The sequence below is a fragment of the Lygodium microphyllum genome, chromosome 17 (genome assembly GCF_053477565.2).
Source record: "Lygodium microphyllum isolate KBCC chromosome 17, Lygodium_microphyllum_v1.1.10, whole genome shotgun sequence".
Classification (NCBI taxonomy): domain Eukaryota; kingdom Viridiplantae; phylum Streptophyta; class Polypodiopsida; order Schizaeales; family Lygodiaceae; genus Lygodium; species Lygodium microphyllum.
This window is the reverse complement of record NC_141151.1, coordinates 38,834,622-38,978,800: the sequence shown is the minus strand read 5'-3', so window position 1 is coordinate 38,978,800 and position 144,179 is coordinate 38,834,622. Positions and strand designations below refer to the sequence as shown.

At 40.7% G+C, this 144,179-nt stretch overlaps 1 protein-coding gene across 2 annotated transcripts; it reads right to left on the bottom strand.

The window, feature by feature from the left end:
- Window positions 1–68,382: 68,382 nt before the first annotated feature.
- On the bottom strand, window positions 68,383–127,693 carry LOC148021798 (D-isomer specific 2-hydroxyacid dehydrogenase family protein). Of its 2 annotated transcripts, XM_087697313.1 has the most exons (10): window positions 127,371–127,683; window positions 127,132–127,280; window positions 82,848–82,992; window positions 82,626–82,753; window positions 82,451–82,522; window positions 69,757–69,874; window positions 69,566–69,660; window positions 69,416–69,457; window positions 68,962–69,174; window positions 68,383–68,862 (listed from the first exon to the last, which is right to left on the bottom strand). In XM_087697313.1, exons 1-10 carry the CDS (start codon window positions 127,462–127,464, stop codon window positions 68,785–68,787), a joined length of 1,134 nt encoding a protein of 377 aa, XP_087553439.1. In that variant the 5' UTR covers window positions 127,465–127,683; the 3' UTR covers window positions 68,383–68,784. The 2 variants fall into 2 exon arrangements, with proteins under 2 accessions (XP_087553439.1, XP_087553438.1); XM_087697312.1 differs by having other exon boundaries at window positions 69,566–69,874; window positions 127,371–127,693.
- Between the last annotated feature and the right edge of the window lie 16,486 nt (window positions 127,694–144,179).

Here is a 144,179-nt window from a genome sequence, read left to right as displayed (position 1 = left end):
GGTTGAGCTAGGCCTTCTTGCTCAAGGTCTATGGCTTCTACGTGTTCTAACCAAGCGCGACCACAATCCATGTGCATGATTCCTTGCTCTATCTGTAGACACTCCTCTTTCGTGGTTTGGAGTCTGCCCGTATTTGTTCTATTTCATGTCCCTTAGTGTCGTATTCTATCGTGTCCATCTCACCCTCACTTCCATCACTGAAGGATTGGCAGTCTTCGTACTCGTTATCAAAGTCCTCTGTGTCAGACTGCTCATCGTCTCCTAGGGCTTGGTATATCTCTTGTCGTTGATCAGGGACTAGGGCCCAGTTGTACATAAGGTTCAAGTCATGCACCCTGGTCCATTGCCACTTGGATTCACCTAAGAGATCCTGGAGTGGTTTGAATTTTGCTACTGAATTGTCAGCTAGCTTGTCCATTAAGTATTCCAGAGCCTCCTGGAGTTCTCTCTTGTTGCTTGGCACTTGGAAGGTGACGGGCTTAGGTCTCCCAAGGAGGGTTCCTTTCATCATGCAAACTGGTACGGAGGGCGTGCCGCCAGACATGCCCATCATCTTGATGGCTTGCTCATATGCCTCTTGATCCAAGAATGGCAGGTCGACTGTAGCAAGGACATGCATCCAATCTCGCTCATCCTCTGGGCATGGGATATACTTGGTCAAGGGTCCATAAGACTTCTTGACTTGAGCGTCACCCTTGAGCATCGCGGAGATGGCATCCAAGTCGACTGGTGAGGTCTTCCAAGTGTCCATCTCCACCCTCACAGCTTCCGTTATGTTGCCTAAGAAGATCAAGCAGTTACCCCAATCTTTGATAACTCTAGCATTGTGCATCCAGGGTCGGCCTAACAGGATATCGTAGTCCACCCCCTTCATGACTATAAAGTCGACAGAGAACTAGACACCTGTGATTTTCATTGGCCAGTTTTTAAGTACCTTGAATGGCTTCACTCTCATGCCGTTTCTAATGTGACATTAAACCAAGCGGTCTCAGTAGGTGGATTTCCCTAGGTCTGTAGTACTGCATGGCTCAGCACACTAACCCCGGCTCCCGTGTCTACAATCCCCTTTCTTGTTGTGTCCCCTAAGGCTAGGACTAGTAACACTGCATGCATCTCGGTGCCTTCTTGGAAAGCATTAACGTGCAAGGATTTTGGCAGAGGGTGCAGCGTTAGACTCGGTATTTGTGTTTCTGTATCATGATCGTGCAGATCCGCAGCTTGTTCTTGTGACCCCTCAACCCACTGCTTGAGGTCTTGCCATAGGGTGCGATGCTGCTGAAGCAGGTCTCCTAGGCTTAACGTCACAGGGGTGGTCACTAGCGTGGTAAGGAGGCTGTCGGCTGCTCATCTCTCTCCTAAATCGGATTGTCCTGGCCAATGGCCGTGACTAATTTGTGGGCCTGCAGCATCAAGGCTTGGCCTAAGCGGTGCTGCCTGCGGTGCGGTTGCATCTCCTGACTTTGATTAAGGGGGTGAGACTGCCATGCTCATGCTGGGGAGATCATCGATCTAGTCCTCTAGGATGGGCTCAGCATCCCTTAACTGTTCTTGGACCTCTTTCACCCAATCCTTCACTTTCTCTATGGCCTCGAGTTGGCGCTTCGGATGCAGATATTCCCCTACCTTGGCACTTCCCTTTTCAGCCATCTTGGGGGCTGAAGTTTCTGCCTCTGCGTTCGTGACCTTCTTTCCAACATGCAAAGTTGTAGCACTCTCAGTTTTCAGTGCGATCTTCGCCTCCAATCTCTTCTTCCTTCGCCTGCGGTTCTTCTTCCCTATCGAGGCTGCATCGAGGTTGCTGGGTCTTGGTAAAGATATGCCGACCTGCTTCGTATGGGCACGGGTCATGACCCGCAATGGGATGGATGTGGCTTCCCCATCAAGGTTCTTGACACCAAATAGCCCTAATGGAACAGATGGTACATTGGCTGAACTTGCAAAAGGTTTCTGCTTTGGGCAATCGACGAAGAGATGGGTGATTCTGGACTCAACGTACCTTAGGTTAGCTTTGTCTCTGTTCTGCTGCACCCTCTCGAGGCAACACGATGAGACATGACCTGGGTGACCACAAGTCCAACAAATGATTGGATCCTATGCCTGCCCTCCTAGGCCTCTACCTTATCCTCTCCCAAATGCCATCACTGGTACTGGTTGATAGTCCATAAGGACTACGTTGCCCTCATCATCGTGAGAGACATAAGGGTATAAGTAAGTCTCTTCCTCATTTGGCTCTTCCACGTAGTGGACTGGAGCGTCACTCGGTGGATGGGTCACATAGGGATCAAGCGGTCTAGGTATACATGTAGAGTTTATGTCCACCCTAGGGAGAGTTGGATTAATGTCGTTAGGCGCAAGAAGGGCCAATGGGGCTCCCCTTCCGAAGAGTGGCTATGGCCTGTTTGCTAGGTAAGGCTGACTGTATGGTTGGGAGTACGGAAGTCTTCTGGGCAATCTGCAATGCACGATGTCATGACCGAACCTGCCGCAGTTAGTGAAAGGTCTCGACCAAGGGTCTTGACACTCGGTCGACAAATGGTTTCCACCATAGTACACACATTGGACGTGTGGGTGTGTTGGTCGTCTCCACATGTCTTGCAGCTTGGCTATCTCCATCTTGACATCAGCTAAAGTCTTGGTTCGTCTTGGTGACTTTCCCCTTATCTTGGGATGAAGAGGCTGACGCTCTTTTTGAACTTTGCGAGTTGGCTTCTTCTGAGTTGGAGCTCCTGGAGCTCCACTCTTTCAGCTGATCATCAACTTTGATGACTTCCTCAAAAATCCTAGCTAGTGTGTCTCGATGTAAGCTCGAGTTGGTTGCCAAAGCCTTATACAGTTCCTTGTTTCGAATTCCACTGATGAACACAGTTGAAAGTGCTCTTTCAGTTAGTCGTTCATCTATAGGGATTCCTCACGTGGGTTACGTAATCGCAAATGTCCTCCTTCTCTTTCTACTTGACATTCATGAGTCGTACTAGCAGATTTCAGAATATCTAGGCTCGACAAATCTCTTGATGAAGAGATTCTTGAGGCCATTGAAATTTGCTTGCTCTGTGGCATCTAAGCTTGTATACCAAGTCTTGCCCTTGTCACCTAAGCAGAGCCCAAATGCTTGAGAGCGCTGAGTCAGGTCGCTGAGGCCGTTGGCTTTGCAGACTTGCTCAAACTGCTCTACAAAGCTATATGGATCGTTGTGGGGTTGGTACTTGTCGAGCTGCTTTGCGACTATTGGGATTTTAGACTGGCTCTTAGAGCCTTGGGTTGCTCCTAATCCTACTAGAGGGTTCAAAGAAAAGGAGGAGGGAGGAAGGTGGCACTTTGTAGTGCACTAATATTTACTTGTACCTGTATATGCACTAGTGTGTACTAGTCTGTGTGCACTAGCATTGGCATTGGCATTGGCACTAACACACACAGTTGTGCACACTTTAGTGCACTAGTACTTGCACATGTACTTGTGTACTTTCGTGTGAACTTGTGCCCCTCAACCACTCTAGATCCACTGTTCATAAACCTTGTCTCCAGCCTCCTTAGCACACTTGTGTGTACTTGAGTGCACTTAGAAATTCTTGCAATGTCACATATGCTCACACACGTTCATGCACTTGGGTCTATACCCTTGTTCACCCTAAACGTCTTACACCTAAGCTTGCACCAAGCCTATCCTTGTGCATTTGTGTACACTTGATCACACGTATGCACTCATTAGTAGTTATTGCACTTTAGTACACTTATGCGCCCTTGAGCACACATACACTTGCACTAACATAGTCCCAACTTGGTGCATTGTCCTAGAGCAAGAAATAGAAAACCTAGCCTTCCATCCTAGCACACCACACACATACACTAGCACACCACAGAAGCGGATGGGCATTAATGCACACATGCACTAGTGCACTTGACTAGCACAATAGCCTAGTATACTCCCACACACTAGCACAATAGCATAACACCTACATACACACCTTGTGGACAACACACTTGCACTCTTATATACATAGTATGCTAGTGCAATGTACATACACAAGTGCAAGTGTGCTAGTCACACCACCCTTGCACAACATCCTAGTGCACTATAGACACTTCAACTAGCATACCTTGCATACCTTGGATTCCTTGTATCTATATAAGCTAGATTATAGTATGGTATACACCATGCATGGGCATTAGTACACACATACAATATAGGCAATGCATATATGAGTATTTACTATAGTGATCATGATCCTATAGTCGTGGGTTATATTGACTCCGACTATACAGGACATGCAAATAGTAGAAAGTCCTCCTCTGGGTATGTTTTTGCTTTTGTTGGAGGTGTTGTTTCTTGGATGTCTAGAGTGTAGAAATACATAGCCTTATCTACTACTAAGGGAAAATATGTTGTAGCCATCGAGGCTTACAAGGAGGCCCTATGGTTAGGCCATTTGGGGTCAAACCTTGGTATTACTGCTACTCCTATACTGCATTCAGATTCTATGAGTGCTATTTAGTTGGCCAAGAATTCGGTCTTCCATGTGAAGATGAAGCACATTGATGTGCACTATCACTTTATCAAGAAGGTGGTAGAGAATAAGTCTGTTAAGCTTATCAAGATCTCAATTGACGAGAATCTTGCACATCTATTTACTAAAAGTCTCTCATCAAAACATTTTACTTTCCTTGGGAAGAATGAGATGACATTTATTCCTCATCCTATTGTACTTTATGTACATTTTACTTGTTGTCTCCTCACTAGAGGCCTATTCGCCTTTAAGTGGGAGGTTGTTCAGGGTCAAGGTACCTATGCCTACACTGCCTTGTATTTACTTTGCATAGCGTGACCACAAATCTATACACTTTAGGTGGCAAACACCCATCAATGTCACTTTATTCGTTATTCTTTCAGTGACTATTGAATAATGGTCACACATTGTAACTATTGGAGTTCCCACATATTCTCTCTCTCTCTCTCTCTCTCTCTCTCTCTCTCTCTCTCTCTCTCTCTCTCTCTCTCTCTCTCTCTCTCTCTCTCTCTCTCTCAAACTACCATATCTCATGCTTCTACTTGTATGATTCCACTTGGGCTCTACCTTTCATCAAAATCATAATTTTGTAAGGTAGCTATCCATCTAGACTGCTTAGGAGTGAGATTTGACCAAGTAAAGAAGTACTTTAGGACCCCATGATCACTTTGAACTCTAAAGCAACTGCCATACGAATAATGTTGTCACTTCTTTATCACATAAAGAATAGCCAAAATTTCTTGGTCATAGACATTCATAGAAATCTCCTTATCCATGAGCTTACGACTTTCAAAGGACTCATGCTCCTGTAGCAATACAACCCCTATGCCATAACCACTGACATCACACTGTATGGTAAACTCTCTTGAGAAATCTCACCATATCAAAATAGGAGCAAAAGTAAGAAGTTCCTTTAATTGGTTAAAGCTACAATATGCAAGAGCATCCCAAAAGAAGACTTTCTTCTTCAACTTGTTAGTGTCAAAGGAGCTACTATAGCCACATAATGCTCAATAAACCTACGATAGAATGAGGATAGACCAAGAAATCCTCTAAGTGGAGTAGTAGTGCTAGGATTGGCCAATCTCCGGTACGCTATACCTTCTTAGGATCAACCCGTATCCCTTTCTCACTAACAATATTGCCTAAGTACTCCACCTCTATTTGCATGAAACAACACTCTTTCTCATTAGCAAATAGTCTTTGGTGCCTCATCAAAAACTTCCTTGTATATAACAAATGGTCCTCCAATGTCTTGTTATAAATCAATATATCATCAAAGAAAATAAGAACAAATTAAAAGAGGAAAGGCTAGAAAATCTTATTCACCAGACTTTGGAAGGTGGGTGGAGTATTGGTAAGTCCAAATAATATCACCAAGAAATAGTATAATCCATAGTCAATCCTAATGGATTTTTTAGCCTCATTACCCTCTCACATATAGATCTGATGATATCTTGATCTCAAGTCAATCTTGGTAAAGAACTTAGTCCTCTTGAGCTCATCAAGTAAATCATCTACTCTAGGAATTAGATACATTCTTCACTATGATCTTGTTTAAATCCTTGCAAATCAATACACATCCCAAAGGATCCATCCTTCTTTTTCACTAACAAGATCGATGAAGCATATGGTGAAGAACTAGGCTCAATGAATCCCATCCATAGAAGCTCCTTGATTTGCTTGGGCACTTTTTCATGCTTACATTTAGACAGTCTATAGGGTGGCTTATTGATTGGCTTGGAATGTGGCTCTAAATCTATAAGATGGTGATCTATCGCTCTCTTGGGAGGTAATGGAGTAGGCACCTCAAACTAATCCATGTACTCCTTAGGTAGAGCTTTGGATCAAGTGGTTGAGATAATGGTTCAATCCAACATCCAAACCAAGGAAGCTATGGAGTAGATGGCCCACTCTATTAAGGATTCCTTAGAGAAGTTTGTCTCTTCCATCAAAGAATCTTTGGACAAACATAATACTCAGATTTTCATGCTTGTGGCAGCATAAATGGAAGACAAGGAAAGTAGACACAAACAATCATTTCAACCCTTGATTAAGAACCCATAGGTAGGTATCATTGGAAAGAAGGGTACATCTCGTCCATATGATATTGGGGAGACTTCTTTTAGGACTAATGAGCCTATTTTGAGCATTCATGCGCCTAATTCATCTCCAAGAGCTAGAGGTCAACCATCTATTCCTCTACGCAAGTTCCAAACCAATTATCATATGAGTGCCTCTAATCTTTCAATTCCCATTGGTACTTATATGGACACACATCCCTAAGCATCAAATGGGTAGGAAGGATTTGTTGAGAGGGAGCTTTGTGATAAAGTTTTGTTGACCAAATATAGTGGTCATTCATCAACATCAATTGATTTGGAGTAGTGGACTTCAAAGTTAGAGTCCTATTTTGATATTTTTCTTAGGTCTGATAGCCAAAAGATTCACTTTGCTATGCTTCACCTTGAGGGCTTTACTCGTATATGGTGGAACTACACAAAGAGGAAAAATCAAAATGTTGACAATTGGGATGATTTCAAAGCTAAGATGGCTCATGTATTTGTCTCTCCCATGAGAAAGAAAAGTTGGCTAGAAGATTGTAGTTGGACCAAAGAAGCCTATTAGTTTAGAGAGTACACCAACGAACTCTTGAACCTTACTATGTATGTAGAGAGTATGAGTGATGATGTAAAAGTGCATGTGTACCTATGGTCTAGAGGCTAACTTGTGAGCTAATGTTATGGCTCAAAAAGCTGCCACACTATTTCAAGCTATTGAGCCAGGAGAGAGGTATGCTCATAAGTACAAAAAATATATTCCTATGTAGGCTTCTTTTGGACAGCAAAGGGCTATTGGTAAACAGGGTAACTTTAGTGGAAATTATGGTGGACCTAGTACTCCATTTGGTAGCCCCACATTCCCTACATACCCTAATTTTAATACTTAAAGATAGCAAAGTACTTCAAAACCAACAATCACTCATAAATTTGACCCTAAGCAAGGTGATAGTAGACCCAAAAATAATTCAGGAAACAATAGCAAGTTTTTACCTATGGATTATTTTAGAGAGCACAAAGAGGAGTGTCTATGCTTCAAATGTGGTGAAAAATATGTAGCTGATCATATGTCTAAGTGCACTTACAAGAATGCCAAAGCCAAGATTGCAACATGATAGTACTCCACAATGTTGATGAGGAAGTCATTTGAGAACCAATTGTGAGTGCACAAGCTAAATTTGAAGAGCATGATGAGGATCTTAAGCCATATTAGTCTTATGAGCCAACTAATGGATTTTTATTTGACCTTGGTGGGCATGCATGTTCCCTTTGACCTTGGTAGGAAAAATTTACATATTGCTGCCATTACCCTTTTTTCTATTTCCATGGATGCTTGGATAGGTTCTAGAAGCCCTAATACACTCCATATGAAGGGTACCATTCATGGGAAGGATGTGTTTATCTTGATAGACAGTGGTAGTACACATAGTTTTGTGAATAGGTCAGTTGTGGACATGTTGCATTATTTTCCTATTGATTTATAGCAACCCATAAGAGTTCAAGTAGCCAATGGTGAAGAGGAAATCAACACCCAAATGTATCCATAGGTTTCTATACAGTTGGTTGAAATTATGAAGCAAAGGTAAACTTGATTACTTTGGAAATGGGACCCATAGATATTGTACTTAAATGTGATTGGATGATGACCTTAGGGAGGATTCTTATGGATTTTTCACAGTTGTATATGGAGTTTTCATTGATGGGTAGCCTATCTATCTACAAGGAATCCCTAGTAAATCAAAATTTTAGCTTATTACCATAAAATGAACTCCATGTGTCTGATAGAGATGGCCTAGTTTTATAGTTACAAAGCATGGTATTGAGAGTGCTATACATGCTGCATTCTTGGGATTCTTCATCATTGTGATGTTCCTCATGTATTACCTCACATGCTTCCTTGATTTATTACCTGACATCATCATTAGCCTTGTTCTTTTCTTTAGTTTAGACCACCTATCATTAAAATGGCCATAACTTTTTGCCATGATATTAAAATCAATAAAATTTTGCCTCAAAATGAAGCCAACAAATAGGTCTTTAGGATGAGCTATAGCACTTGACTTCAAAGTTGAAACAAACTATTTTGAGAATATTCTTTTCAGAATAATCCAATACCTTGTAAAAACATTGTTTTGGCCTTTTCACCTCCCTTAGGTCCAAACTAAGATCTACAAACCTTGTATCACCCTAGATATGACCTATAGGGAGTGAATATGACTTAAAATACCCTATATAGACCCTGGATCAATTATGGATTACCTTGAAATACCTATAACCAAGTGGATAATACCCCAAATTGGGTCCCAATTTTGTGTTTTACTAAAATACCATGTGAATCACTTGTAGTAAACCTGGAATAATATGTAGCACCTACAAATGGTTAAATATCAACCCTAATCAATGCCCAAGTTCCTTGTTACTCCCACATGTACCTATACCCTACAAATGGTTAAATATCAACCCTAATCAATGCCCAAGTTCCTTGTTACTCCCACACGTACCTATACCCTACTAATTAAGGTTGAAATAACATGTAATCAACTTGTAATATTTGTATAATCCTTATAAACTAATCAATGAGGCCTTGGTCTCCACTCGCAGTGCTCGTGTGAGGGATAAAACAATGTGACAAGCTCCCTATACGGGCTCCAAATCACAGGGAGGTGGGCAAAGTTTCCCTTGGGTCATTGGTTGCACCCCATCAAGATCTTTGATTGTGGGGGAGGGTCACCTCTCTTTTGTCCCATGATCCCCCCTGGGCATTGACCTTTTCCCTCAAAGGAAATTTCCATAGCAAGGTTATTCTATTGTAAGAAAACATGGATGATGTGTATTACTGAAAAAATTCTTTTTCAAGCTTTCAATGATATGCATAAATTTGATTGATGAAAATAAAATCCAAAAATGGGATTGGTCGAGGGTCTTACCATTGCAATTCACTGACTCATTGATTGCAATACTTACCCTTTACAATTTTATTCTTGGATATAAGAGAACAAAAGATTAAATTAGGGTTATAGATATGCACATACAAAATGGTAATCATGATTGAAATGGAGCTGAAATGAATATTGAAATTTAATGTAGAGGCTCTGATTTATGTAAATAAGCAATAATCTCATATCTATGATTGATCCATTTAGAGGCTCAAATGACAATAAATCACAATCAACAATTCAAAGAGCTTGAACAAGTGGATCTAAAGAGATTTTCAAAGATCAAAGCAATTGACGTAACTGTTATAAGCTTGAAGAAGATGGATGATTCAATTAGAATCAAGCCTCGGCCACTTGTAGAAGAAATAGCCCCAAATCAATCCATAAGCTCCATGCTCCATGATTTCATGAACTGAGCCCGGCCGTTCCTTGCTTAAAGATCAATAATCCTTTGAAGATGGAGTGCCTTGAACCTTCTCGAATGTTTGATCATAGATCTTGAATGTAAGAGATTCAAGCTCTCTAATTAAAAGCCCCAAAATAGAACTCTATAATGAACTCTAAGAAGCTTGATAGGCTGAAATTCTTCCGATTTCTTCAATTGTCCATCTCAATGATTCCTTGAATAATGTTCTTTGCCCTTGGATGCAAGCTTTCTTGATGATTCTTGAAGGCTTTAATAGAATTTCAGCAACAGCTTGTTGTCCATTAATAATGGAAGTAGAAGAAAGCTTGAAGAGAAGAAGAAATGGCTCAATCTTGACACCATTGATGATCCATGACCAAATAGAAAGCCTCCAAAGAAAGAAGATGAATAATCCCATGAAAATTTTCAAGATTATTTACCATGGAAGCTGCTACAACCTTGTTTTGCCATGGCTAGGGTTTGAGAAAATTGAAGAAAGAGCTCAAAATCTTGGAGAATATGCTACCTTGCTTGTCAAGAGTGCTTCTATTGATTAGTGATCACCATAAAGGAGGATAATACCTTTTGTTGATTAGTATATTTTCTACTATAGTTAGTGCATTTTGCACCCAAAAATGCATTGATTTTCCTGGTACACAAACCTGATTACTCTTGGCTCAAGTGTTGTCACCATAATGTTCACAGCTTACTGAAAGATTTCCCCGAGGTTAGAGAAAGAGATGTAATCATCATTGGAGAGTAGGAAGATGGGTTTCTTGGCAATCATTGTGGAAGCATCAATAAGAGCTCGAAAGAAAGAGGAAAGAGAAAGCATGTTTTGAAAAGTAACTAAACTCCTAATCTTAATTAACTCTATTTTCTCATTCTTTAACATTTTTCTTCTAGAATGGCATATTTCTTGTCCCCAATAGCCCATTTTCCCCATGATATCTCCAACTTGGTCTGAATATACTCCATTTAGCTTTGACTAGGCCGTCCTTAGTCTCCTAGTCTCTACACATGTTCACTTCCAAGTTGACACCTTGTCCTTGAGAAACTAGAATGTAACTAGTTTGAGAAGGAAATCTAGAAAAGGATTGTAATCAAATGGATCAAAGACCAATGCTCTAATACCACTTGTCAAAAACAGGGCTGAGAGGTGAGAGTAAGGAGAGAAAGCGAGAGAGAAAAGAGGAGAGAGAATGAGTGATGAGGAGAGAGAAATACTAGAAAGGTAGGAGAGAAGAGAGAGAGAAGCCATGGGAGCTATGAACAAGATGAGATGAGAGATAGTAATTGTATTATTTTCCAAAAGTGTTGAAAATACATGTCTCACACCTTTAATACCTATGTTAGTGTGACAAGTTATTATTAATAATCTCTCACAAAAATAGATGTCTTCCTAGCTTCTTACAATTTGCTACCTATTTACTTGTAGACATTACTATTGTTGGGGTAGACATTGGTGATAAGGCCATTTTTGTTGAGGTTTGGCTTCATAATTGTTGTTGGTTTGTCCTCTTGAGTTCTAGTTTGTCAACCTTGTTACCCATTGTTTGCCTTCACAATTGTTGTTGGTTTGCCCTCTGGAGTTCTAGTTTGTCAACCTTGTTACCCATTGTTAGAGACAAGTCTTTGTTTATTTTAAATTGTTGGAATTGGTCCATTCTTGCTCACCATATTTAACTTGAAGGATTCTTTGACAAGTTCACTCTCCTTGCCACCCCATCTTAGAGGGTTGTTATTGGGTTGTAAATGATAGGAATTGGTTTCCTTTTGGCTTTAGTCACTAAAATACTTGGGATAGGAGTGGTTGTTCATTATGCCACTAGCCTTAACCTAAGCAATCAAATGAAGTTGTCTTCTTTAGAATATCCTTGGATCTGCAATAGATACTTGGGCACCAATTCATAATCCATCTCATAGGATTTTTTCTATGCTTGTTGTGCCTCTTCTAGAATGTTTTTTCTTCTTCCACTCATAGCGAGATCTAGCATTCTTAGGCTTTGTATGTCCTTGCACGTTATTAGGCTTGGTGATGATGTGATATGACTAATTTGTTTGTAATTCTTTTATTGATCCCTCTCCAACAAAATCTTCAACTTATTTATCATTTTTCTAGTCAACACATTTGGATTAGACTGCCTTTCTCCTTTTTGGTTCGTGGCTCTATGGCTTAGGCTTGGAAACCTATGGGAATGAACTTAGTAGTGACTATGGCTTCAAGCAAGGTTAGTGTATCTTCCTAGCCTTGTAAGAAACATGAGATAGTTTCTTTTTCTTAAAGGGTCATCCAAGACACAATCACTTCTTTGCACCCTCTCGATTGGACAAAACAATGAACTAAATGGGAAAATTCTTAAATTTAATTGGTATCAAAACTTTACATTTTCCTTCCAAACTGTTGGATTTGAGCATTAGTAGGCACAATATTCGATTATCTTAGTTTGATCTAAACATCACAAGATGATATGATATACTCTACATAATACAAAATCCCTCTTTACAATTAACCTAATGTGTGGGTTGGTTGGGGGTATTATGGATTCATCATTATTGGAGTCAAGTATACATTAACCGAGCTATACTAGTCTTGGTCACATTTTGCTTGGTTTGAAAATGTGATTCCTATCTTTTGTTTTGGAGTTCTCTTATTCTTGAGGGATCGGTTTAGATTCCCTACACGACTCCAAGCTACTAGAGGTTTAAAGTTTCTTTGCATTTGTTTTTCCATGAGCATTTCTGAAATTCTCCTTAGCAAGTTTCTCATTGTGTGATGTAATTCTTGGAGTGCTTGTGTTTTAATCTATTGTCATTGATGAATAGTCGAATCTTGCATTTTTTCTTAAGTACCATGACAATAGGTGATACCCAATCCGCATGGTCAATCTCGTAAATTAATCCTATCTTTTGCAATTTCTTAAGTACCATGACAATAGGCGATACCCAATCCGTATGCTCAATCTCGTAAATGAATCTTGTCTTTTGCAATTTCTCAAGTTCTCCTCAACCTGGTGCACATAGGAGGATTCATCAGGTGGGTCATTGTTTACTAGGTTTGGCATCAGGTTTCAATAGAATGATATTGATTAAGACTTGAGGTGACATGCACTTGAGTTCATAATGATTCCAAGCAAACACATCGTGGTATTGTTTGAGTAGATTGATTAGTTGTTCCTCATCTCTGCATTGATGTCCTCAACTATATACACTAGTTTAGTGTTTCCCTAGGTTCACCGAGGTTAACCTCTTTGGCCTTTGTTGGTGGGCCCTCAATGGGCTTGTTGGTTTGTCCTTCCCTTTTTTCACCAAGCAATACAATAACTCAATGGCCTTGTGAGAATGGATGGTGGTGTACTTTGGGATCTAAATTGTTGCTCACATTTTTCTTTGAGACCATAGACTCTATTGGTAGGGCATCAAAGGCCAGACCATCTGCTTTGTTCACCAATAACATTTTAGAAGTTAGAACCAATTCGATGGGTTGATATCCTATTTGCTCGTAGTCTAATATATATAGTATTCCAATCATTCAAGTTCATATTTTAGTCTAATTATGTTCGCATCAATGATAATACCATCTGTATGAGAGGACTTAGGGTCAAGATTTTCTATATTATTTGACTATTGGTTTTGTAGTTGACTATTAGTGTCCAAGTCATCATCATCTTCATCATCTATGGACTCACCACTTTCGTCTTCAGTATCAACCACTTTTTCTCGCACTAGAGTGATAAAATATTGATGTGATAGTCAAGCAGGACTTGATGAAGGTGTGTTAATTTCCACATGGGGTTGGTGAGCAACTTTTTGAAGATTAAGAAGTTTGGTTTGAGTGTGTTACAAAAGCAAGGCCTCGACTAGCTTAACAACTTACACTATTTAAGCATGTTTGTTGAAATGTGATTGTCCTTATGGAAAACTTGTGGTATTGAGTTAGGGGCCATCATGAAGAGACACAATGAGTTGTATTCTACCCAAGGGTTGATTGTTTAGACCGTAGGATCTTTACTGAGTTAGACATTCATGAGCTTCTCCATATTCAAGTTTCTCTGTGAACGGAAATTCCAAAATGGCAAGTACATGCATCTAGTCTTGCTCATCTTTGAGGTATGGAATGTAGCTTGTGAGAAGACTATTGAGCAGAAGGGCATTTGGCATCTCCTTGGAGCACGCTAGATATTGTATTAAGTTAATTTGGGATGTTATCCATGTCTCCATCTCTATCTATTTTGTGTCCTTCATGTTTCTTGGTTGTTGTCCTAGTCCTTGATGAGTCATGTGTTACACATCCAAGGATGTCCAAGTAGCAAGTCCTAGTCAACCCCTTTCATAACAACAAAGTCAACCAAGAATTGTAGTCTAACAATCTTGACTAGGTAATCTTTTAGCACACATTGTACTCTGGAAATCTTGACTAGGCAATCTTTCACCACACCTTGTGGTCAAACATTAAATCCATCAATAACATTCAAATTGAAGTGCATATACTTAGTTGGTGGGTTTTCCCATGCATGGAGCCAATGTTGGTTAACGATGCTAATGTCAGATCCCATATTGATGATTCCTCATATGATAAAGTCAAAGGGATTTCCCACTAGAAGGAGGTGTGACACTACCTCTCCTCAAAAGGTGATGACCCCTAAAGCTCCCAATGTTGGTGGAATTGAGAGGTTGGTTTGTGGGTTTCATGGTGATTGAATAGGTTTAGCTCTATCCTTCCACTATTTAAATGCCTAACATATGGCTAGGCTTCCTTTCAATAGGAGTCCAAGTAGAATTGATATGTTTGTATATGTAATAGGAGTCCAAGTAGAATTGAGATGTTTGTATATGTAAGGGTTGAGATGATATTAGGTCCTATCTCCTAATATTAAAATTTAGAGTACTCTACAAGGTACATCGTTCAAATGTATAGGCTCATAGTCACATGAGTGTTGGTTAAAATATAGTGGTTTTGTACTAGATTTTCCAAGGTCAAGGGTGAAGTAAGGAAAGGAGCATGCAAAGCATGGGAGAGGCTAGGAAGATTGAGGGCCTCCATGGCCACCTCACCTGTTGGTAATTGCACTTGTACTACTTCGACCCATTCCTTGACCTTATCTGTAGTAGCCAATTGTTGCTCTGGATTCGGATGTTCTCCTACCTTTTCTCTAGTGACTTTCTTGGTTTCTGGTACATTTGCGATACTCTCTACACTACTATAGAAGGGAGTAATGCCTTGGAGGGTGGTTAGGCCTTCACTTTTTAGTTTGATCTTAGCACACTTCCTCCTTTTCTTGGCATTTTTCTTTCCTATTATTGACCCATTTGTCATAGGTGGTTCCTTAATGGGAATTTAGCTTTCTTGCTCTATGCTATGGTGATGGCATTGACAGAATTAGGAATAACATCCTTGTTCTTGATCATTTCCACCACAAATAGGCTCAAAGCCACGAAGAGGACAATTGTATTATTGCTATAGCTTTGCATCTTGGAAAATCTTAGTGCATATGACTAATTTCACACTTTAGACAAGATTCATCTATTTCATTTTCTTGACATTGCTATTGTCATTGGAAACAATGCGAGGATATGTGATCCGATTGTTCACATTTCTACCAAGTGATTGTCTCTTAAGGCTAGATCATTCCTTGCCCTCTTCCTCATCCTAACACCATAATAGGCACAAGCCTATGATCCATCAAGATAGGGTGACCCTCTTCATTATAGCAAACAAATGGGTTGGTGTATTCCTCACCCTCTTCCAACTCCTTGACATAATGGATGGGTACATCACTTGGGGGATGAATGATCATTAAGCCTACTAGTTTAGGAATCCCAAAGGGGTTGATTCAACTCATTGGGTCATTTATCTTATCTCCTAGGGAGATGGTAAGGCTAGAGGCCAATGTTGTCTTGGATAATCTAATCCATTATTGTATTGTGGATAGCCAAATTTAGGGTTGGGACTAGGGAATCATCATGGAACTCTACAATAGGCTGCTTCATGCACCAAGCATCCACAACTAATAGGCTATGAGTACGTTGAAGGAAGATGGTCTAATGGATGCACTATGTATTTTATTGGTAAGGTGAAGATAGCTTTAGGATATCTAAAATTTTTAGGAGCTCTTGTTATCACTTCTTTACATTATCCACCATGAGGTCTTGTGTATCATTTACTTCAGCCTTACAAAGGCTTAGCTCGGGTTCATAACAATTACAAGTGGCTTTCTTGTCTCTAGTTCTTGCTCGATGTAGGTCATCAACATGGATTGCTTCATCAAGCACATCAATGATACTAGAGCAATTCATGCATGACTTTCCTACTATGGTTTCATAAATACTTTCATCATGGATTCCCTTGATGAAATCCTTGGTTACAGCCTTAGAACTAAGCCTTCTAGAAATTTTATTTAAAGAGGATTCATACTTTAGAGACATAATCTCACATGCTCTCCTCTTCTTGTTGCTCAACGCTCATTAGGTAGATGATGATGTTGTCACCATAGCTGGACTCTACAAAGTGCTTGATAAAGAGAACTTTGAGTAGTACAAATGAGGATTTGTCAATGGCGTCTAGCCTAGTGAATAAGTTTTGCCCCTTTTGTTCGACGCATAGTTTGAAATCTTACACTTTCTTAGTTTCACCTGTAAGACTATTCACTTCACATACCTGCTCAAACTATTCAACAAAGCTCTAAGAGTCATCATCTACTCAATATTTATCAAGTTTTTTTGCCAATAATGGAATTTTAGCTTGGTCCTTATTTGCAAGGCTAGTTCTCATTCCAATTAATAGAGATTGAGCAATATGTGTACCTAGTTGCAACATATCTATGTGATTGAATAGGTGTCACTACTTTAGATCCAATAATGAATATTGTGATGATCCTACAGCTTCAACATTCAATATCATTCTTCAAATGCTATCTATTTCTACTTGCATGGTTGCAAGATGTTGTCTAATGTTATTGTTGATGTTTAATAGCTAGTTTAGGGTGCTAGTGCTTTGGTTTTGCAACTTTATGAGCTTACATTCCATAGCTTGTGGGATCATATTGGAGACATTGTTGGGGGTAAAGGTGCCTCCACCTAGCCGCTCATGTATTACTACACTGATAGTACCCGCACCTACACACTGTAAGCGACGGGTGCCCATCATTGTCACTTCATTCTTTATTCTTTCAGTGACATTTGAATAAAGGGAAGGCCGGTCACACATGGTGACTGTTGGAGTTCCCACATTGTGTGTCTCTCTCTCTTGCTCTCGCTCCTTCCACCATAGCTCATGCTCCTGCTCATGCTTCCACTTCAGGGCTCACATCCCTTCAATTGGTATCAGAGCTTTCTTCTTCACAAGCTCGAACCAACACACTCTCAACTTACATTCGAATACCTACAACAATCATCTCTTCGTTGGTGGTAGCCATAGCCACTCTATTTGAGCTTTCTATAGTTGCATTCTTCTTGGGAGCCTTCTCGAGTAAGTTGGAGTAGCCCCCATAGCCCTCACCTTGTTGGTGCAGCATCACGTTGTGTGGAACAAGTCATTTTTTTAGCAGCAGCTCACGTTTTTTATCTCCTATAGCATATCTTCTTCATTGGGCAGCTAAACAAGCACTTATACACGTGGTTTTGATGCTTGGCATTGATCCTCCTACTCTTGGCATTCTATTTGAGTGATAAACTTCAGTTTTGGACTATTATAACATTCCACAGACTATCATAAAATATGATAACACTTATCTTTTGATGTCTACACTCATTGCCATTGGTTGGATGATCGGTTATGCCCGATTGATGCTTATATATTTGGGGATGCTATGTCATTGCTTGGAGTTGATTTTGGATTGATTTAACCATGTCATTTACTCTATTTTGGCTGAGGTTTGCTTTCTGGAAATACGTGGTAGACCTCTATTTGATGGCTCTATGGTCAGCTTGGTTGGTCTTATGATGACGGGTTATGTTGAAGTGATGACTACATGTATGGGAATGCTATGCCCATGTTATGGGTTGGATTTGGAGCTAATTTTGGTACTAACATAGCTTGGTTTGACAATGTATTCATTGTTGTATACAACAGGGCTTCCTCTTTTAATAGAGATTCTATATACCTATTGCTTCCGGCTATGATTTTGGTGTTCTATCTACACTCCTGATGTGTACTATTGATGCTAGTACATTGGTATACCATATGCCCATGATTTGAGGTGGCTTTGAGCTTTATTTGAGGACTGATTTACTCATTTTTTATAGTGAATTTATTGTTGTAATAACCAGGGCTGAAGTCTATTTGGTCAATGTATGCTCTACCTATTGGTCATGGGTGCTTCTCGGGTGACTCATATGACTACACAGATGTATATGGAGGTTGGCAAATGTCTTGGATAGTTTCGAAATGTATTTTGAGCCTCATTTGAGCTGTGTATTGGTGGCACTTACTTGATATTGGACCACATTGGCATGCTTTGTGACAAAGGTTATATCTATGATCTATGCATGACCCATTGGTACATGCTTTGGAGCATATGTCAGTGATGCATACTACCTACATTGTTTGAGCTTTTTTGCCACTTGGAGCTTTAGTTGGCCTTGTACTTGGATACTTTGGAACCTCTTTTGGATGTTTCTTGGCTTGTCAGAGATTGACTTGGGTTCGTACATGATGTGCTTGGATGCTATCAGATGCTTGATCGCTTGCATGCTCTTCGTGCTCTCATGATGTATGGTCTTGGCTATGAGATGTCTTATGCATTTACATGCTATCTCTGAGCTTGTTTGCTCCTTTCCCATCGAATTTTGTGCCAGTGGGAGCTTTATGCTTATGGTCTTGGATTTAGCCAGAGCTTGCGGGTTATGCATTTGAGCTATTACTTTCGAGATTTGAGATTGGGATCTCTTAAACGTCCTTGACTATGATATTTGCTTGGTAAATGCTTCCATGTCTACTCTTGGATGCTTATGAGCTGATGTGATCCCTCTTCATTGAGCATACATCAGGTCTTGCTAGTGGTGTGTACATCTTGCTTATTACTCAGGGGATGTATCGGTTTCTCTGCAAAAGTACCCCGAATACCTCTATGGCCAGCCCATAAGCTTTCATGAAATTCTTGCATAACATTTACTTGTGAAGCTCTATTACCCAAAACTCGCAATGGCACACCCTGTTTCCTTTTAGCATGTTTCCATAAGTATCCATCTTTTAAGAAAAACCCATAGGCTTTCCTCTTGATCTTCTTAAACTCCTCATCTGACCATTCATCTCTCTTTGTTAATGTACTAAGGTATTGACCAATTCTCAACCACTCCTACATATTTGTCTTCCAAAAATACTTCTACACAAGATGCAAAACATCTAAAGTGTCTTCTCTTTGTTATCCAAGCTTCTATTAATGCTATAGCAACACCTTGCATTGCTAAATTCACTCTCTTACAACATCATTTTCAACTGCAAAAAAGTCATCTTCTTCCTCCTCATCCATCATCCCATCTTCATTCTCATAACGTGCCCAAGATAACATGTATGCCACCACTAGGTTATCTCTTCTTGCAATATGCTGAAATTCAGGGTTTAAAGATTTGATGTATGCAATCTAATGGAGCATAGCAATGTCTGAGGTAGCAAAACTAGTCATTATACCCAATACCGACAAACAATCAAACTCAATGACTACATGAGAACCCATGAAATACTCCTTATCACATTTAAGGGGTATTATAATTGCCCATAATTCTCTTTTTACCTGTGGATACCTTCTCTGTCATTCAATCACCACTTTAGCACCAAAGAGAATTTCATATCTTTGACCTTCCTCATTATCTTGCCCAATTTCCCATCCAATCCCAATTGGGCTTGTATCAACAGTAATAATGATTGGCTTTCCATGTGAATAGTCAGACTTTCTCAATGTAGGAGCAGATTTTAAGAGCTGCTTCAATTTCTTCATTACTTTCTGATGCTTCATTTCCCAATGAAATCTCTAACCTTTCCTTAGAAGCTGATATAGAGCATCAGCTACATGTGCAAAGTGAGGAATCCATATCAAATAGAACAAACATGCTCCCAAGAATCTACACATCTCTGATACATTCGTGCATACATCTTGCATTCTATCAATCCCATCTATTTTTTATGGTGATGGTCTACGCCCATAGGGCCCACACATATGCCCAACAATCAAAACCTCTTCAACTCCAAAGACAGTCTTTTGTCTAGAAAGAATTTTGTCTAGAGAGAGTCTCTTTCAGCAAGCAAAAGAAACCCTTCTGCACCAACTTTCAATTCATGTAATGTTTCAGATGTAAACTGATGACCTATATATTTAGGATCCCGTAAGCTTGGCTACCTTGACACTTTTTCATACAAACCCTCACTTTTTGGTGGAAGTGGCAAACAAATTGGTTTCACCTTTTTGTTAACTATCTTATACTTTGTCTCCACAAGTTCTTCAGCCCATTGTAATCCTTCTTTTGCTGATGAGAAAACAATGCTATAACATCATACATGTCCAAAGAACATACTGACAACACTTTGTTTTCAGCCTCATTTTCTACATGTATAGTTGCTGAAATTTCAGCCATAGTTTCATTAATATTCAGCCCATAAAAGATGCTTGAAATGCCTTCATTTGCAGCTAACAACCCCAGTGCTTTCAGTTCCTTAGTAACTTGTTTCATAGATATGCATTCAACCTTGCACATAGCTTCCATAGGCTTAAACCAACATGAACTGTTTGCTGTAAACTAAGAATAACCAATAGTAAATACATGCTTCATTCCATCAAGAGACAAGTACATCCTCTGAACAACACTACTATAGCCCTGCATTATAATAGTGCTAATGAAAATCTAGGTCTTTGAATTCCCTTGCATTTGGAGCCAAAGGAGAATCTCGAAGCGTATCACGATTTCTAGGATGATTAACACAAATGGTAAGAAATTGGACTATTTTCCTCCCATCCTTGCTTTTGACTCTTGCATAAGCAGAACAATCACCAAGCACCTTTGTTTCCATACGCACTCCTGTAATATAGGGCTATCCCAAAATCACTACATATGAGAAATTATCTTGCACAAAGAAATGTTGCTCTTCTTGTACATCACCAATCGTCACTTTCACATTAGGACATGTAGCATAAAGCTCTCTCGAAGAATTATTTGTAGCCCTTGTATGCCAACCATGATCAGTGTCTATAGGCCATGCACCATTTTTATACAATCCATGCTCAATGACATTTATCTCAGACCCATGGTCAAGTAAAGCAACACAAGGAGTTTCACATTCCCTTATTTTCACTACCGTTTCACTGGTAGCCCTGGCCCAATGATTTCTTGTGTAATGACTTCGAGGAATAAATCCTAGAGTCTCTTCCCCATGTTCTTGCATCTGCCTTATTCCACTATGCATATTGCTACAAGACTGCATTTTCAGCCACTTTCTTCTCTTTTCCACATAATGTCCACTGATTAATAGCATCCTTCATAGATAATCCAATACTTACTTCATGCTTATATTCAGGTCGAATACCCAACAAACTAGTTTCCTCTTCAAATTGCAGCAATGCACTAGTGGTATCACTAAGAAACTGACACTTCCTCTTAATTATGTCAATGATCTCATCATGAAATTCTCACTTGGTGATGCCAAGCATCTCTCCCAAGGTGAATTCCACCCGACTATTTAAGATACGTTCTTTAAGAACCTTCTTCATATTTGTGGATGTCTCAATGTCAGACTGTAACTTATACCCTAGCTGCTTGCCCTTCTTTTTGCCCTCTTGTTTGATATCCTGTTTTTGCTCCTAATTGACCTCTTCCATAACATGCTTGGGAGGTGGTTGATTTGTAGCTTTAGGTTGATCCACACTTCTTCTTGTCATTCTTTTAGATGTCCTTGCATTATCTTCATTTCTCTTTCTTTTTTCTTCCACAAGTACATCCATGTTTTGTACCTTTGCTAAATATGCATACACTGAATATGCATCTATCGGTGATTCCCAACCAGTTATGCCACGAATTTCTTGCCTTGCATGAGATATTTCACTATCAAAAACCTTTCTCTTTTCAGCTGTATGTAAAGCATGTGTCCATATTTCAGCTTTTGGACACTTGGCCATGCATTCTATCCAACTGTAGACCAAAAGTAGAAGCATGTACTGCCGCATAAGCATTTCGGACAGCCAAGTCTTCCAACAACTTCTGCATACTTCCCTTTCCAAAATTCAAAGCAAGTGGCAATCCCGTTTCTTGTGCATGTATCTTGCCATCTTTCCAAAAGATGAGCTGTCATGCCAAGGCCTCCTAATAGACAGCACAATCCTTTCTCTCATGCTGCAAACTATCACACCACATACATCTTTTTCTTGGCTTAGGGACTGCTGCCCCGTCCCCTATCCTCTTGTCCTTTTCATCCAATTTTCCAGCCTTCAATTGAAGATGTCGCATCCCTTTGACCAATTTATCTAAGACATCTTCCCTAAACAGAGGAAACAATAACAGGTACAGTTATGGGGTTAGTCGCAGAAGTAGATGGTTTACTAGATACATCAACTGTCTTGCCCATAACAGTGGGCAAGCTAGAGACATACAATCTTTCTCTTCTTCTATGTTTTTTCACAAGTGCAATAACACCTTCCTTGACATGTCTCCACTCTATTTTAAGACCTGTCTCTGTAGTTTGATCCTCCAGCAAATCATCAAGCTTCTCTTGAAGCTCAGGATCAGCTGTCTGTATAAACAATTCAATTTTTTGACTTGCAAGAGCTTGCTGTTCTGCAAGATCCAACTGCTCAAATCGACTTTCAAATTCTCTTAACAATTTTGTAGCCACAAGACTCTTATTGGGTTGTAAAACCCACTCTTGAAAAGTCTTGTGCACCCAGGGGGTCCACTAGGGTTTACCGTATGGTACCACGTGAGTGTAAGGGAAGGGGGTTATTTAAGCGAAGGAAGGTACATTTTATAAGATAAGGTCCCATAAATAGGGGGTAGATAAGGGGTATTTTCATATATTTCTTGCATGTAGGTCACGTCTCCTTATTACTACTAGTGAATCCCCCGTGCTGGCGCATAATCAAACTAGTATCTTCAATGTAAAATTCTTCCCTGAGTGTCTTCTTGAAAGCTACCCAGTCAGTATCCTACATGTATAATTCAGTAATTCGCGCTTTCAGTTTATGTACAGTAATGCGTACAAAATACTGGCTCCATGAAAGTTGATCCACCCCAAAGAATGCCATCTTTTGAGCATAGATATGTACATATGCAGATATATTCCTGCCATTGAATAACTTCATCTCACGCTCAACTACTTGCAGAGCATTCGTCACAACACTTTCTGTTTGTACAGAAGCTTGCATCACCTGTTATTGTTGTTGTACCTGTATAAGCATATTTATATTTTGCACCAACTATTGCAAAACATCACTGGAGATTGTGTTTGAAGATTCTCCCATCTTGTCTTTCCTTCTTTTGATGACCTTTTACGTCGGGTTCACCAATGTCGGAGGGGTTTTTGTTGAAAGGTCGAATCCACCGAGGATCACAGGTAGAAGGAAGTAGAGATAGGAGATTGAAGAAAAGATAAAGAATACACAAGAGGTAAACACAATAATGACAAAGCACAATGAATCAAATCAATATCTATTGACAGAACTTGAAATCATTTGTCTGGCACTACTCAGAAGCACTCTCCAGGCATTAGATCTCCTGGAGCTCCCTCATAGAACAAAAACGTGCATCAAAATAACAGCTCTCTCTCTGCTACTCGGAACCGCTTATGGATATGGAGTTTTCCCTCTCTCTCTCTCTCTCATCTTTGAACAAGGGAGAGGGAGAGGGAGAGGGAGAGGGAGAGGGAGAGGGAGAGGGAGGAGGAGGAGGAGGAGGAGGAGGAGGAGGAGGAGGAGGAGGAGGAGGAGAAAGAGAGGTGAAAAGAGAGAAGAAGAAGAAGAAGAAGAAGAAGAAGGAGAGAGAGAGAGAGAGAGAGAGAGAGAGAGAGAGAGAGAGAGAGAGAGAGAGAGACTTTGAAGGATCTCCTTCCCTTCACCTCCTTACAGGATGGCCACTCATACTTATCCTTCTCCCCTTTTTCGCAAAATTATCCTCTATCGTAGCTTAATTTTCTCCCCAAATTGTCCCCATTAATTGAGTAAAACGTGTTGAAATCTTGTACAATTTGTGTCTAAGGGAGACAAAGATCGAGAATGGGCCCCTAAGCGAAAAATGTCACATGCGGATGACAGCCCCACAACGAGCAATGAAGCCTCAGGTAATGGCATCACTGCCAATCCAACTATGATACAGGTCGTAAGCAATGTATTTCCAAATTAATAGATGCTTGCTTTGATTCCCACATGAGATGCATTAGACCCGTATTATGCCACACGAGAATAGGACATTGAAAAGGATAAACTACATTGCAAGTATTCGAAGGATTGAATTTCCCAAATGCATGTATCAAGAGAAGTTAATTGAAAGGGGGATAAAACCCTAGGACACCTGCTCATAGATCTCCTAGATCACTCCTTCTTCTTCTTCTAGTTCAAAGTGTAGTTCTCAACCTATCAACAGCCATCACGGTGTGTGTGATTTCGTCCATTTGTCTTTTTTGTGAAAAATCTCATAATTGGTTGAAAAGCCAACTTTCTTTTTGCATGTCATCCTAATCTAGAAGCTTTTTTAACCTTTTCGGATTTTTAACAATAAATAATATCAAAAATAGACTAAAATTATCCAAAAATTTAGTATTTTTGGATAATCCATGCAACGTACAGTAGCACTAATGACTCAGATCACATTAACTCTCTACATTAATAAGAAAATTGGATGATGATATACTCTAGAGTTTTTTACACCGTGTCCACGTAGTGGCATGACAACGGGAGAGTAAGAGCAAGAGAGAGAGAGACAATCACAATGTGGGAACTCCAACAGTCACAATGTGTAACTGGCCTTCCCTTTATTCATTTGTCACTAAAAGAATAAAGAATAAAGTGACGGTGAGATGGGCACCCGCCGCCTGCAATGTGCAAATGCAAGTATTATTAGTGTAGTAATACACATGTGGCTAGGCGGATGCGCCTTTACTCCCAACAACCTCCCACTTAAAGGTGAATCTATCCCAGTGAGGAGTGAAAAAGAAAAAGAAAAGACAGTACAACATGTACACATGTACAACATGATGAGGACACATATCATCTTATACCATGCCCATCAATCTCCTCAAGAAGGCAAAGTGCTCCATAGAGAGACTTTTGGTGAGAAGATCTACAAGATTTTGGTTAGTCAAGATCTTGACAAGGTCAATAGACTTGTCCTCAAGGACCCCACATATGAAGTAATACCTCACCTCAATGTGTTTCGTCTTCATGATGGAAGACCGAATTCTTGGTTGACTAAATAGAACTCATAGAATGAAAATGCATTGTAAGGATAGCAGCAATACCAAGGTCATGAACCAAATGGCCTCCTTGCAAGCTTCAGTAGCCGCAATATACTCAGCCTCAGTGGTGGAAAGAGCCATACACTTCTGCACCCTGGATATCCAAGAGACAGCACCTCCAGCATAGGTGAACACATAGCTAGAAGTGGAATTCCTCTATCTACATGCTCTGCATAATTAGAGTCAGTGTACTCCATGACTCTTGTATCCTAGCTACCATAACATATGCACATATCTACAGTGTCCTTCAGGTACCTCATTATACCCTTCACGGCATCCCAATGCTTCTTTCTAGGTGTAGATATATAGCATGCCACAACACCAACTGCAAAGGCAATATCTAGAAGAGTGGCTATCATGGCATACATAAGACTACCCACTATGGATGCATAGGGAATCTTGGCCATCTCGACCCTCTACTCATCTGTCTGCGGACAATCGGCCTGTGATACCTTCACAACATAAGAAGGCAATGGACAACCAATAGGCTTCACGTCCTGCATGTGGAAGCACTCAAGGAGTCTATGAATATACTCCCTCTGTGACAAGTAGAGGAGTCCTTGATGTCTGTCGCATCTAATGTGCATACCAAGTATGTGAGAGGCATGTTGTTCTAGATCCTTCATCTCAAAGATCTTCTTGAGCTGAGTCTTAAGAGCATCTAGCTCATCATGAGCTTTTCCTGCTAATAGTATGTCATCTACATAGAGTACCAAAATAAGCAAAGATCCATCACGAGCTTTCTTTGTGTACAAGCACGGATCCATAGCACTACGGCTATAGTCCTTGACTAGATAAAACCATCGAACTTATGGTACTATTCCCTAGGTGCTTGCTTTAGGCCATAAAGACTTTTCTTCAACCTACACACTAGGTCCTTAGGCTACTCCATGTAAATCTCATCATGCAAATCCCCATGTAAAAATGCCGTCTTGACATCCATCTGATATAAGTCCAAGTCAAGCTATGCGACTAAGGCCAAAACCAAGCGAAGGGTGGTCATCTTAACCATAGGAGAAATTTTTTTATCAAAGTCAACTCCATGCTCCTGTTTAAAATCCTTAGCAACAAGTCTTGCCTTATAAGCCAGCTTGGGGTGTCCAAGGGTACTCTTCAACTTGTACACCCATTTGCATGGCAGGGCCTTTTTGCCACTAGGCAAGGAAACCAAATCCCAAGTCTCATTCTTATGCAAGGAGTCTATCTTAGACTACATAGCCTTCTCCCAGGAGTGACTATCACCCCTGCACATAGCCTCATCATAAGTGAAAGGCTCTCCTGTATGTGTAACCAATACATAATGCATCAAGGGTTGAAACCTGTCAGGGGGGCATCTATCTCTAGTACAACACCAACTGCAGGCTCTGTTTCCTGCCCAATATTTAGTCCAATACCCTAGCCATGAGTCCCTACTACTATTGTAGGATGTCAAGCTGGCTATATGGGAGCTCATGGCTCCTCCTGAAATATAACCCTACATATCTCTACTATCTTCTCAGGCTGCCTATGCATCTTATCTTCATGGAAGACTACATCATTGCCTATGGATGAATTTTCACGCCTGCTATGAATTCCATAAACTGTAACCCATCTCTGCATTGCCATAGCTAACTAATATGCATTTAACACTCTTAGGATCTAGCTTGTTACGCTTGTCCTTGGGCACATGGAAAAATGCCTCACATCTAAAGACATGTAAATGTGCATAAGAGGGAGGATTTCCTCTCCATACCTCCTCCCTGCAACCTGAAAATCAATGGCACTATAGGGCGATCTATTAATGATATGCACGGCAGTCGTAACTGCCTCAGCCCAAAAGTGCTGGGGTAGGTCTGCATGGCTAAGCATTTTACAAACCCTCTCCTAGATGGTCCTATTCATCCACTTAGCCCTACCATTCTGGGGAGGAGTGTAGGGGTGCTCAATCGACGCTTAATACCCCTCTCATCACATAATTGCTCAAAAGCACATGAGACATACTCACCCCCATTATATTTCCTTAGGCATTTCAACCTATGTCGAGAATGGTTTTTTTAAAAGTAAGTCATCTTTGAAAAAATGCCAATACATCGAACTTCTACTTTATGGGATAAGCCCATACTTTATGTGAAAAATCATCTATGAAAGTGATAAAATACTTCCCACCACCCATAGACTGACAGAGCATGGGCCCATAGAAATCATAATGAACCAAAGCAAAGGGCTCACTCATGTGTGACATACCTGACTTCTTATGCGTAGACCTAGTTTGCCTACCATAAAGACAATGATCACAAGAATCAAAATGAGAATAGTCAAGGGACGGTAAGTACTGTGAACCAGAAAGCATTTTCATTCCCTTAATGGACATGTGCCCTAAATGGGCATGTCAAAGAGATGCATGAGGTAAAGGCCCCACAGACAAAGCATGATCAACTATAGATCCAGAAACAACTAAGGATAGAGGTTGCCAACCTTGGCACTTCTCACAAGCACAAGCCTACCACGAGTAATCTTCCATGCAGAGTCTCCAAAAGATACATGATATCCTGTGTCATCAAGCTATCCAGTGGCGGACATGAGACTGCATGTCAATGCATGTACATGATGTACATTATGCACAACAAAACTACTACCAGAAGGAAATTGTAGCCTAACATCACCAATTTCGACAATCTCAAGAAACCAGTCATCACCCAAGCGCACATAACCCAAAACAAAATGGTATGAATGGAACCACTCTCGGTAAGGGTGTCACATGAAAGGATGCACTTGAGACCAAGAGCCAATATTGTGCATACATAGAGTGTATCTTTGTCATTTTCAAAGCACTAGATGAAGCTACTGCAATGATATAATCCCCATCACTATCCTCAAGCTGCATAACATTGATCTCTTCAATTTTAACACTTGACTTAGCAAGTACTATGCTGCGATCAGAAGACTTTTCCTGTGCTTTCTCTTTCCCCTTGTCTTTGCACCTTTCATTGTGCAATTCATGACACTATGGCCTTATGTGGTCTTTCTTCCCACAATGATGACAAGTCAATTTTTCATTTTCCCCACGAGACTTACTATGCAACTTGCCACATGACTTGGACCAAGATTTTTGCGAATCCCGTACACGGTCATTACCACGGTCATTCTTTGCATTTCCATCATGTCAACCTCTAACTGTCAAAGCATGAGACACACGAGAGGCATCCAAATTCTTACGGTTTATCTCTTCCTACAGAAGAGAGCTCTCAACATCAGATAGCTTTAGAGTAGTGGCTGAAGCACATAAGGTAGTGCAGAATACATCCCAAGTCTCATTAAGAGTTCCAAGCAAGAACAGCGGAGTAACATCCTCTTTGAAATCAATGTTTTGCAAAACCAAGTTCTTAAGAATAGCATGAAACTAGCTTGGATGAGCTGACATGGTCACATTCTCTTTCATGCGGAGATCCATAAGATGTTTCAGCCAATACATTTGACTTGCAGGACTTTGCTTGTCATAGAGGTTCTTGATCTTATCCCAAAGCTGCCAACCACTCTGTGCTTCCTCAACCACATTGTAATGCACCTGTTTAGTGAGAGACAAGATTAGGGTGGACTTGTATAACTCATCAAGCTCCATCCATTTATCAATAGTCATAGTTTCAGGATTCTCTCCACTCAATCTTAGTGGCTTTATCTGTGATTTTTGCACCAATACCTGCCAAACTTGGCTCTTCCAATAGGCATAATTCGTACCATCAAGCTTGATGATGTCGAAGATAGCACTATCATAGTGGAAGAAAATGCCATAGTGCAAGATGAAACGGTGCAGATAGTCCAAAAGTGCTTGCTATAAATTGCAGATAATGACCAAAAAACCACCAAAACCAAGACAAAATGGCGAGAAATAAGTATTGAATGATGTTGCCCACCAAGTACTATCAAAATTACATCAAACTAGGATGATTGAGCATGAAAAGTACATGACATCCTGGAGATATATGTTTCTTGTAATTTATGACAACAATATACAATAAGAGCTGACAGTAGACAAAACCCAATATTCAAAGTCAATCACTGATTGTCAATGCAAAACCAACATCAAGCAGGCATAAACAAGCATGTAACAATCAATCTGACACGAGCCAACACCCAAGCATATCAGACAAAGTCTGTAAGTAAAGTCGGTACATTCCCCAAACAACAGGGCAAAATGTACATACTAGTGCCAAGACATACATGTCGGTGTCTGCTTAGTGAATACAAAGCCGAATCAACCCAAGTACATCTACACGGACCAAGACATATCAACCATACATCATCCACAAAGAGATCCCAGTCTTAAGTATCCAAAAGCTCAAGTACGTAACCCTCATACTCAATGTATGTCAAACGACAATGTACATAAACTCTCCCATTGGCACAAAATCCATAACAGTCAAGCATCCAAGCTCAAACAAGGCATGTAAGAGCACTAGTGATGGATGTCCAAGGTCATACATCAAGAAGACATCCGAAGCATATGAGCGGTTAAGGATCCAATGATATCATCCAATGGCATCAAGACAATCCCAATCAATCTCTGACAAGCAGAAGAAAGACCAAAAAATAAGCTCTAGAGTATCCAAAGTTAAGCCCAAATGAAACTCCAATAGCATTCAAGTCCAAACAATGTAGCTAGCATGTGTAGGTGACATAAGCATCAAGCTGCCAAGGGCGGTCAAGCATAGACCAATACATGCCAAAGTACATCCAAACAGAGATCCAGAATGCTAACCAAGGTAGAGCTCAAGCTCAACAATACATCTAGGAGCAATCTCAAGCTCTATGTAGACCCCAAAGCATTAATACATCATGTAAAGCTTCCAAGACATAACCCAATTGCAATAGGTATAAGAAACCTCTGACAAAACCACTTCAGCCCTAAAGTTTCCAGCATACATTCATTGCATAAAATTAAGTATTTTTCAGCTCAAGATCAGCCCAAAATGATGGAAAATCAGTAGGAATACATTCCCCAAACATCTAGCATCAACCTTAGGCATTCAGGCATCAAATAACCAATGCTATCCAAGCATAAACATAAACGATTGATGTAACACTATTTGTGGCTAGCCTCTGGACTATGGAAAATAGTCCTAGACTGAGGTCAATCAATCCACAAATCAATGCCAATGATAAACCACCAATACCAAGGGAGGGCTGAAGTGTTTTCAAGCTGCCAATGAGTGCCAAGGGAGGGCTGAAGTAAAAAATAAATTTTTGCAAGTCTTCAAGCTGGTGCAAATAGGGATGATTTTTTTGAGTATGCTATTGGCCATGTGGCATTAATGGGGTGGAAGGGGGGCTCAAATAGGGCCTAAAGAATGCCTACACAAAGCTATTGGCCATGTGGCATTAATGGGGTGGAAGGGGGGCTCAAATAGGGCCTAAAGAAGGCCTACACAAAGCCTTGGCAAGCCTAATCAGGAAGGAGCCAAGATATGAAATGGGGGAGCCCCAACGATTGGAGCTATGGCTGCCCCTTCCTATTGTACCCTACAAACTAGAATAAACACTCAAAAGAATACTTCAATACCCTTGAAGGAATGCCTTGAGGGTGCCCAAATGGGCTGGGTAGGTGCTCGAGAAGCCAAGCTTGAAGGAGTCAAATATGGCTCTCTGCCGGGAGAATGCACCAATGATATAGGGATTCAAAAGGATGCTGATGGTGTCATGAACCATGCTTGAGTGCTCAAGCAACGATGCTTTGATACCAGTTGAAAGGTGAGAAGGATTGAATCTTGCACAAGAGAGCTATGGTGAGAGAGAGAGAGAGAGAGAGAGAGAGAGTCACAATGTGGGAACTCCAATACTCACAATGTGTGATCAGCCTTCCCTTTATTCATCTATCACTAAAAGAATAAAGAATAAAGTGACAGTGATGGGTGCCCACTGCCTACAGCGTGTAAGCGCAGGTATTGTCAGTGTAGTAATACACGGGCGGCTAGGCAGATGTGCCTTTACCCCCAATATGAATGCATTTTCCTTGGCTATGGAGATGTAGGTGAGATGGGATATCATCTTTAGGATCTACAAGCATGGAAATTTATCGACAGTCATGATGTTTTGTTCCATGAGGACAAAATGCATATGTAGCCTAAGAAAGTTGTTGAGATACACTGGGTTATCTTTCAAGAGAAGCCCCCTACTCCCATTTAGCTAGCTAGACAGCTTGCACTAGTTGAGCCTCATGGCCAGGATGTTAGACATGATGTTAGATAGGATGCTACATAGGATGTTAGACAAGATATTGGACAGGCAACACAGCCTGCATTGAGGCATTCTACTGGAGATAGATGACCTCCTAACCATTATGAGCCCTCAATAAATTATGTCTTGATTACATATGCTTGAGAGCCTCTCGCCTATGATGAGGCTATATGCAGGGGTGACAGTCACTCTTGGGAGAGGGCTATGCAATCTGAGATTGACTAATTGCATAACAATCGAATGTGGGATTTGGTTTCCTTGCCTAGTGGCAAGAGGGCTTTGCCTTGCAAGTGGGTGTACAAGTTGAAAAGTACCCTTAGACATCCCATGCCGGCATACAAGGCCAGATTGGTAGCAAAGGGTTTTAAGTAGGAGCATGGTGTTAACTTTGATGAGGTCTTCTTTCCTGTGGTTAAGAAGACCACCCTACCCTTAGTCTTGGCTTTGCCTGCACAGCTTGACTTGGACATGTATTAGTTGGATGTCAAGATAGCTTTCTTACATGGGGACTTGCACGATGAGATTTACATGGAGCAACCTAAGGGCTTTGCAGAGCTTGGCAAGAAACACCTAGTGTGCAAATTGAGAAAAAGTATTTATGGCTTGAAGCAGGAACCTAGGGAATGGTATCATAAGTTTGATGTATTTATGCAGTCATCACAAGGCTACAGCCATAGTGCTACGAATCTGTTCTTGTATATGAAGAAAGCCTATGATGGATCTTTATTGATTTTGGTACTCTATGTGGATAACATGCTTTTGGCAGGGAAAGCTCATGATGAGCTAGATGCTCTTAAATCTCAACTCAAGAAGAGCTTTGAGATGAAAGATCCAGGATGTGCCTCTCATATTCTTGGTATGCGCATTATGCATAAGCATGATAGGCATCAAGAACTACTCTATCTATCACAGAGAGAGTACATTCATAAGGTCCTTGATCACTTCTGTATGCAAGATGTAAGGCCTATTGGTTGTCCATTGCATTCTCATATGAAGGTATCATAGGCCGATTGTCTGCAGACAAATGAGCAGAGGGCCGAGATGGCCAAGATTCCCTATGCATCTGCAGTGGGCAGTCTTATGTGTCATGATAGCCACTTGTCTAGATCTTGCTTTTGCAGTTGGTGTTGTGGCATGTTATATGACTACACCTAGCAAGAGGCATTGGATGTCGTGAAGGGTATCATGAGGTACCTGAAAGGCACTTCTGATATGTGCATTTGTTATGACAGCTAGGATACAAGAGTCATGGGGTACATTGACTCTAACTATGTAAGAAATACAGATAGTAGAAAGTCCACCTCTAGCTATGTATTCACTTTTGCTAGAGGTGCTGTTTCATGGATGTCCAAGGTGCTTAAATGTACAGCTCTTTCTACTACAGAGGCCGAGTATATTGCAGCCTGAGGCTTGGAAGGAGGCCATTTGGTTGGGTTGTTTGGTTGTTGCTGACCTTGATATTGCATATGCTATCCCTACATTGCATTCTAATTCTATGTTATGATTCTATGAGTGTTATCTAGTTATCCAAGAATCTGGTCTTCCATGCAAAGACAAAACACTTCATTTGTGGGGTCGTTGAGAAAAAGTTTGTTGACCTTGTCAAGATCTCAATGACCAGAATCCTGCAGACTTGCTCACGAAAAGCCTCTCTACAAAGCACTTTACTTTCCTTAGGAAGTTGATGGGTGTTGGATGAGATGACATCTTTCCTCATCCTCTTGTATCCATATACATGTTATACTGTCTTTTTTCTTTTTTTCTTCTCACTCCTCACTGAGGCAGATTCACCTTTAAGTGGGAGGTTGTTAGTGTTGAGATATCGAGCTCCACTCGTGATATGCCAGGGTGACCGTTGTGCATTTATGTCACCGACTTGTCAGTTTGCAGATGCGGTTGGTACACTGCCCATGAATAATAGCTAGATGATAGCTATCCTTATCTACTCTAGTTCATGGCTCACTTAGTATGCCACCTTAGTTAGTTGAGTTTGGTTTGAGACCCATATATAGGGTTATTCTATTTCTATGTACTAGAGTTCTTTTGGCTTACACAATTAAGAAGAGAAAAACTATTTTCAGCCTCCACCTTTGTGTGTATTCCCCCATTGTGCAAGCAGGAAAGCTACAAGTGAGAGTCCTTTCTTCTCTCCCACAATCTTGAAAATTAGGGATAAAGATACCTCTGCCTAGCCGCCCGTGTATTACTACGCTGACAATACCCGCACCTGCAGACTGCATGAGGTGCAAGCACCCATCATTGTCACTTCATTCTTTATTCTTTCAGTGACATTTTAATAAAGTGAAGGCCGGTCACACATGGTGACTGTTGGAGTTCCCACATTGTGTGTCTCTCTCTTGCTCTTGCTCCTTCCACCATAGCTCTTGCTCCCGCTCATGCTTTCACTTCAAGGCTCACCTCCCTTCAGGCATTAAAGTTATTGTTATATTAAAAATTATCAATTGTGGTCTAGAAGTCATTTGAGGCTCTCCTTGAGTCTTTACCTCTTTCCATCGTATTGGGTGTAGTAGCTCTTGCCTCCATGTAGCCTCCAGGTAGATTAATTGGATGACCTAGTTGAAAAGGTCATGAATAGGGGTGTTTTCAATATCTACAAATCTGCTAGGACTAGTATCTCTACTTGTAGTGGGATTTGCAAGGTCACATCCACTCTACAAGTGCATGCACCTATGTCATGCACTTAAGTTCTATGTTTTCCTATCGGTTTGGATCATTGTTCTAGTCATTTGGTGTTGGATTTCTTAAGTTTCCTTATTTTGGTCCTTATCTTTCTGCTCATATGATTGTTTGGTTATTTAGCAGGTAAGGTTTTCTTGGTTTTAATTTAACTTGTACTTGTGCATTATGCACAAATGTGCATTCTCTTTTCCTCAAACAATATGTGTGAAGACACCTTAATATGCAACACCTTAACTTCTTAAGCGATACATTTTTTGGGTTTAAGTTGAGTGGTGGGTTCTTTTGGTTTTCTTGATTTTTTGTTTTCCCCTATTGACTTTGGTCTTTTTAGTTACTTTTCTCCTCTTATTGTTGTAAGTACCCCTCTCATTCTGTGTGTGCACGTGTGTGTGTGTGTGTATGCACTTGTGTGACTATGTGCTGATGGTGGTATGAAATGACTGAGTAGAGGTGCACTAGTGCACATGTGAGGAAGGTGTACTAGTACACATGTGCACTAATGTATGTGCTAGTTCCATGTTGTTGTGCACTAGGGAGTATTAGAGTGTTTAAGTGTGCGATGCTTTGTGTAGCCTATGCTAAGATAAGTAGATTGGGGTGGTGAGGATAAGGCATGCTAGTGCTTGTAAGTGCTAAGTCCCTTTACAGTGTCCCAATGTCATTGGCCAGATGTAGCCATATAGCATGCACAACTCCCACTCCAAATGCTATGTATGAATGAGTGGTTTTAATAGCATACGTCAAATTGCTCATTGTGGATACATAAGGGATTTTGGCCATCTAGAAGTTCTACTCATCTAACTGGGGACAATCTGCATAATTGACCTTCATATGGGAAGGTAAAGGACAACCAATAGGCTTAACATCTTGCATATAAAAGTGCTTAAGAACATTCTATATGTAGTCTTTCTGTGACAAGTAAAGGAGCCCCTTAGTGCGATTGTGTGTGATGTGCATGCTAAGAATATGCGAGGTTTTTCCTATGTCCTTCATCTCAAAGCTCTTCTTAAGTTGACTTCTCAAGGGATTAAGCTTCTTAGCAATAAACATATCATCCACATAAAGTACTAAGATAATAAGGCTACCATCATGAGCCTTTTTCATGTAGAGACAAGGATCCATATCACTATGTATATATCCCTCTGAATGTATGAAAGCATCAAACTTGTGGTACCATTCCCTAGATGCTTGCTTAAGGCCATAAAGGCTCTTTCTCAACTTACACACTAGGTGTTACCTTCCTTTTTCCTCAAATCCCTTAGGCTGTTGCATATAAATCTCATCATGAAGGTTCCCATGTAAGAAAGACATCTTTACATCCAAGATCTAGATCTAATTGCACAACCAAAGCTAGTACTAAGCATAAGATAGTCATCTTGATCACAAGGGAGAAGACCTCATCAAACTCAATACCATGATCAAGACTACTCAAAACCCTTCGCAACCAATCTGGCATTATATATCGACTTGGGGTGTCTAGGGATACTCTTCAATTTGTATATCCACTTGCATGTCAAAGCACACTTTCCACTAGGCAAAGGAACCGAATCCCACGTATGATTTTTCTATAATGAGTCATACTTTGATTGCATGGCCCTCTCCCAAGAGTGACTATCACCTCTACACATGGCCTCATCATAGGTAAGAGGTTCATTAGCATCTGTCACCATAATGTAGCCTATGGAGGGTGCAAGTCGACTAGACACCGACGTTTATCTCTAGTAGATCCTCTTGAAATATCACTATGCATACCTTAAATATCTGCTTTTAAGCTACTTATGTATCTTTTCATTATGGAAAACAACATCATGGCTACGAATGACTTTCCTAGTCTATGGATCCCATAGGTGATAGCCCATCTTACATATATTGTCATAATCAAGAAAGATGTATTTCACTGATTTAGGATCCAACTTATTGTGTTTGTCCTTGGGAACATGGCAAAAAGCCAAACATCCAAAGATACGCAAATGAGCATATGATGGAGGTTTTCCAAACCATATCACCTTTGCAACTTGACAACCAATAATAGTGCATGGGGATTTTTAAATTAAGTGTACAATGATAGTAATGGCCTCAGTCCAAAAATGTTGTGATAAGCCTATGTGGCTAAACATACTACAGTGGACTCTCTTTTGAATCCTTCTATTCATGTGCTTTGCAATACCATTTTGGGGTGGGATGTATGGGGTGGTCAATTGATGCTTAATATCCCATTCATTATACAGTTGCTCAAATTCTTTAGAGACATATTCACCTTCATTAGCTAACCTATACCCAAACTAGTTTTCAATAAGAGCAAGAAAATGCTAAAAGGTAGCTAATACATTATATTTTTGCTTTATGGGATATGCCTATACCTTATGTGAATAATCATCAATGAAAGTCATAAATTGCTTTTTGCTACCTAGTGGTGGGCAGGGCATGGGACTGCATACATCAGAATGAACAAGAGCTAGAGCCTCACCCATGCATATAATGCCATTATGGGAACTACATGTCTGCCAGCCACCATAAAGACAATGATCACATGAATCAAAACTGTAGTCAAGGGATGGAAGATACTACAAATGAGAAAGCATTTTCATACCTAAGTCAATGATGCCATGAAGATACATGTGGTATGTCATCCATTGCCAAAAAATGGTCAATAGATCCATATATAAGAAAGGGATACCCTACATCATCCAACTGTCTGGACTTTTGGTCAATAGATCCAAAAGATATATGATACCCTCCTGGGGGGTCCACTAGGGTTTACCATATGGTACCACATGAGTGTAAGGGAGGGGGGTTATTTAAGGGAAGAAAGGTGCATTTTATAAGGTAAGGCCCCATAAATAAGGGGTAGACAAGGGGTATTTTCATATATTTCTTGAACGCAAGTGACGTCTCCTTATTACTACTAGTGAATCCCCCGTGGATACCCTGCTGTTGAGAATAGAAAATGATGCTTGGTATGTATGCCCATAGAGGCTAAATGTGTGCCCAAAATAGGCTTGCCCATAAGTGGCTTTGTATTAGAGATATGTATGCTCTAGAAGCTCTAAGAAGAGATGTCTAAAATTCCATATGCGCAGTGAGGAGAGTGAAGAAGCTGGAAAGCTATAAAGACATGTACTTGGTTCACTTTTCAATGAAATACAATTGTACTTTGTCCTTCCATTTATAGTCAGTGTCATACTCAAGATTGTGTTTATGAGTCCAAGCTAATCTATCTTGGAACCTAATTCACTTGAGTAACAGTTGGTCTATCTAATCTATGTCATCATGAACATTGTCTTTGTGTTTCATCCACCATAGCCATGCTCTAGATCCATGCAATTTTCAACATGGTATCAGAGCCAGTCGAGCATGGCTAGGCTCAACTCAGCTACTCTCTCTCTCTCATTGATCTGATGCATCCTAGGTTTTGGCCTTCTCTACCACCAGCCATGGCTATGACACCTCGTAGCTCCAAGTATCTCATTTTGATTTGTGGCTACAGTGGACGTTTGCATGGGAGCTTCCTACTCTCAAATTAAGAGTTGACATGTGCAAGCAGTAAAACCCTAGCACATTGCGTACAGTAGAAAGTTAGCTTTTGGATAGTTCTTGAAAGACAGCTGCGTGCCCCAATAGCATCGCAGAGAAACACCTTGAAGCCATGAATGGGTCACTCATCCTTTGTGCAGGAAGGAAAGAAGCAGTCACCATGGCAGAATTGGACCTGAATCCCTAAATAACTGGCTCACTATTTGTTGTGGTTCCAGCTGCTGACAAACTGCTTATCTACATTGCCCGTGCACTACCACCATGAGCAGCTCGCTGATACCAATGTGCCGCTTTCACTGCACTGCCTTCTGTCCCCTTTCGTTGTTGGAGACAAAGAGCCAAACTTCTCGAACATGACCTGCTATGGCTGTGCGCTGAAACCATTTGACTGCTTTAGTTGGATTGCTCGGTTCTTGTAGATATGCAAGTCTAAGGTTACATTGTCTGGCTGGGTCTCTAAGGTCTACAGCCTTCTTATACCGGTGCATTCCTTCCTGTCTTTTGTCCATTTCCCACAAGAGGAGGCCTGCATCTACATTGCGCAGTAGGCCGCCATGGCAGAGTGAAAAGCTCAATTTCGTACTGCGAGCTGCTCAATGGAGCTTTTGTAGTCTTGAAGTAACTGCTGGTTTGACATTAGACTATATCAGATTGTCAGGAGACCTCCAATGCAGTCATATGAGCAGGAAATGCTGTTGCCAACCTTATCCACATTGTCGTCCAATGTAAACAAAGAAATTCTAGCTCATTTTGAATGCTCTGGGCATTGGCATTTGCCTGACAAGTCAAGCTTTCCAAATTTGGAAACGGGGCCATATCAATGTGTGGGATACAGAGTTAGCAAAAGTAACTTATGTGAGTACAGATAGGCTCAGAACCACTGGATCATTGACTTTTGGCCTTTGCGAAAAGGTCAATCTTCTTATTTGTGGAGCAATGAAAAAATCTGATGGCCAGGGGCTAGACAGGTTGGGAGCCGTAGGAACATTAATGAAAGGTTCAAAAACAAGATGGACATTGGAGTGGAAATATGCCATTGCTTCTCAATTGGTTCTGGGCAAACAGACTCTCGTCAAACTCTAGTTTTCAATGGCTTCTTTGATGGAATTATCTTTCAAATGGACTAGGTTTCTCAATGCAATGATTTCTAATATTGCATTTACCTACAGAAGTGTGTATTCCAAGAAAGCAATGACAGGGATGAACAACACAAACCTCTATGCATATATTTCAATCATAGCATTTCTTTTATGTATACCATCAGCAACATTGATTGAGAGCCCTGCCTTAATGCGGCATGGATTTGCTGATGCCATTGCTAAAGTTGGTATGACAAAAATTTGTGACATACCTTTTCTGGATTGGAATGTTCTATCATCTTTACAATCAGGCAACAACAAAATGTTTTACAAAAATTTCCCATAGAGGATCTTAAATTCCCTGAGTGGATCTGCTTCCCATAGTGGATGTAAAAACCCTACCAAGATATAAAGTTTCAAGCCTTAACTTGACTAGGCTGCCAAAGAGCTAGTCTCCTGGTCCATGTTCACATGAAGGGGGGGAAAAAGCCAGCAAGGGTAGAGACTCATCATTTGAGGGGGGGTGTCGAGAATAGCAAATGATGCTTGGTATGTATGCCCATAGAGGCTAAATGTGTGCCCAAAAGAGGCTTGCCCATAAGTGGCTTTGTATGAGAGATATGTATGCTCTAGAAGCTCTAAGAAGAGATGTCCAAAATCCCATATGCGCAGTGAGGAGAGTGAAAAAGCTGGAAAGCTATAAAGACATGTACTTGGTTCACTTTTCAATGAAATACAATTGTACTTTGTCCTTCCAGTTATAGTCAGTGTCATACTCAAGATTGTGTTTATGAGTCCAAGCTAATATATCTTGGAACCTAATTCACTTGAGTAACAGTTGGTTTATCTAATCTATGTCATCATGAGCATTGTCTTTGTATTTCATCCACCATAGCCATGCTCTAGATCCATGCAAAAAAAGAAGCCCCTCAATCAAGCAGCCACCACTGAGAAAAAGTGGACAAGGCATCAACCAGTTAACTAGAATTAAGAAAAGACGATACCAAGATGTATCATCATCAAGCTCATGCTCCAAGGCATTTATCTTCTCAATTTTCATGCTAGACTTACTAGGAATAATGCTACAATAATCAAACTTATCTTGCACTTTTCCCTTTCCTTTATCCATGTCTTTATCATTGCTCATCTTATAGCATTGTGGCCTAATATAAATCTACTTCCCATAATAATGATATGTAAGAGATGCCTTACTACGAGATTTCCCACACGAGACTAAGACCTCTGTGAGTCTCTATCACGATGGTCATTACTGCTATTACCATGATGTCTATCCCTAACAATCAATGCATGAGAAGTATGGATTGCATCCATTATTTTTCTATTTCTCTCCTCTATGAGTAAGGCACCCTCAACATCCTGGAATTTAAAACCATCCTTAGGCATATTAGCACACATGGTAGTACGAAAAGTGTCCCATGACTCACAAAGTGTCACAAATAAGAATAAGGGAGGAAGATTGTTCTTAAACTCAATATCTTGTGAAGTCAACTAACTAAAAATTGAGTGAAACTCATTCAAATATGTGGACACATTAGTCCCTTCCTTCATGTGAAGGTCCATGAGCTATTTCAATCAATATATCTATAAAGTAGGACTTTTCTTGTCATAAATATTATATATCTTCTCCCATAACTACCAAGCATTATCCTCAAATGTCACAACATTAAAATAAACCTATTCAGACAATGACAATATTAGAGTGGATTTATATAGCTCATCCTACTCATCCCTATTATCCTAATTAATGTCTTTGAGCTTTACACTCTTGGTTTTCAAAGGTCTAACATTCTTCTTTTGAACCAATACCTACTATATCTATAAAATCCAAGAGAATGGATTGCAATAAATGACAACAAATTAGTCTCCAAAACTCAGCCAAAACAAAGGCAAAATAGGAGGAAAGACCAAAGTATAGAGTTGTCCACAACCTATAAACAATGGTTTGCCAAAGTATAGTGTCTGCTCTCTAAAACAATGCTGAAAATTGTAATCACAAATTATACTAAACTAAAGATAGTTGTATACATCAATCCAGCAATAACACAATATTAGCAAGTTTGGGAACTCCCAATTCCCATTTTTTGAATACTACAAAGGTGCAATACAGATAACATGCCCAGAAGTTTCTCAAAACCATATGATGTGACCTATCATTGGAAAGCTCTTGAAAAATGGAATCTATTGAGCTATAGATCACTCGATTTGGAGTTATAGTGTTCAAGTTATGACAAATCCAGATATTTAACCGCGTGTCCCAAACTTATGGGAAATTCCCATATTCCCCAATATGGTGTTCTATGGAAAAATAGCCAAGAAAGCAAGCTTCCATGGCGAGAGATATCCATGTAGCAATCGGGATACAAAGAATGCAAGTAGTAGTGATTAAGTATAGACCATCGATACCAAAAACTGTCACAAACTCAAATTGTAAGCAAAATCGATACATTCCATAAGTATATACATAATTGACAAACTATTGACAAAGATAAGTGCCGATATCCAAAGCACACGGAATCAAATCAACCCACAAGTCGAGGTAACTACGTCCAATAGCATACAAGAGAGCATATCCATAAAACAAGAGTCCCATTCTCTCAAAGAACCAAGATTTGCCAAGTACAAGTGTCTCCTACTAGAAGAAAATCTAGAATACAAAGTGAGCAAGCAAAGCTCAAGAGATATACATCAAAGAATTTAAGAAGCCCAAGTGCATCACAAATACATCAAGGAGAATAAGTGTCAAATGAAGCTTCAATATCCGCAAGTAAGTAACCATAAAAGCTCAAAGTAACTAACCAAAGCCCAAGGACATCAAATGTAGCTCAAATCTAAGTGTCAAATCATATCATAATCATATCCGAGCCACTCATAGATCAATGCTAGATATCACCATAGGCATGTAGCATACTCAAAATACCATGTAGGCACAATAGGCATTTGAAGCATAAAGCTCACTATTGTACGCTTGCTATCTAAACTATTATGACATAAATAAACCTTTTTAAAACTAAGAAAATCAAGTTTTAAATCCAAAAGATACCCCAAAAGCATAATCATACTATCCAGGCACCAAAATAGCATCCTTGAAAAATCAAACATGCATTATGGAGTTTACTATTTGCTATCTAAACGAGAACTACATTCTATATGAAATAGAGAATAGAAAACTACATAGAATTAACTCTACGAGTGCCTAAATCTATATCTCTCGTTGTGCTCTTTGTTTCTAGCTATAGAACCCTTGAATCTAATATCATATGCAAAATTCCAAAATATAACAATATTGTCAAGCTATCATATCTATCCACAACTTCTACAGCATGTTCAGTAACCACTCAAAATGGATAGAATGGTTTCTCCTCAACTCAATAAGTACTCAACAAGGCTCAACTAAGCCCTCGAAGTCTCCTCAACAAGTTAGGAGCAAGCTGGAACAAGTGGGAGAAGGGAAAACTCATTGCATAACTTGGAAGAAAGAAATAATGGCTACCGTGACCTTGAGCTGAAGTTTTGAATTTGGGTTAAAGTAAAGGATGACAAAGCTCCTCAAATCAAGAATCAAGTGATAGTGATGGGCACCCGCCACCTATAGTGTATAGGTGTGGCCTCATTATGTGTGAAGTAAATACAAGGTGGCATAGGCACAAGCGCCTTTATCCCCAATATTTGATATCATTCATATACAGGGTAAGGACAACATAGTAGCGTATTCTCTTTCCAAGATGTGGGCATGCAAATTTTCAGCTGTAATTGAGCTACATAGTGATTGGATTAAAGAGATACATGAGGTCTATCTTTTGGATAATGAGCTTAGCCATATATTTCAAAATTTACAACAAGGCTTCATGGAGGAAAAATCACACTTCTAGGTTAAAAATAGCCTTATCTAGCTTAATGGCAAGATTGTTATCCCTCTACTTCTTCCTTTAGGCTAAAATTTATAGAGGAGTTTTATTCTTTGTGTACAACACCAACTAGACATTTTGAAGAGTTTAAGACCTATGCTAAAAGCAACAAAAGCTTTCACAGGAAAGGATTGTGGAGAGATGTGAAGGATTAAGTCGTGAAGTGCATGTCTTGCCAACAAAATAAGGATATCACTCATAAACCAAGTGATTTATTGTATCCATTACCTCTCCCTAAATGTGGATGGATATATATCACCATGGATTTCATTACTACCTTACCTACAACCAAAAAATGATAGAATAGCACTAATATGGTGGTAGATAGACTCACCAAGACAACCCATTTTATTCCCATAAAAAAACAATTTACTATCCCACATGTGGCTAGATCAAATGCCACATGTAATTGTGTATGACAGAGATACCAAGTTCATGGGTAACTTTTGATGGGTGGTATTCAACTCCATGAGTACTAAGTTGACTCCTTCTACTACAGCCATAAACTAATGGCCAAATTGAAAGGGTAAATAAGTGGTTGGAGACTTACCTTTGCCATTTTTTTCATAATGTGTAGCATGTGTGGGACTCCTAGTTACATTTGGTTGAGTTTACTTATAAAAATCTATCCATGTTAGTATTGGGGTTTCACCCTTTGAGGCTACATACGATTACAAGACGCCCTTACCCACTGTCATTTTGAATGGAAATATTAATCCTCATGGAAAAGAAGAATTGGAAAGAATGTAGACCCTTCTTTAGTTGTGCAAGATGAATCTTAGAAAGACCCAAGACCAAATGAAGATATATGTTGATGAGAACATGCAACCTTTAGAGTTCTAGGAAGGCCAAGTCTCATTACTCTACATTGAAGGATTCTTCCAGTAATAAACTTGCTCATAAGTTTTATGGACCCTATAGGATCCTAAACTATTCATTCCAGCTAGCTCAAACCCTTTTATGGTACTTACGTGGAAATAGTTGATGAGTTGTCTTCTATTGATGAAGAAGGCCTTATTCAGTAGTACATCCATGAGGAGATTATAGGCCACTATAAGAAGAATCTCTATTCTTGCTCTTTCACTGAGTACTTGATTAAATGGAGAGGTTTGCCACTTGATGATGAAGCTTCTTGGAGGCCAGATTCTATATTGGATGAGTTCCTTACATGTGGGATGCATTAATGGTTGAAGCATAGTTACAAGTGAGCCAGTTATGGTGCAGATAAGGCCTAGATAGAAATCTATTTTGGAATAGTTTTTACTCTATCTAACTTTTAGAAATATGCCACCTATATAAGGTCAAAGTGCTCTTTGATAGCTATGTTTTGATATGTGGCACGCTCCATTTGATATGTTTTTGTTCACTTGGGCTTGTTTTTTTAGCAAGTTATCTATTGACTACATGGACTTTTCCTTGAAGATCTAAAGGTTCAAATTTCTATTTGAAGATATCTAGATTACGCATATGGTAGAGGATTCCCTTTGTGTCTTCATTTTAGTCAATAGATTTTATTTGCTTCATTCATTCCCCATCATTTGTAAAGCTAAAATCAAAGTAGTAGTTTATTTTTTTCACCCTTTCAGCCATTGGAAATTTGTTTTTGTGGGCAAAAACCTTTGGGAAGGGATGAATTGAACCTTGGAAGACATATTTTAGTGGGAGATTATTAGTAATACCTTATCACACTGGCATAGGTATAAAAGATGTGAGACATGTAATTTTCAATACTTTTGGAAAATAATACAACTACTATCTCTCATCTCACCTTCTTGTTCAGGGCTTACATAACTTCTCTCTCCTCTCGTATCTTTCTAGTCTTTATCTCTCCTTGTCACTCATTCTTCCTCCTCTTTTCTCTCTCTTCTCATTTCATTTCTCTCATGTCAGCCCCTCTTTTTAACACAAATTATGATGTGCAACATCAACATGATGGCTACTGCTTCTTCTCTGTAGCTTTGGATCCCAAGTTCACAATAATCCAACTATGAATCTACAATTTCAATAGCCCCCTAGTTACCACTAGTTTTATCACAAAGCATCAAGTTTTTCCATATTCTTCCAATGCAATCGTGGAATCCAAACAATAATAGAACTCAACTACTATCAGCGCAATGAAGGATGAAGCTAACTATGGAATCCAAATAACAATGAACCTCTATTACTATCACTACAATGAAGGAAGAAGCCAAAGGGATAAGGAACAAGGAACAATCCAAACCATCATCAACAAGTAGCAAAATCAAGGTGACTAATGAACATCACCAAAAGTATGCTTGAAAAACCTCAACCTCCTCCTAGATTAAAATTGATATATGAAAAGATATCCATCTTTGAAATGGCTAGAGATCTTATTAAGCAAATAGTTCAAAACATAATTTGATGTTTTGAGCAATTACATATGATGATTAATATGCTTGCATATATATATGACCTAATGGACACATAGGGACCCAAAATGAGAAAAGAGCCTAGCCATAGATGCAATCTCCATCACATGGAAAATCCACAAGCACATCTTTGGCAAACATGATAAAGTAGTTTAGGACCTTAGAGAAATTCTTTCAAAGCCCTCAACTAAGACCATATGGTTGATCACGTCATATATGACTGGCTCTATCAAACCTATGAGTAGATATTTAAGAATTAGAGAGGGATAGCCATACTAATGTTCCATTCTTAGAAACATGATTCAAGCTTCGAGATTATGTCAACATAAAGTAAGTTAAATGATGATTAAATTTGAACAATGAAGGGCTATCAACTTTGGAATACAACCCGTCATATGTGGTGCCAACTTCTCTTAGAGCGATGCTTATTGTATACAAAGTTCCTTTAACTGTTGACTTTAAGTGCCAGTCTTCATTAGGAGAGATTTGGAATGAAGATGAATTGAATGTGCACAATCTTCAAGGACAAGGTGATACAAGCACAAATGTGCTTTGCTATGTCACCTACTTGGCCTTTGAACCTCCAAAATTAATAGACACCTATGTAACTCAATAAAACTCAACCTTTTAATAATGGCTTCTTCCCAGTCTCAAGACTCCTCCAAATGAACAAACGATCATTTTTCTTATAATTAATAACAGTTATCTTGTATATAAAATAATCTTAAAAGACCAGGAAATTTCATCCACACACCAAGATTTTAGTCAATAAGGCAAAGAGGAAAAGCATAGTGACCTTTAGGCATATTATTTTTATTAATGATCGCATGCTACATTTATAGTTTGACCTAATGACTACAAATGACTAGAACATGCGACAACTTTCTGGGAGACAAAGCTTGAAAATGTTCAAAATAAATGAAGGGAAGAGTATCTTGGTCAATTCAACCTCTAACCACACCTAAGAGGGCGTAATCCCAACCATAGTGACATGTCATCATCACATTATTTAAGAAAGAATCCATCAAGATCCATTAGCTCAATACAAACCATCTTAAGTAAATCATACCTTGACAATTCCTATCCTCCAAACTCAAGATTTTTCAAGAAGAGTGGCTCATCACTTTTCTAAAATTAGCTCAAAGATATTCGTTAATAGCATCTTTAGAGAGCTTAGTTCCTCTTAAAAACTTGCAAATAGAAAGGTGGAAAATGCACTTTAAACTAAGAACATTCCTTATACACCAATTGCCTTCTGTGTTGGTGGTTCACTACACTAAAGACATGTACTAAAGCTATGATTTTGATCCAACTTGCATGTGCATCTATCCAATCTCCCATCCCCTACCATCTTCTACATAGTTCTCTTTCCCTTTATGTCAATTACATGTCTTGTCCCTCCACCATGAAGATTATCTTTTTTATAACATCAACACTTAACAACAAGTAATTGAAGAAGGCATATTTGGTTTAGAGGACTTAGTGTAAATAATATTGATATTATGCCATGTCACACTAACATTGGTATAAAAGGAGAGGACATGTACACATTAGCATTTGTAAGCATGTGCATGAACATATTAATAACACTACAACCTATATAAAATTTGGGTCTTGATGAGTGGGATATACATAGGAAGTTCTCACACACCTAGTGTTAAAAAGATCTATTAATCCAACAACATATGTCCTACACAACAAAAGAAGACTAGCACTCCTTAAGGAAGCTACTACATGTTAGGTTTTAATTGTAGTATCCCCAATTTTCATCTCTACATCCAACACCAAAGTATTTATCCTTTCACACCTTGCATTGTAAAAAGACCCATGAATCAAGTGTATTGCTATTAAAAAGTGTATTATCTTTTGTGTATTTCTATCATCCATCAATTATTAGAAGTTCCAATAAGAAGGAGAACCCATTCAAGTCCCAACATTCCACCTCTAAGGTGCATGCTACAACACCCTTTCTTTCATGGCAAGTGCCACGGGACTAGCATTCATCAAAGAGAGGTCAAATAAAAAACACTTCATGAACTACTAAAAATAGCAAGTTGAAAATTTAGTAATTATCAAGAATACCATCTTCTTGAGCTCAAAACTATGAGGTTGCCAATAAGGGCACCAAAAAAAATAATACAAGCTTCCATGAATAAAAGTTGTTATAAATAGTACTAATTAAAATAGTGCATGATACTTGATAGCTAGAAATATGAAGAAGAGACTAAGACAAGGTCCAAAAAATAAAACATAAAGTTTTTAATATATTTAAGGCCTCAAAATCTCTTCAAATTATATATCTATTAAGTTTTTAGTCTCAAGACAACACAATATTTTAGAGTCAATTTGTAAAATTCCCATAGCACATGGAGAATGCTTATTATAAAATCCAAGTGTTGAACTCACTTCCATGCAAATTGCATAAGCTACTAGTTAAACTAAAATGTCCAATAAGACTTTTTACGTAAAAATATCTCATAGTCTAAATAGGATAGTCACATAATGCATGTATTGGAAAGTCCTGTATGTGAGACATGAAGGCCTCTAGCCATTGTTAATGGATAAAAGAGGGATAGAAGGGTTGAGTGTCTCCATCCAAAATTTTAAAAAAAACCTAAGTTTGTATATGTGGAAATGAGTAGAGAGCTCATTCTTTTATGTGCAACTTTGTGAGCCATTGCTAACAGCTCAAGCTTGCACTTAAACCCTTGCATATAATTCAACACAATACTGAGAAGCCTTACTTAGCATTGTAGGAGGAAGTTAGCACCTCACTATCTATATCAAGCTTACACCCGTGTAAATTTTATGAACAAACAAGTAAAATGAAAATGTTAAATAAGCTTTGTGCATAAAAATATCCCAAAAGCTAAATAGAACAATCTTGTGCATGCATTGTAAACTCACACTGTTATAATGACTAAAACCGAACATGTAGGGCATTCTTGTGGGAAACTTTGTTATCCCTTGCTACTTTTGTCCACCACCTTCTCTAATGAAATGTTGGTCCTAATAGAGGAATAATGGTTGTTGCCCTAATGAAGAACTATTATGGATGAAGACAATTTTCTTGTCGATGGTACGAATGACTGATATACTCATAAATGGTAACTAATGTTATTGATACAAGTCGGTGACAAAAATTTGAAGAAGTTGGTGTTGTTTCTTGAGATATACTTGATAATGATCCTTCTTATTGGATAGAGATTGAATGGTCAAGAAAAATGAGTTGGAAATTGTAGAAGTTCAAATATTTGATATTGAAGTAGAAGTGATGGCCCAAGGTTCTCCGTGAACTTTTTTATGTGCAAAGTAAAACCTCACATGTGCATTCATTTTCTAAAGGAGTATGCTAGTCTTCTGTCTTGTACAAAAGAGATATGATATTTTAGGCTTGGGAGATGGATCAAACTCCATGAAAGCTTGAAATGTTGTCATATCCTTGAGGATCCAAAATTGTGTATAGGTTATAATGCGAATACTATGTGAATACATGTGCTTAGATAGGCTAATACTTAATTAGAAGACTTCTTCACGGGTTCTTCTATTGATCGACAATGAATCAAAAAATCTTTAACAAATAAGAAATTTGCTAACAAAGATAATAGAGAATACCTAAAAGGTGGTGGGAAAAAGTTTTAGTCCGATCCAAGTAACTTTTGAAGCACATGTTTCTATGTTAGATCAACCACATATGGTAGTTGATGGATTTGATATCCTTATGCTAAAGAATATTTTCCACCTTAGTATGGGGTTGATTTGCTGGTATTGAGAAAATGAGATGATGAAGGGACGAGGGAAAAATTATAAGTGACTATCCCTTTTGATTAAATATGAATCATTCTATAGAACTCCTACGTTTCTGTTTGACATCACTTCGGTATTTTGGCCATAACTTTTCCCAAATAAAGCAGTGCCTAGTGGTCTACAAGGAATGTGAATGGAGTAGCCAACAACAAGTAGTAGCAAAACCTTTAAATAGAGTACACATCACTAATCCTTCCCATTCTGTCATATGGAGATATTCATTTTAGAAGTTGAAAACAAGTACATCAAGGCATCTAGGAAGCCCAAGCACATCAAGAATACATCCAGGAGCATAAGTGTCTAATGAAGCTTCAATATCCTTAAGTGAGTAAGTGTGAAAGTGCAAATCAGTTGAGCAAAGCTTGGCCAATCACATTAAATGTAGCTCAAATCCAAGTACCAAAGCATGTTATAATCATATCCAAGCCCATACATCAATACTAGACATCACTATAGACATGTACTATAACCAAAATACCACATAGACACAATATAGGCATTCAAACCATAAAGCTCATAGTTGTATACTTGCTACCCAAACTATTATTCTAGCAATAAACACTTCAATGAGTGAGCATACCATTCAAGAATCAAAATAGCATCCCCCTGAAGTATCAAATATGCATTATGAATTTACTATTTTCTATCCAAACTAGAAGTATTCTATTTTATATAAAATAGAGAACTAAAAACTAAACAAAAATAACTCTATGAGTGCTTAAATCTATAGCTCTCATCATGCTCTTTGTTTCTAGCTATAAAATACCTAAATCAAATATTGTAGGCAAAAGTTATGCCTAAAATATAAAAGTATTGTCAAGCTATCATAGCTGCCCATGACTTCCATAGCATGCTCTATATCCACTCAAAATGGATAGAATGACTGCTTCTTAGCTCAATAACCACTCAACAAGTCTCAACTTAGCCTTTGAAAGCTCCTTGATAAGCATGGAGCAAGTTAAAATAAGCTTGGAGAAGGGAAGACTCAATGCATCTAGTAGAGCATTGCAAAATTGATTGCATAGCTTGCACATTTTATCCTCTCTATCCATCATCAACATGATCCTACACAAAGGTAGATGTTGAGCCACTAGATCATCAACAAGAGTTTTATGTTATCTATGGAGGCTGGCTATATAGTAATAGCAGGTTCCTCTTGAAAGATCACCTTATGTACCTCAATCAACTACTCAAGCTTCTTATACATCTTATCCTCATAAAATACAACATTATGGCTTTGGATAACTTTTTGAGAATCCCAAAGGTGATATCCCATCTCACCTGCATCACCATATCCAAGAAAAGTGCATTTGATAGACTTCAGATCCAACTTGTTGTGTTTGTTTGTCTTTGGAAATATGGTAGAATTCCTCATATCCAAAGACTCTTAAGTGTGTATATGAAGGAGATTTACCAAACTATACCTTCTCTACAACTCTACCACCAAGAGCAATCCATGGGGATCTATTAATCAAATGGACTCTAGTAGTAACTCCTTCAACCCAAAATGTATGGGGTAAGCCTATATGATTGAGTATATTATAGAGCCTCTCCTAAATGATTATATTCATGCGCACAACAACACCATTTTGGGGTGGGATATAGGGAGTGGTCAGATAATGCTTAGTACCCTAATCATCACAAATTTTCTCAAAAGCACGTGAAAAAAATTCACTCCCGTTATTTGATCTTAAGCACTCCAACATATGCCTAAATTTATTCTCAACAACCATAGCAATAAAGCGCTAAAAAGTAGAGAATACTTGATTTATGCTTTAATATGGAATAGACTCAGATTTTATGTGAAAAATCATCAATAAACATGACAAAATACTTAGCACCACCCAAAGGTTAATAGGGCATGGTTCCACAAACATCAGAATGAACAAGAGCCAATAGTTCACCCATGCACGTAGAGCTAGACTTCTTATGACAATGATAAGTCTACCTGCCATATAAACAATGATCACAAGTCTCAAAACAAGAATAGTCCAAGGAGGGGAGATACTGTAAGTCAAAACTTTCATTGTTCCCAAGGCGATGATGCAACAAAGATACATGAGAAAGATTAGTTGGTAGGCGATACATGATCCGTAGAACAAGAAAGGGATAAAGGCTACAACCTTTGGCACCTCTACCAAAATAAAGTTGCCATGAGTAACCTTCCAAGAAGAATCACCAAAAGAGACAACATAATCAACATCATCCAACTATCTAGTAGAGATAAGGCTTTTTGTCAAAAGCACGACATGATGTACATCATGCAAGCAAAACAAAATAAGTACATATAGGAAACTACAAGCAAACATTATCAATGCTATGATGTCACACATATGATTATCCCCTCCACTCGTACAAAACTTGAAATGGTATGGTAGGTATAAAACCAACATTGATGTGGTGTCACATGAAAGGAAGCCCCCGAATCAAGTAACCAATACTAAGAGAATGAGGACCAACCATCAGTCAACTGTGTGGTGTTAAATGAAGAAGCAACCAATATATAGTCATTTGAACTATACTCAAATGCATTAATCTCCTCAATCTTGACTATGGATTTGTTGATCATCCGATAATTTAGCATTACCTTGCATTTTCCCTTTATCATGCCTATCCTAGCCCATCTTATGGCATTGTGGTTGTATGTCTCTGTGCAACAATAACATGTAATGAAAACTTAGGACCATGGGATTTACTAGAAGCCTATTTACAAGATCTAGACATAGCCCTATGCTACTAGGTCTCTACCACGATGGTTAGAACCGCCTCTAGTATCATTTCTGCCTCAAATTATGAAAGCACAAGAAACACAGGTTGCATCAACATTCTTCATGTTAAGATCTTCAATGAGTAACACTCCCTCTACATTTGAGCATTTAAATCCATCCTCATGAGATTCAATACTAATTGCAATATGAAACATATCACGTGACTCAAGGAGAGGAACAAGCAAGAACATATACTTAGTATTGTTATCAGAGAGAATCTTTTGTGATATAAGCTTATTGCAAATAGAATGGAACTCATTCAAATGTAGACATAGGAGCATCTTTCTTCATACAAAGGTCTGAAAGCTTCTTGTGCCAATAGAATTGTGAAGCCCAACTTTGCTTATTATAAAGATCAAATTTATGATAGTTGTGGATATTCCAATGCAAATCCACTATTTATCAGAGCAAAGAATCATCCAATGGTGGCTGAGAAAAATGAGCTCTAATCATCCCAATATTAAAACTTCAATCAATAAGCATCACCAAAGCATAAACATTCAAATGCTTACTGTTCCAAATTGTGAACTTGGGGAAGTTAATATATGTATATCCTCTACATCATGTGTGTTCAAGGCCTATTTATAAATATCATTATTTGTGAATTTTTCTTAAATAAAACATAACCCTTTTTTATTCAATCTATAAATACCCCTTTATATTACACCATTCTATATGTAAAAATTATATAAAAATAGTATTTTAAAAATACCTTATTTTGAACCCACATGATGCACATATATCCATGAGTAACTTACTCAAGATTGTGAACAATGGGTTTGTTCACAAATGATAATCAATGGTTGTTGATGATCTCTTTCTTGAATGGTTGAGAGATATGCTAGAATACAATAATTGATTAAGACTTAGCAATATGAACCCCCCTAAAAATGAATTGCGAATTGCACAATGTTGTCTTAGGCTTATCTCGCCATTCCTAACCCTCAAGGATCACTTGGCAATGATTGAAGATCCTCTTGGAGATGGGAAACAAGTTGGAGAAGGTAGGGAGCTGATACTTACATCATATGAATAAAGGTATGGCTACCATGGAATCTTGGTTTAAAGCTCTCTTTCTAGGTAGATGTGGAATGGCTAAAGCTCCTTGAATGCCTACTTTGATATACTAGTTGAGAAGAAGGTAAGTAGGAGTGAGAGAGATAATAGCCCAAGACTTGGAAGACAGAGCAATTGCTATGGAGGTTTTAACTCAAGAGAGCAAGACTCATGTGTGCGAAATCCAATAGTCACAATGTGTGACCTAGGTGAGAATAAGCTAGGTGACCTAGCCTAAGTGTATAGACACTATGACTATAAGGTAAATATAGGTAGTTAGGCGCAAGTGGCCTTTAAAACCCAACATAGCAAAGGTAGAGAACTATAAAAATTATGCACAATTACAAGAAGATAACCTTTTCTTTTAATCCTCGAATTATTTCCATGGGCCATCGCCCATAAAGCCCTTTACTTATGAGGAGACTATGTGTAGATGTAACAATTCTTCTTAGCAAAGAGCTATGAAATCTGAGTTTGAATCATTGGATAAAATCCATACATGGGATTTGGTTTCCTTGCCCAATAGAAAATATGCATTTCCATGCAAGTGGTTGTATAAGGTAAAAAACACCCCTATGTAGAAATTACATGGCATAGACAGAAGCTGGGCAAGGAGTAGAGAACACACATCAAATATAAGAAGAATTGAGACTGCTTTAATTTCAAATGAACTAATACAAAAATGGCTATGTCCACCCATGCACTTCCACTGTGAAGGTTAGATGGTGATCTAGAGAGATGATAGGTGAAGAGCTTAAGGAGAGCTCAAAGAACTATGACTGGGTTAAAGATAGATTGACAATGGCTTTAGATGGGTCTTCCTTTTATAGCCTGGGAGGGTAGTCTAGTCGGCATGTCCGAGTGAACCTTCCATAGTCGTCCTGAGAATATTCCCTTTACTGTCGATGCTAGAGACGTTGCCCCCCGGACCTCTGTTGCAACTCGATACATTGTGCCTCAAGTTGCTACTAACATAACTACTATATCTAACCCAATGGCTAGATCCATACATAGAGGTTACCTTTTTGCCATCTAGTCACATAAACCTCATCTAGCATACAAGTCACGACCCACCCAATGTCTATGCTCACACATGGCTTCTCCTCATAATGGGGACCTTACAACTTGGAGCACCATGGATCATTAGTGGCACCTTACAAGAGTGGGGCATTGAGCGTATCTAACACACCAATCACCCTAAGCTAGCAAATAAGGATCATTTTATTGCAAAGCATTTCAAACAAGAAAAGGGAGTCGGCTTTGATGAGATTTTCTCTCATCTAGTCAAAATGACTACCCTTGGATTGGTTTTGTTTGTGGTTGCATAGTTAGATCTAAACTTGTCAACTAGATGTTAACATGGATTTTCTACATGGGGACCTACATGAGGATATTTATATGAAGGAGCCTAAGGGATTTATGGAAAAGTGCCTACAGGGAACAGCTAGTGTGTAAGTTGACGAAGAATCTCTATGGATTAAGTAGGCACCTAGGGAATGGTATCATAATTTTAATATATTTATGCATTCACAGTCTCTCGTAGTGCTATGGATATGTGTTTTTATAGGAAGAAGGCCCATCATGGTAGTCTTATTATTTTTCTACTCTATGTTGATAATATATCGATTGCTAGGAGTGCTCATGATGATGAGTTGGATGTTTTAAAAACCTAGCTTAAGAGGAGATTTGAGATGAAGGATATAGGGCATGGTTCTCATATACTTTGTATATGTATATGTGCAATCGCTCTAAGGGACTCCCCTACTTGTCATAGAAGGAAAACATTCATAGTATATTTGAGAAGTTCCATATGCAAAGTGGTAAACCCATTGCCATCCCTTTACCTTCTCATGTGAAGATTAGTAAGGTATATTGCCCGTAGTAGGATGGTGAGAAGTCCGAGACGGCTAAGATTTTGTATGCATCCACAATGGGTAGTTTGATGTGTGCCATGATAGCCACCAGACTTGACATAGCATTTGTAGTGGGAGTTATGGCTCATTATATGGTGGCACTTGGCTGGTGATATGAGGATATAGTGAAGGGTATCATGAGATACCTTAAGGGCATTACAAACTTGTGCCTTTACTATGTCAACGAGGACATTGGAGTCATGGGCTACATTTACTCAGATTATGTAGGACATGCAAATAGTAGGAAGTCCACCTTTGGCTATTTCTTTACTTGTGTTGGAGGTGCTATTTCTTGGATAAGTAGGATGCAAAAATGTATTGCATCATCTACTACTAAGACTAGGTACATTGCAACCATTGAGCCTTTCAAGGAGGCCATGTAGTTAGGCCGTATGGTTGTTGAAAACCTTGGTATTACTTCTATTACTCCTACCCTGCATTCACATTTTATGAGTATCATCCAATTAGTATGTATATGGTCTTTCATGCAAAGACCAAGCACATTGAGGTGCATTTTCACTTCCTCAAAGAGATGATTGAGGACAAGCACATAGAGCTCGTTAAGATCTCTATAGACGAGAATTCTACCAATCTGGTCAATAAAAGTCTCCTAGTGGAATGTTTTGTCTTCCTTAGAAAGATGATGAGTTTAGGATGAGATTATGTCTTTCCTCATCTAGCGGTACTCATATGTACATATTGCACTTTTCTTGTTACTCCTGGCACAATCGCCTTTAAGTGGAAGGTTGTTAGGGATTAAAGACCACGTGTGCCTAGCCACCTATATTTACCTTGTACTCAATGCCCACACACATGTACATTGCAGGTGGCGGCCACTTATTAGTGTCACCTTTATTCTCAATTATTCTTTATTCTTTACTATGATGGAATAATAAAGAGAAGGTGAATCACGTGTTATGACTATTGGAGTTCCCATACACTGGTCTTGCTCTCTTGAGTTCAAATCTCCATAGCCATTGCTCTTGCGTCCACTTGTACTTTTCTCTCTCTCACTCCTGCTCACCCTTTCAAGCTACCGCATCAAGGAAATTAGTACATTATGATCCCTTGACTTGGTATTTTATATCATCCATAGCCATTTCTCTTGCTTTCGATTTTACTCTTCTCTCTCTCACTCCTACTCACACTTTCAGGCTACAATACCAAGGAAATTAGTATATCATGATCCCTTAATAGTTTAGATCATCCTTCAACCCTTCAACAAACTTACTTTTCAAAGCATCTCCAATTACCTCAAGAGTATATTTATGAAATCATTGACACTTCATATTTATCTTCCTCATAAAATTGTAAAACTCCATCTTCTTGTCCATATTGTAATGAGCACAACAATACCTCTTCTCAACATGTATGTGAAACTCCTTCCATAGAACAAGTTCATTCGAGTCCTAGTTTGCATGTAGGATCAACCATCATTGCATGTAGATGTTTGTGTGTCAACTACATTACATTATTAAATATTTCATTTCTTTATACTGTAATTTAGTTCAACATACGTATACACATTCTGTGTGTGTGTGTGTGTGTGTGTGTGTGTGTGTGTGTGTGTGTGTGTGTGTGTGTGTGTGTGTGTGTGTGTGTGTGTGTGTGTGTGTGTGTGTGTGTGTGTGTGTGTGTGTGTGTGTGTGTGTGTGTGTGTGTGTGTGTGTGTGTGTGTGTGTGTGTGTGTGTGTGTGTGTGTGTGTGTGTGCCACACATATACATTGCAACATGTATACAATCAAACATAGATATGTGGGCATGATATGCTATAGCTATAGAGGCACATTGAAAATGTATCAATTACACAAGGTGCAGTCTCATAGCTTTACATAATATTAAAATTGTATACGTGAAATGACAAAGGGATGCTTGTGCAGGAAAATATTATTATACTAATGATTCTATATGTGCATGAATTCACTTACATGTAATAATAAAAGCACAAAAACTTAAGGATAGGTAACTTTTATATGCATCCCCCACATTGCGTGGGTCACAATGTGGGGGGAGAGGGTTTGAAAAAAATATCTAGTAGTTTGATTTTTATTAGTTTTTCAAAACAAAATGCATTAAGAAAAGCTCTGTACAAGGTTTCAAAAACCAAAAAATCCATAGTGAGTTAGGGGTCTTTAGGGTTTATTAGAAAAACATCACATATTTAGCCCACCCCCGTAGGCTACAAACATTCACGTGCGGTAGTTTTCTTCATACAATGAAGATTTATCAATCATCCTATCCTTTTTTGAGTCCTTTCTTTAATGATTCAAAATGTCCAAAATGACGCCCCCCAGTGCTCCCTTGGAGTATCATGGGGTTTGTCACTTAGGCCCTACTGAGAGTCTACATTGCAACAATGGATGGAGTCAAGTGCATCATTGGTTATATACCAAGAAGGCAGGAGATGGCAGTTTGATTATCTTGGTCTTGTATGTGGATAACATGTTGATTACAAGCATGGATGTTCATGCCTTGGACTAGACACCTGATACTATTGTAGATTTACACAATCAAGGGACAACAATACTCATCATTGGTAATTCCAACTATGGTGAGCCACCACAAGTAGAAGAATTAGCCATCAAGCTAGTCTTCAAGAAAGTAAATCTTTATCAATTTGATGGCAAAAAGAAGATTGGTGAGGATCTAGAGGCTTGGATTGATGACCTCAAGGATTTCCTGCACTATGATAATTTTCAAAGGAGAAGGCTAAGATTGCCTACTTGGTAGCGTGGCAAAGCTATGGTGCTCAAAGCTTCCATCATCACGGATCAAAATCACTCTAATACCACTTACAGACATCAAGCCTAAAAACAAAGAATCACATAGTAGAGAGAAGATATGTGATGTCCCCATTACTTAGTTTATTTTAATGTGCATATACATTCCAAAGAAAATTGATTTATATTGCACATTTTTAAAAAAACTAGCTCTAGTTATGAAATTGACTCTCATTATGAAGATAATTATTATTACTAATGAGGTATTATATGCCAGTTCATGGAAGAAAGACTTTGGAGACCCTTCCAAGATTAGCTTATTAAAACTATGTTTGTAGTATAGAACAACAAAAAGAACTAGTCTAGTGGATAGTCACTTGGCAATTAAGTGCACTTGGGTGACGACACTGCCGGGATGGGTGACCTCCTAGGAAGATTTTCCTACAAGCTAGTGGGAGCTTCTTGTGCACAGCCAAGGGCTTTAACAAAGCCTTCATAGCCCGTTTCCAAGTATGCCAAGGCCAAGATGCCAAGGTCTATGCCTTGGTCGTTGCCTTGGTCATAAGCCCTGGAGTGACAGCCGCTCGATGACACACCACATGGTGCTCGCCCATATATTCGTGATTTTTTATCTTCACGCTAGAAAAATGGAGCTCCCTCTCTGACATCATCAATGATGTCATCAAAAGCGCTAAAAGAAAGTGTCCTCTCTTTGTCATTGATGATGTCATCAAAAAACGCTAAAAAGCAAGCATTCTCTCTTTTACCCCCCTGCAAAACTATAAATTGAGAGCAACTCCTCTAGGGCGTCCAACACGGCCATCCTTATTGATAAGAAACTTGTGAGGCATATGCACACACTTATGTGGAAGAATTACAATAGTCTTGAAGCTTTAACCAATATAGAACTAACCATTCATTAATTGATATTAAAGGCATTTGCAATTAGGGCAAGAGATACATTGAAGCATTTGCAATATGCATTGGGATGACATAGATGAAGATAAAGATGATAATACCGATTATGAAGAAGATGAGGAAGATGGTAGGGAAGGTGGTGTTGTCTAGCCCCTAGACATATTGTGGAGGGGATTTTTGAAATCTAGGGGCTCTTAACCATCTCCCCCTATTGCCAATGTGATGATCTTCATGTTCATTTGCAGTGTGTGCATGCGCGTGCGTGCGCATGCGTGCGTGCGTGCGTGCGTGTGTGCGCGCGCGCGCGTGCGTACGTGCGTGCGTGCGTGCGTGCATGTGTGTGTGTGTGTGTGTGTGTGTGTGTGTGTGTGTGTGTGTGTGTGTGTGTGTGTGTGTGTGTGTGTGTGTGTGTGTGTGTGTGTGTGTGTGTGTGTGTGTGTGTGTGTGTGTGTGTGTGTGTGTGTGTGTGTGTGTGTGTGTGTGTGTGTGTGTGTGTGTGTGTGTGTGTGTGTGTGTGTGTGTGTGTGTGTGTGTGTGTGTGTCTCCATCCTTGCTCCATTCTCTCAAGGCACCCACCTTCATTATTAAGGCCCTATAGTACAATTGCTAGGTTTTTGTCTCATGAATTTGTGTAGATTTGTTGTGTTGAAGCCTTAAAAAGAAAGATTGGTAGTCATAAACCATATATACTATAAGCATAGTGCAAGAATGTGACAAGATCAAATTACTTACAATAATTGATTATACAAAGGGTATGATTGACAAAAATGGATTGTTCTAGGGCATATAGAAAAACAAAGACTTTAGTTCAACCCCAATCCTCCTAGCCAACTACATATCTCTATGCATAATTGCTATATGCTTTGCATGGACTTTGCAAAGATCTTTCAAAAGGCTCACCAATAAGCTTATGGTGCCTCTTGGAGGGCATCCAAGGTTGTGGGTTCCATGCATTTGTCATCTCCATAATTCTAAAGTGCTTCCTTTACTACTCAATCAAAAGGTGCTCGTTGAATTAGTAGCTATGTGCTCTCTTGATATTTCATTCTCTCATAGGTCCTTCAAGTAAAAATTTATCCTCCATCAAATCCTTTGCTTTAACAATTGCATTGTGGGAGGTCATCTTCATCGAAAGCTTATTGAGATTGTGTTGCTTCTACACTAACAAGTCAAGTGCATGTGGCTAAGGAGGTGCATTGTTTGTGGGACCTACTCTAGTGGGGGAAGAGGAAGAAGCTGTTGCAGAGATATGGATGCTTTGATAGAGTGTCATGGGCCCTTTACCATGCCCATGCTGTGCCCTTTGGTATCTTTTCTCTATATCATTCTGGGTTTTCTTGCTCCTAGAATTATGGTCATGATATGTGTCATTGTCACCTTGTTCACCCTCCTCATCTCCACTCCATTGATCTCCACCCTCCTAATCTCTAGTCTTTGAGTCGTCACCCTCTTGTTCATTATCAATGGGCATGTAGTCCTCATCAATCAAGGTGTACTTTTGAATTGTCTTCATAAGGCCTCTTCCCTTTATATTTATCTAGCATGGTCTTTTCTTCCATCGATTGGTGACCTTGCCTAGAGGTAGAAGTAGGATCTTCATCTTATGAGAAATTTTGGATTTTCCACCCTTTACTTAACAACGAGGATATGAATGTTTTCCCAAGAAATGAGCAACATCATATAATTTTATTAGTAGATGTCTTTTTATGGAGGGAGCAACTTTAGAACCCTAGAGATGAAGAGTAAGGAGTTAAGTATAAAGATGGGCTATATACAACTTGAAGTACAAGTTACATTTTGGGGGGGGGGGGGGGGGGGGTCATGTGTATAGACTTATGGAATGTAATAACTCAATTTTCTCCATAGATGCTTTCCCCTTGGAGGAAGGTTTCATTGTGTATGCAAATGATATACCCAAATAAAGCCATGCTAAATCTTTTTTCAACACATGTAAATAATGTTTATAAGTGATTTTTAGTTCATTTTGAGAGTGTGCACGAATTTTTGTGCCAACATACTTTTAGTCAAAATTTTCTAACACATGAACATGTTTTTTCTTTAAGCTTAATTACAGTTAAACTAAGCAAAATTTCATCAAAGGTTCTCTCATGGAGTTTGAATATTGAGGAGAAAATTTTGTCTAGTCATTGGTTTGGCCAAATCCCTCATTGTTTTGAAAATATGAGCCTTTGAAAATGAAAAATATTCCATTTAATAAATGAAAAATGCATTATCATGTTGCTTTCACAATTCTTTTGTTATTTTTGGTAGGCTTCACATGGGTGTGCTATTTTTAGAGGATTAGATCCATTCTTTTCTTGGAAAATATATCCTTTAGAAAAAGCTTCTTTCCAAGCGTGTGAAGCTATTCAAAACACGTGATGGAGACATGCCATCATTGTTTTCTCTAAAATCTAATTGAGATTGTGAATAAGAACAAGAACGTGAGTAAAATTGAGGGAGAATTTGTGATTGCAATTGAGATTCTTCATGTACATGAATATAGCTCTAGGGTGGTTGGGTGTATAAAACTCCACATTGCAGTGCATCTTTTGAATGTGCTACTGGTTAATACTACTTGCAACTTTGTCATATACAATATAGATTTCCTATTGTCTTGTAATGGACCCACCCTCGATGATGTGACGGATCACGTTTTAATAGTTGCCCAAAGTTTACCTTCCAGCCGTCGATATTTGTACTCTAACCGGAATGATCAGATTTTGTCTGGCTAGTATCTACCCCGTTGGGGAAGCGTCCTGCCGTTACCCACAGAGGACCGACTTGAAGGTTCCTAATTTACCTAACAATCACCTATCAACAACTAGCTCACATTCGGAGTGTCCTTCAAGGGGCTTCTTGTCCAGAAGGAGCGACTACCATTACCCTTGGTTCATGGAGTACAAGGCTTTTTTCCAGTAGCAGACTAAGGATTTATGAAATCCCTCATAGTGCTCTAGCACAGCTGTCGTACCTTTCCCCTAAGATAATTTACAGTTTGGGTTTTGAGACCAAACCCTAGGTAAGTTAGTCAATCGGCCCTTCCTAGAGTTTCTTCTTGGCATTCGTTTTTGGGAAAAGCTCTTGGCTAACTAAGACCACCCTGCCATAGGATTGGATTTTGTCGGAAATCCATCCTTACTTCCCTATATGGAAGTTCTTAGTTATCTAGTTACCTACCACATTACGTGAAACAGAAAAAAACAGCTTCATTAATTAAAAAGAATCCTTTTATGCATAGTTGTTCGTTTACGTAATTTACTCACAGACATATAATCAGAATAAAACAAATTCATTGATTATGTTCCATAATGTGTGTTCTCCCACCCATACATGAGAAAAATTGCAATTTCACGTGTTGCCTCATCCGACACATCTGCACGTCACCAAGATCAAATCCACCTGTAGCTAGCATTTTTAGGTATCCCTAGTAGAACTTAGGTCAAATAGGGGACCAAGTAGTTCCTAGGTGTGTAAAGGATTTCCTAGCCAGAGCCCCCATGGTACCTTAACCACCTCCTACTTAATATGATCCCTGCTAGGAGACCTCTCACCATCGGAGTCGGTCCATGCTTCCATGGCAGTAAAAACATCCCCTCTTGGTATGGGGATTCAGCACCTATCCTTGGGGGGAGGTATAGGGTTCCTCAATTTATATGTGTTCCAATACTTAATTCAATCAGGGTCTAATCTAGAAAATCACAAACAAGATTGATGACTTCAAGCAGTTATGACTTCAATCAATCATGCAACTTTCAAGTGATAATTAATCTAGTAGCAATTGATACTTGAATTTCACATAATGAACTATTCTCCTTGGAATTTAAGTAAGGGTATCTAGATTTTGGAGTCTCTAACTTCCCAATTTAAGGTTTATTCTTGTAACCAAGTTTCTTGGCCTTAAGTAAGCTTCTTTAACTTAAAGATATTTCCGGTCTTAAAATCTTCTATCAAAGCTTCTAAATTAAACTATATTCTTGACTAATTTCTTCGGGGTTTGTTCTTAATAAATCTGTCTTGAAAAATTCCTCATGATTTCTTTTGAGTTCTAGAATTTCGTAGTTTCCCCAACAATTTCTAGCCTATAAGATGCTCTAATAATTTACCAAGTGAATACTCTAAGATCGCAATATTTCTTAAGAGACCAATCTTATTTCTATTGAATTCGTATATAAATTTTTAGAAAAAGAAAACCTACAGTATCAAAATTGGTAAAGGGTTGTTATCCGCACCCGTGACTCCGTTAGTGACTCCCATGCTTGCAACTCCAATTGTTGCTTCTAACCGGATTGATAGAATAGGATAAAGTTCTTCAATGTCTTCTCTTCTCATATTAGAGTAGAAGAGGATGAGAGACCTTCTATGTATACCCTTCCTTGGGTTGAATGGAATGATGTCTCTTCGTCTCGCTGAATAGAGTCTCCTCCTTCTCGATCAATGTCTCGTCCTCATCAAGATTGCTCTTGTTCCCACTTCATGGCGAGCACCTTGGAGAGTTCTTTAAGAATTGTGAATTATTGTGCACAAGTGGTTAAGGTACGACAACAATATTTTGAAGGAGGATATTCCCAATGTAGCAAGCCAAGCTACCACCCCTTCCAAAAGCCCCTCATCGACTATTAAAATTATCTATATCTAGTACAACCTAAAATAAAAGAAATCCTTATTGTTTTTTCACTAAATCAAAGAAGAAAAAACATATAAGATTCTGAAAATTACCTATTGGACTTCATCAACTTCAATATCAATCTATTTTGGTTGGCCACATTAGATTTAGAATGATCAATTGTGGCTTTGTGTGTGTGTGTGTGTGTGGTGGGGGAAGGGGAAGGGGGAAGGGGAAGGGGGGGGGAGGCTATCTCAGATGAAGTGATTAGGTATCTCATGGTATCCACCCTAACATGGCTAGCCTCAATTTTAGCTCTAACTATGGCTTGTTGTTCCATGGTTTGGATTGCATCCACTAGCATATTGATGGCACCTTTAAGTTCTTTGAGATTGAGAGTTGTTAAGGTTAGCAAGGTATTTAAGGAAACTTGTATGATGTTGGAAGTATGAAGAGTGTCTTGTTCTCCCTTACACCAAACATCTTCTCCACATTGTGGAGAAACTCAAACTCTGCAAGACTAGCAAATATTGCAAGAAAGCTAGAGGCTCTATAATTTATACCCATGCTCTCGTCCACATCCTCTCAAACAATAGACTAGACTCCTAGCACAATAATCTAATGGGAGGACCCTTGGGAACTCCCTCTCCCTCATCAATATTGATGACCATCGCAGATGAGCCCTTTAGGAGGGCAAGGACGATGGGTAGACCTCTCTTAGTTGCCTTCTCTTCACATGCTTTGTTACACTTCTATGGCTTAGAGTCTGGAACATCTTTAAGAATGCCACCAACTTGACTCTCTAATTTGATTTGAAGAGCAAGGGAATCATCCTACTCATTGAGAAGGAGAATGGAAGCAACAATCAATGAGCGGCATTATCAACTAAGCTGGGCATATCCAAGTGCCTCAACTTCCACCTTGGTAAGTTTCTTGTAAAACAAAAGCCATAAATTATGTACAAACTAAAAAATCTATTTTTGAAATGATTTTTTTTTATTTATGTCTTTCAGAGATTATAGGGTATCCAATCCTCCTTGGTTCCCTTGAATGCTACCACATATTCCCAATGGTAGTGATCCATGTAATCATTAGGTCTTTTGAAAGAATTATATCATAACATGAGGTCTCACGATTAACAATCCTAAAGAGGTCTTTTTTACCACAAAACTCAATTGTTCCTAGAAAATCCATGAATCTACTAAACAAAGAATCCTCCATGCTCGTAGATAAGAAAGAGATAAGAGCTAAAACATCAAAGAGGTTAGAGAGAGACAAAAGGCAAAGTGTAAAATGTGAGAATGGAAGACACATGGACTTATATATAGGGTCCAAGATAAGAGTATATTCATACATGACCTTCACAATAATTATTCATAAGAAAATTATAAACTAAAAAAATCTACAAAACAATAAAAAAATAGTGTCATAGAGACATAATGTATTATTGCTCAATTTCACTGCTATTATCAAATTATACATAAATCTCAACTCCATGTAAAGTTTTAGTTACCATGACAGTTTTCTCTATTCTTCTCCTCACTGAGAAAAAATACTTTTTGCATCCAATTCAAAAGTTTAAAACCATCAATACCTACATTTTCCATTACAGTTAGATGTTCATGGGCATATAATAAGGTCAAATACTTATTCACCAAGTCTACCAACCCATTTGATATATGAACTTCAAGAACAAAGATTGGATCTCCATCTTCATTAAGCTTTCCAATTGCCTTCTTTCTTCATCCATCATTGATAATGAAAGGGCATATATAGTGAAGAATATGCAATCAAGTAACGAAGTGCAATTCTATTGTTAGGCATCCTATATAAGTACATCACCTCTATACACATCATCCACCTTATCCCAACCTTCTCCAAAAGTGAATGTAAAGAACTCTGTACTTATATCTTTGCAAATAAACATAATAGGATAACTATGCAGATTAGTAGCTTTGAAAACATACATGAAAACATGAATTGGTACAAACCAAAGAAAGACACGCAGATCTAAAGCTTTGAATAACTTCATGGAGCTATGAATGTCATTCAATATCTTTTTGTTAACAACTGCATTGACCATTAATCAAGGATGGGCTATTCAACGGAGTCAAATGATAAGCAAGGAAGAGGTTCAAGACCATCGTATAGATTTATAGATATAGGTACCACATATTGTACTTGGATTTTTAAAAAAGAGTTGGAAAGGATTTACAAACTTCACAATCATCAAGGTCTCGCCACATCAACATGCAAAGCTTCATACATTCTAGTTATGTTTCTCAAGGGTTGTTTCCTTATTAAATTTAATGAAAAAATATATGTAAGAAAAAAATACATACATACATACATACATACATACATACATACATATATATATATATATATATATATATATATATATATATATATATATATATATATATATATATATATATATAGAGAGAGAGAGAGAGAGAGAAAGAGAGAGAGATGAAATTCATGAATGTAAAGCATTACAAAAAAGGCTTCCAATTAGAGAGGAATACATAACACATATCAAGAGGGACAAGCTTCAAATCATTTGCAATGCATACATGTTATACTACTACAAGACCACCATCTATTACCTCCTTTAAAAAAAGTAATGTACATTTCCAATGATTCTTTAATACATCACAATGTCTTACTCAATGAGTGTCTACTACTCTTGGTCGCACAGACCCATGAATCTTTGTTGAATGTTGCTTCTATCCATTGTCCATGATCATCCTTTGTGTTTCGGACACAAATAGCATTTACAAAATCTCAAGGATGTTATTGATGATTTACAAATTCCATTAAAATTACTTCAACAAGAAGAAACTTGTAGTTCCTAGAAGGAAAAATGCAAGGAGCTGACTATTAGAAAGAGACAAATGGTGGCTATGGAGCACCAAATGTGAAAAGTAACCATCTAGCACTCTATTGGTCCCTCTATCCCATTGGGGGATAAAAGATATTGTAATGCTCTTTTTAAAGTGACACAACTAAGCAGCACAAAAAGGACACCTTACATTCTTACACTATTTTCCAAGCATAGGTTTCATTGAAGATGAAAAGAGAAATGTGTTTTAAAATCACAAAATGGAGCTCCAATCCAACGCCAAAATAACAAAATGAGAAAACAAGTTAATGTGAGCTTTTAAAAATATTACCTCTTCATAGCAATTGTAACTTAAACCTTTGAGTTTTAAAAAACTTGAATTATTCAATAATATAAATTATTGCCTCCAATCTCTCAAAGCTTTGTCCATTCCCAATTATATTCAATTTCCAACTCTAATGTGAAAAGAAATTCCATGAGCAACAATGTTTTTAAGACTAATCAGCATTGACTTATTTGATTTTCTCTAGGGCAATGTAGCACAAAGTGATTAAGTATTGAATAGGTGTTGCCACAAAGAGATTATAGCTCTGAGAAGACTATCACAAAAGACAAAAATCTTTTATAAGCCATTATTTGAAGACACAATAAAATGTGATATACATGGAGCCAACTACAACTCGCACATGTGCCACCGCTTGCTATCTTCACTTCCTGGAGATTTTCTTTATTATCTTCTCCCACTACCCCCTTCAAGCCAATTAGGTTTTTGTGACTCGTTATTATAAGCATCATGTGCTTCTGAACGAAGGTGGGAGAGGTGCTACAATATTTGTAAAAGTTAAATCTTCATTTTTTCACTACACCATAAGGGATGCAAGCAATATACAACAATACGGATTGGTTTGTGAAAGCAATCCCATCTATACACTTCATGGACCTTCTACAACCTATTGTATTTATAAAAGTTAACCCTTGAGTATAATTGCTCATGTTGGATATTTATATAATATATGATGGAGGACAATATATAAAAGAGAATTAACTATAATCTTACAAATCGAGAAGTAGAAATTTTAGCCCAATGCCTCTTCTATCTTGTCCATACACTCGTACAAAAGGCCTAAAGTACTACCTCAATATCAATGATCCTCAACTCTACATACATAGAAGTGAGATTCATCTAATGCATGTACATTGTCCCAATCAATATCATCCATGATTTTTTTTTCTTTTGACGAATACCAAAGCTTTTGACTAATGCCCCTTAGCCCATGCAACCCACTCTCTCGAAACAACCATTCTCATGAAGCCTTAGCAAACCCACACAAGCCTCCATAAATATGAATATGAAAGCAAAACAAGTGATTGTTGATGGCTTCAAAAGACCTAAATCACTATTTTCCTTGCATATGGCAATGCACTTTAGGCAGCAATGCACTTTAGACCACATTAATTGCCCTTGAAGATCTCATCTACACATACAATCTTTTGAAGATCCTCCATGAGTGCACACAATTACTTTCATTGTCAATGACTACCTATACTACATTTTCCATACCAATCTCCAAAAGGAAAGCTCTAATTAGATATATTCACATCTAATCAATGTCCCTATTGCTAATGCATTAATAGTAAACAACATTATTGGTTTTGCATGAGGACACAATATATATACATTCCTTCTCATTATTTTTCCTTGTATGTGGCAATGCACTTTAGGCGACAATGCATTTTAGGCCTCATTGATTGCCCTTGAAGATCTGATCTACACATACAATATTTTAAAGATTCTCCATGAGTGCACACAATTACTTTCATTGACAATGACTACCTATACTACATTTTCCATACCAATCTCCAAAACAAAAGCTTTAATTAGATGTATTCACATCTAATCAATGTCCCTATTGCTAATGCATTAATAGCAAACGACATTATTCGTTTTGCATGAGGACAATATATATACACTCCTCACATCAGTTCATCCATCGTATGAGATAGTGCATCCATTTTTTCTAGAGTTCCCTTCAAATGTTACATCTGCACCTATACAACAACTCTCTCTAGCAAGCTCTCTTGTGCACAAGCCTCATAGGACAGACCCTCCCACTCATCCAATCTGACTAATGGCCTTGATTGTCTTTTTCCACCTATTTGTGCATGCAACATGTTAAGGGATAGCACACTATACCCACCCCTTTTAAGTATGTACCATAGGAATCCTCCAAACAACTAGACTCTCCACAAATGCACCTGCAATAGCTTCTACATAAGCATTGATCCTCATTTGGGTCCCCATGAACATTCAAGGAGAGTGGATATATTTTGATCATTCCTGAAAGATAGCCTTCTCTATTTTGCATTCAAGTGAACATTCAAGGAGAGTATCATCTACTCCTTTGACATTACATGTCCTGAAGCTAACAAGGAAAGCAAGCTCCACAAGACTAATCTGAATTTCAAAAGATAACACATTACGCAAAGCACCCTCAATCTATTATAAGCAAGAGGAATTGGCTTTTGAAACAATAGCTATGAGACAATGCACATGGAGTGAAGTTGAGCATTTAACATTCTGGTCTAATGAAGCAGACATCAATGCTCATTTCAAGTTATATTATTGTGGGCCTTGAGCATTATTTTAGCATGTAGCAACAAATGAAATGCTGAGATTGGCCAGCCTCTATGAATGTCAGAGAGTGGCCAGCTATCAGAAGTAAGCCATCACAAGTCCGCACATGAAAGCCATCACAAGGTTCTCCACACATGGCTATCATATAGCTTGCATATCAGAAGAATTAAGCTTTGACCAAGTTCTCCATAGCCTATCTTATAGTTTGGGTATCAATACCTTCACTCAACAACCTTGTTACAGCAACTGATGCTGAAAAGGATGGAAAAACATTATAATTCGACATAAGGACTTCAGAAGGCCCTCAGCCCTCAGACCATGAGTTATTTAATTAACTGCTATCCTAGTTGACACATTCTATTCCTTTTATTGAGGAAATCTCTGCACCCGCTTGTATATCAAGAGCAGTCTTGGTTATTATCTGCTATCAAGCCAACAGTATATCAGCAGAGTTTTGAACAAAAGTAGACCTTGACTTTTACTTCCAATTGTGAAAAGGAACTGGCAATTAAAAACTTACGTTGGCCATATTTCTGTATGCAAAATCAGTTACACCCGCAACATGGGGTGTCATTATAACTTTGGGATGCTGCAGCAAAGGGTCCTTTGGATTGAAGGGCTCAAACCACGCAACATCGGTGCCCAATCCTCCCAAATGATTTGACTCCAGTGAAGCCTTGACTGCTCCATAGTCTAGCAAACCTCCTCGAGCAATGTTAACAAGTAATGTACCCTTCAAAAAAGATTCATTTTAAATTTCAAGATGTTCCCTTTCTTGACAATGTGGTAAGCTCACTCTCAGACAGCTTACATAATCAAGTCCAATGGGAAGCCACAATTCCAAAACCCTTAACAATTCATATAGGATACCAGGTGAAAGTAGCCAATAAAATGCATGCATATTGTTTCTGACTTGGAATAGCGAGAGCTTAAACATGTCTTCAAAATTTAGATCCAAACATTATAACATTCACCTTTTTAACAGCTGCCAAGAATTTGCCATTTATCATCCCTTCCTGCAAACAAACCCCAAAAGGCACATAACAAGCCCTAATTTAAAGTACAAGTATTGAATTAACTCTTGGTAAAGTTGCTGGCCATAGTAGAGATTAGAACAGACTTACAGTTTCAGGAGTAAGAGAGCAGCATGTTACAATAATATCTGCTTGACTTGCATACTCCAAAACATATTCATGGCTTCCCTTTTCATCCACCAGATCTTCAAATATAATTTTTCTTACCATAAGCATTGGGCATTTTAATTGGAATAACAGGCACAGACTAAACAAAAAGGTAAGGAAGAGAATGCGGATACCACAAACAGATGGAGATACTTGCTTCCATGACCGCTTGGTTGCAAGAAGGCGCACTCCAAAAGGTTTCAAACGTAGTGCAAGTTCCTTTCCAATATTGCCAAACCCTATTATCAAAACCTGTCAATTCTATCAGTAAGCAACTGTAAATTCTTCGTACACAATATCAAAACCTGTTATATGAAGTAGTTGATTGACCATTTCACAGCGGATGAAAACTTTTAACTCCTCTGGGTAGATGTCACCTAAGGTCTTATCTGTACATTGCCAAGACCCGAACAACGTGATCTACATGTAATGCTTCAAATTATGATGGTCATGTACTCCGTGAAAGGCATATGAATGGAGATAACACATACACTCATGTTTCCAACCCCGTCTTAGCTCCATGGTGATGTGGAGGTACAATGATGCCTCTTGCCTGATCCCCTGGCCGCAACTGATCTTGGCTCACAGAGCCAGGAAGACCAAAGAGCTACATCAACAAGTCTTTAAAATATAGTTGCATGATGCCTCTTGCCTGATCCCCTGGCCACAACTGATCTTGGCTCACAGAGCCAGGAAGACCAAAGAGCTACATCAACAAGTCTTTAAACAATAGTTGCATGACCTCTGTACTCTTGGTAGGTTATTGGGCAGCCATCGTGCATCCCTAGAACAATGCCTAGCTGCTTGGTGTGGGATGTCTCAAAGTAATCTGGGGAGAGCTATGCTTAGAATCTCCTAGGATCGAATTTTGGGCCTCAAAGTGGATGTTAAGCTCCAAAAAAAGATGCATTTCAGTTAAACCTTAATTAGCACATTTTAAACAACTCCAAAACTCAAAATGCTACAAAGTTTCTGTGTTCCATAAGCAAACACCCAGACTTTCTACTGCTGTCTACACCCCGCATGGAGGACATCTTAGTTCCTGTACTGTGCTTCTAGCCTATTCCAATTGAGATACCCTTTTGGCAGTAGTCGCTCATCATCCAGACATCATCTCGAAGCTGTTGGGGGACTGAAACCCAACACGGACTTCATCTACACCTGTGTTTTGATGTACAGCTGCCACCCTTTCAGATTGCAGCTAATTACCACCTGTTCCAGCTAGCCAGGGACCACAAACCATCTCCAGTGGTAATCACCTTGTAGCTAGTAGCTATGTTTCATAGTACAGGGGGGGTTTGGAAACAGGAGAAATGGAAATAGCAAAAACTAGAGTTTCGGAGTTTCAGTCAGTTTTGGAAACAGGGGAAGGAGTTTCAGATTTTACCCTAAGAGAAATACATAGGTATCTAAATTTATCAATGCCTACAGCAATATCTACCCAAATTTAACACAAAACTTCAAGCCTTCATGTCACATGATTAAATTCATGAAGTTTGATGTTGAACATGTTACGACTTATATCAAACATGATCACTACATAATTGAAGAACATAAAATATTTATTATTGACTCACCACTTACAAGTTAAGACTCAAGCAACAAAATGTTAAAACTTAAAAGACTCAATTTTCAAAACACAAATATTTGTGTGACTGCTCTCATTCTCTGTAGATGGATTTACTGAAGAGAAATAGGCACGCAAACACATGCAATTAATAGTGTAATCGGAAGGCTAGAATTGAAAGCTGAGAACTAAAACACATTCCCAATCAGCCAAGAATTGAGCATAGGTGGATAAAGTTCAAGGCCTCTGCCCCCAAACAAAAACCTTTTTTCACCCATCCACCGCAAAAAAAAGGCGATTGTTTTAGATACATGTTTCGAGTTTCAAAAACATTCCCAAAACGGCAATTCCGAAACCCTAGGTATCCACATCCATGGACGGGTCAACTCGTTCCATCCGTCCTATCTGGTACAACACATCCGATCACGTTTGATGGCATCCGATGGAAGTTGTCCGACTATTTCAACGTGTTTGCTTGTGACCATTTGGGGTTACTTTTGGGGTCAATTGTAGGTGTTGTTTAGGCTTCCTCTCCACAACACAATTGAACATACCCCCAATCTCTCTCTCTCTCCCCTGCCCCTTCTAGCAATATATTCTCTCCCTCTCTTTCCCTCTCTAATTTCAAATTCAACTTTCAAAAGCTCAACTTTCAAGCTCTCTATTCTCAAACTCTCTCTCCTCAAACTCTCTAAACCCACTCCCCAAGGTCTCCTTCGCTCTATATCCACCCTACCCCCACTTTCAAGCTCTCCATCAACCATCCTCTCTATCCTCAAGCTCTTAATATGTAGACTCTTGGTATAAAGTCTCTAAATATTTAAAGTATATTATTTTGAGCCCCAACAATAAGTATAGGCATTAACTTTATATGTACAATTTTTTCATCCCAAGATTTATTAGTCTGATTAGAACCATACTTGTATCGGATGGTACTAATCGCATGTCACAACCTTGTCCAAGAAAACGGTTCAAAACGCCACTTCGAGGTAGTATGCTATATTTTCAGCCTGGATTGTGTTTTGTGCAACTATGACCTGCCTACCCTGCCTTGCATAGTCCAACCTGCCCTAACTCTTGCGCAAACTGCTAGCAACTACTCCATACCGTCCAATCTAATCCAGAAATGCATGAATCTTCCCAAAATGCATGTACACTATCTATGCCCATCTTGGGGATGGCCAAATCTCTAACACCCTCTCTCAGATCCTGGACAAAACATGTGGCCTAGGAATCTGAAGTATTGTTGAAGAATAGCCTGAGGAAGAGCCTTTCTAAACAAATCTACCACATTATCCTCTATCTTACAATACGCCACATCAATAGTCTCATCCAAGATCTTCTCCCAAATGAAATGGTATTGTATCTCAATGTGCTTCGCCCTAGCATGGAACACAGGATTTTGTGCCAAAGCAATGCAACTCTCATTATCGCACTGGAGTATAGTAAGAACTGTCTCTAGGCAACCAAGCTCTCCTAGCAACCTTCAAAGCCAAACTGTCTCACATGTGGTAGAAGACACTGCTCTATACTCCGCCTCTGTAAATGATAGGGCAATTGTGGGCTGCTTCTTACTACTCCAAGAGATAACACCAACACCCAAAGTAAAGCAATAGCTTGTTGTTAACCTCTTGTGGTCAATGTCTCCAACCCCCCAATCTAAATCTATCTAGCCACGTAGAACAAAGGTTGTATCTATTGTGCTTGCTAGATAATAAATACCTAGGTCTAAGGTCTCCCTCAAGAACCGCAAAATCCTCATAACAGCATGCCAATGAACTAGCTTGGGTTCACTCATGAACCCTGCAAGCAAACCAACAACAAAACACAAATCAATCTCAGTGTTTAAGAGCCATATCAATGACCCAATCAACTGCCTATAACGCGGGTAGCATCTGCCCCCGGTGAATCAGCATTGGCCATAGCCTTCCAATTCGGATCCATGGGAGTAGAAATAGACCGACACCCCTCCATCTCAAAGGTGGTCAAAAGCTCCTGCGTGTACCTACTGAGGGATAAAAATCCCCCTCAAGGTCTACCAAATCTCATGACCTAGAAAGAAGTAGACAAGTCCCATATTCATCATCTTGAACATCTCATGTAGTGCCTCCTTTGTCTACTTGACCTTCTAGGCATGGCCACCTGTCAAAATGAGATCATCCACGTAAAGTGCAGACAAAGCGCGCCCTCCAATTGATGTGTGGGCATACGACTCACATTCAATAGTGAAACGTTGATACCCTATCACCATCAGCCACAAAACCAACCACCAAATGTGGCCCAATAATCTCAATGGTAGAGATCCACTCTGCTGCAAGCTGACCTATGGACTTCCTAGTCCTTGATGCATCATGGAATAACATAAAACACATCTCCCCTTGAGAATAAGGTACAATGCCATGGATCAATCTCTTTCTCGTGTCACTCCACCCATCAGCGATAAGTGTGACACCATTTTTCTCCTAATCTCTCTTTATGTTTGTTACAACTTGCTCCACAACATGCTTTTCCTTAGCAAGATAGTGTGTAAAGTCTAAAAAGAGAAGGGCATATAGTTAGGCCCATACTCTCTGGCCTTCTTCAACATGGCTCTAAAGTACTCTGATCTAGGGACATAAAATAATAAACACAATAATTATCATGATGACATGATTTTAGAATTTAATTCAAGTTATAAGTTTTTATAAGTTTATAAGTTATAACCAAGTTATAAGTTTAAAATTATATTATTTAAGGGGGAAAAAATGCGAGCAATGTCAATTTGTCAAAACTTGGCTATATGAAAGGCAAAATGGTGGTGGCAGAAAAAACGAGCCACTGTTAAATCTGTCTCCTCTTTTTTTATTGGGTCCCAACTTCCCTCGAGAGTAGTCTGGCATCTAATGGTCGAGGACAAAGATATAGACTCCATGTGGTGTGAATGCCACACTTGCTGTTGTAGATAAAGCTCTAGGCCTATCAGCCTACTGCTGCTACCGACACAATGTAGCTGGATCAACCGCCACTCGTGCACGCCTCGATGCAAATAGAGCCTCTTGTCCAACCACAAGATCTAGAAGCTCCCTTCTCTTCTCTAGCATGACATTGGAACAAAATTGCACCTCCAATCTTGGCTCGTGCAATAAATGAACCCTTACTTTATTTACGTCACTCATACGCCAGTATGAACACAGCTTGCATGACCAAGAGCCTGATCCATCTCCGCTTGATGGGCATTCACAGCATTTACCTCGTCCCACCATGACCATGTGTCACAGCGTCTACCTCTCCCTCTCCGGTGCACCTCCAATCTTGGCTCTCGTGCAATAAATGAACCCTTACTTTATTTGCGTCACTCATACGCCAGCATGAACACAGCTTGCATGACCAAGAGCATGATCCATCTCCGTCTGATGGGCGTTCACGGCATTTACCTCGTTCCACCATAATCATGTGTCGCAACGTCTGCCTCTCCCTCTCCGGCCCGACGAGTGCCATGCAACACAAGGTGCTGGCGGAATACACAAGCAAGCATGGGTGATGGGTGTCAAGCATAGCAGTTGGTTGCTAGCTGCTCAATTTTGTTGATTGCGGGTGCCCGATGAAAAGAGCCCAAGCTGCAGGGAGCAAGAAAAAGATGATGATGATGGTCACATGATGTCAAATGATGTTAGATGATGAGGAGGAGGAGGAGGAGGAGGAGGCAAGTGAGAAAGAAGAAGATGAAGATGAAGATGAAGAAGCCGAAGACAAGAAGCAAGTGACTAAGGAGAAGCAAGCTATAGAGACGAACACGAGCTAGAGTAGATGTCACAGGAGTTGGAAGGGAGGCAGGAGTTGATCGCGAGTCAAGCAGAGAGGAAGACACAAAAGACAAGGGAGAGAAAAGAATTCTGAAAAGCGGGACATGGTTGTTGAGCTAAAAATGCATTGGCTTGACTTAAACAACCCCAAAACATGCTTAATTAATGAAGAAAACCTTTTATTTTAAAAAGAAACGAGATCCTAGACAGTTATTGTGTCCCACATGCAAAACCCTAATTTGGGTGCCCCAATCTTTCTAGAAATAGGCATGCAGTCCACCACTCTCCCTAATCTCGTTTTTGTAGATTTCAGGTCTTTCAACTCGCTCCTCACACCCCGGATGCAGAGGACATCGCAGCCCAAGCTGGCCATTGCTGTCTACAACAGTCTGGCGCAAGTTTCCAACCTACCACACACTCTTCAGAGCTGATTTCAGCCTGCTAATTGCTGCTACTTGTCTCCTCACCTGCGTTTTTAATGTTTCTCTCTCCTGCACTGCCGTCTGCATCAAATCTAGCCTTCCTTGGCTCCATTTGCTGGTGTTCCACATCCAGAAGCTGCCTTGTTGCATTTCGCAATCTGTTCAAAGTATGACACACTCTCCAACTCATTACTCCTATCCTAATCTTCAAGATATAAGAGTTTGTGGTACAGTATTCACTCTCTACATAGTGTGTTTGCCGCATGAGCATTGTATATTCAGCAGTCATTCATTTCATTATTATTTGTGTTCATTGTCTCTGAGTACCCGAACCCTAACTGTGTTCTATTTTATCAATTTGTGCTTTGTCATATAATCAGTATTGTGTTTTTGTGTCTACAGCATCTCGTCACATGGTATCAGAACCAAGTTTTCTTTGAGAAACCTTGGACTTGATCGGAGAGCTCATTTGAAGAAGCAAGAACAACAAAAGGTTCAGATGACTTTAAACACAGACACACCACTCCAGACTCCATAGCCAAGAATATCAAGAAACAAGTAGGAGTGGGCCTCCCAACTTGCCCCTACTAGATCTGGCATCTGTGGAGAAACTTTGGACTACCATGGTGGAAGAAGTTGCAGCCATTTTATCACAAACACAAGTGTAAATGCACTAAACTGCAAGAGCACAAGCTAAACCAGCAAATACACTGCTGTTCTTGCCCAACCAGCAATAAACCTCTGCTGTTTTTACATAAACCAGCCACCACACGGGCAAATACTGCAGAAAATTACCAAAATCTGCACAAAATCCCAAATTTCCAGGTATAACAGTGCATAAATGTCAGCCAATCTGACCCAACTCAGCAAAATTTCATCAGATTTGGCAAAATCCCCAATTTTTCCAGGTCCAATGTCAAGAAATTTTCTCGAATGAGCAAAATTTCAACAGATTTGGCAAAATCCCCAAATTAACTAAGGTCAACATGCACAATGTCTGCAATTTCTGACACAAATGTCACTGTCAAGCATAAACAGCATAAAATCTAGGAAAAGCCCCAAATTTCCAGGAGCAGATTTGCACAGATTTGTGTTCTATGCTTTCACTCATGAACACCTGGAAGAGCAAGAAATAAGAAGGATTGAAAATTTTTCTGATTTATAAAAAAAGAGAGGGGTGGGAGGGAGGTGGTTGACCTGCCTGTCCAGCCCCATCAGTTCGTCGCGTGACGTGAGACCCTGCCGGCACCTGTCACCCGTCGTGAGCAATCAGCCTCGCGCTGACCTGGAGCTCAAGCGCCGTTTACCTTCCGCGTGCTCCCATCAGCCGTCAGCCATGTAGTTGGCTGCCTGGTCACGAGCAAGTCCCGTCTCATCCACCTTTGTGCGCCTGTCACTTGCGCCTATCACTTGTCAGTCGCCTGAATTGTCGAGCAGTCCGTCTAGTCCCCTTTGTGTAGTCTACTAGTTGTCGAGTTGACCAGCCTCGACCGACCCGCCAATCTGACACACCTGTAGGAGACATTATTGCAGCTGCCTGTCACAACTAGCTGCTTGGATCGTAATGCTCTGATACCAGTTGTTGAGTGCGCGGCTAGCGGAAGATTTGCAGCAGGGGAAGTGTGCAAATGAGTGAGAGTGAGAGTGAGAGTGACGGAGAGAGTACGAGCTGATTTTGGGTGTACCAACAATGTGTTGGTACACAAAGAATAAAATGTATTTATACTTAGGGCCCGTAAAGGTGCATTCACATGTACAACATAATAATACATGTGTACAACACACGAAGGTGAATAAAGGACCTTTACATCCCAACAGCCTCTATGGCTTTACCTAGTGGACCACTTGGTCATTCTGTTGTGCCCCCACCAACTCTTAGACAAGGCTACCATGTCGCAGTGCCTCCACCTCCACCTTTGGCATCTTATGGAAACACTTTTGTTCCACTGCCTCCGTAGCTATCAGCACTCATTGGACATCAGCAACCTATTTCTGCCTACCCTACTTCTTATCCCCCTCCTTATCCTCCACCATCTTATCCACCACCACATCACATTTATCCACCTCCACTGACACCTCATGGTTCTAGCTCCCCATCTGCCAAGAACTCATTCAATGACAAAACTCATTTCAATGGGTCTAACTACACCACTTGGTCTAATTTGATGAGGCATGTCTAAGACTCCCAAAACCTATGGGGTGCAAGGGTTGGAACCCCAACCCGATCCCACACTTGTTCCATACGAGGTCCTGCGCTCATGAAAGGCTCATAATGACTCAGCTATAGTTGAGCTAATGCAAGGCATACTACCTGAGTTTCATTCTTAGCTTCAGCATTTCAACTTAGCATTAAAGCGTTGGGCACACTTGACTAACCGCTATGCGGCTCACAATAGGACTCATTGCATTAATCCTGACCATGAGCTTCACATTTTCACCATTAATGAGTATGGCCTTAAGGTCAAGTTGTCTAAGTATCAGTGACTCCTTGTTGAGTTCTCTACAATGGGGGCTCCTAAGTCCCTTAATGACCAAGTCATGATGTTCCTAAACAAGCTGCCAAGGAAATACTTTAACTTTGTGTAGCAAGTCAACTCACAACCCACTGTGCCCAAGTTCTATAAATTTGAGTGTCAGCTCTTGCATTATGCTAGGTTGTTCGATTAGTTTCATGGGGCATCTCCTCTAGTGGGGGCCTTTGTTGCCACTTCTCCAAAGAGCCAGCAAGGAAAGGGTAAGAAGCCTCAAAATTCTACTCAAACCTCATCTAGTGAGACCCAAGGGAATAGGCAATCCTCTCTTAAACCAGGGTGGCAGTATGTACCTAAGAAGAATAGATATTGTCAACATCGTCAAAAGGCTAGCCATTTAGACGACGAGAGTCAATCAAAAGCAAGAGGCAAACAACTAAAATCCAAGTCTCAAACCCCCACACACCAACAGGGTAACCCCCAACAAGGGAAGCAGGGTGGTGGCAACCAATCTTAGGAGCCGTGGAAAGCTCAATCTCACACTGCCACCAGTCAACCATCACAATCGACAACATTCTCAGCGCCAGAGAGCTTGTCTAATTGGTCTGTAGAGGCCCACATAGTCTCTTTAGAGATATCAGATGTGAGTATCGTCCATATCTATGAGTTGTCTTCCAAGAAGACGGTCGCAAAGGCCCACTTGTCACAGCCAAGCACTCGTACTCCTACTTGGATTGTGGACAGTGGAGCTACATATCACATGACTCCTATAGATGACATTTTTCTCACCAAACATCCTATAGCTGGGGAGAGTTAAAGAACAACTCCTCGATCAAGATCTAGGCTTGTGGTCGCATCAGTTTTGCCACTAATGAGGGCCAGGATCGTGCTATGTTTGACAATGTTTATCATGTCCCCCCCAGCTTGGAATGAACTTATCAAGGCACAGCCTAATGGCCTCTATCACCTAACGCACTCTCTTATCGTGCCGACAGCTGAGAACTCAGAGTTCCACCGCTGCCAGGCTTTAGCCACTGTACAAGAGCCTTCGAGCATTCAGCATCTCTCGCATTACCACTTAGGACATCTTGGATACAACTCTCTTTAAGAGTTGTTGGGTTGCCAGATGGTTGATGGCATTCCCCGCCTGAAGCTATCTTGAGAGGTTTGTAAAGCATGTCAGCTAGGTAAACAGCATCATACCCCCTTCCCACAACAATCCACTCATCGAGCTAAGGATCCATTGAGATTGATGCACATTGATCTTTGTGGCCCGACGCCCACTACCACCTTAATGGCGCGTTTACTTATTTTTTATAGTTGATGATTTCTCTCGATACATCTGGGTGTACTTTCTCAAGCACAAGTCTGATGCATGCTTCCACCTATTTCAGTGCTTGGGTGTTGCTGATTCAGAATCAAACTAAACGTCGTATAGGTATCATAAGGAGTAATAGCGGTGGCGAGTTTATCTCCCACGAGTTTTCTAAGTTTCTACAAGAGCATGGCATTTCTCACCAGTTCACCTCTACCAACTCCCCTTCCTAGAATGGAGTCATAGAGCATAGGAGCCAGACAGTTTTGAATATGGCACGCTCTATGTTGTTCGCAGCAGAGCTTCCCAATCGTCTATGGGTTGAGACTGTTAACACCGCTGTGTACATCCTCAACCGATACCCAATCGTGGCGATCCCTCAAGGGACTGCCTACGAGGCATTCTTTGGCGAGAGATCTGTCATTTACCACGTCGGAGTCTTTAGGAGTCGTGCATACACCCATGCGCCTGACAGGATAGGAAATCTCACTCCTCGAGCTGATCTCTTGATTTTTGTGGGCTATTCTTTTTATGCTCACACTTATCGATCTGTTGTAGGGAAGCTTATTTGGTTAATTCATACTAGGCCAGATTTAGCATACTCAGTTAGTGTACTTAGTCAGTATATTTCAACACCTAGGATGTCACATTGGATTGCTTGTCTTCGTGTGTTAAGATATTTGTAGTGTACTTTTCAATATCAACTGACTTATGGACTTGATTTATGCTTGCAAGGTTACCCCGATTCTAACCGGGGTAAGAGATCCTGACACCCGACGTTCCCATGGCAATTACCTCTTTTCCTTAGACACAACTCCCATATCTTGGTCAAGGTATAAGTAGGATACGATGGTTGCTTTCATGGCGAAAACTAAGTATAGGGCTCTCTTTGATGGTACCATTGAGGCCATCTATATGAAGAGCTTGCTGACTGCACTTCAGTTCCCCTATGTTTCTCCTATAATTGTCTAATGCGACAACCAGAGTGTCATTGCCCTTGCGGGCAACCCGATCATCACACCTTCGACGCAGCATGTGAGAGTCCACTTCCACTTCACCAGAGAGCAAGTTGAGCTAGACACTATTCACCTAGAGTTTGTGCCTTCAAGTGACAATTTTACATACATTTTGACCAAAGCAGTCCACCCTCCTCTACTTCTTCAGATTGACGAGGAGAGAGTGCTTCCCTCTTGCTTCTCCCTCCAGTTTGAGAGGGGGCGGTTTCTTCTCTTGATCACTGATAGTGATGATGTTTAACGTTTGGTTTTAGACATTTCAGACATTTATTCTTTGTATTGTCCTTAATTGCACTCCCTTGGTGCCTATGCAAAGAAGACACATCATTGATTGAGGTACTCGATCGCTCCTCTCAAATTGTGCCAACTCTCAATCCCCAACTCAAACCATAGTGACAACACAACCACAATTTTGAACCCAAGGATTTAGAACTATCATTGTCTCGGTCACTATTTGAATCTGTCCCGAGAAATCATCACTATCATTAACCCATACATCCAACTAGTGTCTTATAGCCTTTGCTGAGGATACTTATGAAGCTTGTGATCCTTTTTCTTACACTTGAAACACATGTTCTCCTCTTGCAATCATTATGTCCCATCACAAGCAAATGCTTCCTAAGTTCCTTGGAAGAGTCTACTAATAATGACTCATGGACTTGCCCTTCTCTTTGGGTTTTTCAACAAAGTGGTCAAGCTGACCAGCCTTCTACACATCTCCTAATTTATCATGGGTGGCCTGCTTCAAGAAATCCAAACATTGTGACTCCACATCAGCTAAAATAGTGGCATACAAGCTGTTCAAAACTTGGAGACCACATTATTTCACATGAAACTTGAGATGCTTCACATCATTGGCAAGACTCTTTTGACCATGAAGAATCTTACCGCATGGAAGAAAGCACACTATCTGTCTCCTACACCCAATTAGACAAGCGTTCTATTCTGTTTAGTGTCCAACATTAGAATGGTTGATTTTTTCACTACCACCATTTGTTTTTGTTCAATAAGGGAGATTTGGAGACCCGCCAAACCTATAGGCCAACCACAACTGAGCAGCACATAGTGAATGAGACCAGTCCCCCTCCCAAACATTCAAGAGGAAGAAATGCAAGGATGTTCAAGGTGGCCCCAACTGCCCCAAATAGGAGAGGAGAGGGGAGAGAATAGATAAGGGTGAAACAAGTGAAATGGCTGAGGCTTTTTTGCACTTGACCCAAGGCAAACAAGGGAAGCGCAGAAGTTGAAATGATGAGGTTGGAGATTTGCGAAAAGTACCACTATTTACAACAATGGCCTCTTGAAAAACAATGCTACAACCCCTCATATTGCAAATTCCACAGCTTCAATATGGGGACATAACAGAAAGAATTATCACCCCCTAAATCAATAATTTTATCTTACCTCATTTCATTATTGAGGAGGAGTTGTCAACACTTCAGGCAGTTACCCAAGAAAGAATAGCCTGCTAGTGGATTTTTCTAAAAGGTAATTGGAGACTTGTAGCTTGAGTTCATTCTGGCCTTATGGACATACATTAGCTCCCACTTATGAGGCCCATGATCCATCACAAGGTCAGATGGGACATAAAAGCCCTCTCCATGATTTGTTTTTCTTCATGTTATTCAGTCTTGGCCCACTTTGAATATTCCTGCTCTGTTGGACAGTTTTGCGCTACAAGTGGAGCACTGAGCCATTTAAGCTCTCCCAACTTTCACCTCCTTGCTTGGCGCCCACATAATTGTAAACATGCAGTCCACTGCATTCAGCTCATTCATGCATTCAATTGCTTGAATAGTATCATCCGTTTCATGGGAACTCGTCAAGCTGAAACTGCTACATTCTTCTGTCTTCCAGCTTCCTGACCGGCATTTTGCTTTTTTGTAGCCACTTTTTGTTTGCCCCACAACAGTTCACCTCAATTAGCTGACCTTGCTGTGAGTTTTGACTAACCCTGTTGGCACACCAAATCTGTCAAGCAGACGGTGTTTGGTTGCCAGCAACTGTGTTGGACTGGAAACAGCCACAATTAAGTTAACTTGTGTAATACTTAGGCAATCAACATAAACATACAAAAGTTTGCAAAAATATAATCAAGGAGAATGAAAACAAGAACAAGCATGATTCAAACTTTGTATCGCATGCAGGATTGCTAAGCAATGAGACTCTCATGAAGCACTGAAGAGAATCCCATATAAGGGAGCACCATAATGTTACTCTGCTCATTCTAGTAAGAGAAAGTTAGAAATTATTACAGTTTTCCCAAACAGAGTTTGTCCAGCAGGTGTGCCAGCTTGCTCTCTTTGTACTGAGCACTCCATGCCTTTCTGCATGCAACAATAAAGTATATTGCTAGGCAGAACTTAATAATTCTATTCCAACAGTGATACTTTTGATCAACTTCAAAAAATCTGAATCTTAGCAGAGAACCTGATCTCTAAGAAGAGCTAGAATGAGATAAATAGCATGCTCTGCACAGGATAATGCATTCCCACTAGCATCACCAGGTATTCTTGCAACTTTGATACCAGCTTCTGTTGCTGATTGTATGTCCACTCCTACATTTCAAAAATTTTTGAAGACTAAGAACCACGAACCTTAAAAAGTTCCGCACAAAGAAAAGCATATCCGGTTGTCACAGACAATAATTACCTTCAAGCCCTACACCAAACTGCACGAAGAGTTTAAGTCGCTTTGCACGGGCAATGACACTTGAGTCAATGTGCATCATGCGAACGACACAAATATCATAGTTCTCTATTTTCTCAGGGACCACCTTGTGATCCAACACATCCACCTGGAAACAAAACAGAATGTACTATATTACTCCTGACACCTTACACCTTCCAATGAAACACTTTGAGCATTAGATCTTCCATAGTAACTCTCCACTGTCAAATTAAGATGGAATTTTTGTGCAATTAAAATCCTGTGTCATGCAAAGCATAGCCATGATGTTAATTCTCATTTACATGGGTAACTCACACTTGAAATCACAAAATTTGCTCTAGTTTAATATATTTAGAATAGTAGCTATTAAATGCATATTCCACAGAAAAACATAAATATACAACCTTGGTTTTACTGTTACTTTGGATAGTATGATATGCTCAAGCTATGTAGATGCATTGTGCTATTTAAAAAAAATTCCCCCTTTCATGATAGTGACACCCTAGGCACAACTGGCAAGTCACTGGAACAAAACAACTAAAAGGGAATAATTGTCAGAGTGCAGCGGTGCGGAAGCGTAGGACTGAGAGAGAGAGAACGCAGAGAGAGAAGGGAGAGAAAGAGACAGTGTACAATGAAGATCTGCTGTATAAAGAATGCTGAATACAAAGATATACACGGGCGCAGTGCGCTGGACTGCGTGTCTCCACCTCGACGATGCGACCTGCTGTCCACCTCGAAGTCTGCTGCAGTCTGCACTGTCTGCTGTCTGAAATCTGTGAACAGAGACAGAAATCTGCACGGCACCGGTCTGTAATCTGCGACAGAGACGAATGGCCAGACTGCTGAAAACGTCGGCAATAAATAGCCGAAAAACTGCCTGGAATGGGGCGCCAGAAATAGGGCGCAGCCTGAAGTAAGTCGGCTGCAGGCAGTCGGACTGCCACATGGCAGTCCGACTGCACAGTCCGACTGTGCAGCAGCCTGCTGGTCCGACTGTGCAGGCCTGCCTGCCCACCAAACAGGCTATGATCTCTAACACCCCCTCTCAGAGCCTGGACAGGGCAGAAGCCTGAGGGATCTGGAATGTTGCCGAAGGAGAGCCTGAGGAAGCGCCTTCGTAAACAAATCCGCAAGATTATCCTCCGTCTTGCAATACTCCACAGTAATGGTCTCATCCAGAAGCTTTTCTCGGATGAAATGGTACTGAATCTCAATGTGCTTCGTCCGGGCATGAAAAACAGGGTTCCTCGCCAAGGCAATGCAACTCTCATTGTCACATTGCAGCAATGTAGGACAAGTCTGGGAGCACCCAAGCTCCTCCAACAATCGCCGAAGTCACACAACCTCGCATGTGGTGGAAGACGCGGCCCGATACTCCGCCTCAGTAGACGAAAGGGCTACCGTGGGCTGCTTCTTGCTACTCCATGAAATAACACCGGCACCCAAAGTAAAGCAGTAACCTGTTGTAGACCGCCTGTGGTCCACGTCACCGGCCCAATCCGAGTCGCTCCAACCTGCAAGTACAAGATCTGACCCATCTGTCCCTGCGGGGTAATGAATCCCCAAATCAGACGTCCCCCTCAGATACCGAAGAATCCTCTGAGCAGCCTGCCAATGCACCGTCTTAGGTTCACTCATGAACCCTGCCAAGAGCCCAACAGCAAAACATAGATCAACCCTGGTGTTGAGAAGCCAAATCAAGGACCCGATCAACTGTCGATAGCGAGACGCATCCGCCAAAGGAGAAGCTGAATGGGAAGTGGCCTTCCAGTTCGGATCCATAGGAGTAGAGAGGGCCCGACAATCTTCCATCTCAAAAGACACCAAGAGCTCCTGTACATATCTCTGTTGGGAGAGAAAGATCCCCCTCTGAGACTGATAAATCTCATGGCCTAGAAAGAAATGAAGTAGCCCCAAATCCGTCATCTCGAACGTCCGATGTAAAGCTGACTTTGTCTCCTGGACCTGCTGTGCATCATCACCTGTGACAATCAAATCATCAACATATAATACAAACAGCACACAACCATCCTCGGAAGTGTGAACATACAGCTGCGGATCGGCCTTGGACCGCCGATATCCCAACTGAGTCTGGAGGAACGAATCAATCTTCTCGTTCCAAGCTCGCGGGGCCTGCTTGAGACCATACAGGGCCTTCTTCAACCTGTAGACTTTCCCATCTGAAGAACCAAAGCCAGGAGGCTGCTCAACGTAGATCTCCTCCTTCAAATCACCATTTAGGAAGGCCGACTTCACATCCAACTGATAAACAGGCCATCTCCTATGGCCAGCCAAAGCAAGAACAGCTCTAATGGTTGCCATACGAGCTGTAGGGGCAAAGGTGTCATGACAGTCAATCCCTGGGCGCTGGGCAAAACCCTTAGCAACAAGGCGAGCCTTGTGCTTATCCAAAGTACCATCACTGAGATATTTGGTCTTGAAGACCCACTTGACTCCAATCACCTTCTTCTTCGGGGGGTGTGGCACAAGTAACCAAGTGCCATTCCTCTCAATAGCCTCCAACTCAGCTTCCATAGTTTTCTTCCATGGGACGGACTGTAAAGCCTCCTTCACGGAGGTGGGCTCTCGATCCTGCATAACACGGGACATCAAACAATAATTGGAGCAAACAAGCTCCGAAGAATGCGCCTGGTGCCTCCGTGACCGCCGCGGACCATCCTGCGGTCCCCACTCCTCAAGAACCCCCTCGATCCCTGAATCACGGAGTGTGTCACGGGCCCAGCAAGGAGGAGGCCGAACCTCCCCTCGTCGTTCTCCATCAGTAGAAGACTCTGGAATGTCCACCGGGGGTAACTCCTCAGAAGGGTCCGGTGGAACAGTAGACTCTGTGTCAGAAACAGAATCATAATCAAAAGGCACAGGCTCCAATGGAACTGTAGAAGGAGCCAAACTCTCCCCTGGATCTCCAAGAACGGGGTGCTCCTCACCCGTTGAAGAAGCCGGAACCTCCACAAACCGCACATCACGGCTAGTATATACATCCCGCTTGACGGGATCATACAGTCGGTAGCCTTGGAACTGGGAGCTGTAGCCAACAAATACCTGTTTGCGGGAAGCCGCTTCAAATTTGTCACGGTGAGCCTTGGGAATGTGAACATAGGCATCACACCCAAAGACCCGAAAGTAAGAAACATCTGGCTTCGTTCCAAAATATGCCTCAAATGGAGTCATCCCTTCCACGGCCGAAGCAGGGGATCGATTAAGGATGTGGACTGCAGTAGCCACAGCCTCGGCCCACAGAACCTGAGGGGTCTGTCGGTGCTCCATCATGGTGCGCGCCATCTCGATCACACTGCGGTTCTTCCGTTCGAGAATACCATTTTCTTGAGGAGTATTGGTATTGGCAAACTCCTGGTGAATTCCTCTATCTGCACAAAACCGAGCAAATTCATTAGACACAAATTCACCTCCCTTGTCGGATCGCAAGGTCTTCAACTTCCGGCCTGATCGGTTCTCCTCAAAGAGAAGCCAATCCTTGAAGTGCGAGAAGGCTTCTGACTTTAGTGCCAAAAAATAGGCCCATGTCATCCTGCTATAGTCATCCACGATCAGCATGAAGTACGAGCTCCCACGCAGGGACTCATTCCTCATAGGGCCACATAGATCCGTAGATACTAACTCCATCGGTGAAGTAGACCGCCGCGAAGCGGTGTGGGGAATGGCATCTCTATGCTGCTTCCCCCGTATGCAGGAGACACATGGCTGCTGGCTCACCACTATATCCGGCAACCCTCGAACAAGCTGTCCGCGTGACGCCCTCCGAAGATAGTCATAGTTCAGGTGTCCAAACCTAGCATGCCATAATTCAGACTGTGACTGTGAGGTAAGAAGAAGAGTAGAGAGGGCAGTGGAAGACTTCAGTTTGTAAATGCCGTTCTCCTCATATCCAGATGATAGAACCTTCCTCGATTCACGATCAAGGACTCGCACAGTAGAACTGTCAAACTCCACCAAAAGACCAAGGGAGCAAATCTTATGAACTGAAAGGAGATGGTACCCTAATCCTGGTACATGCAAAACCTCTGAGGTATGGGTGCCACCTCGTCCATCCGGAATAAGCTGCATCTTACCCCGACCTGCAATAGAAACTGAAGAGCTGTCTCCAATGAGAACTTGCCCACGCGAAGGTCGCAGCTGGGCAACACCATCTGATAAAGGAGTCATGTGCCGTGAGGCACCACTGTCAACAATCCACTCTCGAGCTTGGGGAGCCGTCATCGCAGCATCAGAAGCATTCGGTGAAGCGTCCTCAATGACAACTAGATGTAGAAATGCAGCTGATGAGGGTGCAGCCACCGCTCCAGAATCCTTGGATTCCTTCTTCTTGGTGTCCTTCGAGTCTTTGTCAGGGCAATCCTTCTTCCAATGGCCAGTCTTTCCACAAATATGACATGTGGAGTCTTTGTCCTTGTCCTTCTCCTTGTCCTTCTTGGACTTGTTATCCCCCTTCTTCTTCTTTTGGTCCTTCCCCTTCTTCTGAGAGGCTTGACCTGTCAACGCCTCCGTCTTGGAAGCATTCTGTCCCTTTAACTGTTCCTCTTGGTCCAAGACCATAGGAACCAACTCTTCCCACCGGAGAGTAGACTCTCGCCCCGAAGCAATAAGGGCAGAGTAAAATGTACCGAATCGTGGCGGCAACTGGGACAAAAGTGTAATCGCCATGTCTTCGGAGGAAATCGGCTTCCCCGCATTCTGAACCTGCATCTGTAGCTGCCTTAGCTTGTTAATGTGTTCCCTTAGCGAAGAAGACTTATTGACGGACAAGGTCCGCATCTGTACCTCCAAAGAAACCCTCTTCATCAGGGTCATCCGATTGTACATTTGATCAAGCTCCAGCCATATCTCACGAGCCACCGTCAGGTGCTCGATGTGAGCGATCACGGCTGTAGTGCATGATAGAAAGAGAAAGGATCGAATCCTGGCATTCAGTTTGTCCCAATGAGACTGGGCCCTGGCCAACTCCGCACGAGCATCGGAAGAGAGTTTAGACTCATCTCTTACCGAAGGCCGGTCAATATCCTCCTGTACCAACTCCGCCAAATCATAGGACTCAAGGATGGCCAACATCATAACGCGCCAAATGCGGTAGTTGTCGCCGTCAAGCTTCTGATCTGTAGGAAGAGCCGGTAGGACAGGCACCTTCCGGTCCATAATCGCCTGGAACTCCAAGTCCATCTCTGTAGACATCTTCACCTGCAATGCCTTCTCAAACGCAAAAGCACCCCCCTCTGACTGGGTAAACTCAGCCTGCTAAGGCTCTTCTGCGTCCTGAAGCTTCTTCACCCGCCTGAGGCGATGAAAAAGCAAAACCTGCACTTTTAGGTTGAAAACTCAAACTTTCTCCGCGTCAAACAGCAGTAAACAGCAGCAAATCTAGCACCTGTACTCCTTTCCTGTGCGCCCACACTCGTTTCAGCCTTGTTCCAAGGCGCAGCCCTCCTGTCTGCCCTTAAACGCAAAATCGCAAATTTGTGTCGCGATGGAAACTCCTCTTCAGGTTGATTCTGCGCTCAGTCAGCCCTCAAACACTGCTCTGATACCATGTCAGAGTGCAGCGGTGCGGAAGCGTAGGACTGAGAGAGAGAGAACGCAGAGAGAGAAGGGAGAGAAAGAGACAGTGTACAATGAAGATCTGCTGTATAAAGAATGCTGAATACAAAGATATACACGGGCGCAGTGCGCTGGACTGCGTGTCTCCACCTCGACGATGCGACCTGCTGTCCACCTCAAAGTCTGCTGCAGTCTGCACTGTCTGCTGTCTGAAATCTGTGAACAGAGACAGAAATCTGCACGGCACCGGTCTGTAATCTGCGACAGAGACGAATGGCCAGACTGCTGAAAACGTCGGCAATAAATAGCCGAAAAACTGCCTGGAATGGGGCGCCAGAAATAGGGCGCAGCCTGAAGTAAGTCGGCTGCAGGCAGTCGGACTGCCACGTGGCAGTCCGACTGCACAGTCCGACTGTGCAGCAGCCTGCTGGTCCGACTGTGCAGGCCTGCCTGCCCACCAAACAGGCTATGATCTCTAACAATAATAGATACACACCTACTCCATTAGGGTGAAAGTGCCCACTCACCATCCTAGAAACTTTATTCCTCGGGTTTGCTAGGAAGAGATGCAAGTCCAGTGCTTGTCAAAATTCTCAACCAATAAGAACAAGGAAAGTAACATCATCTAATGAAGAGTTCCTTGTCCAAAGCATCCACATTAAGTCTGTGCTACCCACTATGCATCTTCATTGGACACCTCTCTCTTAGGGTAGACTCACCATAGGAAGATCCGAGATCTCAAAAGAAGAAAAGAAGACAAAGGCCTATCTGGAATAGCCAAGGTTTGCAACAAGCCCAGCATCTTTTACCTATCATGCTTTACCTTCTAACATACGATGCATGTCTTGACAAACTACTCTACATCATGCCAATTTAAAAAATGCTCAACTACCTTAACTATGGCATCAATACCTTTGTGCCCTGCATAAAGAGAAGTAAGACTTTCAATCATAGAAACATGAAAGGGGCAACGGGAACGGGAACAAGGAACGGAGATGGAGACGGTGACAAGGACGCCAAACCTAGGGAACGGGGGCGTGGGAACGGGAAAGGCATTTAAAAAATTAAAATTCATGAAAAAATAATAATATTTCACTCATAATCCATGTGGAGTGTTAAAACCAAAGTATATAATCCACAAGGACAAACCATTTTATATTTAAAGATATCATACATCATTCTAAAATTACTCATTAGAAATTAAATTACAAATCACAAGGCTAAAGAGTTAAGCTATTCAATTATAAAATGCATAATACATATACCATAAATGATAAAACAATGAACAATGAACTAAAATGTTAAAGTCTAAGTTGAAATAACATGCCCATGGTCTCATTACAAAAAAACTTTAAAGATTACAAAATATGAAGTCTAGTCTTTGAAAGAACATGCTCATTGTCCCAAAAAAGACTACAAATATAAAGTCTAATCTCTAGACTGAAGCAAAATGCAATATGCCAAAATAGCCCAAAGGGCAACTGCAAGACTGCAAGTACAATAATAATGTCAGCATGGCACAACGGCCCAAGTGTCACACTGTCCAAGTGTCACACGGTCATCAACGGCATGGCACAACGGCCCAAGTGTCACACTGTCATCAATGATCATAATATCATATACAATGTACATCTATCATGTATCAAGAGATTCATGATAAGCAAATTAAATCAAAGATTATCATCACGATCTAAGGCTGCTCTAGCTACTCTTGAAGTGCCAACCTCATCATCATGTGTACCATGAACTACTGCATTTTCCTCAACATCATGTATCTTCTCTTCTTGTTGCATCTCTCACTCTGTGAATGGATCGAGTCTTGTTATCATATTGCTACATAGCATCCTCAATATAGCACTAATGAATACTAGATCATTTGCCCTCTCCACACCAAGAGGGTTCCTCTTCTTTGAAGAAATATCAGTGCATATACTCCACAATTGCTCCAAACAAGAGAAGCTAACTGATTGACTCAAAATACGAATGGCTAGTTGCTGCAACTCAGGACCATCCGAACCATAGTCCTCCCACCACAAAGCTATCCCAATCTTACAGCGATCCTCCTGTGCATTCCCACAACCAAAAGAAGCTTGAAAGGTCCTATAACATAAAAGTTGATCTCTAAACTTTTGTCTAGTGCTATGGCCAAGTACTAAACGAGATAATATAAGTCTCCGTGCATCCATAACCTCAGTGTCATTCTCCTAACCCTTGTCCTAGAACTCAAGATCCACAACAAATGCAACTACATGCATGGATGAGCTATAGGAGTTCCACCTCGTCACAACTAAATGGCATATCTTCTCATATGCCTCATCATTTGATGCCAACTCCTGTACCTTTTCATTCAACCTATCCATAATCTCATATTCCTTGACAATGCAAGGTTGCATGGCATCCATAACCCTCAATAAATGCACAATAAGTGATACCATAGCATCTATCCGCTTTACATCATCCCAAAAGTGGAGTTATTTACTTTCTCCAAGCAAAAGACACTTATAGGAGTATCTACCAATGCTGATGAGGTAAACTCATCACTAAGAAATAAATTGCCTCAAGGCACCACTGCATTCTCTTAATCTGCCTAGCATTAAGAAGTTAGCAACTCTTCTCTATTGATGCCTTCCTCCCAAGGTAGAAGACTCCATGTGAGAATAGATTCTTCAATTGGCATAATTGGTTGCTGCCTATGCATAAGTTCAGCTAGCATATAGCCCGTTACGGCACTATGAGTAGTCCGGTCAGCCCATAATGCGAAAGGCAACATTTTAGGCCATTCTCTGATCTTTCCTTTACAAGACTTTGCTAGAGCTTTGAGAATAGGCTGATGCCCTCTCTCACTTTTCCCATTGCCTTCAGGATTGTAGGCTGATGTCAAAGCCAACTTGATACCTAATTGAGCAAAGAAGTTGCACGCCTCATCGGCATCTAATTCTCCTCTATCTGTAGTTACTTTGCCGACATAGCCATATCTGCAAAATACTTCTTCAAGCAAGAAGCGACAAACAGCTTGAGTGGTCTTGGTTGTTAAAGCTTTACCCTCAACTTGATTGGTTAGATCCTCTCTTGCAAGCACTAAATACCCCATATTCCATATCCCTGTAGGCATGGTTACAAGATCTATAACCCATCTATAATGTATAAACAAGGGATAAGTCGGTTGTAACCCATCTCGATGCTTAACCATAGAGTACATCTGACACACATAACAGGTTTCAACAAAATGCTCTATATCTCAATACATATTCCGCCACCAGTATTTTTCTTTAACTTTAATGAAGATTCTCCACTCGCCTCTATGGCCAACCCACAAACTTTCATGAAATTCCTTCATTACCTATTGTTGCAATCTTTTATTACCTAAAACTCGGACAGGTGCTCCTTTCTTCTTCTTTGTGTGCTTCCATAGATGCCCATCTTTAAGAAAAAAGCCATAAGCTTTCCTCTTAATATGCTTGAACTCCTCATCAGTCCAAGTCTCATTTTTCTTCATTGTGCTCAAATATTGACCGATCTTCAATCAATCTTCTTCAAGGAAATGAGCTAGAACTTGAGTAATGCAATGAGTATGCTAGCTTCTAGCTAACCATCCTTCTTCCATAGGCAAATCTTTAATCTTTATTGCTGCTTTCTGATTTACAGCAGTACCTTTTTCTGTTCTTGTTGTACCATTAAAAAGATCAACTATTTTTGCTGTTTTCAGCTTTGGCTCTACATATGCAACAGCTGAAAAGGTATTATCAGCAGTCATGGAATGAAATTCAGCAAGTATAGATTCTTTAACTTCATCTTCTTCCATCAGCTCCTCTTCATTGTCATACCTTACGCGTAACAACATGTCAACAGCTAGATTCTCCTTTCCTGCAATATGCTTTAATTCGGGGTTGAGAGATTTAATATATGCAATCCATCTTAGCATGGCAATGTCAGGTGTTGAGCAGTTGGCAATCATGCCCAAGAGTGGAAGACAATTAGTTTCTACCACTATGGGAGCACCTATAAAGTATTCATGATCACATTTTAATACTATTACAACTCCTCACAATTCCCTTTTTGCTTGTGCATACCTTCTTTGACGTTCATTGAGAATCTTTGCTCCAAAACGAATTGCATGCCAATTACCTTCAAGACCCTCTTGGCCAACAGCCCATCCCATCCCAATCAGACTTGTATCCACAGTAAGAATGATGGGTTGTCCATTTGAATATTCAACCCTTTTGAAAGTGGGGGCCGAAATTAACAGCTTCTTTAATTTGCATATGGTGAGAGTATGCTCTTTACGCCAAAGAATCTCTGGCCTTTTCTTAATAATTGATAAATATTTTTTGCTATATGAGCAAAATATGGTATCCATATGTAATAGAATACACATCTCTGGCCTTTTCTTAATAATTGATAAAGATTTTTTGCTACATGAGCAAAATGTGGTATCCATATGTGATAGAATACACATGCACCAAGAAATCTTCTCACCTCTAAAATATTTGTACATCTTTCTCATTCTACTGATGGCATCTATCTTGATTGGTGAAGGTTTACGTCCGTAGGGGCCACACAAATGTTCAACCATTAGGACTTCTTCAACTCCAAAAATTGATTTAGCTCTAGAAAGGGTAAGATAAACCTCTTCTAGCCTTGTCAAAATCCTGTCACAATTATGAATATGGTTAACTACAAATGTCTTGCAGCGATGTTCGTCAAGCTCCTCATTCCTTTCATAGACTTCACATCCCTTGATAGGCACATTATCAAAAAAAGGAAGAGTAAGCTGTGGAATAAAGTCCCTTAAGACTTTGTGCATGGCGTTCATTATATGGGCTACAGAATTTGTTGCACCTTGCGGTAGAGTACACATGCGGACCAATTCAAGAGGTGTCTTCATTGTGGTAATGTCTCGGCTTTCTAATGAAAGCTGAAATTGGTCATATCCTGAATATAAGTCACCCATGGAATAAATTGCTTTATCTGCAAAAGCTTCGACAAACTCATCAACAATCGGACCCGATCCAACATTTCGGATTGTGACTCAATTAACAGGCTACAGATCTTGAATGAATCGTAGAGATCCATTTTTCTTGGTCACAATAAACCATTGATTTGAGTAAGGTGTTGAAGAAGGTTCTAAACTCTTCATTCTAATCTTTTCATTCAGAAGCTCCAATAATTTGGGCAAATGCACCCTTGGAACAGGAATAGGCTTTAGGTCCCAAGGCACATATGGAACCATAAAAATAACCATAGGAACCACAATATTTGGATCCACACAATCTATTTCACTTGGCTGAAATGCAAAAGCTTTACCATGTTTCATTAGCATTTGCATAAAAGAGTGTTTTTCAGCTGATAAAAGAAAAGAACTATCATATATTTTGAGCTCTTTTATACTTTCCGATGTAAACTTGTGACCAATGTTGGTAGGTTCACGAAGACTTGACTGATTTGCTGCCCTATCAGCCAACCCTTCACTTTCAAGAGGCAATGGAATTGCCACAAGCTTGACTTTCTTATCCACAGTCTTATATTTTGTCTCCACTTGCACTTCAGCCTTGTTGAGAAAACCAATATTTTCATGTTCAACAAATTCTTTAATTGTTTGATAAAAATCCAATGTACATACTTCTATGGATTGATTTTCAGCCTGATTTTCTACATGAGTAGTTACATATATTTCAGCCAATGTGTCAGTAGTAATCAGCCCAAAAAAATGCTTGAAATATCTTCATTTTGAGCCATCATGTCATAAGTTTTCAGCTTCCTTTTTACATGACATAAATATTTTCTTTCGGCTTTAGTCATGGTTGGAAGAGACTTATAACAGCCCATACTATTGGCTGTATATACATGTAGATTTGCTAGACACACAACTTCTATAGCATGAGGAGGCTCAATCTTTTTACATGAAGCGCTGTCATAGTCTCCTTTTACAGCAGTGCAACCCAAAAACCCTTGAATTCTTGGGCATTAGGAGGCACAGGATAATCTTGCAATCGATCTCTGTTTCGATGATGATTAACACACACAGTAAGAAATTGGATAGCTCCTTCATTATCCTTGCTTTGGATTTGAGCATAGGAAAAACCATCATCAAGAGCTAAAGAATGATAGGATAACTACAAGAGTCTTGCACAAAGAAATGAAAATTATCTTTTATGTCTCCAATAGTTACCTGCACATTAGGACATGCAGCATATAACTCTCCAAAAGAATTGTTTGCAGTTCTCATTCGCCAGCCTGAATCAACATCTATGGGCCATCCGCCGCTTTCATAGAGACTCCTAGCCATGACGTTTATCTAATAACCATGGTCTAAGAGTGCAATACATGGTCTCTCTTTTTCTCCAATTTTGACGGTTGTCTTCGTTGTTGCTCTTGCCCAATGCGTACGAGAGTAGTAACTGCTTGAAATGAATCGAGCTTCTTCCTCGTCATGCATGTGCTGTAGACGACCTTTTTGAGAGGCAGGCTACCTAACTGGTTTAGACCAGCCGACTATTACATTTTCAACCTTTATTTCTTCAATTTCTTCTTCCATGCTTTCTTTATCTTCAGCTTCAATTGCTGCAATTAATTCTTTAACTATTTCAAGTTGAATTCCTTGTGCATTCAGCTTCTCTTCATCCTGTACAAATACTCGAAAAGCTTGCAAAAAAGCATGTATTGTTTCTTCAGCATCATCGCCAACATATTGTCTTTTTCTTTTGATTACATTAATAATTACATCATGAAATTCATGTTTGGCAATTCCAAGAATTTCGCCTAAGGTAAACTTAATTTTACTTCCTAGAATTTGTTCTTCTAGGACTCGTTTGAGATTGGTTGCAGATTCTATGTCAGATTGTAATTTGTAGCCTAGTTGCTTGCCTTTCTTCTTTCCTTCAGCCTTCTTTATTCGTGGCGCATCTTCCATCTCTTGATTTGGGGTTGTATTTTCAACCGGCTTTGGTTGTTCAGGCATTCTTCTAGTTAACCCTTTCGAAGGGCCAAAAGGGGAAGGGTCAGATTCATCTTCTCTTCTTCTCTTTTCTTCAATCAAGACTTCTTCATGATTGACTTCAGCCAAATGTGCAAAGGCGGAAAAAGAATTTGCCGGTTCTTCCAAACCAGTTATTCCTCGAATGCATTGACTGGCGTTAGTTAAATCTTTTTTGGCTGCTTTGCCGCGTTCCATTTGATCTAATGCCTACATCCATACTTTAGATTGCACATTAGCTTTACGGGCTTTCAAATTAGTTTTAGTTGACTCAATTTGCAGCCCATAGATAGCCGCATCAATTGTTGCATAGGCATTCTTTATAGCTAAATCTTCTAATCTTTTCTTCATTCCACCATTGCCAAAATTTGGCTCCAGTAAAAGACCAGTTTCAGCTGCATGAATTTTTCCGTCTTTCCAAAAGACAAGCTTCTGTGCTTCAGCCTCACGAAAGGCAGAACACTCCCTCTTGTCATGTTGTGGGCTATCACACCAAATACAACGCCTCTTAAAGCCTTCTCTCATGGGTCTTTGAGTTGATGACCGTCCTTGTTCTTCAACTTTGACATCCAACTTCTCCACTTTAGAACTAATTTCTGTAAGATTCAAATAAAGATCTCGCATGCTTTTAATGAGATCGTACATGACATCATTTTTAAGAGGTGGAACATAAGGAACAGAAGAAGAAAGAGTTGGCTAATTAGCCAAAGAGAGAGAGGTTTTTAAAGGTGGAATAGACTCCATTAATGGAGTTGTTGAAGTTGAAGTAGAGCCCAATCTTAGTCGCATACACTCTCTTCGAGCAATCATGTTAACTGTATCACTATCATCTGTCCATACAGTTTTGACTCCTGTTTCGGAGGTAGCATCCTCTAGGCGATTGGCAAGCTTCTCTTGCAGGATGGGATCTGCAACCTTAAGGAATAATTCAATCTTCTGACCTTCCATACTTTGTTGGTCTTCAACATCAAGTTGTACAAATTTACTATCAAACTCATGATATAGAGCTATTGCAGCTAATCCTTTATTGGGTTTGTCAACCCAATCAGTGAAACTTTTCTTTGTCATAAGGCCAGAGTCTTCTAAGAATAATTCTTTGTGTAGGGCTTTTTTGAATGCAACCCAATCCGCATCTCGCTGAAAAAGACCATGGATTCTCTCTTAAAGACCATGCTTGGCTAGTCTGGCAAAATAGCGACTCCATGCATGTTACGGTACATCAAAGAAGAGCATTTTCTCAGCATACAAGCGAATGAAAATAGAGACATTTTAACCATTAAATTGTTTTAATTTCCACCCAACTTCTTCTAGGGCCTTGATAGCTGTGAAATCAATCTTCTCTTCATCTTGCCTTTGTTGTTGTTGTTATGACATTTGGATTTATTGTTGCTGGGTTTGCTACAATATACACACCAACTATTGTAGAGTATCTTCTGAAGAATCCCCCATCTTGGAGTTTTCTTAAAACTGACCTTCGCGTCGGGTTCACAATGTCGCAGTGCGTAGTTTTGGAGGTCACCACAGGGGTTTGGAAAGAAAACTAGACAAGATAAATGAAGTTGTGTCTTCAAGAGATAAGTAGGATTCAAGTGAATGTTTATGGGTTCAAGAGGAACTTCACAACCTTCAGTTTACCATATATCTTGGCTTATCTTGAAAAGACAGTGTTAACCCTCAAATGAACGAAGATGGAAAATCCGAAAAAGCTAAAGCAGAAGACAAAGACAAAGGCCAAGGCAAAGAGAAACGGAAGACAAAGACGCGCAAGGAGAAGAGTCCTAAATAAGGGAGAAAAGCGCACAAGGAAAAGCGCAAGTCAAAACTTTTGTAAAAGAGCGCAAGCGCATCATGGTTTAATTCAAGGAGACCCGGGCTCTCACTCGTGCAATTTGTAAATGTAGACGGGCGGTGAAAAGGAATCTAGGAAGATAGAAGGACAATGGGAAAAATGGCCTAGGCTATGGCCGGCCATGTAAAAAAAGGGAAAAGGGGATGACCGCCCAAAAGGGATTTAGGGTTTTGTATATAAAGTTAAAAAGTGAATGAGAAGCTCATTCTTGTGTGTGGCCAAAAGTAGCTCTCCTCTTCTTCTTCTTCTTCTTGTTCTTACTTGCTTGAGCTTGTGCTTGAGAGAGGGAGTGTGACAGTGTGAGGGAGTGAGTGTGTGAGGGTGAGGGACCGAGGAGGAGAAGCTCTCCATCTTCTTCTCTCTTCTTCTCTTCTCTTCTCTTCTCTTCTCTTGCTCGCGGCAATGGAGCTTGGAGCGTGGAGCTTGAGGATGGAGCTTACTTGAAGCTTGCACTTGGATCGTGGAGCTACCGGAGTGCGTGGAAGAGGAGGTAACTCAAACGGCATGGAGGTAAGCTCACTACACCCGTAGATATAGATGGCGCGTCGGCTATGTGAGAGGTAGCCATTAGTGCTTGGCTTGGAACGCTTGAAACAATAAGCGGTCCGTGGGTCTTGACGGTTGAGCGAAAGCTCCCACATTTTGGTTCCGTTGTCGGGACCAACGGATTCAAGCCTTGAGCGCTTGTGCGCTTTGAATCGAGCATCGAAGTAAGGGTTCTCCCCGAACCGGTGCTTGAGGTAGATAGGTAGGAAGCGAGGGAGTTTAAAGAGGTATTCGATCTCCTTAGCAAGTAGGTTTTTGGTTTTTTGGATTTGGAAAAGCATGTTGGAGTAGTGTAGGTGATTGCTTTGTGATTTGTATGCATTTAGGATAGGAAAAAACAAAGAAAAAGAAGCAAACAGTAGGGTTTCCTGTTGCTATATAACAGGCTAAAACAAGGAAATAGGGGCACAAATCCTTGGAGTGCCGTTTGATTCGAGCACCATAGTGATTCCAGGCATGTCTGGCATTTCCTTGTAGTGTTTTGTACCTATTTGAAAGGCGTTGGACGATTCGGTGTAGTAGACGACAGCCTAGAGGCATCACGTGCAACTCGCGGGCCATCGGCCGCATAGTCCGACCAGCTCGTCCGAGTCCCAGAATCGGATCCATCCGGACCAGTCCATAATCGAACGCTCGGATAACCGTCCGATCAGACCATCCTATCCGATCGGACCACTCGGACCAACCCGTCCGATTTTGAAAATCGGACCACTCAGACCATCCTGTTTGATCGGACGCTCGTCCGATCGAGGCAATCGGACCACCCTGTCCGATCCGATTCCCAAAATCGAACCACTCCGAAAATCGGACTACTTTTTCGATCCGATTCTATCAGACGCTCGTCCGATCGAGACAATCGGACCACCCTGTCCGATTCGATTCCCAAAATCGGACCACTCCGAAAATCGGACCACTTTTTCGATCCGATTCCCAGAATCGGACGTGACCAAAATCGGACCACTAGGCCGATCAAACCACCCCAAAATTGGACGTCCGATTCCGATAATCGGACTCCTAAAAATCGGACATCTGAGAATCGAACAAAAAATTGTCAAAATGGGATAGGTAACTAGAACGCAATTTTTGACGCATCTAAACCCCGAGATTGACCCCAAAGGCTACGTAGAGCTAAAGGCACATCACAGATCCATCACTGGGCTAAAATTTAGAGCATGTAGTTCAAAATTTGGCTATAAATGGTCCTCCAAATTGTGCATGGCTTTTACCGTAACGGCCCTGCGGGCCGGGGGGGACTGCCCCCCCCCAAACCCCCACAGAGGGGGCTCTGCCCCCTCCGCACCTCCCCCAAGTAGGTTGGAGAGAAAACGTGCGCTGTGACAGGTCCTCCAAATTGGACCCTAGTGTAGTAATGGCTCTACACAAACATGGATTCTCACTTGCAAAAGAGCAACTAAAAGCCCATACCTGAACAGAGAGAAACAAAGACCCTAGAACGTCAATGGGCCAATCTAGCCATCAAGGGCAAAAAAGCCACACCACGAGAACACAAAGACATTGTGTTCATACCATGTCTAGTCAGAGCGAAATGCAACATCAACAAGCTACAAATGCCAAGATGACTAGACATGACACTCTTGACGAGAGATGTACCTTGAATAGCACTGCACTGACGATCCAAGACATCAGTGGAAAATCCACATCTGGTCGTGCAGTTGAGAACTCAAGGGCATCTGTCAGAAGGCTTAAATTTACAAGCCAGGACCCGGACGATGAAGACATAGTACCACCTGCTTATCTTAGGGTCAAACTCACCGCGAAAAGAGAGCATACTATCGATGCTCTAATTGATGGAGGAGCAGATTTTAATATCTTGACCTATGAATCATGGACTCTACTAGGCCAACCAAAGCTCACACCGACTAGTGCAACTCTTAGCCCTTATGGGGGACACCCACAAGCACTCATAGGAAAGTGCAAAATCCTTGCGACAATTGAAACGGAAAGCTTGCCTATCCTATTTCATGTTCCTCCAAATAGTGCTAGCTGCGGGAAAGAAACCCTCCTAAGAAGACCCTTCAAAAGGGCGACCAAGTGTGAGGCCGACTATGTAGCACAGAGGATACACCTGACACTACTGGGTGTGAGGATAGTCACAACCTTTAGCAAGGGTGACCTCATCAAACCTCAAGGGAAAAGCAAGGAAGGTGCTGTAATAGTCAAGCCTACTAACGAGAGCAAGGACTTGTTGGAAAAACTGATACAAGCACAGGTCCAACACCGAGAACCAGTGAGTGAGGCCATGCCTGAAACAAAAAGGTCAAGAGACAATACCAAGGACAGGCTTTGGACTTACAAATATCGTAGAAGACCCCAAAAGAAGCCCAAGCCTTATAGACGAAGGGCATTGACGAAGAGTCAATACAACGCCGCAATGAATATCCAAAGCGTTGCTACTGGCTCAAGGGTATTATGCAGGTAACCGATGGATTTGGGTACCAAAACCCCCTGTTAAACCTCCTTTGTCGACTGAAGGCCAGATCGTATCAAGAGCAAAGAAGCGTAGAAGGAGATCTAAACGAAGAACCAAGTCTCAAGTCAAAAACAGTGGAGTGACTGAGCCCCTCATGGTTGAAATCAAGAAATCCAACGGGACCAATTGGAGGGTAGATCCTCAACCTGGCGTGCTTGACAAGCAGACATCAGATGTAATCGTTGAGGATACACAAAAGCCACTAGTGCCCAAGGAGCCTTTGATTTCCCAAGAGGATAGTAGGCATCATAGGCACAACATTGCTTATGGCAAGGTTAAATGCTCAACAAAGCAAATAGCAAAATCATCTAACAGCCATGAGCAAATCTCCAAGCCAGTGTCAAAGCCACTTAGGAGTCCCAAGTCTCCTACACTCTCTTCCCCTAAACGGACACAGGAAGCACAACACTCGTCAAGTGCAGCTACTCAATCCCAATCTCGACCTACATCAAAGCTTCCAAATGTCCAAGAGGCAGGACACGACACCACCCTTAGCTCTCAATCTAAGAATGTGCCTGTGCAATCCACCATGGCTAGATCAACGGATACTCGATTTACGCAAGTGAATGCTCTAAGGGCAACAAAAGACACGACGACCACTTCCAATTGCTCTAAGGACTTGACACCGCAATCCACCAATAGTAGCAAGTCCGTTGAACTAGCTGCTACTACTTCAAATCAGGGATCACAGCAGTCACAGCCCTTGGCCGTGACAAGACCCCTTGCGGAACGTGTCCTTAGTAGTTTACCTGTGGAGGAGGTGTCACAACCAACTTCATTAACAACTCCAGCCCCTTCTAAGCACCTAAAGCCTAGGCTTAAGGAGAAACCTCTCAAAGATGTGGTCAAGGAGGTGGCGCATCGAACCGCTGAACCTGACAAGGCTATTCCGCAGGCCACGACTAGGTCCCATGAGGACACACTAGAGAAGGGAAATGCTGAGGCCCAACCAAGCACATCAGCGATCGACCTAGCCCAAGGTCCTGAGCCGTTAGATGCACCTGCGCTAACCAAGAAAAAGAGGAGAAAACAGCGAAAACAACAACAGTTGCAGGTGGTTGTGGACCCCAAGAACGTTAAGACCAAGAGCGCTGGAGAGCTGGGGAATAAAGCATCAAGTCCATCCACCAGTGAATCCATTGATGTCTCTCCTAATAGCGGTGAAACCTCAAACACATCCGTGTGCTCTGAAAAATCAAAGCAGTTGTTGCCATCAACAGTTGCTTTCAACACTCAATCCACCGACAATAGAACTCACATCGACCAATCAAGAGTGGATACAGCACTGTCACGACGGGATGACGAATTCACACCAGTCACACCCAAGGAGAACCATGACGCAATAACGAAGCCTCAAGAGAAACATGGAAACCCCAAGAGCATGAGCAATCCTAGCATTGACCAATCTTACTCAATTAGGCCTGAACCCCCAGCTATGCTAAAGCCTAGACAAACTCCTAGAACCTTGCATGAGATGGCAACCGAGCAAGCCCTCGTTGAACATAAAAGTATCGCAGAATGCTTAGCTGAGTTGGATGCTAAGCTCAAGGTGTTCGCACGAGTCTACGTCCTTGCGGACGTGGGCACAATCCCCAAGGAGCAGCTTGGAGATTACTTGCCCTTTTCTCTATCATGGGAAGAGCAAGAACATCTTAACGAGCACTATGACAGGCTCCTGCATGAACGCGTGCGACTCATCTCTGACAAGGAAGCCGACGAACTGCGCTTAACTGTCACGTTCAATGATGTGCTCTGCCAACCAAATCTCTTAGAGATAGAGCAACTAAAGCGACTAACAGAGGGCCGAAGTCGATTTGAACAGCGTTGGTGTGAAAACTGCATTGCAATGGCCGAACTAGGAGCTCAGATCATGACAGTATCTGAGAAGCGATTGGCCAAATGGCGGTCTCAAAGAGACCCAACCTATATGGCACCAACTTCCCTTCGAGTGCTGACTGCCATTCGGGGTACGGACTTGGCTGAACCTAGCTAAAAAAACTCTCTGTTTGATAAGGTTCTCACTGAGGAGGAGTAACATGTTGCCAGAAGACTCGGACAAGGGTCCATACTGCTCGATGTCGCAAAATATCTATCGGTACTAAGTAAGCTGCCACGAGTGCTAGATGCGTGTTCCACGCTCCAGTACAACCCCGAGTTCTACAATTGGTTCTTATCCTCGTGAAGTGATATGGATTCATAAATATGTATATAAATAAACACTGATTTTTGTGTCACCGTGTATAAACAATATCAATACACAGAAGCAATGATAGTCAGGCACAGGGAGAAAAGTTCGGTCTGACAGGCTAAGCTTCTCAAGTCCTCCTCTCATCACGCATTTAAAAGCCGTGTGACCATCCCCACCTCCAAGTGAAGGGCACGCAACCCACATTACCGCCATAGGAAGCCTTGACCAACAACTCTGATGGTGTAGACAGGGTATAGTCCCTCTCTATACACCTTCTTCCCTTTCCGGTCTATCCTTCCGAGGAGGAGCCCTGCCTAAATCCATGACCGCCAGCCAACGTAACTCGCCGTGAACCAAGATCTGCTAATGGCAGGAGGCTAAATATACATCACGGGGGCCATCCCTCTACAACAACACTGCATGCCCCACCCCTCCCCTTCTCGTCCTATGCGCTTGATAACCTGCACTATAATCCCTTACATATGAATGGTCTTATCATGTAACAAATCCTAATCCTTGATTCGCATCTTACAGGCCCCCCGCGAGGAAAACATGGAGAACCAAGGACAGCTAGCTTGCACCAAATGCTCAAGGGCAGAAAAGGCGGCCCGGGACAGGGAAGAATTTAATGAACTGTTTAAAGACATTTTGGAAACGGTCACGACCCGGGACTACACCATTCATGTCCCGGCCGACATATTTCTTGCCCAACCTCACGGGAGCCTCGCACTAGCATCGGCCCGGTCGCCTAGCCAACCGGACTCACCCTGCCTAGTACCTATCGACTAAGCCACTATGATGTACAAGAAGCTTGACAAGTCATCATGCCATAACTTTTTGTTCTTGATGAGTAAAGGGGCAAGATCCCCACTTGTACACACTTCCTTCACCTACCATTAATGTATGCGACCTTAACAAGTAATGGGATAGGCATCATAGCATTCTGAAAAATTATGTCTTAACATGATTGTATTGGTCCGGTGTACTTAACGCAAGCGAGCATGTACTCTCACGAAGTGACAAGTTGATGCATAATGACACAGGTCAATGTCTAGAAGCGTTTAATATCCAAGTCACCACAAGACCACCAACCCCACAAAGAACCATTATGGAGGAAGTGACAGGAATACCAAGAAACAAAAGCCATAACGGAAACGCCATTGGATGAGAACCCAAGGACACAATCATCTAGCATCAAGGCTGGTGACACAATCATCTTTGTAATATCAATTCTTCATAGCCTTTGAATCCCAACATTTCTCAATCCAAATGAAAGGCTAACAGTCTCAATGTATGGCATTGATTGTATTCACTTTTCCCAAAAAAAAAAAAACGCACACAATCACAGCACCACACCTAGGGGTCCTCAAATTAGGTACGCCCAGTGACCTTGGTCGGCTGGCTCCGTCCCTAATTCCCTAGCCCTTTGTACATCCCCCACAATTGTTCAGGGCACATCAAGGGCAGGACATACCTAGGGAGCTCGCCTCGCCTATGGTTAGACCTGTCACGCTGAACCACTTGCCATTTGTTTTGCACTCCATCTCAATGCCATTACAATCAACAGTGGTAAGCAAGGTATGAAAGACAATGGAAAAGTATACCATACTTTTCAAGCACTACAAGTAGTCACTAGCTACCAAGAGCTAGACATCAAGGAGCTCAATTATGCTACATGGCCTTGACAAGACCATAATGATGTCTCAAGCAATCTTCAAGTGTACTCCCCGTCTTCATCGACAAAATTTTCCATCAACTTAGCCCCTTGCTTCACTGACCCATTGCTATACAAGGAACCAGGCCGACAGTCTTCTAACTAAGTAATATCTAAGTATACACAAGCACTCACATAATACATGCACCGAAGTATATACACAGTTTGGGTCCTCAAGTGCAGGACAATACTCTCAGCTTGCTTAGAGTTCGACCTGTCTCCCAAACTAATTGCACTATGTCTTGTGCACAATAGAGAAAACTAGTACTACCCTTAGGGAGAGACCACATGAGAGGTTTACAATTGCAGGTCTTGAAGACTCCAACGAAAGTGTCATTCACTCTTCATCAACACCCAACTCTGAATGCTTATCCCTTACCATCCGACAAGCCCGCAAAGAATCGTCATGTGCAGAATCCCCAACAAACCAACACTTGTGCTGGCCATCAATGCAATCCCCAACACAGAATAGCCCTACCACCAACTCCAACAACCTTCCACCAGCCACCTTGGCCACCAACAGGCCCCCAGGACCTTCCGCCACACCACCACCAACACTCCTCTACGGAAACCACAACCGTCCTTGTCACCCACATCTTCGGTGCATGCTACAGCCTGCTACCTACGACGGTGAGTACCATGGGACTGGCACTCGTCTAGGAGGGGGGTAATGTTAACCCTCAAATGAACGAAGGTGGAAAATCCGGAAAAGCTAAAGCAAAAGACAAAGACAAAGGCCAAGGCAAAGAGAAACGGAAGACAAAGACGCACAAGGAGAAGAATCCTAAATCAGGAAGAAAGACGCACAAGGAAAAGCGCAAGTCAAAACTTTTGTAAAAAAGTGCAAGCGCATCATGGTTTAATTCAAGGAGCGTCGGGCTCTCACCCGTGCAATTTGTAAATGTCGACGGGCGGTGGAAAGAAATCTAGGAAGATAGAAGGACAATGGGAAAAAGGGCCTAGGCTATGGCCGGTCATGTAAAAAAAGGAAAAAGGGGATGACCGCCCAAAAGGGATTTAGGGTTTTGTATATAAAGTTAAAAAGTGAATGAGAAGCTCATTCTTGTGTGTAGTCAAAAGTAGCTCTCCTCTTCTTCTTCTTCTTCTTCTTCTTCTTCTTCTTGCTTGCTTGAGCTTGTGCTTGAGAGAGAGTGCGAGTGTGAGGGAGTGAGTGTGTGAGGGTGAGGGACCGAGGAGGAGAAGCTCTCCATCTTCTCCTCTCTTCTTCTCTTCTCTTGTCTTACTCGCGGCAATGGAGCTTGGAGCGTGGAGCTTTGGAGCTTACTTGAAGCTTGCACTTGGATCTGGAGCTACCGGAGTGCGCGGGAGAGGAGGTAACTCAAACGGCATGGAGGTAAGCTCACTACACCCGTAGATATGGATGGCGCATCGGCTATGTGAGAGGTAGCCATTAGTGCTCAGCTTGGAACGCTTGAAACAATAAGCGGTCCGTGGGTCTTGGCGGTTGAGCGAAAGCTCCCACTGACAGATTATGCATAAGACAGTTGAATAAATGGGTTAAGAGTCTAGAACTTATGGTCACAAAGATGGATGAATTGCAAACAGGAGTACAACTTCAATTGATACAAGAAGAGTCTTGCCTTTCTTTGCCTATGAATATAGCTGCCTATTTCAGCCCATAAATACCCTGTTTTTGGCTGAGAAGAAGAGACCAAAAGTATCACATAACGGTGCCAAAAGATGTCTTTGAAACTTTCTTACAAAGAGTAAAGCTTGTAATCTCTCATATGAACCAAGAACAGCCCTTGTTCTACCAAGATTAAAGAAGAGGATCACAAATAAAGTTTCAGCCCATAAATACCCTGTTTTAGGCTGCCAAGATTAATCCAAGATGACACAAATAATCTCCCAAAGAGTATTTACAATGCACTTTCAAGGCAAGAGTGTTTAGATGCAGCAATTACAAGTGAAAGTAGAGTATGTCCTTTTCATAAACCATAAGAATAGAAATGGAGCATTAGTGTGACAAGACTCGGCCCAAAAGAGAATACTGGCTGCATATAACAGTCCAAAATCAGAGCTTTATATTTTCCAAGATCTCTTCTTGATAGAGAAGAGAGTCTACATCAAGAGGTAGGTACATAAGACATTGCCCTTCTCTTTTTCTTCACAAATGCATGTACCTCTTAAACCGTGCAAGAGATGCTTTGTAAAACAAAATTTCAGTCCATTAAAGAGCATTCTTGGGCCTTTCAGTTCAGCCCACAAGTCTTGATAATAAAGATCAAGAAGTGGAACAAGAGACTCGCTTGTTAGGAGAGAGCTGCTACTTCATAGACATAGACACAAACAAAGCACAAAGCCTCCTTCTTTCTTCTTTCATGAGCATGAATGAATCCCTAAATGGGCTGCTGCCCTCCTTTTTATACATATTTACCCTGTTTTACATAGCCAAGAGTGGCCTTCCATTTTCGTCAATGCATGGGAAGAGAGGTACTTACAATTCAAGTAGAGTCTTCTTGAGCTACTTGTGGTTGCATGGCTTCATCTCCTTTGTGTGGTAGTGTATGAGCATCATTCTCCCCATCCAAGTTGCACCCTATTCTCAGCCTAAGAAAGCCCGAAAAATGCGGCGCAAAAAACGGAAGGTTCATGTAGTTCAAATGAACCACAGTAAGTCCACATAAGCAAGACTAATGCATACACAATGTCCCACACTTAGTCAACTTAGACAACTCCATCTTCTTTGTGACTTTACTTGTGAATACACTTAAAGCTCTTGAATATCATAAGTACATAACCACATCATTAGCTCTTGGAAAATATAACCCAAGGGAACCTACCAAGTCATCTACTCATGACCATATTTCTCTTTTTTAATGTTCCATGACTTACAAAACTTGTAGCAACTTCATGTGAGTAATGCAAGGAAGGATAAGAGTAACCAAAATCAATCATCTTGTCAAGGACCCATTATAAATTTATTGTATTTTAAGGCAGAGAGCCCCATCCTTATTTCACCATGCCATATGCTGGTGGACTTAGGTGTTTAAGATTTATTGCACTAAGCAAGTCTCTTTGTAGCATGTCTAGAATACAAGTGACTAAGTGATACATGTAAAGGATAAAAGTTTTTTTTTTAACCTTAGGCAAGGAATCCCATGACAACGTGCAATCCATGACAGATTATCAATATCCTTTAGTAGATTATTCAAGCAATGAGCCATATAATATGAAACTGAGATATGCCGATAATATCCCTAGATAATAGCACTTACTACCCTATTTGCGAGCTCTCCATTTGCAATAAATCCCACAACATGCTCTGGGCCAATAAGCTCAATACCTGTAACCCACTCTGCTGCAAGTACATCTGCTGACTTTCATGTCCCCAATGCATTATGTGAAGATATGAAATACATTTTCCCACGAGAATAAGCACCCATACCATGAATGGATCGCTTGCATGTATCACTCCAACCATCAAAAATCAAGGAAACTCCATTTTTAACCCAAAGGCTCTTTCTAGTCACTGCTGCTTGCTCAACAAGGCGCTTTTCCTTGTTGAGCAAAGTAGTGCGTAAGATCTTTGATGATGGAGATACATACAAGAGTCATTCTCACCAATCTTCTTGCACATCAATTTAAAATACTCTGTCCTGGCTTTACGAAATTGAATGTGGTCATGATAAAAAAAAGCGTGCCACTGATGTATCCACCTCTTCCTTCTTATTGGGATCCCAACTAGCATCAAAGTATACTCTATCTACGTACAATATGTGGCGTTGTTGATGCCATGGCCGATGCAATGCCTGCAATAGGTGTGGAGGTAGCACTTCGTGATACTAACCCTGATCTAGACACATCTGATGGGGATGGTGTCACAAAAGTTGCAAGCTTAACTGCAACATGTCATTGTCTAGATGCAAGATAAGCTTGTTGGCCTGCCACACGGTCACGAAGCTCCCTTTGCTTCTCAAAGGTCACATTATGACAAAACTGTACCTCTGAATTTGGCTCATGTAGGAGATGAGCTCGGACCTAATCATACATAAAACAGAACAAGTGGCAATTGGTATTCCATATTCTAATATTTAAGTAACTTTAAATTAAAATCAATAAAAATTCGCTTATTTGGGCAAAGCTTGCAAGCCCATGGTCAAGATCGTCCACCACTCCATGGGCGATAAGCATTTACTTCTTCCCACCATGATCAATCATCAGACCTTCTTCCTCAACCACCGGCCCGATCAGCGGGGCAAGAAGATGAAGCCATTTCGTGCTGAAAATTGAAATCAAAATGGCTCGAGAGAAATGAAAACTCGAGTCTCGAGAGAAGGAAGAAGGCTCAAGAGTCAAGAGTGAGGGTCCAAGCCCCAGGGAGAAATTGAGAACTTGGCACTTAGAAGAGAGAAGGAAAAAGGAGAGAAGAGAGAAGGAAAAAGAGAAGAGGAGAAGAATGGAGAACCTAGAACTTGGAGAAAAAGAAAGAGAAGAGGAAAAGAAGGAAGAAGGAAGAAGGAAGAAGGAAGAAGGAAGAAGAGAGAGGAGAAGGAAGAAGAAAATAGGAGAAGAAAGAGAAGGGAGGCTAGAGCAGACAACCGAGGCTGCCCGCTGGAGCAACAGGGGCAGGCTGCAACAGACAGGAGGCGGGCAGGAGCGTGCAGCAAACAGGAGGCGGGCGGGAGCTTCCAATCGTAGGCGGCAAGAACGTGTAGAAGCGACGAGTAGGGGGGAGCAACAGACGGCGCGAAATGAGAACCGAGGCGCACGCAAGAGGTAAGTGGGGTGCCACATGGTGTTCCCTGTCCAAAACGGAACAAGGAACGTTCCGAAGTTTTGGAACGCATACCATGACGGTTTCATGCTAGGGACGGGGGCCATTCTGGCAATTTCCTGTTTCTATGCTTTCAATAATAACTCTAGGCTTCAGTTGCTCTGTGTTACACAGTCGTCCATGCATCATTAGAAATCTACCGCTAAGCACAAAGTGCTCATGCCTCTAGTCATTGCAAAGCTGATCATAAACATTAGCAAAGTCCGAATCAATAGCATATTGCTCTTTCATGGCATCCAACTCGGTGTGATAAACCATACCAACAATTGAAATTTGTGGCTTATGTGACAATGCATCAGTCATCACATTCTTTTTACCATCAATATGTACAATCTGAAAATGAAAGAGGAAAAATTCACCCACTCATATGCTTCTTTGACAACTTTGTCTGCATCAGAAAGAACCTCAAAGTCTAATGATCTATTTGCACTCTAAAATCAGCACCCAACAAATAATGTTTCCACGTAGACAATGCATGAATTACAACCAAGATCTCTTTCTTATAGACTTGCAAATTCTTCTCTACACCGTGGAGAATTCGGCTCTCATAAGCCACAACACGGCCATCTTGCATAAGAATAACCCCAAAGTTGTTACCACATGCATCACACTAAATAACGGATGACTTCCTCAAATTGGGCACCACAAGCACAAGATCTGAAGCCATCTTTTCCTTTAATTTTTCAAATGCTGAAATTTCCACTGCTATCTATCTAATGGCACATTCTTCTTCTGTAAAGCATACAATGGAGATGAAATTTCAGCAAACCCACGTACATACTTCCTGTAGTAAGAACATAAACCCAAGAAGTTGTGAATCTCATGTACATTTCTCAAAGGTGGCCAAAGGTATGACAAAAAATAAATATATATTCCTAAAGATATCCTGAAAGCTATCTTAGGTACATCCTCTGATCTAATGCATATTTAATGATATCCACTTTTCAAATCTATACAACTAAATATGCCTCTTTCCCTGCGATTTATCCATAACATCATCGATTCGCGGAATCAAAAACCGATTCTTTATCATAATCTTGTTAAAAGCATGATAATCAACGCATATACGCCACGAATCATCCTTTTTTTTGGACCAAAAAGGAGATAAACTGGGCTCAATCAATCCTTTTTCTAACAGCTCATTCACCCAACTCATAATCTCCTCTTGTTGGCCTACACCAACTCTATAGGGTGACTTATTAGGTGGGCTACTTCCGGGATAAGATCTATGCCATGATCTTTAAGTCATTCAAGTGGTAGCTACCCTGGAAGTGACTGAGAGAAGCAATCAACATACATTTTCAAAAATGACATGCAATCCTTCTCTAACTTAGAGATGTTCCTAATATTCTCACTATTATCTTTATCCTAAGTAAAAACCAAGTATGCTGAAAGATGATTTTTCATTACTTCAGAAATACCAACTGCAAATAAAACAAGGACAGATTCCCCTTTTAACTTTACATCAAGTATGAGTGTTTGTCCCTTATGCTGAATAGTGATCTTTTTCGCACAAGAATCAATCACTACATGCACACAATGACACCATGGCATTCCAAGCAATACATCACAATCCTCAAGTGGAGCAATGAAGAAGTCTTCGTTGTCCACATATCCTTGTAGATACAATCGAAGCTTTCCAATGAGTAGTATAACAGGCTCTGCATGGCCTTTACATGCCATTCCAACTACGCCATGGGTCTCATCTCATCCTCTTTGGTGCCTAGACAAGCTACCAAGTCTACAAAGATGAAGCTGGCTTATGCACCATTATCAAAGAAAAACAATGCATGCTGATCTCTAATTTTGCCCCATGCTCTATAAAACTCAGTAGTATCATCATTGGGTTGATTACTAACAACATCGGGTACCAATCCCACTGATGTTTTGAGCTTCTTTTCCTTAGGGTCTCCCTGATTTTCTAATTTTCCAGCTTGCTGCCTATTGAAACAGTCCCTTGCGATATGACCCTCCTAACAAATAAAACATTAATTTGCAACCATTAAGTCCCTACGTTGTGCCAATGTTTTCGAGCCCTTATATGCCCCTACCCACTCTCTTACAAAATTGTATCCATGTTGATGGAGCTCTACCTTGCATCAAAAGAGTAGACCACTGCAATGCATTCCCCTTCAAGAAAGTGACTGCCTTCTAAAACTTTGAGGACTCGATGAAGTTTCTCCCTGAATAGACAGCATCAAACTACTAAACGAGAGTCAACACTTTCAGCCTATCTTGTGCATCACTCAAGGACTCATACTTCACTACTTTTACACCCTCATCATAGTCTTTCGTTGCCCCTTTGGGTGTCAAGTTGTCATACACTAGCTTGCCGCAAAACGGGTGCATTTGCTGAATTTACATCAAACACCAAATGGAGCATTTGCATGACTAGAACTCATTCCTTCATCCCCATAAACATTTGGGGGTGCAGATACATTACCGAACATGCTATTTTGTGTCCCAAGCATCAAGCCAATGCTGCCATACATAGGGTTTTGCATATTTCCAACCATACCCGAATACATTAAGCCTTGCATACCATGCATTAACTGCTGCATACCATAGGAATTTGTGTCATATATTCCCCTATGCGGTCCCTGTCCAACCATAGCATAAAAAATGATGCTACCACCAGAGTAACTTGGCTGCCCCATCATAGCATGCATGCCCAGCTCCAAAATCCATTGGATTGGCACTTTCATGATGGCCTTGCATTTGCACTCCTTGCCCCGTAGGTACCAATTGTTTTGCTTCATTAGCATCTTTGGGAGCTTCAAGTGAACCATGGGGTGTAGATGCATTATCATATATACCACTTAGTGCATGTCAATGCTACCATACATGGGGTTGTGCATACCACCAACCATACTTGGATACATTGAATTTTGGATTCCATACATTGGTTGTTGCATACCATAAGGAGTTGTAGCATACATTCCCGTATGCAGCCCTTGGCCAACATAGCATGAAATATTGTACCACCACCAAAGTATCTTGGCTGCCCCAACATGCATGCCTTGATGTCCCAAACCCATTGGATTTGCACTTCCAAGATGGTCATGCATTTGCGTGCCTTGCATGTTGCTATTTGATTTTGCTCTTTTGCAACATTGGAAGCATCTTGAGGCAGCTTAGGCATTTCCTTTGGTACATCCAGCTATCCCAAAGCTCTAGAAGATGACTTCTTTTTCTTGCTCTTGCTATCCTTCTTGGAAGAATTCAAAAACCGAGTAAATTGAGGATCCTTTGCCAATTTAGTAAAGATATTAGCTGCTGTTCTCATTCGGTTCTTGAACTGATTATCAAATTCTTCACTCTCTTGCTGGTCATTAATGGCTTTTTACATGGAAGGCCTGCATTTCGGTCAACACCAACATATTCTGCTTGCTGCCCATATTGTATGCCTTGTCCAAGATCATCATCACTACTTGATCCCACCTCACCATGTGAACATATCCTTGCTACAATTGCTCAGCTGAATACAATTTCAGCACTGGAGCAAGCTTCTAACTTCCAATCAAGTGCCTCAAGCCCACCAATTCAAAGAGTTTAATAGTGTCCCAGCAATGGAACCATCAAACCAACCTTCCTATAGGGAAAGGGTGGTAATGACTTGATCTAACACTAATTACATGAAGCATAAAATTCATAGAAACTGAAATGAAAATGTTACCACTTAATTCTTGGACATTGGACACCAACTTGACCCCAAAACTAGCAACCCTTGTAGTATTTCTTTAACTTGTATTGCAAACAGAAGGTGTACACTGAGATTCTTCAACCTCCTACGCTAATACAAAACCCTCTTGCTATCATGAATGACCAACAAGCCTTCAAACCAATTTGCCCCTTAGTTTGCTCAAGGAATTGACCTTCACTATAGTTCTTGAGTGACAAATACTAATGTGGCTATCAAACCCTAATCCTTGTTGTAAATTAGAGTTTATGACAAAGATTCTTCAAGATCTCCACGTCCAATGGCTAGAAGAACAAATAGGACAACGTAAACTTTTAACCTACTAGAATTTGTTGAGGGAAGATGAAAAATGACTTGAGAATGAGAGAAAATGTTGTAGAGAGAGAAATTTCAGAGTTTCATCACAAGGTGAATCTGAAATCCACTGCAGCCCTATCTAAACAACTCTTGAAGAAATGCAATCACCCCCAGTTGAATTTTATAGCTTGAAATGCAATCGCCCCCAATTGAACATTGTCGCCTGCTTTTTGGAGGCCTTGGGCTGTTGTCGCCTGATCTTGGGGCTACTTCTACTAGCTATGGATGACCCTATTCAGTAAGCGCCGCCTCCAACAACCTCTCCCTTAGCTCACTAGACTTAGAATGCTCTCTCCCAACCTCTTCTCACTTGAATGGGCAGGTTTGGCCAAGTGGCAACCTTCCTAATCCATTTTCTAGCAATTTTCAGCATTATTAAATCAATTCTTAAATATTAACTCTAAAAATCAATTTAATGATTATTTCTTCCTCAAAAAAATAATCTAACTAGCTTGTTATTTTAACTTAACAAACTTGCACAATGCATGTGCACCTCACATTGCACATTTGATTAATAACTTAATCACATGTTAAGCATAGCATCAAAATTCCATGTCCTGGTGACACTCGTCACTTGGTATCTTCTCCAATATCCCCCTACTCAAAGGACTACCATTTCACTCCCTCCACAAAGCATTCTTTTACAAGTGTTGGTCAACCAAGACAATGCAACCATCTCCAAGCTCTAATCAAAGTCGTCCACTCAATTGACCAATAATCTAGATCAGGTCAGCCAACTAAAAAGCCCTAAAATAATCAAGTAACCAACAGTAGACCACATAAATCAAGCGCTAGAAAAGAAATGCACTAATAAAATAATGTGCCAAGTCCCTAACACAACCATACTCATATATGGATTGACTAATCTACTAGCACTCTCTCCCTCTCATCATGGGTGATCTAGTACAATATAATATACAATGAGCATGAGTCATCAAAGTACATATAACAATAACCATGAACCATTCATACCCAAGCAGTGGGTGATCAAGAGGTGGGGCTGTTGCGCCTCATCCATGTAGGTATATAGGTGCTCATGCTCTAGAAAGGGACATTCCTTGATGCATTGAATGAAGTTTGGTAGGTTTTGAAATCCTTGAGTTGGGATTGACATCCAAGTTCATGATGGGCTGTTTGATAGAGAGTTGGATTGGCTTCAGAGTCCTAGTCCAAGCTCACACGAGGGGACAGTCTGATAGTCTAGCCAAAGGCGGGGACTCCATGGTCATGTATGCTTGGAGACATTGTTGACAAGATGGTCACATATACTATTGGAGATGCATTGTTTGATACACATAGAGAGTAGCTACGATTCTTCTTTATTTTCAAGAGCTGGTATGGTTGTTCTCACACTCCCTTGTTGATAATGGAGAGTGGTGAGGAACGACCATATCACCGGCACTAGAAAGCAACAAAACAAGGAACAACTATGCCCTTATCCTTCCTAGTAGCAGATGGCCCTTCTAAGCCTTGGCTTGAGAATCTAAATCGAAGTCAAAGTCAAAGGAGGATACCGACTCATTGGACGAGTCTATGTCCTACTCCTATTGATCCTTCTAAGATGCTACTAACTTCTTACAATGCTTGCAAAGGTCTCCCTCTTTTCCATAATGATAGCACTAAGCTTTCGTATTTTTCTAGTTCATGGAGTTTCCAATTGTGGAGGGGGTTGGGGAGCATCCCATTCTTGGAGATCCAGGTGGCAGTTAGGCACCTAAGCCACTACGTTCGAAGTCTCTGCCTCTTCAGGTTCCACTATCAGTGGAGGAGAAGATTGCTTCACCACCGGATTCACCTTCAAAGTCAGCATCAGTGGATTAACCAAAATCTTCAACAGAGACAGAGCACCAAGGGGAGTATTAGCCTCCTCCTAGGTGGGCACATGAGCCAAGAAACCCACCTCAGTTAAGGTTGGTTGCCAAAGGGTTCACGCAATAGCTAGAAGTGGATTTCCACGATACCTTTGCCCCCCTCGCTCAATTGGCTACTATCAAGGTTATTCTAGCCTTGGCCAACCATATCTTTGCTTCAATTTTCAACAATGAGTCATAAACATAAAAAGAAGTTGAGACAAATCATAAATCCAAAACTCTAGTCACAACTAATTTTCAAGATCCAATTTTATTTATAAGATTGAAGACAAGTACAATGGATCAAAAAAAAGGAGCTAGTTACAATGATGGATTATGATTTATGAATCATGGTATGGCAAGTCACAAGTACCAAGTGGTGTAGAGCTAAAAATGCATTAGCCTAACTTAAACATCCCCACAATATGCTTAATTAATGAAGAAAACCCCTTATTTTAAAAGGAAGCGTGATCTTAGAGAGTTATTGTGTCCCATATGCAAAACCCTAATTTGGGTGCCCCAAACTTTCTATAAATGTGCTTGCAGCCCATCACTCTCTCAATCTCGTTTTTGCAAGTTTCAAGAGCCATAACTCTATTTCCCACACCCCATTCGTGAAGGACATCGCACTCAGAGTTTCCACCAGCCACCTACTACCATCTAGCGCATGATTCCAGCCTTCCTCACGTATTTGCTACTGTCGCCAATTCCCAAGAGTTGTTGCCTACACTTGGGTACTATCGCCTACAGTTGGAGCCGTCGCGCAACCTATTACATGGGCGGAGAACCATTGGACTACCATGGAGTCCACAAACCATATCAAATTTCTACTACTAAGTATAATCTCATCCTTATGCATAGGGCTTAGCAAGAGGTTGACGGTAAGCCTAAGTTTTCTCCTTTAGATTCAATGCACAAAACTAATGATCTTGCAAGACCTTCAAAATCTCCACTACGAACCGGCCATCCACAAGTGGAACCTGGCTCGGATTACACATCACTTTCCTAGTACTTTTTTTCTCCAATGTCAGGTGAGAGCCCTATTATTTCAAATTCTATGCCAACTAATTCTATTTTTTCTGTTGAATCAGGAGATGCTCATCAAAAAGGGACTCTTCAAAATAAGCTTTGGTTTGTGAGTAATGAGAAAGACAAGTATTTCTTCATGAACTCAAAATTAGGTAAGCAAGCTAAATGAAAAACTTGTAAGTATTCCTACCCTTCTTTTTCCTTCAAATGATTTTATTTCTCATGGTCAATATGGAGTATATGCATCTTTATCGAATGCATTTAATGGACAAAAGAAACCTACGATGTTTTCCACAACAACATCCATCACAAATCCATTTGGGCTCTCATTCATCCCTCCCTCATCTTCCGCTGCACCTTCCTTTCCGCTTCCATTAAGTGCACCAAGTTATCCACTACCACACACCACACCAAGGGGTTCTACACATTTAGACAGAGCCTTTAGGACCTCTACATACCCCTTTCCGAGTAGTATACCCCACTACAGTATCATATCGACCTATGTTTCATAGCAGCCAGAAACATCAGAAACGTTTAGAAACGAAATGTCAGAAACGTGTTTCATAAGTTTCTTTCAAGAGGGGATAAAATAAGAAATGTGGGTTTTTCTATATAGGGATTTTTCATAGTTTTGACTAGGGAAAAAGTTTCTAAACCTCTATGGAACTCTCTATTAAACAAAGAATGGCTAATTGAGCTTGAGTGATAATAGAGTCAATTGAGAATAATACATTATACGTTATATATCCATGATCCATTATTGACTTGTCACTTGTGTCAAAGTTAAGCTATACTATGGTTTAGAACTCAAACATTATGATTCATACATATCGTACAAAGAAAATTAAAATTAACATGTAAATAGTCTATCTATAATATGGACTAAGTCAAGTTGCAACATCATGATTCTTGTTTCAAAACAAACTAACAAAATGTCAAAATCGAGAATAAATCATAATATATCATAAATAACTCATAAATGAGACTAAAGTCGTATAATATTCAAATCTCAAGACAAGAATAGATACTAGATTGACAAAGTCCAATAACTAAACAAAATCACAAAAAAATTAGTCTCTCATCCAAAATCTTGAGCCCTCACGAGCCAGTACACATCATCATCATCACATTTAACATTGCCCAATAGTTTTTTGTTAAAAAATCCACATTTTGGGTTCTAACTCGCCAAAAAATAATAATAATAATAAAAGCACCCACGTTTTTTACTCTCAGAAACGTTTCATACTTTAAGAAACGTTTCGTAAGTTTCAACCTGTTCTTGCCTATCCACCTTCACCCCCTCCTACTTCTTATCCACCACCACCACCATCTTATCCCATCTATCCCTCTTCCCAGATACCTCATGGCTCTAATTCCTCATCCACCAAGCATGCATTTAATGACAAGACTCGTTTCAACGGGTCAAACTACACCACTTCATCAATTTTGATGAGGCATGTCTTAGACTCTCAGAACCTATGAAATTTAGTGCAAGGGTTGGAACCCCAACCTGATTCCCCACTCGTTCCATACGAGGTCGTCCGCTCACGGAAGGCTCGTAACACCTTCGCTATTGTCGAGCTTGTATAGGGCTTGTTGCCTGAGTTTAACTCTTAGCTTCAGCATTTCAACTTAGCATCTAAGCATTGGGCACACTTGATTGACCACTATGCGGCTTGGGATAGGACCCATCACATCAATTTGAACTCCAAAATTTCAAAATAGTAGACAAGGATGACTTGAAAGTTGTTTGAGTATCGGCACCTCCTCATTGAGTTCTCAACCGTTGGGGCTCCTAAGTCCTCTAGCGATCAGGCTATCCTGTTCCTTAACAAGCTGCCGAGAAAATATTTCCATTTTGTGCAGCAAGTGATTTTACAGTCTCAAATGCCCACATTTTATGGGTTCGAGTGTCAATTGTTGCGTTACGCACAATTGTTCGATCAATTTTATAACAGATACTCGATAGAGGGGGCTCTTGTTGCATCATCTCAAAGGGGCCAACAAGGCAAGGGCACACAAAACTCAAATCAACATCAAAAACAAAACAGGACCAGTTATCCCAAGCAAACAATCAATCAACATGTAAACTGGATGGCAAAATGTATCTAAAAGGAATAGGTATTGTCAACATTGTCAAAAGGCTAGCCATTATGACAACGAGTGTCGATCTAAGACCAAAGGCACACGCCTAAAATCCAAGAATTTGACCCCTGCATCCCAGTCAGGTAACCCCCAACAAGGAAAGCAAGGGCAATGGAGAGGCCAAACCCACACTACCACCGGTCTATCATTATAGTAGGTAAACTACTTAACTCCAAAGGGTTCATCTAATTGGTCTATAGGGGCTTACATTGTCTCCTTAAAGACATCAAATGCGAGTCTCGATCACAGCAACGAGTTGTCTCTTGATAAGGTATCTGCAAAAGCCCACTTGTCACAGTCGAGCACGTTAGTACTTGTTTAGCTTGTGGATAGTGAAGCTACCCATCACATGACTCCTAGAGCGGACATTTTTATTTTCCAAGCCTCCACAACCAAGAGTATCCGCATAGGAAATAACTCCTTGGTCACGATTCAGGCACATGATCACATCAATTTTTCCACTAACCTGGTCCAAATCTCGCTTCGCTGGATGATGTCTATCATGTCTCCCGACTCGGGGTGAACTTATCTGTTCAGCAACTTTGCCAGTTGGGGTGAGCAGTTTTCTTCACAACGACCACAGTCAAGGTCCTAGACTCTCAAACTGGTTTAGTGATTACTCACGGCAAGGCATAGCCTAATGGCCTTTACCACATGACCCACTTTCTTATCGAGCCAACTACCAATGATTCAAAGTGCCATCGCTTCCAAGATTTAGCCACTACACCAAAGCCCATGGACTCTGAGCGTCTTTGGCATTTTCGTTTAGGATATCTTGGCTACGACTCTCTTTATGAGCTGTCACATCACAAGATAGTTGAGGGCCTTCCATGCCTAAAACTATCTCGAGAGGTCTGTAAAGCATATCAACTAGGTAAGTAGCATCGTATACCCTTTCCTCAGCAATCTCTCACTCATGCTGTGAATCCCTCAGGCTCATTCATGTAGATATTTGTAGTCCCACATCCACTGTCGCCTTAAATGGCACACTGTACTTTTTTATAGTGGATGATTTCTCCAGATACATGGGTGTACTTCCTCAAGCACAAGTCCAATGCTTTCACTTATTTCAGTGCTTAGATGATGCTAGTGGTCCATAACCAGACTGCTCGCCGTATGGATACTATGAGGAGTGATCTTGGTAGCAAGTTTCTCTCTCATGAGTTTTCTGAGTTTCTACAGAAGGGGGCCATTGCACGGTAGCTCACCTCTTCCAACCCTTGTATAGAATGGAATCGTAGAGCGTAGGAATCGGACTATCCTAAATATGGCACGCTCTATACTCTTTGCAACAGCTTCTTGAGCGTCTTTGGATCGAGGCTGTTAACACTTCAACTTCCTGAGTGTCTTTGGATCGAGGTTGTTAACACTTCACTGTACATCCTCAACCGATGCATAACAGCAACAGTCCCTAAAAAGACTCCGTATGAGGCATTTTTTGGCTCTCGGCCTATTATTTCTCACTTCAGAGTTTTCGATAGTCATGCTTATACGCATACTCCTAATAACAAGATAGGAAAGTTCACCCCTAGAGCTAATCTTTTGATTTTATGAGCTATCCTTCTAAAGCAAAAGCCTATTATTTGTTTGATCCTCGAACAAACAAGGTGATTGTTAGAAAAAATATTGTCTTTGATGAGAGGGACATGGTGTAGTCCTTTGCACTAGCTCTCTTCATCCTCCCCTTCACTCACATCATTTGAGATCATGCCTACTGAGCCAGGTCTATTGTCCACTCCTGACCTTCTTGTAGATACTTTAACTCCCCACTGAAATCAACCTTCCTCCTTGGATAGGGTGGTAAATAACCTGATTAAGCACTATTTATAGCAATTAATAAATTCATAAAACTAAAATGCACACTTTACCATATAATCTTGGACATTGGACACCTTGTTGGCCCCCAAAACTGGTGTCCCTTTTGGTGTTTATTTAACTTAATTGAAGAAGAAGTCGATGTACGATGGGATTCTCCTAATCCCTTTCGGTATTCCAACTCCCCTTGCTATCCAAAATGACTAGCAAGTCTTCAATCTGATTTACCCCTTAATTCAGGCAATCAATTGGCCTTCACCCGCTTTGATGGAGATAAAAAATACCCCGAATACATTGATTTACTGGTCCCTCTAATTGAATTTGACTAAAAACAGCTTCAGCCCTATTGAATCCAATTCTTGGGGCTTCCAATTTTTTGCATGCTTCTCGAGGTTACTAGTAAACCCTAATTTCTGCTTGCAAATTAGGGTTTACAGCAAAGAAATCTGAAATTTCTCAATCTCTAGTGATCTCTATGCTATAATCTTTGGAGCAAGGGTGTAGAAAGGCTGGGAGATGAGAGAGAATGCTGAGGAGAGAGAAAATTCAGACTTTCTTCACAAAGAACCAAAGAAAATCTATCATTTGCTATTACTGCCCTATCTCAACAGCTTGTAGATGCAAAGAACTGAAGAAAATCAATGATTTAGTGCTACTGCCCTGTCCCAACAACCTATAGATGCTGTCATTTGCTATTGATTGGTCTTCTCCTGCCCCTGGCTGCCTCAGAAGATCCTCCAATGGCTGCAAATCAAACCAACAGCATCTCCTCCCTCTCTCTTACAGGTTGAATACGCTAAAAATGCCTCTCTCCAACCTCTAAAGACGTTTTTCAGTCTTGCATGGGTATTTTTGACAAGTGGCAACCTTCCCAAATGGTTTTTCCAGCATTATCCATTATTAAATATTAATTTTTAGTCTTTAAATACTAAAAATTAATGTAATAATTATTTTGGTAGCTTGAAAAATAATCTAACTAGCCAATAATTAAATTGGCTAGGCAACTTCCATTCGCGAGTGTACTGCTCTATCTCAACAGCTTGTAGATGCAAAGAACTGAAGAAAATCAATGATTTAGTGCTATTGCCCTGTCCCAACAACTTATAGATGCTGTCATTTGCTATTGATTGGTCTTCTCCTGCCCCTGGCTGCCTCAGAAGATCCTCCAATGGCTGCAAATCAAACCAACAGCATCTCCTCCCTCTCTCTTGCAGGTTGAATACGCTAAAAATGCCTCTCTCCAACCTCTAAAGACGTTTTTCAGTCTTGCATGGGTATTTTTGACAAGTGGCAACCTTCCCAAATGGTTTTTCCAGCATTATCCATTATTAAATATTAATTTTTAGTCTTTAAATACTAAAAATTAATGTAATAATTATTTTGGTAGCTTGAAAAATAATCTAACTAGCCAATAATTAAATTGGCTAGGCAACTTCCATTCGCAAGTGTCTCTACGCCATCTTTGACCATCAGATTGGTGTTATGTATCATTAAACGCTACTTCTCTAGTGTTACCAACCGACACTTATGGCCAAATGAATAATCTAGGTCAACAATTGGCACCAGATACCACCAAGTACCTGTGCCGCATAACTTATAGCAACTTTTGCCTTTGACATCTCGTGATTTCCTTGGGTCTTGTGCTCATAACCTAGTTACACCTCATATGTGTAACATTCATTTAAGCATATGATTAAAAATTAATCCACATGTTAAGTGAGGTTTCAAAAATACATATCCTCATGGCACCCGCCTCCTCTGCAAGACCCATTATCTCATTGGTACTAGCAAAACATACGGGATCTAGGATCCTTCCACCAGATGTCACTCCGAAGGGCCCTACAAGGTCTACTCAGCTCGCCCCTCACGCTTCATATGCATCGTTGTTTACAGCTGATTACATTGCACATTTTGAGCTGGACGATTGGCAAAAGTGACCCTCTATAGCATGAGGCCATGAAAAAGCAACTGGACAATATTAACCAAAATGAGACTTAGACCTTGGTGGATCGTCCTAGTCACAAGAAGGTCATCGGGACAAGCATAAATATTTCCATCCTCTTTTGCATTACCCCATGCATTGGCATTTTGTTCATGTAAACTGGCAGTTTCTGAAGATAATCTTTCCCTATGCTTGTATGCTACCTTTGCTTATCTTGCTTGCTTACCTATCTTGCCTTTCCCTCCACATATTCTTTATACAATTGACATATACATACCCACTTAGGTATCCCTAGGCACTTACCCTAGTAGTGTATGGGATTTTTTTGCTTGTTGTATAAAGGTCATGGAGCTATCCATTCTTATATTCCCGTACTTTGAGACACAGTGACTCAATGGGACGAAAATTGATTCAAAATCCTCACTTAGTACTAAATCTTTTGAAATCAATCACAACAACAATCCTTCTATTTTTTTAAAATTAATAAATAAATAAGTCCATTGCCGATTCCATCCGCCTTTGCAAGACTTGGTAGACCCTTGGGCAACTGACGGTCAGGCACCATAGGTCCGATACCCTAGTCTCTCTCCGGTGATCACTTAGGCTCCCTTTGTAAGATAACCATCACCTCTCTAGTCTCGATAGGTCACTGGGCAACCGACGTGCACTCTTTGCCCGATGCCCTGACTGCTTTGGGATAAAACACCTTGGGGTGGAAAAAAACATATCTCTCATGGTCTCATGGCTCAGTTTTAGACCTAAGAAGAGGTGTTGAGCTAAAAATGCATTAGCCTTACTTAAACAGCCCTAACATATGCTTAATTAATGAAAAAAACTCCTTATTTTTTAAAAAAATGCAATCCTAAAAAGTTGTTGTGTCCCACATGCAAAACCCTAATTTGGATACCTCAAACTTTCTATAAATATGCATGCAACCCACCACTCTCCCTCAATCTCGTTTTTGCAAGTTTCAAGAGCCATAACTCTGCTCCTTACGTCCCATTCGCGGAGGACATCGCAATTAAATTTTCCACCAACCAAGTGCTACCATCTGGTACCTGATTTCAGCCTTCCTCACGTGTTTACTGTTGTCGCCAAGTTCCAAGAGCTATGCCTACAGTCGAATGCTGTCACCACCTATTGGTGGCTATCGCCATCATCCTCTCTCCTCTGAAAATTGCGTTTTGGTTTTTTGGCTACCGCCCTAACATTCTCTCACCACTGTCTATTGCGTTTGCACCTAATAGCTGCTGTGTAAATTTTCTCTCCTTAAGAACCTGCGTTTTTAGTCTTTCTCTCTTCTTCACTGTCGTCTACATCAGATCCAACCTTCCTTGGCTACGTGCCCTTGCTGTGATTCGGAATCCGTTCGGAGCACGACACACTCTACAACTCATAACCTTTGCCTTGATCCCAGAGGTACAAGAGTTCGAGGTTCAATACTCACTACATTGTGTATTTGCTGCATGAGCACTATATATTCATTATTCATTGTATTCACTGTCTCTGAGTTACCCTAACTGCGTTCTAAGTTTATCATTCTAAGCTTTGTCATTCGATTGGTTTCATGTTTTTTGCGTTTAGAGCACTTCTTTATAGTGGCAAGTACAAGAAGTAGAAGATACAAAAAGAACCTAAAGGCTAAGACTAAAGGTGAGCTGTGTAATGAGAAGGCTTCATGAAGAGGCTTAGGCATTGTGATAAGGGTAAAGAATACAGAGATATAGGTAGCGATGCAAGAAGGAAAAGAAGAGAAGATGCAAGGAGAGGAAATAAAAATAGAGCTACGCATAAGGGATGCGACACAAGAAGAAGAGAAGGATGTAGAGAAAGAGAGAAGTGGATGGAGGAGAGAGAAGAGTAGATGAGCTTGCAAGGGAGAGGTAGAAGAAGAGGACATGGTAGTGAGGTATAGGTAGAGGTCAATCAAGATAAAGAAAAACAGGTTAAAGCAAAAAGCCACTTTTCTTTTAAACTAACGTTTTTTTTCCTTGAAGGACAAAAATTGGATGGATTGTACACGTTCAATCGGACTAGACACATTGCACTATACAGATCCATCCGTGGATGGAATGCAACCATGATGCCCCATCCACGATCTAAGAGGGGATGTTAGAGATTTGGTCATCTCTACAACAGGCACAGTTAGGACAAGGCAGTTTACAGTTTTCATGCAGTTTGAAGCAGGTTGAGCAGTATTTTGTAGTCACCAGCATGATTTGGTTAATTTAGGGCAGGCCAGGCAGGTCAGGCAGGGTACCATGTGGCTGGGCAGCATATTTGCAGCCTTCCAACCTGACATTATTTTATTATTTTTCTCAGGCTATTTATTCAGCCTACCCAATGGCCACAGTCATTCAGATTTTGTGTGTAGATTGAGAGAGCTCCGGCTGATCATACTCTCACAGCCTTTTCACATATCTGTCTTCATTGTTCAGCATTCATCTTCTGCAGTCTTCAGCTTTCTTCTGTTTTTTGCTCTCTTTCTTCTCTACATGTTCATATCTTTCTTTCAATCTGGTCATACACTTCCTCATTCCCTGCATTCCAACAACATTTGGTTCACCCCAACCTCTAGTAAGTTGCAAACCATCTTGTCACGAGCTGCTTTTTGAAGGTACTCGTGGTTGAGGTGGCCAAACCGAGCATACCATGACTCAATTTGGGACCTAAGAAGAAAGGAGATAATGGGGGAGAGTTGTTGCATTCTTCAACTTGTAGATGCCATGCTCCTCGGAACCTTGGCACGCCATCACTTTTCGTCTAGCCATCGTGAATCTTGAAAGAGTCAACATCAATCGCAACCACCAGCCATAGGTTGCAGACCTTGCTCACCAACAAGAGATGAAAGCCAAGGCCTAGCACATAGAGCACCTCCATGTGCATCTAGAATTCCTCGGAACCTTGGCACGCCATCACTTTTCGTCTAGCCATCGTGAATCTTGAAAGAGTCAACATCAATCGCAACCACCAGCCATAGGTTGCAGACCTTGCTCACCAACAAGAGATGAAAGCCAAGGCCTAGCACATAGAGCACCTCCATGTGCATCTAGAATGATCTTAATCTCCCTTATGCCACGGACAAGGATTGAGGAACTATCACCAATGAAGACATTGCTTACATGGAATGCAAGTCTTCACTACCTTCCTTAGGCAAACTCATATAGTGAGAGGCACCACTATTCAAAATCCATTCCCGAGACAAAGGAACTATCAACACCTCATCCCGGGTGGGGAATGGCTCCAACACATATAAATGGATGCTAATGAAGATGGAGCAATTGTTGCTCCCTTTGAACATCTCCTTATTGTCTGCCTCCTCATGGCTATCCCGGAAACTCTTCTTGAAGTGGCTCATCTTGCCACAGTTGTGGCAAGCGAAGTCCTTGGATTTGTCACTCTTCTTTTTTCCCTTGCCCTTTTGTATTTGAGTTTTGGCCCATCAAAGCCTACAAGTTTCCCAGGAGTGAAGAATGTAGCTTGAAACCGTCCTCTTGATCCAATACCATGGACAGCAACTCTTCTCATGTGATGGTATCGACCCTGCTAGAGGTGATTAAAGAAGAGTACAACCCACCATACTAAGAGGGTAGCCGTGCAAAAGATTGACAATCATATCTTCAAAGGAGACTACTTTCCCCACCTATAGAATATATTGTTGCAACTTGTTGGCGCGATCTTTCATTGATGCAGACTTATTCGAGTCCAAAGTCCACATTTGTAACTCCAAGGACACCCACTTCATGGATATCATCTAGTTGTAGAGCTACTCCAAGTGTAGCCAGAACTATCACACATATCATATGCTTGACATGGGGAATGACTGCCAATGTGCATGAGAAAAAAATGAAGTAACGGATGCATACATTTAGTTTGTAACAATACACCTGCCAGCTGGGCCGCCTCCAAATCAGCTCTCTTGGATTTAGAAAGAGAGTCGGGATCCTTAATGCTAAGATCATACCCAAAATGGCCTTCTTCATCACCTTCCAAATGTTGAAGTCGTCTCAATCTAGCTTTTGATCCTGAGGAAGCATGTGTAGAACAGGGACCTTACAATCCATCAAAGCCTGGAAATCATGCCTAAATGAGTAGACATCCTTCTCCCATCTTTAAAATATTACACTGATCAATCCCCCCGCGAATTGGAAAAAGTAATCCGCGAGGACTTCTTCCACTGATCAATGGGTCTTCTTCACCACCAAAGGCGATGAGAATGCAAAATCTGCTCTTGATTGCTGAAGACTTAGCCCTGTCAGCACTTCTTCTGCTGAAACCTTCATAAAATCAGGTCTGCACACCACCTCCAAGTACAATGCAGCTCCAGGCACCACTCCTGATCAGCAACGCAGCACTTCTTCCTTTGTTGACACACTCTCCAGCCTGCTCCAGTGGTAGTCTAATGCACAGCCCTCTTGCTTGCACTCATACACTGAAATGCTGCTCCTCTTGTGCACTGAAATTCCTGAGATCTGTCCAACTTTGCTGCAGCCCACTACTGCTCTAGCAATGTGGAAGTGGATGCACAGGCTGAGATAGAAGATGAAATGTAGGTGCAGGGGAGAGAGAGACTCATGAAGAAGATGAATGCTGAACACTGAAACTGGGAGCAAAATATGACACGAGAGTATGTGTGAATGTATCACTCTCAGAGAACCTCAAAAGGCACCCAATCTCTCACAAACAGACTGAATAATTACGACCATACACAGCCTATACATGGGTAATAAATGCAACTAGGTCAGCCTGAAAAATTAGGCCAACCTGCTGCCCGACATGCAATAAATGCTGCACAATCTGCTGTACATAATCGACTGCCTGTAAAGATGCCTGACTGCTGCCTCTCTGCCCACGACCAGCTGTCCAAACCTGCCCGATTGCTGACTACCCTGTTCGATTGACACCTACAGGAGCCGATCCTCTATAACAGCTTGCTCAGATCATGGATTGAAATTAAGTGTATGTTGTATCAAGTACGCTACAAGGTTGCAAAGATGGGGAATGCTTTATGCGCCTGACCAAGGACAAGTTCGTAACTCGGTCAGTTTTAGCCACGTCCAAAAACGGTAGACCAGTTAGATTGCAGCATCCAACAGACCTCCAACAGTTTCCCCGACTCTTTCAGCCGTACCACCAGCAGTGCTTTATCAATTGATCTGGTTAGCGGATTAATTTCAGTCCGAAGCGCAGGAAGGCACTAGGCTAACGTGCGCAATCGGCCAGAATAACTGCTGTAGCAGGACCAGTTGCTTCTAAGGATTCAAAAACAAATCATGCATCGAAACACTTGTGTACCTCGATGTTAGGGTAGGGCTGCAAGGCCTGTTTGGTGTAGTCGAAAGAAGTCGGGAACTGAAGGCCGCAGAAGAGCACTCGAGTGAGGGGCTTTCGGGGGTGGGCGGCTCCATCCATGGTGCTGCAGCGACAGCAGTGCGGGAGCAAAGCTATGTGAAAGAAAACAAGGTCAGGCAGGGTATACTTCTCACAAGGGGAGGAGCGGTCTGAGCTTGGCTAGCATGGGAGGAGGAGTATACCTGGCGGTTCCCTTGGCAGTGGTGATCTGGACAGAAGAGCAAGAGGGAAGCGAGAAGCTATGGTTGCCGTCCGCAGCAGCATGGGCCGCTGCATCAATCAGTCGCCAGGGAACATGGCTTTCTTTATCAATGTTCGTAAGAGCATACGGCCATCTTCGTTTCCCGAGGTGTGACGTATAGAGACGTTTGCAACGTTGCCCAATTCATGCTTGGTAAATTTCACACGGGATGGTTCTATCGATTGCCTTGATCGTACGACGTACTACCAGAGTCCAGTGTCCTACGACATGGATGATGGCAATGGGTGGTGGTGACTCACTGGCATAACTACAGGTCGAGATGCCACCATCTACAACCCACCTAACCGCATCAGTTTATGGGGTGTCGAGCCACCTTGCCTCGGTTCATCACCCCAGATTTGCAACAGATCACTTCCAAAGACAATGTCTTTTCATCTTCAATTTTCCTCTATTTTGATTTTTAAGAATGCTTACAATTTTCACATGGCACACTCCATACCCTCCTCAATTTCAATTTTCCTATATTTTGATACTTAAAAATGCTAAAATTTTCATGTGGGACACTTCGACACTACATGATTCCTTGGATTGTGCTAGTGTACCCTACTACCCCACGCTCCGAAACTAAGAGTCGCATTGCCTAGCGTATCAATTGGTGTTGTATCACAATCATACATTGCTTCCTTTGTTGTTTGTCCTATTTGCAAATCTATTGCATTTGAAGGTCAATATGATCTATGCTCCATTGAAAAAAATAAACAAGATAGATGGATCGATCAATTTTAAAGTGAAAAAACAAGACTCTCTCTCTACTCCAACAATAATGCATAACATATAGAGTACTATGTATCTTACTACTCTATTATTTTAGCTATAGGTTCGGAAAGCCCCGAACCTCCAGAGGGCTTCCCGAACCTACCCCCTTCTCCCTCCTTTTGCCTTCCCCTCTTTCTCTTCCCTCTCTTTTATTTCATTAAAGCCTTCCCTCCCCCTCCCCCGAACCTCCAGAGGGCCTCCCGAACCTACCTCCTTTTCCAAACCTCCCTCCTTTTGTCTTCCCCTCTTTCTATTCCCTCTCCTTTATTTCATTAAAGCCTTCCTTCCCCCTCCCTCACCTCCCTTTTTTAAACTAAAACCCCTTCCTCTCTCTCTCACTTATAATCTCTCTCTTTCTTTTCCCCCTCCCCTTTTTAATTAAATTTCACCCCTCTCTCTCTCTCTTTCTCTCTCTCTCTCTCTCTCTCACATTAAAATTTTAAATGTAAATTTTTTGTTTAATTAAAATAAAGAGAGAAAGAGAGAGAGAGAAATATACAAAGAGCAAAAAAGAAAGAAGAGAAGAGGGAGGGAGAGAGAAGAGGAACAGAGAGAAAGAGAATTATAGAGAGAGGAAATATAAAATTTAAGAAAGAGATAGATAGAGAAAAAGAAAAAAGAAAAAGAGAGGAAAGAGGGGGAAGAGAGACAAAGAGAAGAAAATGAGAGAAAGAGAGAGAAAATAATATGAAGAAGAGAGAATTTGAACACAGTGAGAAAATTATAGAGAGAGGAAATATAAAATTTAAAAGAAAGAGAGAATTATAGAGAGATGAAATATAAAATTTAAGAGAAAGAGAGAGAGGAAAAGAAAAAAAAGAAAAGAGAAGAGAGAGGGGAAAAAAGATAGAGAGAAGAAAATGAGAGAGAGAAAATAAGAAGAAGAAGAGAAAGAATTTGAACATGGAGAGAATTATAGAGAGAGAAAATTTAAAAGAAAGATAAAAGAAGTAAATTTAAAGAGAGAAATAAAAGGAAAAAAGAGGGAAGAGAAGGAAAAGAGAGAAAGAATGAGAGAGAAGAAAAATAAGAAGAAGAAAGAGGAAGAGCGATTGGAAAAAAGAGAAAAGAGAAAAATCTTTTTAAAATTTAACTATTTTTTTTAGAAAGAGAGGAAGGGAGAAAGAAGGAGAGAGGGGGGAAAGAGAGAGAGAGAGAGAGAGAAGATATAATTTAAAAGAGAGAGAATGAGAGAAGAAAAAACGAAAATAAAGAGAAAGAGGAGAAGAAGAAAAAGGGGCGGAGAGAGAGAGAGAATATAAACATAAAGATAGAATTATAAATAGGGAAAAGATAAAATTTACATACTTTAAGAGAGGCTGAGGGGGGGAGGGAAGAAAGTGAAAGAAGAAAAAGAAGAAGAAGAAGGAGAGAGAGAGAGAGAGAGAATATAAAATAGACGAAAAAGAAGGAAAAGAGAGGAGAGAGAGAGAGAAAAGAAAAAATTTAAAAAGAGAATGAAGAGAGAGAGAGAATAAAAAGAAAAAAAAGAAAAAAAGAGGAGAGGGAGAGAGAGAGGAGAGAATAAAGAGAGAGAGAGAGAGAACCATGAGATGAAAAAAAATAAACTAAAATATTTTACTACTATATTATTTTAGCTATAGGTTCGGAAAGCCCCAAACCTCTAGAGGGCTTCCCGAACCTATCCCCTTTTCCAAACCTCCCTCCCTTTCCCCTCCCCTCTTTCTCACATGTAATATCTTATCTTCTCTAATTCCCCCTCCCTTTTTTTATTAAAGCCTCCCCCCTACCTCCCTTTTTTACATTAAAACCCCCTCCCCTCTCTCTCACTTATAATTTCTCTTTTTCTTTTTCCCAAGCTCCCCTTTTTAATTAAATTCCTCCTCCCTTCCCCCTCTCTCTCTCATGTGTAGGGTCTAGGTTCTCTCTCTCTCTCTCTCTCTCTCTCTCTCTCTCTCTCTCTCTCTCTTTCCTTATTTTAATTAAATAAAAAGTTTACATTTAAAAGTTTAATCTATGAGAGAGAGAGAGAGAGAGAAATATACAAAGAGCAAAAAAGAAACAAGAGAAGAGGGAGGGAATGAGAGAGGGGCGAACAAAGAGAAAGAGAATTATAGAGAGAGAAAATATAAAATTTAAGAGAGATAGGAAAAGAAAAAAGAAAAAGAGAGGAAAGAGGGGGAAGAGAGACAGAGAGAAGAAAAAGAGAGAGAGAGAGAATAAGAAGAAGAGAAAGAATTTGAATGTAAAGAGCAAAAACTAAAGAAGAGAAGAGGGAGGGAGGGAGAGAGAGAGGGAACAGAGAGAGGAAATATAAGATTTAAGAGAGAGAGAGAGAGAGAGGAAAAGAAAAAAGAAAAAGAGAGGAAAGAGGGGAAGAGAGATAGAGGGAAGAAAATTAGAGAGAGAGAGAGAGAGAATAAGAAGAAGAGAAAGAATTTGAACATAGTGAGAGAATTATAGAGAGAGAAAATATAAAATTTAAAAGAAAGAAAGAGAATTATAGAGAGATGAAATATAAAATTTGAGAGAGAGAGAGAGAGAAAAAGAAAAAAGAAAAAGAGAGGAGAGGGGGGGAGAGAGAGATAGAGAGAAGAAAATGAGAGAGAAAATAAGAAGAAAAAGAAATTGAACATAGAGAGAATTATAGAGAGAGGAAATATAAAATTTAAAAGAAATAGAAAAGAAAAAAATTTAAAGAGAAAAAAGAAAAAAAAAAGCTACTTTCTTTTTAATTAAAATAAGATAGAGAAATATACAAAGAGCAAAAAAGAAAGAAGAGAGGGAGGGAGAGAGAGGGGAAACAGAGAGAAATAGAATTATAGAGAGAGGGGAAAAGAGGAAAAGAAAAAAGGAAAAGAGAGGAGAGAGGGGGGAGAGAGACATAGAGAAGAAAATAAGAAAGAGAATTGAACACAGAGAGAGAATTATAGAGAGAAAAAATTTAAAAGAAAGAGAAAAGAAAAAAATTTAAAGAGAGAAAAAAAGGAAAAAAGAGGAAAGAGAAGGAAAAGAGAGGAGAGGGGGAGAGAGAGAAGAAGAAAGAGGAAGAGGGATGGGGGAAAAGAGAAAAGAGAAAAGTCTTTTTAAAATTTAAATATTTTTTGAGAAAGAGAGGAAGGGAGAAAGAAGGAGAGAGGGGGGAAGAGAGAGAGAGAGAGAGAGGAGAAGAGAGAGAATATAAACATAAAGAGAGAATTATATATAGGGAAAATATAAAATTTACATACTTTAAGAGAGACTGGGAGGGGGGAAGAAAGTGAAAGAAGAAAAAGAAGAAGAGAGAGAGAGAACATGTAGAGAGAATTATAGAGAGAGAAAAGATAAAATAGAGGAGAAAAAGAGAAGGAAAAGCGAGGAGAGAGAGAGAGAAGAAAAGCGCAAAGAGAAGAAAAGGAGAGAGAAAAGAAAAATTTTAAAAAGAGAATGAAGAGAGAGAGAGAGAGAGAGAGAGAGAAGAAGAATTAAAAAAAAGGAAAAAGGAAAAAAGAGGAGAGGGAGAGAGAAGGAAAAGAGAGGGGAGAGAATAAAAAGAGAGAGAGAGAAGAAAAGCGGGGAGAGAAAAAAAGCAGAGAGAGACAGAGAGAACCAGGATAGGAGAAAAAATAAACTAAAATAGAAGGCAAAGAGAAAGAAATAATTAGATATAGGGAATTTGGAGAGAGAGAGAGAGAGAGAGGAGGAAAGAGAAAGATGAGAAATGAATTGTTGAGCGAAGTTGCCGTGCGATAGCACGGCCACTTCGATCGTTGCTTCACAGCTGCGAAGCGGCCGCGCGGAACGCTAGTGTTAATATTATACATATTAAATGTGATACAAATGTACATTATCAATACAATCTATGTGTATTTAGTTTTATATATATATATATATATATATATATATATATATATATATATATATATATGTATGTATGTATGTATGTATGTATGTATGTATGTATGTATGTATGTACATAATAGTATTAAAATACTATTTATATTAATAGAATGAATCGTGTGTATGTATACACATATATGATAGTATTTATTTATTTATTATATGATATACATTAATATATATATAACATTATATAATATATGTGTATGATATATATATATATTATATTATATTATATTATATACACAATATGATTAAATGTCTATATAATGTATCATATATGTATATATACGAACAAGATATTTTATAAATATACATGGGCAATATTATATATTAGTACCATATTTTACATGCATGCACGTGCGATATTATAATGTGTGTGTGTGTGTGTGTGTGTGTGTGATAATATCACTTAAAGAGTGTAAGATAAATAGAGATAAAAAACATTCATATTTGTGTTTTGGACAAAGGAACGTTACAATTCTTCTTAGCACCCTCACCAATGAGTATGCATAAAAGAACAACGATACCTACATGTACTCCATATCTGCCCTCCAACAAACAAATTAAGATATAATGTTTAATCTTGAACCTTAATTCCCATATATATATATATGTGTGTGTGTGTGTGTGTGTGTGTGTATGCATGTGTTTGTGTGTGTACACCACACACATTCCATGTGACATGACAAAGGGATCCAAGTATATATATCACTAACGTGGTTTGTGATGTATTTATATGTGTGTGTTGTAGGTGGAGGAAGAATATAACATGCCATGAGTTATTTATTGAGCATGTTACGATAAATAAATCATTTAAAGCTTAAATTAATCTTACTAGTCTTACTACTATATTATTTTCGCCGTAGGTTCGGAAAGCCCCGAACCTACCCCTTTTCCAAACCTCCCTTTTTCAATCAAAACTCATTCCCTTCCCCTCTTTCTCATGTGTAATCTCTCCTTTTCTCTTCCCCCTCCCTTTTTTCAGTAAAGCTCCCCCCCTCCCCCCCCAAATTTTTTAAAAAAATTTTAAAACCCCCTTCTCTCTCACTTATAATCTTTTCCCCCTCCTCTTTTTAATTAAATTCCTCCCCCTTCCCTCCTCTCTCTCTCATTTGTAGGGCCTAAGTTCTCTCTCTCTCTCTCTCTCTCTCTCTCTCTCTCTCTCTCTCTCTCTCTCACACACACACACACACACACACACACACACACACACACATTAAATTTTTCTTTTAATGATATATTTTTTAAAGCTATTTTTAATTTAAAGTTTTTCAAGCATAGTTCACACACTTTCAAAGAGCATTAGAAGGAGAGAGAGAGAGAGAGAGAGAGAGAGAGAGAGAGAGAGAGAGAGAGAGAAGAAGAATGATAAAAAGAAAAAGATGGAGAGAGAAGGGGGAAAGAGGAGAGAGAATAGTCTTTTTTAATTCAATATTTTTCTTCTCCCCCTCTCTCTCTCTCATTTGTAAGGCCTAGGTTCTCTCTCTCTCTCTCTCTCTCATTAAACTTTTTAAAATTTCTTTTAATTAAATATTTTTTTAAAATTAGTTTAAAGTTTTCCAAACAAAGTTTTTTACACACTTTGAGAGAGAGATAACCACAGTGGTTGATGGACCATCATCTTTGATGCTAGCCATCAAAGAAAGGGAGATAGCTAAGACTATGTGGACAATCAGAAGGACCAACCCAAAATTGAAAGTCACTTTCTTTGGGGTTCTTAAGGAGTCAAAACAATGATGTGGTGCTTTTATTAATCCCCAGAATGCTTCACAACAGGCTGGAGTGCCTGCACCATGTTTCTGGGGTTGACATGCCTTTCCCCCATCTACAAGTGCCCCTAGGGGTGTTCATGAGGGGTACACATGGTTTCATGCTTCTATTATTTCACATTGCTAGAGCATAGATAGCACTTGCGTGATTGGATTGTCCAGGATAGTTCATGGTGTATGGCTTATCATTGAGGGTATACACTCGTCATTGGAAGAGGTGCAAGATTTGGAAAGGACAAGATTCATGCTACATATGGATATGGTGTTCCTTATGACATCTTGTACTACAATGGGGGTGTGCCCTCAGTTAGGAATAAGTTCTTTTAGGCCAAAGTACCAAGGTGGAATAAGTTGTTTCTTGGTGTTACAAGCTAACCAAAGATTTTAGAGATAATATAGATAAAGGTCACTCTATTATTACCTTGATTGTGTGAGAGGAGATCATCATCTGCAATGAGTGTCACATCTTTCATGTGAACATAGAGGGATCTTAGGTAGTAGGGGTGCATTACATAGTGACATTATCAAAGTTTTCAAGTTGCATTTGCCCAGATTTTTAGAAGAGAAGCAAAATATGCAACATATCTCCAATGGAAGCACATGTATTACATCTTTGTGCAAGTTTTATACCTTGATGAGGTGGTCCATGATTTCATGCACCAACAAGCTTTGACCTCAGTCATTGTCGAGCTGCCCATATCATGCAAACTTGGCAATGCCATGATGTTTTGTGAGGCTTTGCTACATTGTAATAGTACAATTATTGCTAGCATCATTGCTTTTTATTTCATTTTTTTGTGTTTGGGATTACTCATATTTTGTTAAAACCTTCTTGAGATATGGTTAGCTCCTTGTCAAAGACAACATGTGTATGTGTGAGCTATTTCTCGTCTACATCCAAAAGTAATCTTGTTAGTTGTGTAGTGAGGAGAAAGCTATCTATTTTTCAATGTGCTAATATATTTTGGCATTTTTCCTTGGGCTAGCCATCTTGTGTTGCTCCAATTCTATTCGAGTCTGGATTTTTGTGTGTGCAACTTACTATTTCCTTTCTTGAATCGATATGATCTCTTTAGGAGATACTATAAACAATCTCAAGTGCGATTGTGCAATTTCTTAGTTGATGAATTTGGTCTTACAGTTGCTCATTCCTTGGTTGTGCTTGTTTAATCGTGCAATTGCTTAGTTGGTGAATTTGTTCTTATAATTGCTCGATCGTTGGTTGTGCTTGTTCTCACTAGCTCGTGAAATGGGAATCCTCCATCAATACCACCCCCTTTGCCTCAACACAACTCTGCATAGTAGTGGATTTTGTGTGAAATAAGGGTACAACGTTGAAGTACCTGCAATGGCAAAGGCATGGATCACTTGGCACGCTTATCCATCACAATTATTTTGTGTGCGGATTACAATGCTGATTCGATGTGCTCATGTGTTTGGGATTGCCTGTGGTTATTGTGTAGAAGAGGAATGTGTGGTTGAGGTTATCGAAGATGGAAATACTGTAGATAATGTGAAATATGATAGGCTAGGGCTAACAAAATCTACTACCAATCCCATGTTCGAGAAGTCCTATATTATGGAAAAGATGAGAGATGTCCCACAGGATTTGAACATGGGAGTCAATGCTACTGAACCTAAGAACATCAAGGATGACATGCTAGATGTGGAGCACACTAGGGTTGAGAAAGACTCTTTGATTGATGAAGCAATGCCACATACCATTGGAGTCAAGAGGGATCCAAATGCTATTGATACCAAAAGTGGGGAGGGGACTATTGATGAGTCAAAGGGGGCGGTAAGGGGTCTAATAAGAAGACAAAAGATGCCACAGAGAACATGGTTCATGACAATCATAGAAAGCTAGTGGATGAGGCTGTGAGGTTACAAATCTATGAAGAGACAGCTAAAAGAGCAAGTACAAACATAGGGACAATTGAGGATCCAGTTGATAGCCTACATGATGATACTGGAGGAGTTGCCAAGGCAAATGTTAACGGCTGGTGCAATGGCAAAATCTCTAGGCTATTGCTCCTTGTCAGAGCTCTTTTCTGAGATAAGGAAGAAGCACCCTCATGGTCGTTGTAACAAGCCCTATGCTTGCAAAGTACAGCTAGTGCAACAACGCTATCGCTGATGTAATAACATGGGGTTTTTTGTGTCTTCCATCACTTTCTGTTTCAAAACCCGGGCATTGTTTACTATTTGCCTTGTGCACTCTTCTTGATCTTGGAATAGACATTTGGTTTCTAAATATAGTACCAAAGTTGCGTTGGGTTCTATAGCAGAGGACTACTATCCAATACTGGGATGGAACATTGTTATAACATTGGCAGTGTGTGGTTCTCACCCTCGCCACCTACGAGGGTCACCACCAAGCGACAGGAGAGAAGTCCACCACTAGGATGGGGCTGTCTTGCTTGGTGGTGACCCATGTGAGGTTCACACCACATGCAGGACACCACCAAGTAATAATGGGCCACAACACCCTTGGGAGGCACCTCCTTAGCTTATTGGTGACCCATTCGGAGCCTCTCCACACAATGGTCCCCCTCTCTTGCTTGGTGGTGAGCCATATGGCATTCAGTGTAGACAAGGGTCAAAACTAAGAAATATGGAAGCTCTCAAGCCTATGGGGAGAAGCGTCCCTTGCTTAGTGGTGATCCATACTACATTCAAGTGCGCATGAGTGTCAACACCAAGCAACGCTCTTTTTCTGCCACCCTAGTGAAGAACCCCCCTCGCTTGGTGGTGACCCATACTGCATTCAAGTGGATAGGAGGATCAAAACCAAGTGATGTAGGAGCTCTCAAGCCTAGGGAGAATCCCCTCTCACTTGGTGGTAACCCATATCGCACTCAAGTGCACATGAGGGTCACCACTAAGTGATGTTGGGGGCCTCTACCCTAGTGAGGAGCCTCCATCGCTTGGTGGTGTCTTATACTATGTTCAAGTGGACATAACATCTGGACCAAGTGATTTCAGAGCTCTTTAGGCTATGGAGAAGCCTCCCATTGCTTGGTGGTGACCCACACTGCATTCAAGTGCACATGAGCTTCAACACCAAGAGATGTGGGGGCCCTTAAGCCTGGGAAAAAGCATCCCTCACTTGGAGGTGATCCATATTATGTTTAAGTACACATGAGGATCAACACAAAGAAATGTGGGTGCTCTCTATCCCATTTAGCTACTATCCCTTGCTTGGTGGTGACCCGTGTGGCGTTCAGTGCATACCTGGGTTAAAACCAAGTGACCCGTGCAACGTAGTGCACGGGGGTACCACTAACCCTCTATATCACGTGCATTCAAGGCCTATTAGAAAATACACTTATGTATGAATACCCTTTATATCACGAGCATTCAAGGTCTATCGGGGCTTTATAGTACCACTTCATGGAGGCATCTCTCACTAGGCGCTCACAAAATTAGAAATAACACAAAGTTAGAAGTATCCCATACCTCCTATGTTATCGGATGGCACCTTGCGTGAAGAGCTTACGTTCATTTTGCTAGATGGGTTAGTTCCTTAATCTACCTCATTGAGGGAGCAAGGGTGATTGAGCAAGACAAGAGCAAATGCACCAGATTCAAGAGAGCACATGTGATCAAAGGAGGTTGAGAAAGCATGAGTGTAAGGCACACCCTAAATCATCAACTATTCTCACATATATGCTAAATGGTCCCTCTTTAAGCAATAGACCCATAATGACAAGGGCACCCCTTTTTAGGATTCTAATTTCTATCTCCCTTTTTGCTTGTGGCAATGACGGGCCACAACATTATCTCCCATGAGGATCAATGGCCCAAATCGAACAATGGAGAGTAGGGATCAATGGCTCAAATATACACATGTATTCTTAGCTTGTAATACTTTATTGTTACTTTTTGTTGAACCCCTAGAAATAAGCATGTGTCTCAATGGCACCCTGCATTATGTCCGAATGGGACCCAACCAAAACAAATCTAAAAATTTTCATATGTTAATGAAAAATCCCTCGGCACTTAATGGCCATGCCCTTAACAAGTTAATGTAAAATACTTGATCCTCATGTCGTAAACTAGTTATTGAAATAGCTCTTCCAAACTAGACTATGCACACATTTTGCAAATTTCTTACTCTCGCCTTCACCCACTCCTTTGCTCTACCTCTCACCTAGCTAGCTATCTGTTGAGCCCTCGTATTGAGCTCCAAAAGGACCATATCTTTGACCCATCCACATTGGGAATCTGTCGCTAAACAAAGATATTTCGCCACCACAGTGCCTATTCCGATGTGACTTATTCGTTTTGGTAAGGCCATGTTTTGTTTTCAAAAAAATCCTCAAGTACTATATATTTGAGATCCCCCCCCCCCCCCCCAATGGTGATGGTCCTCGCACCAAGCTTTCACTTTGGTGGACAATCTTTTAGGGTTACCACCAAATGATCTGTGGCAACCCATTTTCCATGGGCTACCTCCCTTACTCGATGGTGGCCCTCGTCAAACTTCCTCATGGAGTTTTTTGACGATGCATATTTTATTGTAGCCCATGCTCATAGGGTGACGGTCATGCCCAGAGATTTCCACAGCTTGTGCCACTCATGGCTACAGTAATGACAGACTACTGAGTTATGTTGATATCTCAGACCGATGCATGCACAAAATTCTTGACATCCCATCTCTTCACCATTGATGAACCAGGCCGTGATCCCCCATCCCACATGAGAGGGATACATGCTTACAGAGAGCACGAGTAGTGGTGGCATAGCAGGTGGCTGAGATCTAGATGTAGCCCCACTAGTCCGAGCACCTCTGAGCCTTGTTGCAGCACTCCAATTCCCATCATGTTGATCCCCTCAAGGGCCCTCTAAGACAAGCCCCACCACCCTAATCCCCTCTAGGTCTTGCCCCTTGAGACCCTCCAAGACGAGCCCCACCACTTCGAAACCTTCAATCCGGGCCCTTGAGGCCCTCTAGGATGAGCCTCTCCAGCAAGGCAATGGCCCTCCAAACAAAGCCCCATCACATTGATCCCCTCGAAGCCCACAAGCCCCAGCCCTACCACCCTATGTCCCTCGATGCCCTCCAAGATGAGCCCCTCTAGGAGGAGCCTCTCAAGGACAAGCCGCTCCATATCAAGCCCCCCAAGGCCGAATGAGCCCCTTCAAGTTGAACCCCTCTAGGCCGAATGAGCCCCTTCAGGTTCAGCCCCCCAAGGATGATCCCCTTCACGTTGAGCCCCTCCAAGCCAATCCCCTCCAAGATGAGCCCCTCCAAGCAGAGCCCCACCACGCGTAATCATCCTCGATGAGTGTAGGGCCCCAACTTGCAAGAGTCCCCTCCTCTCCCTCGCCTTCTTATATCTCTACCTCCACCTTAACTCCTTGACATCCATTAGTTCTAACAAAGGCAGCTTTCAATAATGAGCTCAACCTTGTCCTCAATGAGTACACGGTAGTGATGGGGGAGGTAGTGGCCCGCGCCCGGGTGGTTGTACTCTTGAAAGAGGGGAGTGATAGGTTGTGGAGCTAGATGACATTGACATTGGAGTGCTTACTCACTCTAATGATGAGGAGTTGACCGACGATGCTTGTTATCCTCCAATAGTAAGTTTTCATTGTTTGTTTTCTAGGTATCTCAATCCTTAATTTTGTTGGTATGTTATCTTAATAATCTTTTTTCATGCCCCTTGCTTTTGCTAGCTATGTAATATCACTATTGCCACAGGAGATCTAGAGATCTGTATATTGTCTTGACCCTCTACAGTTGGGTCCTCTACAAGATGATGATGTCTCATGGACGGACACGTTGAAGCAATGGAGTTACATATCAATCGACGATATGCAAGTTGTTTTCATTTCATACCATCAACATTAAGTGCTTAGTTAAATAGCATTGCTCATTTGTGCACACCTAGTTCTTTTATTGTTGTTTTGTTGATTTATATTATTTGATGATTGAATATGTCTCACTGGAGCCTGATAGTGTACAATGTACATCAAAACAAATATTGTTTTACAAATACTACTGGAAAGGGCTATCACAAAAGAGCATGACAATAAGTATTCATGTTTCTCCTTTGAGATTTAGCTCCTGCTCTTTGAAGGTATTGACCTTGAACTAACTTGACATGTGTCTCTAGGGCTTGGTGCAAACTTGTGGCATGCATGGAGGGCATTCTTTTTGAAATAACTCTCGAGACTACAAAGATTGTGTGGATCCCATAATAGGACCCTCAAGACGTGAGTTGTGGATGGAGGACATACCTCAACGTGTTTCTCCTTCTAAAGGTTATTTATGGTCTTCCAAATGTGAGTGGTTTTTATTATGCAAGCTTGTTTTGCTAATTGAAGCTTGTAGTTTTTAATTTATTCTTTGGCACAGGATATTGATATAGGAAGCTACTTAGAGTTTGAAGTCAAATGGTTGCACTTGGTCAGACAAGCAGCGCATTAGTGACGGCACTAGTCTCAAAGGCTCCACCTCTTCCTCCTTTGATCTGCAGAGGCAGCTAACAAAGCTCGTGCTCTCGCCCTCTCTCGTCATCATTCTCCTCTTCTTCCCTCTTTTCCTCATAGGGCTCTTGTATATGCAATTGGCAAAGCTCATTCTCTTAGCTCATCGGTCTCTCGTCGTCATCACTCTCCTCACCTTCCTTATTTCCTTCTTTGAGAGAACATTGCTTGGAAGTAGAATTGTTGAGTAGTGAAGGATGGTGTTTGAGGTTGATAGGAGAGGAAGATAGGGAGATGACGGATGGTTTTAAGGGTATCTGATGGGAGGGGAAGTGTCGCTAAATTGATTGCTTATTACACATTCTCTATTTAGTAAATTTATATCAATAAACTAATGACTCACTTTTCTTTAAGTGTTGATGATGATCTAGCATGGCCATGAGACCATTTAGAGACCAATATTCCTAGTGCATCACTTAATGGGGTGATCAGAGCACTATGACGAGGATATCTAGTACAGGCAGTACAAGTTATGAATGGGGAAGGAAGTGTCTGCCAAGTGTAAGAGTGTACATAAGAACCAAGGAGTTACACATAAATGAAGATGGATTGAGTTCTAAGAAGAGGAAGTGCATTAGCATTGTGTATATGTATTTATACGTGCATCTGGGGACGCCTGGGAACGTTTACTTGTGTGTAATGAGCATTGCATTCATTTGGGGTTATCCTCTCCCTTACAAGCCAAGGTTTAAGGTATTTTCTTTCATTAAAGACGAGAGAGGTAATTCTCTCACTAAGAAAGATGAGAGATATGATCCTTTGGAAGTGAGGAGAGAAGTGATTTTTCCTTTCTAAGATCTAAAATGACACAAGCTTTTGTGTGGAAACCAATCTTAAGGTTGAGGCCCGAGGCAATCTAATGAACTCTCCTTATCTATGGCTCAAGGTGGTTGCATGGACCATAAGTTAAGAATAGAGTTTAAAAAGCTTCTTTTCTTCAAAAAGACATGGTGAATCCATTTTTAAAATATCTCGTGATAGAAATCTGATCTCTAAAAACGAATCGAAAACAACGAGATCTACAACTTTCGTGTTGGAAGTTTTTCCAAACGAGCAACGCACAGAGAGATATTTCAAAATTTGTGCTGCAGAGTAAGTCCTGGAACAACCACATCTTGCATGAAGATCAACCTTTCCAATCTTGGTACTCAAGTCTCTCTCTAAGAAGAGAAGCTCTTGAAGCCTATAAAAGGGGAGGCTCTCCTTGGGTGTGGAGGAGGTGAATGAAGTATCACTTTGTGTGCATGCAAGAGGAGGAGAGAAGGCGGTTCGAGTCTCACAAAGTGCTGCGAAAGCTCTGCTGAAATCAAGTTCCAAGAGAAGATCCCTACACATATTGTATAGGAGGGAAGGTGCAAGTGCTGTAGAAGCTCTATTGAAATCAAGCTAAAGAGGAGATCCCAATAAATATTGTGTAGAAGAGAAGGAGAGACTCAAGAAGGATCCAAAGGTGTCAACTTCCAAGTTGTGCAAGTGTTAACCGATTGTAAACCATGCAAGGAACCGTGATCTTGTTCCCAAGATCTACAAGTTAAGAACTGGTTTATGTGTAACGGAGGAGCTTGCTCCTTGTCAATAATATAACTCCACATTAGTTAGGCATCATTGGTTCTTGAGCATAAAGCCTCATAGCATAAAGGTGGCATAAAGCCTCATAGATCCTTACATTAACCAATTAGATTAGTTCATTATATCATTAGTTTATTACTTGGTGTAGTTAGAATAGTTAAAATTATATTAGTTTAGTTAACATACTTAAATTACTTAGTATATTATATTAGTTCATTATAATTAGTTTATTACTTAGAGTAGTATATTGTTTTGGTTAACGTACTTAAAATAATAAATAACATTAGTTCGACATCATTAGTTAAAATGGTGCTTCGGAGCATAAAGCCTCATATATCTTTACATCTTAAGATCAAAAGAAGATGTTTTGACGACTCCATGCTTATTATATGTGCCATTTTATGAAAGAATAAACCTTTCATGACTCCATGTGTCCTACACTTGCTATTTTATGAAAGAATAAACATTTCATGATTTCATGTCCAACTAAAACATATTTTTAAAAGATCGAAACATAAAAACCACCAAATCTCAAACTTTGATTGACTAAATTTCTAATTTTCCATTTTATGTTTTGCAAGGTATACTTCATCAATACAGCCTGTCAAGTTGTATAACAAGTTTCTAATCGAATTTGATTAGCTAAAACACCATGGCACAATGGTATCCATATCAAAACCTAACAATATCATGACCTTCTTTTAATGTTTGCAAATATTTCCTCGTATGGTCCAATCACAATTGCAACATGCCCACTCACAATGTGCATTGCATACTATATACCAAAGGCTTTACATCATTGCGCATGCTCTTGACATTTGCAAGACTATGATCATCTCCAATAAATTTGACAAACACATCTTATATGCCTTTTGCACGCACAAGAGAGGACAATACAATCTTCTAGACATAAAAATGATTGGATTGTTGTAGTAAAAGAGTAATGGCCTAACATGCTCTCACAATAAATGTGATCGAGTATAGGTGTTGAGGCTTGAAGTTGATTCTATCTTCTAGGCTTGAGTCTCAAGAGTTGTATCATTCATGCTTGTTCATGCATTTAGATTTGGATGCCCTATGAATATATGGCAGCTCCTTCTCCAAATGATGATATTTTCCTTCAAACTTGTTGGGACTCCTATAGCTTTATCTTTATTGCTTTGAACTCAACTATGATGCTAAAAGGCTAAGTTTATATAGTACCAAGTAGGATTGTTGATTACACTATCCTACGACACCATGGATAGATATCCATTTGCTACTATGACCTAAACAAGTCAAGCTAGTGGATTGACTATAGTAATAAAAGCCAAGCCAAAAGCTATCAACAAAGGAGTTGTTTCAAAGTAGTCTGTAGATTTGGATGGAGTGGCATGCGTTCCTGAGCAAGGGGGCTGCGGTAGAAGAGATTGACTACTCTAATGAAGGGTTGTAGCATGGCCAATTTTTCCAAGGTTGCTTCATAAACTATAGTCTTTGCTACGACTCTATGCAACCTAGGGTTGTGATATTGGCGGACTATGGAAGAGAGAGAGATGGAAAATTCGAAAGAGAAAGGAGGAGGGGGAGGGAGAAATTAAATGATTGACATGGATGAATGGATGAAATTTGCGCATTGACAATGGTCGAGCATCATTCGAGTGGTGGGGATCGAGGTGAAAGCATCCACCTCCATCATTTTACTATGTAGGCATTGGCTCTTGTTCAGTAGCACCCCCCCTCCCTTTCCAAGTCAATCAAAGGGGAGGGACCCATACTAATTTTTATCCCCAACCTCTCTCAATGTCTTTTATTGAGGCATGCTCTCTCTCTCTCTCCCCCCAAAATTGAGGGCCTCCCCTTCCCCCCTCTATGCGTCTCTAGGTGCACATTATAACTCTCTCTCTCTCTCTCTCTCTCTCTCTCTCCATGCTAGTAGGAGGAGTATGGTTGGTGAGCATTTCTCTCCCTTAAAATGGGTGAGAAAGAGAGGTCACAAAGATAGGAGAGAGATAAAAAAGAGGGAGGTAGGGAGAGGTAAAAAGGGGAAAGAGAGAAAGAGAGAGGTTGTCATGAGAGGAGAGAGATTAAAAAAGAGGAGGGAGAGAAAGGGAAAAGGGTGAGAAAGAGAGAGAGGGGTACTAACTAGGAGAGAGTAAAGTCACAAAGAGAGAAGAGGGGTGAAAAGGGTAGGGAAAGAGAGAGATTGAAAAAAAAAAATAGTGAGAGAGGAATATAAATGAGAGAGAAAAAACTAAAGAAAAATATAAAATAATTTGAGGAAAGTGAAATACAATGTGCGGGGGAAGAAACGAGGG

Bases quoted from the DNA above. Each gene is read 5' to 3' on its own strand.
- LOC148021798 (XM_087697312.1), bottom strand. From the start codon at position 127,464: ATGCAGCGGCCCATGCTGCTGCGGACGGCAACCATAGCTTCTCGCTTC. The intron at 127,281-127,370 runs GTATACTCCTCC...TCTTTCACATAG, and splicing joins ACTGCCAAGGGAACCGCCAG to CTTTGCTCCCGCACTGCTGT. The intron at 68,863-68,961 runs GTAAGTTTTTAA...GCTTGATAGCAG, and splicing joins CATACAGAAATATGGCCAAC to ATAATAACCAAGACTGCTCT.